The 144,179-nt window shown below is 40.1% G+C and overlaps 4 protein-coding genes across 7 annotated transcripts; 3 read left to right on the top strand and 1 right to left on the bottom strand.

Moving 5' to 3' along the window:
- Positions 1 to 5,443: 5,443 nt before the first annotated feature.
- On the bottom strand, positions 5,444 to 7,052 carry npvf (neuropeptide VF precursor). The gene is made up of 3 exons (XM_005802762.2): positions 6,845 to 7,052; positions 5,744 to 6,114; positions 5,444 to 5,650 (listed from the first exon to the last, which is right to left on the bottom strand). Exons 1-3 carry the CDS (start codon positions 7,004 to 7,006, stop codon positions 5,578 to 5,580), a joined length of 606 nt encoding a protein of 201 aa, XP_005802819.1. The 5' UTR covers positions 7,007 to 7,052; the 3' UTR covers positions 5,444 to 5,577.
- A 65,624-nt stretch (positions 7,053 to 72,676) lies between these two features.
- Positions 72,677 to 83,145, top strand: LOC102224238 (nuclear factor erythroid 2-related factor 1). The gene is made up of 5 exons (XM_014470119.2): positions 72,677 to 73,531; positions 76,836 to 76,916; positions 78,749 to 78,853; positions 79,187 to 79,646; positions 79,724 to 83,145. The coding sequence occupies exons 1-5, from the start codon at positions 73,037 to 73,039 to the stop codon at positions 80,482 to 80,484; spliced, it is 1,902 nt and encodes a 633-aa protein (XP_014325605.1). The 5' UTR covers positions 72,677 to 73,036; the 3' UTR covers positions 80,485 to 83,145.
- A 2,021-nt stretch (positions 83,146 to 85,166) lies between these two features.
- Positions 85,167 to 89,472, top strand: LOC102224488 (chromobox protein homolog 3-like). Its single transcript, XM_005802717.3, has 5 exons — positions 85,167 to 85,284; positions 85,920 to 86,070; positions 86,253 to 86,409; positions 86,589 to 86,683; positions 88,934 to 89,472. Exons 2-5 carry the CDS (start codon positions 85,928 to 85,930, stop codon positions 89,058 to 89,060), a joined length of 522 nt encoding a protein of 173 aa, XP_005802774.1. The 5' UTR covers positions 85,167 to 85,284; positions 85,920 to 85,927; the 3' UTR covers positions 89,061 to 89,472.
- A 2,029-nt stretch (positions 89,473 to 91,501) lies between these two features.
- On the top strand, positions 91,502 to 114,337 carry LOC102236581 (sorting nexin-10A-like). Of its 4 annotated transcripts, none has more exons than XM_023345379.1 (7): positions 91,502 to 91,773; positions 93,341 to 93,387; positions 93,553 to 93,639; positions 93,730 to 93,830; positions 93,901 to 93,999; positions 94,076 to 94,267; positions 108,108 to 109,057. In XM_023345379.1, the coding sequence occupies exons 2-7, from the start codon at positions 93,355 to 93,357 to the stop codon at positions 108,205 to 108,207; spliced, it is 612 nt and encodes a 203-aa protein (XP_023201147.1). In that variant the 5' UTR covers positions 91,502 to 91,773; positions 93,341 to 93,354; the 3' UTR covers positions 108,208 to 109,057. The 4 variants fall into 4 exon arrangements, with proteins under 4 accessions (XP_023201147.1, XP_023201148.1, XP_023201149.1 ...); XM_023345380.1 differs by lacking the exon at positions 108,108 to 109,057 and adding an exon at positions 103,803 to 104,475 and having other exon boundaries at positions 91,503 to 91,773; XM_023345381.1 differs by lacking the exon at positions 108,108 to 109,057 and adding an exon at positions 112,814 to 114,337 and having other exon boundaries at positions 91,504 to 91,773.
- Positions 114,338 to 144,179: the final 29,842 nt, after the last annotated feature.

Genomic DNA, 144,179 nt, shown 5'->3' with positions numbered 1-144,179 from the left:
GAGATTTCTGTATTCAAAACAATGACTGTGTGAATGAGACAAAGTTTTTGTTTACAAAAACACAAGCCTGTATGGCATTATAGCCTCAAATGTCAATTAACAATAAAACCAACATTTTCCATTGATGCAACATGAAAAAGGAACACAGTGTGAAACATGTAGGGAAAAAATAAAGTTAGGCAAAAATGACAAATAAGAGTATAAGGTAAAAATGCAGCTCTTGTGCGTGTGGCAGTAAAACCTTCGCTTTCTGGAATATTCACAAACTGCAGGCGGTGTCACTGATGGTTAAAAACAGGCACTTCCAAGAAACCTAAACATCATGATGAGTCAGCGGTTGTTAAAAATTTTGACACCCAACTTTTCAAAAGCAAGTCAGGAATAAAACCTGTAACTATTGTTCATAGAGAAAATATTTATTTCATCAAGGTGAACAATGCTCTTGTAGGGATCATCGGCATATTAGGAGGTCGCATCCTTCAAGTCGGCAATAAGGTCTTCTCTCTCCTTTTTCTTTTTGATGCCATTGAAGATCCTCTTCGTTCCCGGAATGTATTTCTTTGGGTTTTCGAGGTAGATGTTCAGCGTTTCCTCGTTCCATATGACACCTGTATGAAAAGTGAAAATTTTAACTGCTCATCGGCAAAGCAGGAACCTTTCATAAATGCGGCCTCATGAAAAAAAAAAAAAAAAAAAAAACTGTCTGCCTCCTCAGACGTGTGGTGACAGTTGTAGGCTTTTCATGTCCTGCTGTCGGAGCGTAGCTCAGAGTCAGAAACGAAAAGTACCACCATCCCCGGCCGGCCTGTCCAGACCGGCTGTTCTCACTGTCATGTCAAGAAAACAAGCTTCCTTTCCTCACAGCAAAAAAACTCTTGGCTGAGATGAGCAGCATGCAACATAAAGTCCTGTGATATAAAGTTATACTATAGTACATTAGAACATCATTGCAAAGAACAGGCTGCAGAGAATGGGCTTTGGTGTATTTAAATATAGATAAAATTTTAGATCAATAATCTTGAAGTGTTGAGTGCTGGGGGGACAGTGCTCATCTATCACTGTGCCAACGCACTAAAAATATATCACATCACTTTAAATATCAAACTGACTCTCGCTTTTGATTAATCCACACTGTAATAAAACTCTTTAAATTCTTTTATGGCTTTGTGGTTTTGACATGCCAGTGCAAGACTGTCAGTAAAATCCCCTTCAAAAGCATGATGTCCTTAAACTATCCTTTAAAGCTGCTAGCCAGACATCTCCGTCTTGCTCAGTTGTTCTGTTTATCTTCTGGTCTCTGGTAGTTTTATTGTAATCCGTTTGTAATCTGATTGTCGCTTTGTCATATGATTTCAGTTACAATGGAGCCATAACTTAAACCAGCCTCTCTAGTTCTCAAGGTCACTCTATATTTGAGAGAAACACCGCTCCTAGAACACGATAAGATGAGCGGTGACTTGCTTTTTAATCTGTAAAAAACTTGAGTTGCTGTGTCATTTACTTTTTAGGACAAACTGGGGTCATGGAGCATGACCATATCAAGTTATTTTGCCCAGTGAAGGCTGCGTGGAACTCAGGTAAGCTGAGTTATCGTTTTTCTTGAAGGCTTGAAGGCTCTCAGTAACCTTTCCCATTATATTGATGATGTAAGAAGCAAAAACACGAATAAGACAGCTTGTACAAAGCAAAAGGTTGTGGTATTCAGAAGACAATGGAACTTGCGACTGATTCCAACTATTTAGCAGATAAGCAAAAAAACATTTTGTGTGCTTTATTATTTGGGGTTAAAAATAGAGGCTTGTTTCACAATCACAATTGTCTGGAATAATTGTTTCAACACAGCCTGATTTCTCTGCGGTAGCATTAAGGAAAGAACGCCTTGACTTTAAAAAAGTTTGTCTCCCTCTAGTGGTCAAATATAGTAAAGACGGCACAGTCACATCCTCTGCTTTTCATCCCTCACAAAACTAGTTGATCATTGGTTGATCTAATGCTTCACACATTTATATTCGGTGGAAAAAGTCAAGATTCACCTGGGATCAATTTAGCAGCTCAGGACAGATTTAAGAAAAGAGACAAGCTTGACACATTATGGCAACTTTTTAAAGCATTTTGCATGTAAAGACCTATATTACAAGTTTAAGGTTAAATATTACACAGGGTGCGATCATTAAACAGAAACCCATATTATACATTTTGATGACATAAGCAGAAGACAATGTAGGAAAAGGCACGTAATTGTACATTATCATGTGTATTATTGACCAATGCATTTGCAACCTGCTCAAATGAATGATTAACTGTTTGTTGGATGTGCACAAATGACGATGATTTGAAGACTGAACAAGTACAGTTTTGAACATTTCAAATCTGTTCTGAGAAATGCAACAAAGTGACTCCGAAAACTGTAATCTACTTTTTACTCTTGCCATTACTGTATGTAAATGTCCAGTAACACAAAGAAGGGTCTGTAACCTTTAACTATTTATTTTTTAGCAACTGACAGTAAAAAAATACATTCAACTCATTTTATTAAACACAAACTGAATGCTGGTGATGTAAGAGAAAAGCCCGTGTTGGGAGGTCAGAGCTTTGGCAAACGTGAAAATGCAAATGTTATTCCTTTTTTTGTAAGAAATGTTAGATGGTGTTCAATATTTTCATCTATGTTTGGGATATTAGAGAGGATCTGGCCTTTTCCTCATATGAATATTTCAGTAATTTAGAAAAGAGCCACCTGAGGGTGCTGTTATCCTTTCACACAACAAGGAGTTTGATGAAACTGAATTTCCCTCATGCAATGTGAACACAAAGGTGGTTTATCTTTTCAGAATTTGGAGGGCAATTCTGCACCAAAGTGCTCCTTGTCTTAAGAGGAAATTCTGACATGTGGAATCCACCAGAGTTCGCTTCATTCATTCATTCAACTAAGCTCTCCATGCAAGTTTTTAATCACCCATCTGCTCAAAATCAATTTTTTCTTGCATGAATTTCTCCCATTTCTCCTTATTATTTCAATACAATATTATCTCAAATTAACTTCCCATGCAACAGCCAGAAAACCTAATATAAAACTCCTGCTAAGGAAAACCAACAACAGGAAAGAAAAAAAAATCCCCTGCCCTCTGAGACATAGCAAAAAAGGAAAATACAAGATTTGACACAAAACAATTTTATTTATTGGTTCAGACGTTGTTAAACAACCCTTAAAAAAATTAAATGATGTGACACGACTTATTATTGATCCAGCTGCTGAATTACAAATTTACACATAATCTGTCAAGATCTGCTCTAGCAAATTGAAAATGAAAAGATTTGCTTGTAAGTTGCTGTTCTTAAAATACGAGAAATGAGGACAAGAGTAAAATATCTTCCCCATTCAACCCATTCAAAAAAGGGGCCAGTACAAATCTAAACCAGAATTGAACAATCAATATCTTCAGCAAGAACAAACAAGATAAATATAATTGAACAAATAAAAGTTTAGCATAGGTGTTACTATGTGCGTCGAGCGGCTTATTCCACAATGAATAGGTATGAAAAAATAAGAGAAACAGCACATTTCTGACTCATAGAAGCTCATTCAGTCCCTATATGTGTAGCTGTTTGAACACGGTCCACTGTGTCAGTATATTAGGAGGTTGCGTCCTTTAAGTACCCAATAACATCTGCTCTGTCTTTCTTCTTTTTGATCCCACTGAAGATCATCTTGGTACCAGGAATGCACTTCTTTGGATTTTCAAGGTAGACATTCAGAGTTTCCTCATTCCAGATGATGCCTAAATGGAAAACAAGACAGAAACAATCAGACACATCTGGTGTGTGCAGTAATGACTTCAGAATGTCAGTGGAATGGGTTTATAGAGCACAGAGAGGAACAGTAGTGCTGCCAGCTGCATGATCAGACCTGCTGTCTTACTTTATATAGATCAAACCAGCTCCTGTTAAGGAGGAGCAAGAGAAACTTGGACATTATGTAGAGGGAAAGCTACTAATAGCTTTTTCAGATTGATTGAAAAGGAGAAGAAACATTAGGTAGATTATTGTCAAGAGTGTGGTCATCATATCAGATTTGTTATCTTTGACCTGTGTACTTCTGAAATAAATGTTTTGCCGAAGACTTGCAAACAGTATGCAGATATAATAAACAATTTTCCACATTAGGTCGCTTTATTTTGTGTATTTCTTAAAAATTATGATGGTTAGCTAATTGATATTTGTCTGAGACATTTGGTCACTGTAACACGTGAGTATGTGTTGACGTAAACCATTCCGTTACGGCTTCCGCTTTATGTTGAGAATAAAACATCGCTGCAGTCTCAAGTCAGCCTCAGTCAGGTTATCTTCCATTGTTGTCCAGTAATTAGCTCCATCCATCTTCCTATCAACTTTAACCAGCTTCACTGTCCCTGCTGATCATAGCGGTCCCACAGCATCATACTGTCACGATCACGTTTCACAAGTGAGACAAAGTTTTCCATGTAGGCATTAAGAAGTTCTGATCAGATGACCTGGATGATTACAGATTACAGATGACTGGACGCATCTGTAATATTCACTTGATATTTCAGTGTGTAATTTCGACAAGCTGTTATTTCTTAAAGCAAATGCTTAAAGAAGTGGCACCCTTACACAAACTACCCCCCACTGTATATCTGATACACTTACATGATGGTATATGAAATACAAATTCTAATAAAGTACTTTGAAGCAGGTGTATTGTGAAAAAATGTGAAATAACATGTGGTACTATCAAGTATATGTGTGTATCTATTATTCTTTAAGATTAATATTGGGTAACTTGCAAACAACTCAGTGATGTGAACTGCCCAAAAAAGAAACCAAAAAAAAAAATCCATACTTCCGCTTTCCTTTATACCCCTGCCAAATGTAGATTTTGACAAGCTTTTGTCAATATCAGCTTCTTGACTGAAAGGAAATAATTTAGCTTTTTTTTCTGCCAGTAGTTTGAGTACTGTTTCCAATTCATATGTCTTGTAAAGCTAAATCTAAGTGTGAAAAAAGGGTATTATGCACATTTTGTTGTTCTCTCTTGTCGTAATAGTGACATGATGAGTTTGTAGCACAGAAATCAGGGAAGGTTTTTGATTTAAAACACGTTCATTGCACCCTCTAGTGTTCAAATAATGCAACAACGGCTTCCTCAGCAGCTTGCTATAGCAGGTTCAGTTTTGCTCATTTTTTAATGAACCGCATTAAGCTCAAAACGTATCTACTCCTCTCTAAATCCAGTTCAAGAGAATAATTCAAAGTAAAGGGCTTTATGATGAACCTTATGCTTTCTCTCCAGAATATCCCTAAGAATTTTGGGACATTTCTACACAAATGATGACGGGTTAAGATGAATAACACAATAACATTTTGCATTCTCATTGCTTGAAGCTTTATTTTTTACTTTTTGTATAAACCTCATTGTTCTATAAGATCAGTTTCAATACAGAGAAGGACATTATTATCAGGAGACAACATCTACATGGAAATACTCCAGATCTAAGCTTTGTTTTAATAGCTTGAAGCATCTTTACAATAAAAACACTCAATGGAAGGAAGATCTGGCTATCCTTTGAAGGTCTTTTCGTCTGTGTCTACGTCTTCTTCAGAACTGGTTTTGTAGTCAAAATCTTCAGTCCTGTTGGATAATAAGACGCTTTAATCATAGCAAATGAAGCAGGGTTAGTGGTTGTGATGAGTGTAAGAGGGATATTTAAGATTGTGTCATTACCAGTGCAAGCCAGCGTCCAACAAGTGTTCACTGGCCAGGGTCCTGAGGAGACTCCAGTAAGGAGCGTTTCTTCCAAATCTCTGAGGCAGCACCGGGCTGGGGGCGTCTCGTGCCTCGCGGCACTCTCCGCACATCTCGACCAACTCCCAGGACCTCCCGAACCTCTGGGGCATGTTGGGGCTGGAGTTGGGCACCCTCTCGTCGCTGCTGTCCCTGCCGAAGCGCAGCGGCATGTTGGCGTGCATGTGGAGAGGTTTGGCCGTAGGGGGGTACAGCTTGATGATGGTGGGCAGGCTGTTCCTGCTGGTGGCCGGAGTCACGTGCAGCTTGAAGCTCTCCAGATCCAAACTTCTGCGGAGCCCACTCGGTATCTGGATATGTTAGAATTGCATTTAATCAGATTAAGTGGATTTTCAATGCGGGCCTTTGTTACTGTCACTTTTAAAAAGTGACAGTAACAAATCAACGTCTACCATTTTTAGTTGTCCTATAAGCTAAAGAGCAAACATTTAATGTTTATTTTTCAAAAGTAAAATGGTTTGGTGATTTTCTTTTTGATGCTATCTGAAAGCATGATAGGACCTTGATCAATCAATCGATCAATTAGTCTTTATTTATGGAGCTTTTTTTTTCTTTACACTAAATAACCCAAAGCACACATGTAAATAAACTTGATGAATGAATTAGACAGTTATTTTGAAACAGGAAGTGAGAAAGATCTACTGAAAATTATTCAAAAACAAGAGCCTTGAGTTACAAAATTGATTGATGACGATGATTATTACACTAAGAGGTGATGTATAGCTGTAATTATGCTATGCTCTGAAAGCATGCATTTCTTTTACTGTTATACAACGGCTCTTTCTACTTGTTTGAAATTGTTTATTGTCATTTGAAAATCTACGCCTTATACTACATCTTAAGTTTAGCCCTCACAAAGCTGGAGAAAAGCCTTCCACTCATGAAGTACAAGATCTAAAATAAAGTTACAAAGGCCATCAACTGGACCTCGGTTATCTGGAGACCCAGAATATAAGATGGGTTTCAGAAAAAAAAACAAAAAACTAACACACATGTCATTGGTTTCTGGTTGCTTCTAACCTGCTGGCGCGGCTGTTTCCTCACAGAGTGCCTGTCGTCGATGCTGCTTCGCAGGGCTTCACCGTTGTGGAGGGACTTCCCGAAGACGTGGAAGTCAGACGCCGCCACCCCTCCGAGACCCCCCATCATCAGGAGCGCTGACAGTATCACTGCTGTCAACATGCTGAAATCTGTTGTTCCTTTCTGAACTGTGTCTGGACATGTGGCTTATTTCCCGCTAAGTGACCTGCCGCGTGTCATATAAGCCCTGTGAAAACCCACGTCACATTAAAAAAACTGACGCACACACACACACACGCACTCACACACAAAGTGATGCATTCACATTTATTTTTGGCTTCATTTAAACAAGGCAAATTCCTGACTTAGCCACCATTCATACCTGGAAAGGTATCTATGTATGTATGCACTAATTGGGCTGCTGAATGAACAGGGCGCTTTTGTTTCTTCTAAAGAGCAGATAACATTAAAAAAATAAATAAATAAATAAATCACACTTTACTAATTGTACTGAATCAGCCATCAGTTGGGAACAACTTATAATAGTTTGATCCTTCAAGAAGTTTTGCAACCAAACATCCTAACCTGTGAATTAACATAAAATGCACATTTTTGAAGTTTAACTGTATACATTTTGAAATGAAATCAAAATATTCAGAAGTCATCTGATTAGTAATTAGTCTACCTGTGCATAATTTGAGCTCAGTGAAATCAGCGAAGGCCTCAGAGGTTTGTCCGAGAATTTTAGTGAAGGATCAGGATCACAAAGACCAAGAAAACCACAGCAGACCGGTCAGGGAGGAAGTGGTAGAGAAGTTTAAAGCAGGTTAGGGTGTGAAACAATATCCCAAGTGTTAACCATCTCAGGAAGTACATTCCTCATTGTTTTGCATTGATCTATCATTTATAAATCCAGTGAACTGCATTGAAGTTTGCAGTTCTTACTTAGAAAAATGTAAAGAAGTTTGAGGGATATTAATGCAAATATAAGGAATTTTTAGATGATTTTAAGAAATCTTCTGCTAAATATGGACTGACAAAATCACTCTTTTTTTTTTCAAGGTTTTATCAGCTCCAGTGGCTTTTATTTATGTTTTTTGATAATGGTCAGATAGGAAAGCGGATTGTGAGAGAGGGGGAAGACAAGGGGTCGAAGGTCACCGGGCTGGGACTCGAGGATTAAGGCTTCTGCAGATGAGCCACTGCAGTGCCCAAACTACACACATTTATTATGTATTTCGCGTCCACTTATTAGATTAGTTATGATTAGATTGGTTTTTATTAGAAAGAACCTTATTAATCTCTGGAGAGGTTTCCTCTGTGAAATTCAGTTTCCAGCTGCATTACACTGATAGAAAGAAAAATAACTTTAGCTAAGGAATATACAAAAAGGAGGGCAGGGGGGGAAAGAAACATAAAAGATGAAGATGCCTAAAAACAATATAGGAAAACATGAGATGAATTCAACATGGATTCATTAATGACTCGTGTTTATCTCATGAGACTGACTGATGTCGCCACATTTTTCATTTCTCAGGTTTTTACAGTTGAAGCCAGTAATGAGCCATTTTATGTGGGAGGCTCAGGGGGGAGACGTTGCATTTGGACCAACAACAAACTGAATGTGAAGAATCCCTGTCAGGCATCGGCGACAGCCAGAGAGGGAATTTTAATTTGATCGTTGCATTTTCCCATGTTGCCACGTCTGAGCACTCAGAACATGTAACACCGCGGCGGAGGCAACTCAGCGGAAAAGAATTTCAGTCCCATCTGGTTTTAGTGATTCAGACTTAGCCTTGAGAAGGCTTACGTCTCAGTTTACTTTTCCGTATTATCATTTACCTCCCATCTCTTCTCAGCTCGCCTCTTTGTGCTTTCTTTGCCTGACCCTGGTCCCGGCTCGCAGACTGTGGGATTTGGGATTTACGACCGCGTGTCGGACACTCATCCTGAGCACTATCAGCAGAGGCCTTCAATAGACCTCCCCCTTTGTTCTTTAGCTGAGCTCATAGAGCACTCCCTGGAAGACCTTGTTCTCTGCCACTGTAATTCTCCCTTCCTAATGTTTTTAATGCTCTTCTTTCGCCACCCCTGCAGCCTTTTCATCTTTCCATCTACATGCTTTCAGGCCTCCTTCTCCCAGCCCCCCTGCTTCTCCATGTTATTAACGCATGTCTTGCTTCCTTGACAGAAATATAGCCATCATTCCCATGTTTAATGAAAAATGTTACCCATATTGGGGAATCTTGCATACCCATGACTTTGTTTGGACATTAAAATGTTCTTTATTTGCCTATACAAGAGCCTCAGTCGTGTGTATCATATTTTCTGCAACTTATAAATCAACCGATTTGTCTGAGCGAATCATTTTTAGTCCAGTTTGACTGCTCACTCGATGAGCTAAAACGTTACTTCTTGGTTTTTCTAGAGTTTGTCTTGTGCTGGTTTGTTTATTTCCGCCTTCTTTCTCGTAATCTTGTGACCGATTTCCATGGAGTTTCCAGCAAACCATACAAAATAAATCTGTAAAAGGCAAATATAGTCAGTTAGTGCTATTTAATTCTCAAAACATTCCTTTTTTTATTGCCTCCTTGTTTAGCAGATGTTGTCCAAGAAAAATTTTCCCTGCAAAGAAAACAAACCAACCCGAGACGAACTCCAGAGAAACCAAGAAGTAACGTGACAACAGGTTCACCATGATCACCGCTGCCTCCCTGACTCTCTAAGCTGCTTGTTTAAAGTCTGGCAACGATCGCAGAGTTCCTTTCTCAGTCTAGATCTCAAATACCTGATATGATATGTGGGAGTCTGCGGTTGCCTCTCCGCTGAGCTGATTTACGTGGAGCTTTATCCTCACCCTTACTTAGACAACAGCCAGGTCATCATCACAACACTTCACATGCCTGCACACTCTGAGAGGAGACCCATTCATCAAGCCTTCCTGACCGCTTAAGGTTCAGACGGTGATCAAATCCATTTCTGTTGGATCTCAGCGTCAGCGTATGGCACAATTAGCTGACACAAGGCACACAGCGCTGCGTGTGTGGTCTGTATAAAAAAGCAACTGGTTACAGAATGAAAGGAAAACTATTAAAGATACACTAGCGGAAATGTCTTCCTGTCTACTGAGCAAACATTGAATTCCTAGTATTTTATTGGGATTTTAAGTGATAGATCAACTAAAATCATGACTAATTGTCATATTTTTTTGTAAGAAGGGTCTTGGTAATTTGCATGCACTCTGCTTACTCAAATACCTCTAACTGAAATCCAGCGCTACCAGTTTTCTTCCAAAGAAACCTAATTAATAAATTGTGCACCTGAATATCATTTTTTTTTGGTTTCTTGCAATGAAATATTATAAAATTGTGTGTATAAGCGCAAACCAGTGATCTACGGTATGTATTACCTAAATGATCATGCAATTAAAAAACTCAAAGGTCAGTCACTTTAAAATCTCCAGCTGGCCTTAATTAGAGAAGCAATAAATGCAATCACTGGTGAATATTTTCAACTGCAGGGTTAGTGTTATTAAGAGCTATAACAGCATTATGAAAGCACATGGTGACTATCACAAGACAAAAATGACTCATGCCAAAGCTGGACAATTACGGGTCTCAGATTAAACAAACAGTAAGTCTTAGAGAAATGATGTGATCATGGTTTTTTGGTCTTGTATACATTGTGAGCAGGGCTGGGACTACTTCCTAATTTCTAGGACGGTGTCCACAAACCGATGGCAGGTGTGAGTGTGGACTACAGTTTTCTTTCGAACAAGCGAATGCAGCAGCCTGCTGGCTTGAGTATGAATTTAATGGCACTCATTGCGCTCAACATTAAACACTTAAAAACACACAGTGGCCATGGCTGGCTGTTCTTTATAGGCTATAAAAAGCACCAGCTACTGTAGTTCAACAGGCTGGGTTTTAGCACCGTATTAATATTCATGTGATGAACCAGGCGCTATAGAACACCCTGGATAAAACAGTCTGTGGTCCAGAACACAGTAGCCAAACAAACAGGACTACAGGCAAAATTGTAACTCATTTTCACCAGGGCTTTCACACCATCTGTGAGATCTTGGTGTTCTTTTAACAACGACACATAAAAAATGTTGATTCCAGCCATACCTTAACGTTCTCTTCCCAGGAGAATACACTCTTGGGGGCTTCGCAGATCCCACACAGACCGGAAAGCTTTAAGTTGGACTCAGAGCATTAAAAAAAAAATGCATCAAGGGATTTTTTTTATTTAGTTCTGTATTGCATCACCTAGAATCATTTTCCAGAATTTCACGATTGATGTTCTTGGTTAGGCTGACGACTATTGACATAAATCTTGGTATGCAACACAATCAAAACCGTTTAGTGATAAGTTCACTAAAGGAAGCTATGTAGTACTGTGAGAGTGAAAAAGATTTACAATGATGTAATTTGTTATAAGTCCAACAAATTATATATATATATATATATATATATACAACCCAATTACGACTCCTCATTAGTTAACATGAACACCATTGAGGTTGTGTGTGTTGTGTTGTTAGTGTACTGCCTGACTGCACTGTATTTTGCATGTGGGCAGAAAAACCTTAATTTTGCTCTTGAATGACCTTTGAACCTCCGACAGAGCTAACAGAGCTATTGGGATGATACTGACAATGAGACCAGTAGATTTGTTGAAAACAATAAATTGCTCCTGACTTTAGCCTAAAACTCATTTGCATGAGGGTCATGTTAGCTGACCTGGCTGCTCTAAAATGCTCATATACTGTAGGTGTGATTGTGTGGTACCTAATCACCTTCCTTTTTTATCATTATTGCACAGGTGGTGCTGCTGTTTAGTTTTCTCCTCCTGACAACACTAGATGGCACTAAAGGACAGAGAAATAAAAACTTGCACTTCTTATTTACACAGAAATGTCCTTTCTGCTGTAAATGTTTTCATGTTATACATTATTTTACTGTTTTTAGACTCAGGTATTGCATTTTTACAAATGTTTTTGTACTATACTGCTTTTATTTTCAAATGTAGAACTGAATAATAAGCCACTGGGGTAACACAATGTCCTAATCTAAGAGAATCACCCCACCAGGTGGAGCCCCGGCACACTTATTCCACAAACTTCAAGGAAGGTGGAGCATCCAAACCAGAGGCGGAGAATTAGACGGGGAGGCCGTCCTAACAAAAAGTAGGAGGTGCCAGTAAAAGGGGGAGGTGTTTTCAGGAAGAGGGGGGTGCAAAAGGAGGTCCAATCAGCATCTGATCTGAATCGACCAATCAGAGGAAGAGAAGAAAAAAGCAAGAATAGGCAGGAGGAAACTGAGCAAATGACCCTTGATGAGAGAGGAGGTGGAGGATGGGAAGGATGGGGCGGGGAGGAAAGGGGCCCTGGAACAGGGATGGGTGTGTGTAGGCGTGTGTGTGTGTGTGGGGGGGGGGTGTTTGTGTGTGTGTTTAAAATGTTGCCTTTGCTCAAAAAAATCGTCTATATCTTTTGTCACTCTTCAATCGGAGATGCATTTCTGTTTTTTAACAATACTTATGACTTGTGAATTAAAAAAGCCAAAGTTTGCTGGAGAGGCCAAGTTCCTTTGATAAAGCACGAACAGAGGCAAACATTTCAACGCAAAGAGAGGCTCAGGGACAGCGTTAGTGGGAACGGACGAGGAAAAAACCCGAGATTTCTACATTTACCAATGAGTTATGATTTCTCCAACAATGACGCCTCGTTGAGCGATTAATGCTCAACGAGGTTTAGACATGCCTGCTGTTTTGGGGTGGAAAAAAACAAGTCTTTTTATTGCTTTCCTTGCTCTCTCTTGATTTGAATGTTTACACGGTCATTTATCTGTTGAGTGACTTTCATGATCATTGGGCCCTGGAAACCTCTTAAAAGCCTGGCACATAAATTCCAGAAACACGCCTGTCTTTAGAAAAATAAGCATTTTTGTCCCACATTTGCTTCTGCTGGTCATGGCACATGTGTGCCATTGTTTGTGCAACTCTGGTTTCAGGAAGACAAAATGAGAAGCTCAGTAAGAAAAAATAGAGGGAAAGAGTAGAAAACATGGCGGAGAGAAAGCTTTTTCCTTGATTGTTCCTCCTGACCCCCGTGCATCCTCTCCTACTCCCAGTTGAACGGCCAGTTTGGCTGCTGTTCAGTGGGTCAGAGGGGGTCAAAGGGTACTAAGACACCCACACAGAAATCTACACTGTAACCTCTGACCTGTTTCCCCATGATGCAGCTGAATGCTGGGAATGCAGCACAGAAAGCGAGGCAGAAAAGATTTTTTCCAATCAGCTTTACACCAAAAATACGTTTCTGTGGTCTTGTAAAAGGCTTTTTAAATGTTCCAGGAGGAAAATTTGACGTGCAAACTGTTTTTTTTTTTTTCCTTTGCCTTAAAGTCTCAGAAAAGGTTAGATCCCACTCTAACTGTGGGTAGCGTAGATGCGAATGCTGAGTATTATCTGTAATTGAACACATGAGACTTTCATAGCTGGTACCAAAAGCATGTGCTTCTCTGACTCGTCAATGAAGACTAGCAACTTACAAAAAAATAAAATAAAATAAAAATTAAGTAACCAGAATTTGGATGAACAAAACATATTTTTCAAGATTTTTGTGATCCCTAAGTAACTTAGGAAAATGTAAATAAAACAAAAACAATAGAAATATATAGTGTGCTTTTTTTTTTTAAAAATAGCAAGAATAATTTATTGTATTTATAAATTACAAAAAACAACATTAAGGAAAATACTGTCAAATGTGCATCTTTAATTTGAAACCAGAGCTGCAGAAGTGTGTGTGTATCTGTGTGTGTGTTCTGGGAGATGATGGGAAAAAAAACTCACAAATCCCTGAATGAAATCAATGCAGATATAAAATAACAGCTCACCCGAAGTTCTCCATTCAAAAAAAAAAAAAAATTGTTTAAACACAAGAGTCAAAGTGCATGCACTTACTGTAGCTGCTTACGGTTCTAGTAAAAGCACTCATGTTTCATTTCCAGGAAGCTCTCAACCTCTGATACAATAAAGCCTTTAAATTAGGATTACACAGTAGTTAATGCTATGTTAAGCTCTCTAATCTGTTTTTCTTTGAGTAATGCTTCTCACTGTCTGAGAAGATATGCATGTTTTAATTATAAACAACAGGGAATGAAAGGGAGGTGTTTTATTATCGGTATGAGGTTTGAAAAAAAACAACCAACATTGCAAGTTGCAGAAGTATAAAAAAGTACTTCTAAGTGTAATGAACATAACGGAAAGTAAGAGCATGTTGGAAGAACTTTAAAGCTGACTCTATAAAGTTTTGTGAGATCAACTAACAAGCTCGCACTGTGGGAGCGACCCGGAATTTTGGCTGCTATAATAATTTTACAGGAGCAACGGGACATATGGTAGCTACTAACTTATGGTACATTATTTCAGGGGTTACGTTTGGAAAAGCCACTATGTATCTCATTAATTTATCTCGTGAACTAAAATGCACTTTGGGGACATCGTGGCAGGGCATCAGTGAGGACCTGAAGTGAACTTTTCGTTTTTTTGTTGTTGTTTGTTTCTGGTTTTTAGAAGCAACTTTTGGTAAAAGTCAAGTGTTCTTTACCTGTGCTCTTTTTTAGTCAAATCTAGGGAGCCTTGCAAAAGTCTTCACTCCCACTGAATGCTTTCACATTGTGTCATGTTATCACCAGTAACGTGAAAATATTCTAGTGTTGTTTAATAGAGTAGCACAAAGTAGGGCATAATTGTGAAGGTAAAGAAAAATGGTCTTCAGTATTTCTAATGAAGAGAATCTGAATAATGTGAAAAACCTTTGGGTTCACCGCTTTTAATAATAATAATTTTTACTTTATTCATCCCAGCAGGGAAATTATTTCGCAGTTACAGCACACGACAGGAGCTGTGTCTGCAGGCAGCCAGCTGAGCCGGCGCCAGTTTTTGAAGGAGAACATGTGGTCGTCGGGACCGGGAGTCGAACCCGCGACGTCCGCAGGTCTAAGCCCTCCAAACGTGGGGCGTGCTAACCCGCTGCGCCACCACAGCACGCCCCTTAAAAGGAAGCACTCTCCTTCGAGCCGGATATTTGAAACCAGATTCAATTCTATTCTTTTAATAGAATTAAGTGCAACCACTTGCCTTTAGAAATGGACAAATTAGTGAAAGCATTAGTGAAGAAATTAGTAAGTTAATGTCACTCAAATGCGAGAATGATTGTTGGATTATAAAGCACTATATGAGAGTTTGCAATGTTACCTACAGGTAAAACTATGAGCTGCGACCCTGCTGCAAATCACAGCGAAAGCACCGATCTGTGTTGAGTGATGCGGTGGAGGCAACATCATGTTGTGGGGATGGCTCTCTTCAGCAGAGAACTTGAAGTTGGTCATAGTTGATGGAAAGAGCTACGTCGAGGGCAATTTGGGAAGAAAAAGTTGTTAGATACAACAGAGACTTCCCAACTGGGGCAGAAATGAACCCCCCACAAAAACTGTGGCCATTTAGCCAGGAGAACTGTGATGGATTGTTTGAATCAAAGAATATTCATACACCCAAATCTAAGTAGAAATGAGAGGCATCACCTGAAAAGGCTCAGCTACTTTGGCTAGATGAATAAGAAAAAAAAAAAAAAATCAGCCTCTGGATACCAGCAGAACTGCAGTTCTGTTGTGTAGTTTTATATTGACTCAGGGGGATAAACACAAATTCACACCACACCTTTCAGATGTATCCAGGTAAATTTTTACTTTATGATCAATGTGTCAAACTCATTTTCATTTTAGACCATATCAAGGTCATAAATGTCCTTGGAATATCCTCAAAAGGCTGAGGCAGAATGTATTGGTAAAACCCATTAACAAACTATTAAAATATTAATAAATATCTGCCTCTGCATTGGATGAGAACTTCTTAAAATGTAGTAATGTTGAACATCTTTTCATACTGATGTAATTTGACAGTATACAGATAAAAAATAACTGCTTTGATTTGATTGATGAAATAATATTTAAGTACACAGCTGTTATCTTCATGGTTCTATTTATGTGTTCCTCTCGAGCCTGGAGGGCCACATAAAAAGTTATGGTGGGTCAGATTTGGTCCCCAGGCCTCGAGTTTGACACTTGTGGTCTATGACATAAAATTTACTAAAGTTTGAAGTTGAAGCAAAACCAAATGTGAAAAATTTGTAGTTAGAATGACTACATCTGAAAGGCACTGAACATTTAAGTATTTTACATGCTACACTGGATTAGGAACAAGATTATATCTTTTTAAGCATCGTAAAGCAAAATATGTAAAGTTCAGAGCAAAATTATTATTATCCAAGGAATGTTAAAATTTTAAATAATAACATAATTAAATTTTATGGGTCTAATTTAATTTGACCATTATAAAATGCATTGGGTGGGATTTGAATCCAAGAAATAATCTACAGCTTTAGGTCGGAGAGAACTCCACATAAACCTTCAATCTTGAACACTTGGAGCTTCTTGCAAAAGATGACTCGGCAAAAATACCAACATGAAAAGGTTGACCGACAATTTTAGGAAGGTTTTTACATTTCTAAATAAAGTCGGACACATGTCATTTTTCATGTGGATATTCTTATAAAAACAGATTATTTTTTTTTCCTTGAAAATGACATTCTGTCGTAAATTGCTGGTTTGAGATCGGAAAAGAGTGAAAGCAGGAGCTCTGGAGGATCGTGATGTGAAGACTTTTTTAATGGCGATAAACAAACTACAAGCAGGCACAACAGGATCAGGATGAGGAACAGACAGGAACAGGGTGAACTCAAAAACCAGCAAGTAATGAGAAGCAGCAGGCAGGATTCGGGGAAAGACAGACAGACAGACAGACAGACAGACAGACACAGAGACGAGGGAAGAAGTGGAGAACCAGGAGGCTAGATGGTGAACAGAAGAATGTGGCAGTGAGTGACAGATAATGAGGAGCTTATATATTGATGAGCTTGATTACTTGACAAAGAACAGGTGGTGGATTAGAAACAGGGTGAAGCTGAAAGAGAAGACCAAGCAGGCCGACTGAGGGAGTTATACATAAAACTAGAAAGGAATTCCTTGTAAATTGTCTATTCTATTCGGGTGAAAATATTTTTGTTGCTCTTGAACCAAAAAGACTTTAAAAACATCCACAATGTAAAGTTTGGGGAAAAAAAGCAGTTTGACATACCACATTTAGCTAATAGTTGGAATTTTTTTTTTATACCCTGCCTGGATTGCGTGTTTTTTGAATTTCCACTCTATTTTCCCACACTCAGGATACATGGATGTGTGTGGCCTGTTTTGTGTGAATAAAATATTTCTTTACCCTGATTGTTTGTGATGGTGCTGCTGTAAAAGAATCCCCACTTTTTTCTCATTTCCCCACACAATCCCCACCTACCCCAGAGCCATTCCCGGCAACCGGAATTGGAGCATACAGCGCATGTCTGCGTATGCTGTATGCACGCGTTTGGCTGTGCGTGCATAGGCGTGCGTATGTAGGGGTGTGTGCGTGTGTGTGTGGCTTACATACACACAGAGGCAACACGATCCAGACCATTGCTTTCAGAACGGCGTGCAGGATCCCCAGAGTTTTGAGAGAAGACAGAATTAAAGGGCGGGAGACGGAGAGAGATTTGACCTCGGTGAAGCTGTTCGCGCACACGCACTCGTGCACGGTGTGTGTGTCTGTGTGTGTGCATATCTCTGAGTGGTAGGGACAGCTGTGGGATAGTGACATCATCTGGTTGCTGATTCGCGTATTTGATCTGGGCAGAGAGAGAGAGATTGAAACTGAAACATCTGACTTCTCTTTGGACCCACATCCTTTGGGAAAGTTTGGGAAAGTTTGGGAACGTCTGCGTGCGTGTGCTTCCGAGCACATCTGGATGTGTGTGTGCATTAAAGATATAGGAGCAGCAATAAAAACACCACACTGAACTGTACACCTCGTTCTTTCTCTCCGTCTGCCTCCCTGCTGATTGATGAGTTGTATATATCCTGCGCGGTAACCAGATCCGTTTTATCCAGAGGTAGCTGTAAATACAGTCTGCTGGAGTGCCAGGCTGCCAGGCAGACAAGCCGACTGTCTCTGGCAGGGATTTGGCAGAAGCTGTAAAACCCTGCGGTGGAGGCCTCCCCCCCCCGGGAAGCAATGGACGAACACACGATGTACCACCGTAATGAGATGAGAGCATGGATGCAGTGGTGTGCGTTTGACTGTGGGCGTGTGCACGAGCGGGATAGAGGGAGGTCAAATGAGGCCCATGTTAGCATAGACGTGCAGATTCATTAGACATCGGAGTTGATTTAGGCGGTAAATTAGCTGTTATATGGAGATGAGCGAGGCAGAGAGGTGGTGCGCTGATGTGACTTTTTGCAGTTCACTGAAGAGGACAGAAATTGGAGGACATGCAGAAGTCGTACACACAGAGTGACACAACCATGTTAGAGTGTAATTATCTGACAGCAGAAACACACACACAAGTCCGTATTTCTACCCATATCAGGACTTTGTATTGACTTCCATTCATTTTAGTCACTATTTATGCCTCACCCAGACATGTTCCCTAACCCTATCCAGTACTGGTCTATTCTGAAATCGAATTCACACTTTACCTCCAAACCAAACCACATCATCTTAGTTTGATGATGTGGCCCTATACAAGGGGGTGTATTGTATTAGAACCCGGCTTTGGTCCCCATAAGGCCCATTTGTCTCTAAAAGGTTAGTAAATATGTTATAAATGGCACTAATTAGATAGATATTTAATTGCAGTATGTTTTTCTATCTTCACGAGGACTTTGTATTGACCTCCATTTAATATTTTATTCATTTCTATAGTCTAACCCTAACCCCAAAACCTAACTGTTACCAGACTAAACTCAATTGACACCTTAGTCCAAAACTTAACCTCTAACCCAAAACAACACTTCTTCATATGGGGCCCATTAAAGTAAAGGTTTCTGACAACATATTACATTTAGAATACCATGACCCTTTGCATGCTAATACATTACCTATCATGCAAATACTCTTCATTATTGTTGTTGTTTTTTTTTATCATTGTCTCCAAAATGCCGAAAGCAAACTTAAGAACAATAAAAGTGAACTGATAGATAATTGACCAATATGCTAATGTTTATACTTTTAAAATATTAAATTTTACTGTCTGTTTTTTTATTTTGTGAGCAGAATGTTCTGCTCTGCTTAAACTGTGATCACGTTTGCTATAGCACTAGCCAAACGCAACGCCACTGTAGCACATTTGCAGAGAACAGAATTGATGCACTGAAAACAAGCGGTCGAGTGACAAAAACAGAGAGAAAGAGTGAATCTATTGAAAGTGAGAGGAGGGCTACCACCCTTCAGAGCAGACAGCACACCCTGTCTCACTCTCAGCAAGTCAGCTCAGACACAAAAGGTACAAAAGCCATCTGGGATAGGCGGCTACGCTACATCCAGAGACAAAAGGGGCTCATTCACACAGTTCGGCCCAGCCAGAGCCATCTGCTCTTGGTGAGAGTGAGTGGGCGAGGGGACACCCGGTACCTCCAGAACCCCCCGTTGCTCAGAAGCACAACATCTGATTTCAGCACAATATGAGGACAGAAGTATGGAAATATGAATTTGGATGAGCCGCTTTACAAAACAGGCAATCACAATGAGAGTGGTGGCCGATACAAGCATGAAAGGCTCACGCATCGGGAACGACAACATGTGCTGCCCTCTGCACAACAATGCTAAAAAAGAGAGCAACTGCTAGAAAGACAGCGAGCGAGTGCGGACGCATGCAGTTGTACATGGGCTCTGCAACGTAGCATGTCATTCATCATGCAGTGGAAACTAAACAAAGAGACAGAGGAAGCTGGAGGGAGTGCGAGCAAATGTCCTTGCTGTTTATTTTGTAAACTTTATCTAGCATTGTCTGGGCCCAGAAGTGTTATAAATTTCTGTAGGAAAAACATTCCACTAGAGCACAGATCCTTCTCAGCTTCGGCATTGCGGGACAAGTTAAGAAATAGCGTGAAATCACAGCTGAAACACAGGAGGTTGTACAGTGCAATTGAACCCACACTGAGACTCTATCTGAAGTAGAGATTGGCATGACATATCAAGCACGCAATCATAAAAGTTATGAATGTGCACACTGTCCAATTTTTACCATCTGGACTTGGGATTTCCCCCCATTTGATTTAGTGTCCTTTCTTTTTTTACTCAATAATCCTCTTTGAAAGAAATCTGTTGAGTTTCTTACTGACCTTATGAATGTAGACGCAACACTTCACTCTATGCATTGACCTCTTCAGACAGTAGACTGAATAAAACAGCTGCAATAACTTGATTTGTTGTCTGCTATAGTTCAAAGTTGCTCTTGGAGTTATCAGAAGCATAAGAATCAAAAATATTTAAGAAGTTTGCTAAAGGTGTATCTTTCAACCAAAGTGGTGTGGGTTATGCCTTCTAGTGACATTTTTGTAAATGTTCTAAGTGTACTGTAGGTAAAACAAGTGAAGACAGTTTGTCAACTCTTTTTTTCCAAAACCCTTAAGATACAAAAAAACCCCAAAAGACTTCAGAGCTACTGTTCTGCTGCTTTGTGATGCAGCCTTTTACCGACAAACCAGAATCAAATCACTTGACTCCCTCCCAGGTCTCTGGAGAGCTGGATGAAAAAAAAAAAATAGCTTAAGTAATTCACAGCAGAGGGGCAAAATGGACTCGAGCCTCTTCAAAAAAGGCAAAAAACCAAACATTTCACTCTCTGACATATTCTCATCACGTTCCATCTCTGCTTTTTTGGTTTCGAATCAAACTCAGAAGACACAACAATCTGCCCCTAGTTAAACTCGCAGCACAGCAGCAGCACTTGGCTGTCATCAGCAGCTATTGTTAAACTGTATCAGACACAATGACAGCCTGTCAGCGGTAAGTACTTGGCAGCTTCTATTATTTCAGTGTCAACACTGTCATCTCAAAGCTTTTGTCTACCCACTCTTCACTGGCAAAACACTGTTTACACAGTCAAGTTTGAGCAGGCAGGTAGTATTTTTATCCTTGACTTTAAAGTGGGTTTTTTTTTTTTGTTTGTGTGTTGATTGTGGCGCTACTTGTGCGGCAGTGAGCAACGCACTGGATTTGTGAATCCGTTCGAGCAGGGAAGCACCTGAGTTTACTCTGAGATCAGACGTCGAGGTGCACACCGACGAGAGACGCGGTGTCAAAATGTACGCCCGCGCGATAATGAGTAGCTTTGTTCTCAAACACAACCAAACTGAACAGTGTGGAAATCCCTCTCAGCTGGTGACAGACGTGTGTCAGAAACCTCAGATTAATGAAGGCGTCTCTCAGTCAGCTGTGTCCCGGAGTTCCTCCCTGGAGCTTAGTGTCTGCTCAAATCTTCTTAGGTTGTATGTTCACAAGATGTCCCACAAACTTAACGTGCACATTCATTCCCATATGATGTGTTGTTATTGTTGCGATATCTCTCGCATGATATGTTATTCATAGAACCCAAGAGCCACAAATTACGTGTGGATCTGTCCGTTCCAGGGTTGATTACAAGCTGGATTCTGCTACACTAACTCAAGAAGATTGTGTTCTGTCAGTTTGTGTCATATTGAGTGAAGTGGAGGCAAGAAGAAGAAAGAAAGAAAGAAAGAAATGTGCGTCCCTTACGGTTAAATTGAATTTTTGCACATTTCCCTTGTGGAAAACATGGAGACCAAAATGGTTCTCAGAGAAGCAGGGGACTAAGAGGAAAGCCCTTCATGTGGAAGAGCAACAATACATCCAGAGATGAAGTGATACACGACAATAAAGCAATATTTTATTTTAACAATATTGTTGGGAGATCAAATCATTCTTATAAATAAAATGTAAGAAGAACTTTAACCAGCATACAATATTCCAACCCAGATCTAACAAGTGTTAGACAACTAAGCTACTTAATTGAAAAAACATAAACACAGTAATAATTCACTATTATAGAAAATATTTTGGTGTTTTAATTGTCGCTCACTTTAAACTGCTACATACAAAGCAACAGGATGTGAAATATTTCATGCATGAAAAAGTTACATTGCTGTGATTCGATTTATCACAGTTTGACTGAAATGTTGTTTCAGTAAATAATATGTTCTTAATGAGGCAGGAGCAAAATATGCATTTGCATGTTAAATTGCAAATGCAAACATTCATCATTCTCACTTCTCCAGGGTCATGCCGCCCCCCTCCCCTCACAAGATGCCACTCTGGGCGGTTGCCCATGTCGCCCATATCAGAAACCGCCACTGGTTGTACCGGCTCCTCTGGTTACAAGTGCATGTTAGTGCCTGTGTTTCCCTTACAGAATATCCAAAGTAGGCTTAGCTTTCTTGATTTTCGCTCACCAACGTAGTCACAGTCATTTGTTGAAAAGCCACCCACAAAGTGAGGGATTACACCAGCACAGCTTGAACTAAATACACTCAAGTGTACTGAAGAGTGACAGAAAAAGCTGCCCTTTGCTGAAGCTTGACAGGGTTTTGTTCAAAGTCATTTGTATATTGTATGCTGACATCCTGCACGTTTTTCATTAGAAACAAACACATTTCTATCAAACTGTCAAGAGGCCAGCTAAAATAAACGTTCACGTGCCTGATACTGTTACCCTCATCATATTTTGAAGCCTTGGTGTCCTTTTCAGCCAGCCATTTATGTGGTCCAAGTTATCCAAGTTGCATGTGACTCAATTACTACTTGTCCTGACTCCTAGCACTTTAGGGAATTACCAAGAAAGTAACAGGGAGAAAACGCTGAAGAATTCACACTGTGTTTTGTTTTTTGTTTTTTTTTTTACTTTTTGGAAAGCTGGAACAAAAGTGCATTCATCTCTTCAATGAGTCCCTTTTTTCAGAGGATACAAACTACATGCATGAGTTGGATCCACTGAGTAGCACTAAACAGCCTCTGTGATGTGATGTATTGAATTTTCGAACTAACTGGATTGAATTTGCAGAATAGATTTAATTTGCAGAGGCAGTTTAGGTGCTCTGGGGCCAGACCTAAAACCATTAATGGCTCACTGTCTCAACAATTTCCATCGTAACTTGTTTCATGATTTGTATGCCGGCAGCTTATCAATTGCCACATACGGTCATTGAGAAAAAAAAATAAAACTGCCTGCTCTTCTTCTTCTTCTTCTTCTCTTTCTTTTTCTACGCTTGGCTTCTGTTTGCGAAAGAGTGTGTGTGCACTCGCAGAGTGGAAAGAGGTTTTTGACAGGTTTTGACAGGTATGGCACGGTGGCAGACCTCCTGGCTGTCAAACAAACAGACAAACCTCTGAAACCAGACATAAACAGTGCTCACTAAAGAAAGATGACGGATGGATGGCTGTGCGGACTGGGAGGGGAGTGTGCAAGTGGCTGAAAAACAAAGGAAGAGAATAATAAATATTCTTCACTCGCTCTTTTTCCTTCCCTTTTGTCTCCTTCACTCAACACCTGGCTCTCACCTGGACGAGTGGACAGAACCGCAACAAGATGCTGCCTCGCACAAGTAAATATAAACACACCTCAAGTGCTCTGCGTCTTGAAACGGGCCCGTGCAGGAGGAAAGCTGATCGGTGTTTTTACAGAGTTTTGCCAGTTGGAACTTGTCGTGAAAGGATATACAGTGCCTCGCAAACGTATTCACATCCGCTGAGCGTTTCGCACATTTTCACTGGGATTTTACATCCAAGACACATGCAAAGAAGTGAACAATTGGAAATGGAAGGGAAATCATAGCTCGTTTTTTTGAATACAGAAAAAATCAAAAGGCTTGCGTTTGTACTCAACCGCAGTTACTTTAAAGCCCCACGTAAAATTCAGAGCTACCAATCAACTTCTAACAGAAAGTTTCATCTTGAGTAATTTTGTATAAATACACTTTTTCTATGAAAGTCTCAAATGTTAAAGAACTTTTATAAAACAAGCAGCATCACAAAGATCAAGGAACGCAGCAGGGATCTTAGAAATAAAGTTAAAATCCAAATCAGGGTTATGGTGATACAACAATGTCATAAGCTCTCAACATCTCGCTGAGCACTGCTGAGTCCATCACCTGAAAACTGTAAGAGTGTGACAAAACTGTAAATCTACCTACATGCTCACATACATCCACAAGTTATGGGGGAATTTGTCAACAAGATAAATTACAAATTCATCATGCAATCCATGAGTCTTGCCATCAGAAGCAAGCAAGCCATAAGCAGTCTGGTTAAGGAAACAAAACCCTTGTGGTGAAATAATGTGTTCTGGTCAGAAGGGACCAAAATGTAACTTTTTGGGTTTCTATGCAATGGCCTATATTTGCATAGCACTTTATCAAGCCAGAGGACTCCAAAGTGTCTTACACTATAACCAGCCAATCATTCATACACACATTCGTACAATACTGGTGGTAAGCTTCATTGTATCCACAGCTGTCATGTTTTCCACTTATGACTTGTCATATTCTCAAACTCAAGTGGTCATCTTTGGTCAAAGACAGTAAAATATATCAGAGCGGTGATTAAAAATACAACATGGGGTGGAGGTGGTTCCGGGAATAAGAGTTTGTCCTGTGAGCCGTGGGCTGACAGTTCAACCTGCTGTCTTCATCTTAGTCATTTTACCATTGTGTCTTTGGGCAAGACACTCCACCCATCTTACCTGCTGGTGGTAGTCCAAGGGTCTGGTGGTGCCAATTGAATGGCAGGCTCACTTCTGTCAGACTATGTCTACAACGTAGCTTTATAAAATGAGCTTGTCAAAGTCCAGACCTAAAGGCAACTGAGAGTCTGTGACAATCAACCCAATTTTACTGAATCAGTGGGCAAAACGTTCATTCTCAAATACAGTGAATGTATATCTCAAAAGATTAGAAGATGCTATAGTATTAACTCAGCAGGCTAATTAAATTTTATGTTTCACCTTCAAGGTTTCCACCAGAAAACTTGCTAAGCCCAGTGGTTGGGCGCTCAGCAGTCATTCATCCAGCGGCCTGCCATGTTTTTGAGTTAAAAAATGTGTAAAGTTGACAGGAAATTTGAAAATATAATTTGATAATTATCGTATTTTCCTGACTATAGAGCGCACCATACTAAAAGCCGCACCTACAAATTCTTTGAAAAAAAAAAAAAACTGGAAACGTACATATATAGGCCGCACCGGGCTATAAGCCACTGGTATCTCCACCGCTCTTGGTTTTTCATAAGGACCCAGCAGAGGGCTGTGTCCTAATAAATCTGCTGGATATATAAAGGATGCAACCCTCCGTCTCCAACGCTGAACTGTGGTTTCGTTCACTCCGAGTTTGCGTGCAGCGTCTCTATTTCCCTCCTGTACTGCCAGATCAATAGCCTTCAACTTAAAAGCTTCATCATATGAGTTTGAATAAATTTCTCCGTCGTGCCTGCTGCTAGCATGTGCTTGTTCTAAATGAAAATCAGCACTTTCTTCTTCGTTTTCCAATTTTGACTTCCAATGATTCACTTCCTGCTAAAGAGCCCCCTGGTGGTTGAAGAAAAGTCCACAGAAAAGCCGCACCGGGCTATAAGCCGTATGGTTCAAAGCGTGGGGAGAAAGTAGGGTGCTTATAGTCCGAAAAATATGGTATGTGTTATTGGAAGATTGGAATATTAATATTTGAACGGCAACTATAAAGTCTTAAACAATGCAAACATTTTATAAAGACTTAAATAAATAAGCAAAGCTAAGCCTGCTGGGGGCAAAAGTAAAGCCCGGTGGTCCGCCAGGCTTATAATACACTGGGGAAACCCTGCACCTTTCAGGTTTTTATGTCAAAAATCTTGAAAACTATGTATGATTTTCCTCTTACTTCACAGTAATGCTGCGACTATGTTGTGTTGGTCTAGTAGCTAAAGCCCAATGATATTGTAGCATGATGCAACGAGGTGAAGTTAAAGTAATACAAGCACTTTTGCAAGTCACTGTTTAGTCAGAGGGCTCAATTAGAGCATGTGGAATGCTGGGAGAAGCACAGAGTGAGCTTTCAGGAATAAGTAACATAGACTGGAGGGAGTGTGTATAAAAAAAAAAACAGGAGATCTGTGTATTTCCTTGGTGAGAGGGTGCTGATGGTTGAGTTGGAGTGGTCTGTCAGGCTTGTCACCCTTACAACCAATCCTTTATTTCACGCACTTGGTAAAAAAAAAAAGAGGCCTCTGGCTTCTAAACCCCTGTATACACCAACATACACAAACCTTCCCTTACACCACCCGAAAACACCCCTACACACACAAAACTAATTCATTCCACTTCCTCATTTAGCTCTGCCAGCTAGAGATCCGTTTCAGAGAACTTACACAACCTGTTGATGCTGTGCTGAAACTCTTGGGAGTCTTTGCGAGTCTTGTTTTAGCAGAAGAGCTGCACCTGGCATGCTCCAAGCTGGAAACACCACGAGGAAAACGGCATCTTTCTTCTCGCTTTGGCACACTGCCAGGCATGCAGGTGTGAATTATCTGTGCGAAAGCATGCAAACGTTCGGCTTCGAATCTGTCACCGTGTTTCTGCCGAAAGAAGCCAAGATCACAGCAGCAGTCACAACAGTGTCTTGGTGCACAAAAGGCACGATGGACAGATGAATGAAGGAGGGATGAGCTGAGTGAGTCGCATGAAAGACGGATGGTCTAATGGATGGATGATTTAAGTGACAAGAGAAATGACAGATGTTGCTGAATAAATGGATAGATTGACAGATCGATGGAGAGGCGAACAGATCCGTGGAGATGTAAAGTGACAAAAGCCGGGAGGAAAGAAAAATGAAAGCACACGGGGAAAGAAGATATCATGTTCAGTCACTGAAACACTCACAGAGAAGAAAAGAAATCTGAATAATGGCTCTTGAAGCCATTTATCTTTAAATGTTTTATGGTACAAACTGAGGTTTTGACAGCTCCTAAAGTGACTGAGAAAAAACATCTCTACAAGAAGTTCAGCTTTGAGAGTGGACTTCCGTTTCTTCCGGCTCCGTAGATAGATGAAAAAGCAGGATGGAGCAGGAATGCTGTGTTCCAGCTTGAAGGCAGGAAAAACACACAGACTGAGAGACTTCCCATCCGAATCTCACACGCAAGAGATAGACAGAGGATGCGGGCAGGGACAGAGGGTTTCGTTATACATCTGCATTTCATAATCATCTTGTGTGGCTTCATAAGACTTTTCAAATGGAAAACAGTAAGTGAAAACAGCAAACACAAATGTGGTTCATTTGTGTGTTTAACATCAAGCAAGAAATTCCATGGAGGGAAGCATTCCCACTGCCAGAGCCCGACAGCAGGAAACGCTTCCAGATATGGAGTATAAATTTGCGTTTGGGAGAAATGCTCAGAATTGCGTATCAATGGAGGTGTAAAAAAAAAAGTTGTCATCCACAGTAATGGACGTGAGAGCTGAAGTTACTTTAATTCTTAATCCACTGCCACACTCTTTTTTTATTCAGTCTATGTCAGAATATGGCCTAAATGCAAAAATTTGGCCACTTTTGTAAAACATGTCCATATTAAATAAAGATTGTGACTCGAATTTGTACATGGACTCGAGTTGCTCCTAATTGGCAATTAAGAATCAGCAACTGATAAGTTTGGGCTGACTTACCTCCGACAAGTATTTAGGTTAGGGTTATTCAGCACACGTTATGCTAATTTTAGTTTTGTTTCATTTTTGCCCATTTTTAATGATCCCGAGATGAAAGGTGAATGTTTTACACACAGCTAACAAGTGTCCCTGAGTGTTCAGATAAACATTAGGTTAATAAATCAGAAGGACTGCTGTCAGTCAGATCTGCTTCAAATGTTTAGCTTGTCGAGGTGAGTAAATTGCATCAGTGCAACGGCAGTAATGACCAACATTACTGATATAATCCCATGTCGTTGTTTCACATGTTGATGCTTCGAGAGCTTCCCCAAGTGCTAAAATGTGTAGCATGCTTCCTAGTTCTTGTGACAATGTCAGATATTATTATAACAGGTGATAACGAAATTAGCACGAAGCCTTCAGGTCTCGGCAGGGATCCAAACAGTTATTTGACCTCAAGATGTTGAAATCCATCCAGAGTGTGCATCCAGAAATCCATTTCCTTGATTTTGTTGGTGGCTGTTTTTACAGCATACTGAGGACTAGCAGTATGCTAGTCCTCAGTACCTCAGCTAGGACTAGGACTGAGGTCCTAGACTGCTAGGACCTCAGTATACTAGCAGTATGCTAGTCCTCAGCATTTATAGCACAATGTAAAAGAGAGCATATTCTTTTTTGAGAGATCCTGCTGACATAAAATCTTAGTACTCTTTTCTTATCACACATAGCTCTCCAATCATTGCTTTTGTTTTATTTTGTTTTTTTTTTTGTTTGTGTTTTTGTGTGTCTGATTTCACTGTTTTCTCCAAACATCAGTCAGTTGAGGTAGATGACCGGCCACACAGGGTCAGGTTCTGTTTGAGGCTGTTTCTTGCTGAAAGGGAGTCCTTCCTTTCCTCTGTCACCACATGCAATCTGGGCTTGCTGCAAATAAGGTGTGCACTATGACATTGCAACCTCACTCAGGAGGAGGGATTGCTGGAGAATCACAGACTCACGTTTCCTTTAAAAAAATCTTTTTACCAATCGGTGTGTATATATATATATTTCTGTATATAACTTGCATCGGTTTTTCATGTTCAGTGCCTGCAGGTGAAATTTATTGCAAATTACCCCAATATAAACACATTAAATGGAATTGGATTACCACTTTGGACTAAACTTTAGAATGTTCTGTGTTCTTAATTTGCATTATAAATACTTTGAATAATAGTTGCTAGAATCCCTTCCTTATCACTCATCCTGATGCAGCCTTCCTGCATCATGGTCATTGAAATGAAGGTATTAGAAAGCCTGCAGTAGGTCAACATATTGGTAGACAAGTGAAAAAGAAAACCATTAAAGTGCCAGACCAACTAGACAAAATAGGATGGTACATTTGTAATCAGCTTTGGGTACCCCATTCAAGTAAATACAATATTAATTGTGCTTCTTTTATGCTATTTTGGAAAATGATTTTTTTTTTTTTTCATTTTGTAAGCCTGTGGGCAATAGGTGCAAGCAGCATTATGTAAAAGACTCATATGTAAAATACCTCCAGCTATATAAAGTTAGTTTTTCTAACACTAACTTTATATTTTCAATATGATATCATTGTTTGTTTGTTTTTTATTCCACTGTTTTGTTTCCTGGTGTGTCTGAACATTGTGAAATTTATTGTCCTTTGGAGACTTACTAACATCACATCACAAGCTAGTTAATTATCATCAGTGATTTCTGAAGGGAATATCTGGGGCATATTTTCCCGATGACAGCTATTCGATCTTTATCAGCTGACATTGAACAAATGACCATTTCATTCGGTTCAGACGGAGACTCTGTTCCCCCTCAGGAATGACTCTTGTTCATTGCTTATACAGAGACATCATCTTCTGGCAGTTGTAGTGCAACAAAGAATGGCTTGGAAGTGATCTTTTTAAGTGTTTTAATGTTGTTTTTTTTATGTGAGTCATTGTTTCTGAGGTTTGTGTTCAAGTTAAATTAACCCTGATTATTTTTTAACCAAAGACAGACAATGTTGTTTTTCTTTTTATGAAACGAGTCAGCAGAAAAATTAACAACAATTTTCAAATTGAGAACAGAAAAAAAAAAAAAAATCCTTTTTTAGCTCTTTTTTAAAACAATAAATATTTAGCTGAAGAGAAACTCCTTTGACTTGTTGAGTTGTGCCATTATAGTGGAGCTTTGTGAGCCTTTCTCAGGTCAGTCTGCACCTCACAGCTGTGGGACAAGAGGTGGTGAAAAGTCAAAAGATACAATTTAACCAGGCACACACTTTTACAAACCGCCACCTACACACCATGTGCGCACTCAAGTTTAAGTTTGTGCACAGTTTGAAGCGTCCGTTGACCCTCCAACTTCGTCTGCACACACGTTACCGGGACCTTATTCATTAATCTTCATTTCAACACACACTCCGGCTGCCGTCAGCACATATGCTCCCAACAATCACTTCGCACTGTGTATTCTCTCTCCCACGCCGCCTCGCACACACACGAGTTCTCAGTGGGTGAGATCTGATTGCTGACACTGATATCAGGTCCCCTCTTGCTGCTGAGCTGTCCATCTGGTTGCCCGATCAGACGACAGAGTGGGGTCCTCACCGCGGGGCTCCTGTCACTGAGTATTAGGACCGGGCTGACGGGAGATCTGCACTGACATTGAGGATAATATTGGCATCAAAAGATGCCTTTGGAGCTAGTATCACGTTGAGTTTACAGTGGAACATGATGACATGTAAGGTGGCCGGGTCGAGTCATTTGCAGGGCATAGTGTACTCCTACGATCCAGTGTGTATTTTCCTGGCTTTTTCAAGAGGCAAACATTTGGAGTCTCACTACGCTACTGTCCTTTGCTAAGGTTTTAAATGCGATGACAATTTTGTCACGTCACTGCAGCAAACATTAAGGCATTTTGGAAGTTCATGTGACAGAAGGAGAAGACTCGTGCTCACTTGGTTGTGGGATACACCTTTTATACACGGTGCAGACCAACAGGTGGACATTATGGACTGTTACACGTTGGTCATCTGCGGGGTCACCTGGAGGGACAGAGAGCAATCTGATGTCAGGGGGCGGCAGCCAATTGAGAGTCTTCGTAGCTATTTAATGAAGAATCACAAATGTGAAAAATTTCTCACTGTGTAGGATAAGCACTCCTCAAATGTGTCACCTGCAGATACAAAAATAGTAAAAGTGGACGAGTTGAAGCGTTAGTGTCAGCATTACTGTCTGAGCACATTTCCACATAAAACATGCCCAAAATCTTTTGACCAATCACACAACACATCCAATGGAGCAAATTCATGCCGTAAAAAAGAGCCATTCCACCGTGTGGAATGGTTCGACTCAGCCAAAATGTCGCAATTTCTGTAATTCAACAACGTCAGTGAGTGATGACTTCGAGCCTTTAAGCCATACCTGTGAAAGCATTGTTCATTCAAGGTGTCAATAAAGCAGTCAGGCTGAATGGATGACGTCTTTTAACATGGATCAAATCCTGCAACAGATACTACAGGTTCGATTTTGGTGTGTAATTTGATTGGGCCTTGCCGAACTCTGCACAGGATTGTTGACCAGGTTTCAGGTTTTTTGCAACTCCTTTATTCCTGTTTTTACCTACCGTCTAATCAGCTCTGACTGGTTTTCCTGTCTCTGCTGGAGAAAAATATCCCCATGGCGTGATGCTGTCACCACCACGTTTCACTTTGAGAATGGTAGGCGTAGTTTGATGTGCAGTTAGTTATTAGCCACACATGCCCGTAAACAAAAAAAAAATCTCAAAATTTGGCACAACAGTTCCCCTGTGAACAGATTCTCTCACCTCACCTGGGTGCTTTTTAGCACACTTCTAAATCCCTAAAAGAAATTCTGTATTTACATGTGATTACATTACACACCTTTGGTCTGTGTTGATAATAATAATAATAAAGTGACTGCTGAAGGTAATTAGTTACACTGGATATTTATTTGGGGCTCTCAGAGCAAGTGGGACCTGAATGCAAATGCACATGCCACTTTTATGATTTTTATTGTGATTTAGGAAGCTCTATTTCACTTTCCTCTCATTTCAGAATCATGTGCAACTTTGTGTTTGTTTCTCATAAATTCGGAGTAAAAACGGATCAAAGCTTGTGAGATGTTAAGCTTTTGTTACGCTATGCTGTAATATTTCCCTGGTGTTGTGACGTTTCTGAATCACAAAATTTCCAGACAGCATGAATCACGTCAGTAGACATGCAGCCCCGATGCACAATGTGCCAATCCAATCAGCTTTCCGGTGCTGTTTTTCAAAAACGTCCAAATTGTTGGGGTCTTGTGTTTGTTTGAAGTTTGTTTCTAGCAGGGCCTGACTGATTCAGTACAACATAGACAAATAAACTCCAGATCTGGGTCTTGCCAAGCAAATCAGAGCTGCTGAATGATTCAATCCCACCGTTTATTATGGTTTTTACGGCATGAATTCCAAATGAGGGCCCGAGCACGAACAGGCGAGCGGGGGGGAAAAAAAAGCAGGCACTTATGCTTTGTATATTTATTGCTCCCAGGTCCTGTCTGTATTTTCTGTATTAAATCTTCTCTGTTGAAAAGATTAATTCAAAATCTACAATGCCACATTGTCAGAAATAAGAACAATGGTTCAGAAGGAAAGTCAGACTCTAGCTCCCAAATTGCAGTGAACAGAGGGGCCAGTGTGGGCTGGAGTCATTTCTCCCATCGTCCCCAGCTGTGACTTGGCTGTCAGTGAGACATTTGGCCCTCTGGCTGAGGGCGACAGGAAGGTTTAGGTGTTGTAATCAAGCTCCCCTTATTCCTCCAAGGCTCGTTACGATGCTCAAATTCTACACTAATTGGCCAGTGAGTCCCCTGGCAGCCAGGCACCCTGTCTGCCCAGCAACACCCCATGGGGGGAAAAGAAAGAGCGGTTTTTATTATTTTCATATTGTAGCAATATATAACCTTCTAGTGAATTTTCCAGAATTTAGAAACAAATAAAGTACAGATCACACACAAGTGAAACCAGGTATATACACACAGTGTCTGAAAAGAGACATAAACATTATTTTTGGTTCAATTAGGCTAAACTTTTCTTGCTTTAGGTCTCTTTCTTATTTCCATTTGCTAAATGTCAGAATAATAAAAGGTGTTTTTGGAGATTTAAATGTACTTTCCAAACACAAACCCTTCCATATGCAACATTTAGAAAGTCCAGTTTGATGTTTGATGATGTAAAGACTTTGACAGCATGTGGATTGGCTGTTTTGCTGAGTGGGGATCTGATGCTTTTCACATAACAGATAGGATGAAGAAAAGCATGTAGAGATATTGAAGCAACATTTTGGGAATCGGTCAGGAAATTAAAACTTGGACACAAATAGTTCTTATGATTGGACAATAAATGTAAAAAAAAAATACCATAATATTTGTTACAAAGTGGCCTAAGAACAACAAAGCTGATGTTTGGTGTGACCATCGCAAAGCCTTGATCTCAGTCCTACAGGAAATCAATCAGTCAAGTTTATTTGTAAAGCACATTTTAGCAGCAAGAAAATTCAAAGTGCTTTACATCATAAAAGCATAAAAATACAAAGCCATTAAAGACACCACCCGGTCAAAAATGGTAAAAAAAATATATGTGTAAACAAGGTGGACTTTATATCTGACTCAGCTGCATGTGTTCAGTCTGGAGGAATATGGCAAAATCAGAAAATTACTCTGAGATGCCTGTGGAAGAATACACAAAAGGTTTGACCTAAGCCATTAGGTCAAAACAAAAACAGTCAAATTCTAAAGAAATGCATGGAAACTTCTGACTATGACAAGTTAGTCTTAACAAAATTATCAAAAAAATCTCTCTTTCGTTATTCTTATATTTACCAAACAATTCTGACTGAGCTTAAACACAAATTGTTTTATTTGATTTCATGTCAGACAGTGAGAAAAATAAGCACAGGTATCTCTTTATCCTGTTTATTATGCTAATGTTGTTTTCCAGCTGTATGTACAAGACCTGAAATTAGCAGGTTTCTCTGCTAATTTCTGCTAAATTTAAAAGTAGAAGTTCTTTTGAGAGCTGAAAACGTGTCAGAAGATGAACACTTTCTGACCAAAAGGATAAAATGTGCTAGTTTGTCATCCTTGCGGTGGTGCATGATGTGTGTTTTCATAGAGATTTATCAGGATCCACTGCAGACGGATTTGAAAACTAAATGGATTCTGACACTGCCAGACACTAAAGATAATGAAGTGTAACACATAAAGCAGGGTGATGCAAGTGTGGTTTTTCAATAATTGGAACTGGAAGATGAAGAGCCTACCTTCAGCTCCTCCTCTATCTCTGTAAATACCTCTACTGTTGTCCTCCTTCATCTCCTTTAATCTACTTTGCTCCCTTTCTCGCCTCCCTTTCGTTAGTTTATGGCTAGCACTTCTATGGTTGCTGAACCGTCACTCCCTACCCCCCCCCATCCTTCACCCTAAAGTAACAACAAACTGATCCACGGTCAGCGGAAGTGTCCTTTTTTTTTTACACTGGATAGGTGAGAAATGTTCACCTTTCTGTCTCTCTCATGCCCTTACACATCCAAACGTATCTTTCCCGTCCACGCCCGGGCTTTCAAGATGACAGGAAAAGGACAGCTGAGGACAGAAAACAAGAGACTGAGGATGGCTGGAAATGTGATCTACTACGGGATGGGTTTCTTCTTTTCTTGTTTTATTGTTTTTGTAGGGTCTCCTTGAACCAAAGCAATTGACACATGTAAGCCTCTACTTCCTAAACCTTGAACAAGAGTTATGGAGAAGTCTTTAAAAGTAAGACATTGTTATGGTTCAGCTTTGTTTGGTGCAGACTGAACATATTTTGTCACATTACAATTGCAGTATTTTTTTTTATTTTGCTTTCATTCTACTGCAATAATATGTCTAACCATCACAAAGCACTGCTCAATTGTGAGCTAGAAAGAACGCGACACATGGTTCTTAAAAATCTTCTGTAAAGTCTCTGGCATGCATTTGAATGTGGTCTTTTTCATCTGACATTCCAAAATAAAATCATGTGCAAGCAATTGCCTTCTGATGTCGCAAGTATACTCGTGTGCAACTGAATCTATGTAAATACTGCTGTGCTGCAAAGGCGTAAGAGGTTTGTCATAGAAAGAATTAACCTGACTTGTCATGTGCCCAATTGCCCAACAACTGCTGGGATATGCTCCATTAAATAATTTATACTTTGTGTTTTGAAAAAATAAATAAGCAAACGAAAATACTGATCAAAATTAATGTGCCATAAAAAACATTGTGTATGCCATGAGATGCCTAACATATAAGTCCTTGTTATTTGTGGCCATCGACAATATTTTGCCATAAAAGTTTGCAATGTGTCTAAGAAGTACCCTTCGAAATTATTGCCATCACTGGCAATGATGTTCAAAAAAACATATAAAATGTAAGGTTTTTTGTGTAGGTCAGAAAGTTTAATTTAATCTGACAGGATAACCTGTTTTGATTATCCCGTTTTGAGGACAACCAAAAAACTGCTCAAAACAGGATGATCTTCAGAGTCAACACAGGACTTCTGGCTGCTTCTCTGATTAGTTTAGGTAGACTGACATAGCTTGGTATGGAATGTTTACCATTGTGTCATTGTCTTTGTGTCATGAGGATTTAAAGACAAACTGGGGACTGACAACCACAAACCACACTAAGGTTTGTGGTTGAATGAACATCATGACATGAATACTTTTGCTCGGCACAATACCATATTTATAGACCGATGAATGATTGAATAGCTTTATATATGTTCGGCAGCTCTGAAGGCAATTTCACTCCCAATTAAGAAACATAATACTGAAAGCCAAGCACTTTTTCACTGCAAAGCACGATTCTCCTGCAAGTTTCCTTTGCTTTCAACAAGGGGTTAGCTTTTCATGTTGATCTAAATTAAGTGTGAATTTGTTCATGGTCATGTGGCTGATTAAGAGCACGTCTCATGAAGGCTTGGGTTTCTCGCTTTGACCCACCGCCCACCCAGCAGGCATCACTGGACAGCTGCAGGCGGAAGAGCAGGATAGAGGGAAAACATGGAGGCCTGGGGCCTGAGTGTCACCATTGCTCAGTGTTCTCAGACCTTTGCTGCGAGGACCACGTACACACACCCAGCCATACGGAGACGTATGAAAATGCCCAAACCATCAGCTTGAATGCAACATCAGAGATCTGACAAAGACAAGCTGGCCCTGGCTGTCTCGGTTTTAACAAGCTCCAGCTGAGGGTGGACGTTGTGTGCTTGAGTGTGTGTGTTTAGCCTGGCACCCGTGGCGACACAAGGCAGCCTGTATATGTGTCTGCTTCTTCATTTCCTGTTCCTGTGGGGCAGACATTCCTCCAGCAGAACATGGCAGCTCACCACTGGAGACCAAATGGGGCCTGTTGTGAGAGAGCGTGTGTGTTCCTGTACCAATGGGACTGAAATGTTATTCACACAAAATGGACTCGGTCGCACTTGTTGCTGATTAATGCCTGACTCCACCCGTTAGCTCTGCCTTTCTCCTTCGCCTTCTTCTTCTTCTTCTACTCATTCTCTGGCTCCTCAGCTGTGAGTGATTAAGTCGAAGGGAGAGCGGTGAAGGGGTGGAAGAGGTGAGATGGGGGGACGGGGTACTCACTCACAGGCTGAGTAATAGCTTCCAGAGATCCACAACTGCCTAGCTCTGTGCAACACGAGAGCTAATCAGGAGTGACGGCTCGACCCGTTTGGACAGTGTAAAGGCAGCCCCACTTCTGTCAGGAAAAAAGACCCGGACAGCCACTCCCCCGTCTTTCCCTCTTCACCACAGAACGTCAGCTTGTCCCCTCCACAGCCATCTGACAGGCGAACGTTGGGGTAAGAAACATGAACAGAAGGACAGGAGAGAATAATTCAAGAAGATTTGAGGCTGAAAAGGGGAAAGCAAGTCAAAGAAAAGCACACGGGGAGATACATGAAAGGCTCCGCGTATAGGGAAGCGGTTGATGCGGTGTGATGCTTTCATGTTTGTACATGCTTCGCTGTCAGACAGACTGCGGGTGTTTAATGGAAATGACGGCGAAACCCATCATGTTCATTTACCCCAACGGATCTCAAAATCAAAAGACAACAAAAAAAGAAAAAAATACAGATGTTGCGATGCTTGTGCAGACGCACGTGCTACGCATACAGGGTGGAACGCACAGGGCCACGATGCGGTTGGCTGATTTGTGCTGTTTCCACGACGATTGGTTTCCATCGCACGTCCGGGGGGGTGTAAGGGAGTGGGTTTCAGCCATTGACAGCAGTCTCCCTTTCCCCGCAACCCGACTTTCTTTTCATTTTTCAATTTCATTCTCATCGGCCGCTGCTGCCTGCATTTTTTTTTCCTCCTCCATTTTTCTATTTCCAGCAGACGACAGAGAGCGTGTGAAGTGTGAAATTAGAAAGAGCGTCTGTAAATAATGGCGTGTAACACAGGGAATACACAGATGGACAAGCACGCACAAACACACGCATGCTGAATTATATAAGCTGGGAGACAAAACTCATTACCTTCAAACTGATCGAAGGGAAGAAGTGAGCTGATTACTTAGTCTTGCTTCTAAATAACTTGATAAACAGAAGTTGATAGTTGGACTTCCTATTCGCTTCTATCGACAGTAAAAATTCAACTAAACGTGCAGAAAGAGCCCTGTGTTACTTTCTGGCTCTGACCAAGACATTATGGGTTCAGTTTAAGTATTTTATTCCATCCTTTTGGGGTCTCTCCATGAAGGAGCCCCTGTTCTATGTCTCTTTGGCACAAAAACACTTTCACACACAGCTTGTGCCCCCACCTGGGTTTAACTGTCTGACAGAGTGAGATGTTGGCGTGGTGGAGTGCTGGAGAAGGAGGTCAGGGGCGCAAGGGCAGCCAGGTCCCTCAGACGTCCATCAAAGTGACAGGTACCCCTGCCTTAAAACTCAGTGACCCCACCCCAAAAACCCAGTTTCCCTCCTTTTTCACTAAACACACAAACCTTCAAAAACACACACACACACACACACACATCCCCCCACACACCCACAGAAACACACAAATACTGAATTACCAGGCCTGAAAAAGCAGCCCTGCAGCAAAGTAGACCAGCTCTCCGTAATTAGGACATTCTGTGGCCATGAAATCATTCTGAAAATTAGCTCCAGGAAGCATGAGAAGGGAGACAGAGTACTAAAGAAAGAAAAGAGTGAAGTTGAGAGAGGAAAAAAAGTGTTCTGGATGTCTTCAACAGGCAAATTGACAAGCCACATGTGCTGGCAAGGTGAGAAATGAAATAATTTAGACCCATCCCAGATAATGACAGCTGTTAAGATTACTAATTAATCCTCTGGCCTTGTGACATGTTAGATTTAGTTCGGGGGAAATTGCTTGAAGAGGTGTGGGAGTGAGCAAATAAGAACTCAGTCAAGGTAGGATTCCCCTTTCTGTGTCTCTGTTTGTGCCTCATTTGGCTGACGGTGTCCAGGCCTCTGGTCCTGACAGGAGAAAGAACCAAGGGTTTGGATCCCGTCTCTCGGTTGACCAGCTCTGCTCTGTGTTCACCATTTCTTTCAGGTTTTGGCTACAGTAACACTTGCAGATCAGCGAAGCTCCTGTCGCCACTGGTTTACCCCATTCTGACCTTCTGCCATTGCGCAAACAGCATCTGCCAGCAATCAACCCTCCAACAAGCACTAAGCACTATAGGACAACATAAACCAGTGTCACCATGACCCTCAGGCCATCCTGTCTTCTCAGCTGAACACTCAAGAGATAAAATTGGGGAACACTTGCTGGTAGCTATTTAACTCAAGGATAAATGAATGTGTGGATAAAAGTGGTGTTGGCCCAGCTGTGGGTTGTTAACACTGAACTGAGCTCTGTAGGGAAGGGCCACCAGATGGCTGGCGAACAGAACGATAGAGAGTTGAAAGGGAAAGGTGTAAAAAAAAGGCAACAGGATGGAGGAATTGTAGAACCAAGCACAGACGTGAGCTAAAACAGAACTTTTCCACCACTTTACTCCAACAGAATTGTGCAGACATGCGTAAAGTGCCTTGCAAAAGTATTCAGCGTCCAGAATCTCTTTACAGTTACTCATTTGCTTAGAAATAGACTCTGGTGTATTTATTGGCATTTTATGTTACATACACAATGTAGAATATAATAACTTTTCTCTATTTTCAGATAAAAATACAATGGGATGATGGTGACGGTGGCGATAGGAGTTCGTCCAACAGTTGGTGGGTCGATCCCCGTGCTGTCCACCTCTGGAGGCAAGGTGAATTGCTTTGCCCAAAAAGGCAACAACTGAGACAAACACAGTGGGGGTTTGAACCAGCACCCCACCTGTTACAGGACAAACTCCTACCACCTTTGTAACCAAAACCTTGTGGAGTGAGCATAAACACTTGAGACATCATAGTCCTGATGGGAGAAGAAATCTCCCATCAGGACTATGATCTTAAACAGTCAGAGCTGCAATGGAATAGCTTCTTCTTCTGATAGAACGGCCTAGTCAAAGTCAAGACCTAAATCTAACTGAAAATATGTGGCAAAACTTGAGAATTTATATGATTTTGGATAAATATGTAAAACGATGTGAAGAAGGTCAAGGAGTGTGAATTCTAATGAGAGACAATGTATGACTCCTTAAATGCGCAAAGTAGGTAACACAGAGACGTTTTATGAATTGGGACATCAGTAACTTTGGGGGCTGGCGGTTTTGCTCTGCGTATCTATGGAGACAAAACAAGAGTAAACATTTTCTAAGGTTGTGTAATCCAGGCTGTGTTACAACATACTTCCCTTTTAATTTAGTTCAAACAAAGGAACAACTCTGACAGTCAACCAAATATCACGCTATTGGCAAAACAGCTAATCAAGCGATGAGAGACGTTGGGAATTCCACAGCAGGCGGACAATGGCAATGTTTTGCAGTATCCAGAGCAGGAGGCAAGGACAAATCAAGCTCAGATGACTGGCCAGTCAGATACGCTCACATTATTATTTGACAAACATTTGGCAAGATTAGTGCTGATCTTGATTAAAGGCCATGCTCTTATTGTATTTTTCTACTGATGACATGTTTCACTACCAGTCCTGTCAGTGCATGAGAACATGTTAAATTTTTCCCTATGTTAATTTGCTTATGAGTGAGTGATTAGCTGCTGTTGCTCACAGGTGTCTCTTTCTAGTCCTTATACTCTAATCAGAGTTGAGGCCCATTGCCACAGCCGGAAGGAAAGTCTGACTCTGTGCAGTTGACCTTAATGTGACCTTTGTGTCAATTGGACATCAACTGAGCTGAGTAAAAGGAAAAAAACACTGTACCACAAGGTTTCAAAAATCCAGTCACTGTCAAATTCTGTCCTGAATGGGAGGGTTGGTGTTATATGTGTTTGTTTTGTCCATGCTGATCAACAACTTGTTGATATAAACAACAAAAATACACGCAATACGCACAAAGAGTGTTGAGTCCAGGACTCAACACTCTGACACAAATACACGCTGTTCCTTTCTAAAAGAAATGGGAAAGAAGTCAAACCCAGGTAAAGCTATGATGTTGAAGTGCATTATGGGTCACCGAGACCTCACTCAGGCGCTGAGTGATGATGTAAGTCTGAGGAAACCACCACTGGGACAGCAGGAGGAAAAATAAGAGCTGTGGCATGAAAACAGGGGGAACGATGGAGATTGGAGGCGACAGTTGAGTTGTGAGAAAGTGTTTTTGGGGCGCCGTGGCTGAGAGTGTGCTGTGCGGTTGCTGGCTGGCTAAGGGATTTTAATAAACAGCCTGCTGAAACATGACAGGACTATTGGGTGAAATCATGGTTGTTTTAAAGTGATGACTGTTGGAATTCCCTGAACCTAAAAATTAAAGCAGAGCTCACCAGAAAGTGCCTTTATTATACTTTATGCACATTCAGATCTACAAAGAGCACCCTAATTCTTTTACTTGTCTGTCAGACAAAAGCAAAGATATATATATATTTTTAAATTCTTTAAACAGAACAAGCACTTGCTTTGTCATAAAGTATGTATGCTCAAAGCTTGTACACTTTAAGAATACATACAGTGTGGCCTCCTTTCCTACTTTCCTTTTCTCCTTTCGCTTTTCCATGACGACTGAAAAGCTTGATCCCTCAACAGTTAGGACACATTCTCTGGTCCTCTTTCTTTAAAGTGACATGATGCTCAGGCAAGATCGCTCAGCCCACACTGAAGTGTAACTCAAGTAGAGAGGACCTCCGAAAAACAAGCACGGTTATAACGGTGGGGGTATTGAAGCTCACAGCGTTACCTGAGACATTGGGTGAGTCATTTTTGCCTTATCAGCCAACATGAAAGCAAAGAAGGTAGGTCAAAAAAAGATTCAAACAAGTCATATTTTAGGTCCTTGAAATTATTTGTGGGGAACGTTAAAGCCAAATTGTCTGATCTTAAACCATTCCACATACAGGCCATCAGGCTGTGTATGAGTATTTGTATCACATGCCTGAAAAGTTATTGCTTTACCAAATAAACTGTACCCAGAGAAAATAGAATTGCAGCCACAGCTCACATGTATTGTTTTGGAAAGCAAGCAATGTAATGATGAGAAAAAAATGGAAGATTTTCTTTCAGTTACCTTCATAGAGACGAGAATTTGGTAGTATTGTCGACCACTGTTGTAATCAGATTCTCGTGAGGTCAGCTGCAGACATTTTATTTATATATATATATATATATATATATATATATTTTCCAATCTGTTAAGGTTTTGAACATTTAAACAGCTCTATACCACCCTGTAAGTGTTTTTGGTAAAGCATGTTGTGATTGAACACTCAGCATTTAGCAATTTTCTCTGATTTCTTTTCACCAAATCTCTACGACCGCTCAGCGTATTCATAATGATAAACTCTGACAACCTTTTCAGAGGTAAAGGTTGTGAGTTCCTCCAGCTTCTTCAGGACAAATTGTGATTGCCAATCAGTCAGTTGCTGACAGATGCACTGGATTGATTGACAGGTTGTGTCATGTCAATTGGGACCATTTCTTTGGTCTACCACCCTATAGGCATTGTTTTTTATGGACATCACATGTCACACACAGAAGTCCAACCACAAGACCCCATGCCTCCTAATTGGATCACTCCATGTAACCTCATTGCTGCCCATGTGGGCAGTCTCACAGGAGAACAACAGAACAGAGACTCAAGAATGTTAGGCATTCTGAACTGATGGTCAGTGTAGCGGCACACATGCTAGTCCCAAACTTTTTCTCACATTTCAAAGTTGCAAAGGGACAATCCTCTCAGTTACTGAGGAAAAATTAAACATGAAGAGACTCAACCAGGGGCTGGTGTGTATCTGCACAATTTCCTACCACCTCACTGTCTGGGCATCTCTAGAGCTGGAAAAATGCCAACACTTTTCTGGGAGTTGGGTTCCAGAGCCCAAACTTTGTGCAGAGTTGAAATCTTCAAAACAGATGTCCTCAGTTAAGAATTTTAATAGTATAGTGTGACTAAAACACAAGATTGCCTCTAGATCTAAAAACTAGCGTCAAACAACAAATAAGTGAAACAGCCTATTTCTCAAAAAAGACAAAGTTTATGGCCAATGATTTGCTTTGCTTCTGATTATGCACTCTAAAATCAGGCATGATTGTGGATTGATTGCAAATCTGATAAAACTTAGGGTACTAATTGGCAACAAAGGGTTCCATTGCACTAAGCCAAACCTCTACATAGCAACAGCTTGTTTATTTAATCAGCAAATTGTTTGCATTATTACATATCACAATAAATGACAGTGAGTTAATAATCTTTACCACTTAAAACATTAGAAAATTAGCATAAAATTCTGAGCTTTTCTACTTTTCCGCTATCAGTTGTAGTTGTAGTAGAATGAGCTTTGGAATTATTGCTTAAGCAAAACAACTTTGTTTCTCCAACATCCTTTACTTTGAGCAAGTGGGAAAAGTCCTCAATGATAAATAGACCAATCCTATTTCTGGGAGGCTTCTTAAAAAAGACATAAAAATGAGGAGCTGTGATTACCTTCACCAAAGTCTCTGCAACAATTACATTCAGCAACGGGATTTAAAATCTGCATCTTTCTCATCTGCATCTCAACATTTACATAATATAAGGACATTAGGCACCTGAATTTGCCACTTGAGATGCATCAGCATTGTAGATACTTTTGACCTTAACTACCAAACATTTATGTTGCGCTGAGGAAGACTGTTGTATCTTGCAGATTGATGTACCTGTAAGGAGATGGCAGCATAGTGTATGTTATTCTAAATTAAACGTAACTCCACAGTTGCCTTCATGGACTTTTACGTACAGCACCACATACAAAAACCCTTTCTGGTTTAAGCACACCCTGAGGCACTCAATTATAAAATCCACCAATTTATGTAAATGTTGCAATTGCCAGTTGGCTATAGAAATGCTGCTGCCATGGAAAGCAGACAAAGCAGGTATGTACCAGTCATGCGCTCATGGCACTCACTGCTTCCATAGGCAATTTGGAGGACAGAGAGGATGCTGATGTGAGCAAAAAGCCACCTTGCCTAACCCAGTCCCTCAACAGACGTATTATGCTGCTGTAAGGGTGAGGGGTGAGAGGTTACAGGCGAGGGGGTGGACTGTAGGGGGGAGGAAGGGTGTCATGCCTCTGGATGACAGCTCTCTCCACCTCATCCGCACACCAGCTGCCCATGATGCATACAAACACACACACACACACGCCCACACACGCCCGCACACACGTGACATTCATGCATAAGCACACTCTTCACATTAACCCACTCAACCTCCCACCCCCTTTTCTCCCCAGCCTCATCAACTTCTCTCCTTTTTCAACAAAGACTTTCTCGCCCCTTGATGTCGGCGTTATTCACCCCGTCTCCATGCAGGTGCCTCATGTTTTTTCCATATCTGTCCTGCGGTCAAGGTTTGACATTTAGACCAATGCCTGGGGCTTTCTGTGATGGCTGACATGTTGTAGTAAATGAGCATTGGTATATGTTCGATGGCGATGCCACAATGATCAGGTATGACTCAGTGTTCTCAACCTTTTATGAGTTCTGGTAGGGCTCTCCCATTCTTCCATTGCATTAGGCAACCTGTGGATTTTGGTCTTTCACTTATTCCTAATTCATACCTATTTGTCAGCTGTACCGCTCAACTGAAAAGCTGGTGCAAAGTACATTTCAACATCTTGTTTGCCTGCAGGCCAGATTTTCATGACTCCATTGGTTGTGCACTCTGGCAGGTACAGTAATACTCCCAATCAGAAGGTGTTGCCTCGACTAAAGAAGACTTACTACACAGTATATAAAACAGCTCATCATCTTCCTCTAAGAGGCTATAGAGAATAGAGCATATCTCTGAGGTTAATATTACGGTTCAGCAGAGCTAAAAAGAACATGCATAGGACAACATGGTTATTTGCAATGCCTTAACAGATTGCATACATGATTGCAAACAGGTATGTCAAGGCCTTTATAAGGGGAGTAATTTTTCTCCTGACCACGTCAGCTTGCCGGTCAGGTTTTGTGGTTAAGATATTGTTTTTGTGAAACCCTCTGGTATCAGAAAGGAAGAAGTCTTGGTAACTAGTTAGTTCAAACTTTCTTTAACTCAGTGACTGCATAATATGTTGCCCATAATTCCACTTCATGGTGATTGAGTAGTCAAGGTTGAGCTCCTCTTGTGGGGAGTGCAATTCTTGAACAAAGAGAAATGTTGTGGAATGAGTAGGAATCTTGGAGAAACTTTGACCAGGCTGAGTCAGAACCATAACTTAATACTCATTTGGACAGTTTTAACTGTGGTTGCAAAAAATGTCTGGAGTCATGCCCTCTGTTAAGTTTGCCAAGATATACCTATTCATCCATCCATCCATCCATCCATTCTTACTTTGTGGTTATTGTTGCATCCATATTAAAAAGCCAATGTAGAAATCTGCAATAATTCCATGGTAAACTTTCATTTTTGTACTTTTAGAAACTGTCAACAAAGGACTGAGAACTGTGTGAAATTTGAGTCTGGAGAAGTATGGCATTTTGACATTAAAAAAATGTGCATGAACCCTAGGGGTACATGCCTGCGGGGCAGATGTTAAACACACTGTGAAGGAAGATGGAAAGAGCACAGGAGGACTACTGTCAGAGGTTGAGTGCAGTAGACACTAAAAATCGGCACCGAGAACTGAAATGGCAGACAGAAGAGAGGGGATTTCGTTGTCTTAAACAGAACACAGGTTTTTTTTTGGAGATTAAAACAGAGAGTAAGAATCCACGGCTCACTACATCAAGACCAATCGAGCTGTGATCAAAGATATCACATCTGCAGGAAAAGAACTGCATGTCTCAGATGAAAAGGACGTATTCTTGATTTCTTTCCTGGTAGGTCTGAGCTGTCACGGTGATGGAAATGAGCACCGGCGCTGATCCGCGGGGCCCGATCCGCACATGTGCTGGCCCGTGAGTGTGCAACAGTCTCTCCACTTTCTCCTCCTTCTGGTTCTCTGTCATCTCTCCGTCTCTCCCATAGTTTCCTCCCATGGTTTATTATTACGGTATAATCGCTTCCATCTGCCTATCAAGCCGACGGGCAGAGCGAGATTGGGAACAAAAAGAGAGCGAGAAGGAGGGCAGGGAGGGATTTTTCCCCCTCCTTTCCAACACAAACACTTCTCCTCCCTCCGCTCACCTCTTCTCAAAGTCCCTCGTCAGACCAAATCAAAATGCTGCAGAGTCACTTCTCTCTTTCTGTCTAGTATATTATAATCTAGCATGACTTCTGGACAGCTTCACGCATAATTAGGAGTTCAGCAGCTCTGGGCAACAAAATCTGATTCGAATTAGTGCTGTATTACATTACTGTTTACTCGTGATCTTTCTTGCCATCTCGCATCTCTTTTTGAGGTACCTCTCGTGTGTGCATGTGTGACTGTTAGCACTGCAAAGTTGCAAGACAGGAGAAGAAATTTATCTGCTTATGAGAACAGATTTGAGTTCATGTAAACTTGGTGGATTCTTCAGGAAGTTTTAGTAACCAACAAATGTTTGCTTTGAAAATGGATTCCCAAAATCTCACGGCAGCAACCGGTAGCAATCAGCTGTGCTACAAACAAATATGTTTGATGTGTACATCTTGGGTCAATGCAGGGGCCAAGGGAATACTCACTCTCAAACCACACAGGACCCCCAGTCCTCTGATCTACAATCAGATTAGCCCCTCGGCCCAATTACAGCCAATCAAAGGCAATTAAGTCCAATTATGACCAATTATGGGTAATTAGAATGCCTCGGAGATTGATAACTTGGACAGATGGGGCAAGATGGGGCACCGGGGTGTCACTTTCAAAAAACTGTCACCGGCCTCTCACTCCATCTTTGTCCAAAATCAGAGTGCTGGCTCTTTTCAAAGGATGCCCGCAGAGTTCAAAAAGACTTGGCGATAACTGGGGAATCTAAGAATAAAAATAACACAGGTCTCCATATGCCTTTTGGATTCCCTGCCCCATTTCTTGCAAATTCTGGAGGTTAACATGGCAAAGTGAAAAATCAATGAACACCAGTTGAACTGTGTAACCACTGCGAGCCCAAGATGATTTTCTCTGCTGCTTTTCTTAGGACATGACCAATTTGATTGTCAGCTCTTTACCTCAGAACAATCTTTGCTTTCGGCACTTGGGTATTTTGGTAATGTGGTCTGGAAACTTCAAGTCAGGGAAGGCAAAGCCATCGTTTTATTTCCAGTTTCAGATCAGTGTTCTTAAAAATATCAATGTTATACTCTAGTACTTTCTGGGGTTTCCTTGTATGGTGAATGTTTTTACATTTGCACAGTCCCTCTCACTGAGTCCCGTGGAATGTCCACCGGCTATGTTATTCCATGGCTTTAGGTTTCGGACTGTTAGGGTGTTGATGTTTGACTTGGGGTTGGCGAGAGATTTAGGGAGGCATATTTCCATCTTTTAGCCCAGAGAAGGTAAAATCTGGAAAATAAATCTAAGACGCCAGCTGATGTTACTCTGTTTTCAAAGGTTTAACATGTTTGTCCATCAAATCTGTTTCTGTCCATCAAAAAGGTCAACTTGTGACCACATCTTATCCCCGCCTCATGCTATCACCGAGGTAGTTTCGGCTTAGCCTTGCATTTAGACAATTCTGTTTTCCATTCCACAAAGCGGTTGATGTTATCATTTTGATTAAAATCACCGCTCAGATATTCGCCTCTAATGGCTGACAGAGAGTAATGGGGGCCTTTTTCAGAAAAAAAAGGGCCTGCCAAGATAAAGTGCACTGAGTGTGGAGTGCAGGCTTTTGCTGTTTGGAGCATTTAAAGAACTGAAATAATTGCAACAAAATGCTTACATGAAAGCTTTCCTCTGTTTGACTCCATCAGATATTGCCTGCAGGGGTTTTCTTCCCTGGATTAGAGCAGAAATAAGCCAAGCTACAAAGAGTTTCACGGCGATATGGCTTTGAATGAACTCCATCGCTGGTCACCCGATGAAACTATGGCGTGTTTTGACAGTTGCTGTTTTCACGCAGCTTCTTATTTTTTTACGTCACAAACCTAACTCCACAAACCTAACTCTGCCCTGCGGTTCCTTCTTCTTCTTCTCGGTTTATACAAGTTCGGATGCCGAAAATCCGAGTGTGCGTTCGAGGCACGGAGGGTTCAAAGGAAACATGGAGGATAAACAAACAAGAGTTTCAGAAGTGTAGACGGCACAGCGCTGATTGCGGGGCTTAGATTGGCTCGGCCCTGGTTTATTTGTGTATGTCACAGAGATAAACATCACTCCGGGACTTCGACAAGAAAAATGAACCCACAAGAGAGGATGGACACTGGTGAGCAGAAACCGCTCACACATGTAGATTAGTACATGCTCGCATGTATAACACACCCACAAACTCTCTTGCTCTCTCAATACACACATTCCGCCTTCCCTTGCAGGGCCCCTGCAATGAAGGGACCTTTTTAGGAGCTGTCACTCAGAGCTGGTCACCATGGAGGTGACTTGGGCACACAACAAAGACCGTTAAGAGTTTCTCACAAGGCCGAAAAAAAAAAGGAAAGCATACAGAGAAAAACAACAAAGAAGGAGATAGAAACAGACAGCGAGAGATTCACTGGGAGACAACATGAACACTTGCGAGGTAAAAAGATTGACTGACTAAGCGAGTGGGATGCCATGCAGATGAAGATGGATGGAATGGATCTGATGGACAAATGAGACACAAGCATATTGTGATAAAGAGGTAGGGAGGTAGAATTTAGAGCTGGCGACATTAAGAGAGAAGCAAAATGCAGACAGGAACCAAGCCTATAGCAACTACCAACAAAACCACAAAACCTTCACCTTTTAGATAGTTGGGAATTATGATCATGACAAGCTTTTAAGTGCAGATAACTCTGTCTTCATTTTCTAGAAATCCAGATAATATGACTCGAGAGGCTGAAGCTAAAGGCCTCTTTAAGAGAAGTCAAGTCTGAAGCAAACATCTAAAACAACTTCAATTTCAAAAATCTCAAAAACTAGTTTATTAAACTTTAATCCATTATCACTTTTGCTTTGAAAAGTTGTTTATGCAGAAGCCAATTCATATTTTCACGTTAAAAGGAAAGTTGGAGGAGGTATGTCACCAAGGCTCTTTTTGTGTGAAACACACACAGGTAAAGGAACATGTATAAAAATCTCCTGTAAGAGTTTGACTTAAAAGTAAATTGGTGTAAAATAATTAATACTATATCGGTCTCCTCAGCCAGTGTAATATTTTAGTTTTCTTTGCACCACCTGACATTTGCAACAGAGAACTAAGTTGTCAGAAAAGCTGACCATGTTTCGTTCTCAGTGTGTTTCCCCACACTGAAAGATCATTGGTGGTACACAGCCTGCAAATGACTCTTCAAAAAGCCTTCTTTACAGTTTTATTTCTTCTCAGTTTACACCTCTGGGCTTTTACTAGGAAATTGATTACAGTCGTATCCACTGAGTTAGAATATGAGTTCCGGTGAGGAATGTTTTTCAGATTAAAAGTACCTTTTGAAAATAACACCATTTAAGCAGGAACTAAGCTTCCTTTTTATTAAGACCACATCACTGCATTAAATATGCTCTTTTATAGTCTGATGTGGTAATCTAATTTTAAATGAGCTGAGCAAGGTGGTGGGAAAAAGATGCCAATAAAGTTTCATAGAGCGTCACTTTGAGAGTTGGAAATTGTTTCCAACTGGGGATGCTACACCGCCTCCAACCTCTATGTCCCATGAAAATGGATAATTGGGTTATGCGTAAATTATTATCCAGTGAAAACTGTTTAGAGCTGCTAAAGTCAATGCATATTTAATATTTGTAAGCAATTAGCATCTTAACTAAAGTAGATAATTCTCTCCATTTCCTAAAACTCCAGATTAGTTGGTGGTGGAGGCTGAAGTAAATAGCTTGAAAGAGAGACCCCATGTGTCGACTTCTTTCACATCATTGTCATATTTAAATTGGCTAATTATTTACAAGTAAACCAACGGTTCTTTACCCAAGAAGTGGTGGTAGGAGGCGGTTTAACACTTCTGATCTGTAATCTGACTATACGGAAGCGTTATGAAGCATTTCCTTCGGATTCTCATATATTCATACATTCATTTCTCTTTTAAATAATATTTGGTTCATGTTTAAATATCTGCCCAATGCAAGTAGATCCGAATTTACTAAGTGAGTTTCTACTTAAAGGTTATTGGCAGTTGAAATGGCAACTACTGTATATTTAACAACTTTTGTGCCTTCTTAATTAAGTTTAAATCCATATTAGCTGTATCTCTGGCCTGATGTTAAAAGGGTCCCAGACTAAATTAGATTTGTAAAGCAATACAATTTTTTATTGTTATTATTATTCTTTTAACTGCATTAATAATTATTTACACATATGTCAATACTTTCTTTTTTTCCAGCAAAACGAGGTATGAGGCAGTGAACCAAGAATTGTCTTCTTGTGTAAATTAAACTGACACATCATATGTAAAACATTGTTGATCAGAGTGACCGTCATAACCAAAAGTCAAGTGGTAAAGAAAACAGAAATAATAGAAAAACAGCAAACACTTTACATTTTCTATTCTCTGTGCATGTTTAATTTTGCCGTTTCATTGATGACACAAGGCCGACATAAATTTGCTTTGTACATAAAGCTTTTCTGTAAGCAAGCCTCTATTGCAATGAGAGAAGCTTAAAAGTCCATAAATGTTCTCATAATGTTCTGAGCTGTGATGTTTTTGAGAAGAGAGTTGTGTTAAGACAATCAGTTGGTCTCTGCCTTCTTTAGCCTTCAGGCCCAGCAATCTGGAACTGAAGTAATCTATGGTAATCTGGTTTTACACTAAATAAAGATGTCGAGAAGTTTATCTAGTGCAGGTAAGATCTTAACAACTTTTCAAGTAACCTTGGTTCAAATTATCCGAATTACAATCGATTATTGCCACTACGTATGTACAAAACATTCTGCATGCTGTAACAGCTGGATAAGAACATTTATGTTCTGGATTATCTGGTGAGTAAAAAAGCCAAAGGGAGCGTGGGACAGTGGGTCAAGAGGTGATGGGTCCATGGACGCAAAGGGGGGCCAGGGCATTGGGTCCTGTGATCATGGGTCAGATGGGAGTGTGGGCCTCGGGCAGAGTGCCAGGGTGAAAGGCGCTTGGGTGGGCTGTCCACTTAGTTTTCCGGGAGTAAAAAGCAATGGAGTCAAGGGTGGGGGAACAGTGGGTGAGGGTGGAATACACACACTGGATGAATTCTCAAAGCCAATTGGGCTTCAAAGTAATTCACCCATATAATGTTTTCAAAATGTGATGATCACCAAGCTGTCTTTTTTGAGAAACCACCAGATTTGGGTGGATCAGCTTTATGTGGAAAAGAGGAAAGTACACGGAAAAACCTAGAACCAGAATAAACTGTTTAATTGACTGTTGTGATTCACGTACACACACACACAGTCTGAAGTTGTTCTCAAACACTCCTGAACCTTTTACACTCTGTTTAAAACACTTTCCATCCAATCTTTGACTGAAAGGCACAAGTCGGAGGTTGTCAAGTTTGTTCTTAAGAGTCGCTGACACAGTGATAGAAGGCAGCACGAAGCAATGACAGGCAGAAGGAAAGAGGAGAAAGGAAGGGGGGTGGACTACAGACATTTAAAAACAAAATAGACAGAAGCCCTCAGTGGAAGCAGAAAATACCCACAGAGAGAAGAATAAGATTAGCTTGCAAAGGCAGTGAGAAGATGAGAAGAAGCCAAAGAGAGGCAAAGGAAAGAGAGGCCAGCGGGAAAAGGAGAAAGAGTGACTCAGAAAAGAGAAAGCAAAAGAGAGCGAGTTAAAAAGATTACTTTCAGGTTCAGAGACGCTCTTTCTGGCTGTTTACTGGCTGTCACTCAGTGCCTGGCTCCTAGAGAGAGGGACTGCTGGTTCTCATTGGTGTCATTCACCTGCCAATCTGCCTGACAGGGGGACCATAGGGCCCCATGTTGTGGTGCGGAAACTGTCTGTCAGCCACGCAGCAGCTGCATATGACATCATCCAAGATCAGGTTCGAAACATTCATACGCAAGCTGAGCGTGTGACAAAAACCATGCACATCATGCATGGTAAAACGCAGAAGCTTGGATTAAGGACATGCCATGCCATCAGTGCTTATTCCTGTGTAAAAGCACACAAGTGTGTGGAGACAAAGCACGATGATTCCCTGCAGACTGTAAGCCTCGGCCTTACCAATCCCCTGGCTGTCCCGCCCCTCCTCTGTGCAACCCAGAAGTCCTTGTTACTGGCAACCAACTGTGGGGCATCTGCACACCAGAGAAGACTTTCGTTCCCATCAGCACACATGAGCAATATGCACAAAGAAACCAAGGAGAAACCACATTTATGTATAAGTCTTGGTAGCAATTAGGCACACATAAACAACACAAATGAAGATAAGCACATGAATAAACTCTGTCTGGTTTACTCTGGCACAACCGCACATAGCTTACAGAGATGTCTTGGCAACAAGTAAGCGCCCTTCTGTTTCGAGCTAATTTAACAAGATCACTCAAACAACAGAGACAAAGGCTTGCACTGTGAATAATGGTTCAGTTTCAGTCGGCTAAAATAATAGTGAAAAAAAAATCAATTTCTACTGTATGTAGATTACTGTCAACACACTTCAGCGGGTTTTTTTTTCCTCATTGTGTCATAGAAATCACAGCTAAAACACCAGCAATTAGGTTTACATCAGATATATTCCAGTAAGTGAGTTGCATGAGTAACGCACATGAGAAAAATCTGAGATTTTGAAGTCAGCAGCAATCAGAGCCATCTCTGCTTGGAGAGTTAACAAGAGCACAGTTCTCACTCACTGATTTTGTTGAGTGTTGTTAGCTGCGTACAATGACTTTTGATAAAGTAAAAAAAATAAAAATAAAAAAATCATGGTTGCATGAAAAAAGTAAAGAATAAAAACAACAGGTAGTTATTTTTTTGTTACAACAGGATCATCAACCAAAAGTCTTAATTAACTTAATTAAAACGACTATTTAGAACCATTACAAATTTTAGCATGTTGAAGTGATATTTATTTGTCTGTTTTTCTTATGGACTTACTGAGTTCTAGATTGGTAGTTTAGATTTTGTTAAAACACTTACTTGCCAAAGCCCACATTTGGAGTGAAAAAAGTCAGTGTGACAAAACTGTGACAGATGATTGTCGTCTCCCACAGAGAGTCCCTTTCTTTTTAATTTATTCTCTCTGAGGCTAGCTGAGTCTCTTATGTCCATGTTGTGGTCAGAAAGCTACAGGCTTAAAGGTCGTTGAGGGAAATAGCGGAAGGTACATTAACAGAGAACAGAATGAAATGGAAATATTATAGCTTTTGAGTCAGTCCATGTCCGCCTTTATATCTTCGCCAATTTGACGTTCACAGGCAACATTTTGATAATGAGAATCCCATTTGAGCTGAGATTTCTTTGTTTACTCACTGTCATCTGGAGGTTAATAACATATTTGCATAACCAACAGATCGTCAGTTTACATCAGTTGAACAGAAGCATGAGGACCATCTTTGGAGGGAACAGGCTGTTCTGCTGAATGAACCCACCTCTGCCTGTGATTTGTTGCCTGCTGACAGGTTTGTCCATCGGCTAGAGCAACCAGGAGGCTGTTATTACAACATGACGGTCCACAGATTCTTGGAGTGTCTGGCATGAATGCTCAGAGCGCTCCGAATGGCTGCTCACGGTTACATGTCACTTGGAGATCAGTGGGTTGCAGCTTACAAAAGGACTTACTGCTGTTATTAAGGACAAGCACAGAGGCTGGAAGACCTCCATTGTTTCTTTTCTGATCCATCGACTTTCTTCTTAGGAGTTAATTTTCTTCTTAGGAGTAAAACATTGCAAACGTTTTAAAAAACTGTTTCCAATGTGGCAAACGTTTTTTTAAAGGGCAATACTGATTGGGAAAATTCTTCCCTTTTTTACAGTACTTTAATAAATGAACTGGGTCAGAATTTTGTGGGCTCACCTTTTTTTTTTTTTTTTACCAATTTGCAAAGAAGAAGCTCTATATTCCATTGTCAAGAGCAACAAAGTAGAAGAACATGAGTAACTAAGTCCTTAATTTAAATTGGTCTTGCAGTTGAAGGTACTTTTCCTTCAGTGACATCAGTTAAGAAATATAAAAGTGTATCAAAAGTATCACCTAAAATACAAGCATTAGAATGTGCTTATGATGTGCTTATGAAATTAGCTATTTGCATGCACTGTGTAAAAAGACATTATCTTTTTCCCCTCACTACACTTCTTCTGCTTTAGGATTATAAAAGTTGTTTCATTGTTCGGGAAATAATAGTTCTCAACTGGACAAGAGCAACTTTGTTTTGTTGCTTTTCTTTCAGGTCAGGAGCTAAACATGTTCTTAATATTTGATCAAATTGCCTCTTAAAGTGTTTAATTTCAGCAGTTGCTGGAATATGAGTCCGTTCCTCCTAACAGAATTAATCCAACTAAGTCAAGTTGCTGACCTTTCAAGCTGTGACAACATCTTTTCTAGGGGATCAACATTAAGGGTTTTATGTTGGCCAATCTAGAATATCAACTTTGTTGTCTTTCAGATACTGTGCAATAATTTGGTAATATGCTCAGGGTCGTTGTCCTATTTTTGTGGGACCCATTTGTGCTCAAGTTTTAACTTCCTGGCTAATGTCTTAAGATGCTACTTCAATTTTTCCATATGTTTTTTCCTCGTGATGCCACCCGGTTTGTGAAGTACACCAGTTCCTCGAAGAAAAACCACCATCCCACAGCTGAGATGGTGTTCTTCCCTTTTTTTTCCTTTTTTCTCCAAATGTGCCTGTGATCATTACGGCTAAACTACTTAATATTAGTCTCATTAGACCACACAGCATGTCTCCATAAATTGAGGTCTCTGTTCCTGTGTGCAAATTGTAATCTAGCTTTTTGAAGTTGCTTTTAGAGTAATGGCTTAATTCTTTCTCTCGCTGTGGGCTCTTAGGTTATGTCAGCACAGCAATAGTTTCAATGTGGAAAAATTTAAAACTGTCTTTCCAGCCAACATCTTCAAAATGTGTTTTGTTTTTTGTTCTGGGCTTGACACATAGATTTTATTTTAAAAGGTGTTAATCACTTAGAAACAGAACTCATCTCCTCCTAAAACGTTCTAATAAACTTATTGTACGCTTACAGAGCCATGGCATCATCATTTGTGGTTTCACAACCCATTACACATAATAATCCTATTGTATGTAAGCCTATAGCACTTTAAGAAAATATTTAAAAAATGAAAATATTTATCCTTCTCTGTTTTTAGGCATTTAAGAAATAACTTTTTTCCCCCTTAATCCTAACTAACCTCAAACAGGAAATGTTAAATCTGCTTTAATGCCAGACAGTAAAAGCAAATAATGGTGCCTATGTATACAATGTATTCTAATGATAGCATCACATCAGTAGCATGTTCACTCAGTGATTGAATGTCTAACTAGCAGTTCAGCTCTTGAAACTTTCCATTCCGGTTCCAGTCTCAGGCAAGCTTGCAGAGAAAGTCATTCTCCTGCTTTACAAACTTTGCCTTGCTTGAAAAATCATACTCTTTAAGTTCAATTGTTTCAGCGACTCTCTGCTTAGCATTTTTTTTTATATAAACAGCTAAAAATATTGCAGCACACCCTAGCATTTTTCTCACTTGGTGGAACCAAATCTAAATATTAAATAGTGTATGACAGATTTAAGGCAATAATCACTAATAACATATTTTAAAATATTTTAGTTTAACAAGCTCAGAGACATAATGTTGCTTAGCTGCTGTTGCGTCCTCTATTTTTCTCTGTGGAAATTAAATTTCTTTCATCTGTCAATTCAATTCAGAATTTTTCCTCTTGAAAATATACATATATAGACATCTGTGAAAAAACACATGAGCAGGAATGTTTCACTGTGTAGAGAGCAAAATAGTCACTTTTCATGTTTCTCCAGTTCTATTCTTCTGCTCATCTGTTTCTCTTCTTCAATTTTCGGCTTAAAGTGGTGCTGTTTTTCCAGATGGCTTTGTTGCTACGAATACGGAGAACAACAAGCACAACTTTGCTGGGAATATGAAAATATCTTAGCATGTGGAGGTCATTATGGTTGCCTAAATTGTTTGAGCTCCAGAAAGAAATCTAATCCAGACCTAAAGAGCAATAATAAATTTGTGTGCTCATGCACGAAGGCTCAACATGTATGCCTCTGCATTTCTTCAGATCTGAGATGTGCAGATTTCAAACACATGTCTGTTTGTTTCTTGGAAAACTTGAAAGCAATTAACGTGCACAAACCCAATTTGCCTTCCATCTGGTTGAAAAGCCCTAAGTGTCTGACTTCTTGCAGATAAATACCAAACACGAGAGTCGCTCAAACTCATACGAGGAAGAGAAAGAACCCAACTCGTGCTTCGCTTTCTTACTCTGCACGCTGTTTGATTTTCCTCAGATTAGCCGAGGGAAGCCTGTTTTCATTTATTGCTTAGTCGTTCCTTAAATCTGCCTCCAGCGAGTCCTGAAAGTGCCCCAGTGCCAAATGAGCAGTATAAAGCATGCCCCAAAGCATGGCCCGAAACGACAGCCTAACAGCAAAGCTGTCAGCCCATGAGCCAATGCACTAAAACTTGAATCCAGCCGAACAGTGGGGTTTTATAGCTGACAACCCTCAGTCACAAACTCTCTAATGCCCTGTTTAACAAGCTGAAAATCCTTCATTTATTCCGTCTGCATTTCCCTTTATATGAGCTCGTCCATTACAATTCACAAACGGAGGTGGTCTAAAATAAACACTGTTTTGCTTATGGATTTTTGGTGTACAAGTAGGTCCAGTGCCATAGCAGTGTCCAGACTTGCACATAATGTCAGTTGTGTTTTCTTAACTTATTACATGATGTTTGTAGGCAACATATGGGGTGCATTGATACAGGCAGAAGAGCATTATATCAAAAAATATTAATTCATTTTTATTCTCAAAATAGCTGCAACCCAGATAGGATGGAGAGCATCTATAAAGAGGTTTCCAGCAGCAACGCTCCTAAATTTAGGGACGTGGCCGTTTGCTACGTCTTCTACAGGACATTCTATAACTTTTAACTTTTTCTTGCCACTTGTGAAGTTTGGTTCTGTTAAATTGTTCCATCCGAGCAGTGGATCTTTGCAGCTCCTCCAGAGTTACCACAGACAATTTACCTGCTTCCTTGAGTAAAGATCTCATGTGAATTTGCATGGATGGTGGATGGTCACGCCCTCGGTAGGTTTGCAGTTGTGCAGTCCTCTGTCCATCTTCACATATTGAATTACTAGTTTGGGGTTAGATTGAACCTTTAATAACTGGTCAGGATTTCTTGGAAGTGCCATCACTACATTTAAAACTCGTGGAGATCGGAAGTTTCAAGACTGTTGAACTCTCTGACACGTCCTTGAGTTTACACATTAACTCTTAAAAAGCAGGTGGTGATATTTTTGTACAGGAAAGCTTTCAACCGATTAATTTGGTGATTTATTTTGGGTCATTGGGTTTAATCTGTGTGCCTTTGTATTAGTTTGTTTTATTCGTGAAGCATTTGTGATTTTTATTTGGGTGCATTCATACCAGCTCTGTTTAATCTGCTTTAGTTGCTTTAGTTTGTTTGTCAAGAAAGTACGATTTGTTTTGGGAAGTGTGAATGCGTAACTGAACTCTGATACGGACCAAAAGTGCAAACTCTAGTGTGCCTAAAAATCTAGGTCTCAGTCTGGTTGAAGTAAACTTTGGCGCAGTTTGAATGCGTATGTGAATGCAAGTGGACCAGAGACTGCTCCAAAGACCAGGAAGTGGACTACAGCGCTGGGCATCCTGGGTAAATACAATCTAAACAAAGGTGTAAGTCAATTACTGGAGAGAGAAATGGCTTGTGATCTTTTAAGAGAGACAAAAGAGAATGCTACAACCGCTAAAATCTGACACTACTCCATTTTTGTTTACATTTTGTGAAGAAGGAAGTTGGGCTCATGTCTTCTCCTGAGGGTTTTGTGCCGTTACCTTCAGTACTTTGTGGTGCAGCACCATCACAGTGGACAGGTTTTCCAATGGGTTTGGATCATTGCAGTATGAAAGTGAATAGTACCCACATCAATATTACTTACTTACTAATTTCTGTTCACTAATGCAACCATTTGGGGTATTTCTAGACTCTGTTTACTAATTAGACTTCTTAAGGCAATCAGTTACACTAGATTTATAGCTGACAACCCTCAGTCACAAACTCTACTCTTTAAGTTCAATACAAGACAACGAAGTTTGTGGTTGTAATGGATCAAGATGTGAAAAGGTTTAAGGGGTGTGAATGCGTACCGACTATGTATTCAGCAGTTTGATTTCAAGAAGCTCATATATTTATAAAGCACAAATCAAACACAACGTACTGCAAAATGCCACCTCAAGCATTAAGAGAGATGTCACTCAACATTTGCAGAGAAAGTTGAGGAATACATGGACAATGACTAGAGACGTAGCACGTCTCTAGACGTAGAGACGTAGCACTGCGTCTAATAGAGACGCAGTGCTACGTCTCTATTAGACGTAGCATTTCCACTTTTATGGGTTTGAACTGGTAAACACATTTATCCTTCGCAGGCCTTCCTGTTTCAGTTTAATTTTTGGCAAGTGGAGTGCAGCCCAGTTGGGTTCAGATCAGGGGATTTACTGGATCATTGCAGAGTTTTACACCTCTTTAGTTTCAGTAACTCCGGGGTTGCCTTAACAGTATGCTTTGGTTTGCTGTCCATCTGAACTGTGGAGCTCTTTCCTGTCAGCTTTGCTGCATTTGTCATTGTTTTACCAGACAGTGTATCCCTTTGCTTTTCCGCCTCACTGAACTGCAGCACCGCTGGAAGCCGAGCTCGCTCATGCCATCACACCACCTCCACATGTGGTGCAGATGACGTTGCTGCCCTTAAGTCGTATTTCATTCGCAGCTTCTTTTTTTCCCCAGTATTTTCTGTCCTGTGTTTCTGGTACAGAATGATCTCTTTCTCATCTGTTTTGAAAACTGGTCTGATTTATTAAACGTTTTTCTTTCTACTTTTACAACCGTGATGGCTTTATCGTCAGTTTGCGCAATATTTTGATCTTTCCTCAGCTGGACGAGATAGACCTCTACTACAAAAAAAAACATGGTTATTTTCATTTTACTAAGCCCAGAACAATGAATTTCCCCCAAAACCTACCATGATTTTTACAGCTCTGATATTGACACCTGTTTTGTTTTTTTTTATGGTTCCAAGGATGTTTTAATTCACTTGAATAGAAGGTTCATTTACCTGCAGGTTTAAAGCAAAGCGTTTTATAGGCACGTACCACTGAGGGACTTCTACTTGCCGAAATAATCATGGAAAAGCTCAAAGCAGTTAATAATATGCAGAGCCTGACACATTTATTGCTTTTAAAAGGTCTTTAAAAATTAAACGATCTTGTATTGCAGTAGCAGAGTCTTAAACTAAAGATTTCAATCCAAGCTTTAATTTGAGCACATTTACTCAGCAGGGAAAAATGTTAAAGATGTAAGGCATTTTATGTCATTTTTAAAAGAAAAATAATTACTTCCACCCCGCTGCTTTAGTACAGTGTCTTTTTGACACTGGGAAAGCACTAATGACAGCAATAATATTTAACAATGTTGGAGAACACGTAGAGGGATCTTTTCACTATTCCTGTTTCACATTTCTAAGTCCTCTCTTGTACTCACCCCACAAGTTTTGTGTTTGGTTTAAGCAAGGGAGCTAAGATAGTTATGGAATAAGGTGATATTTGTGTCTTATGAAACATTTATTTATTGAGGTGCCCATTTTTAGCTTAGTGGCCGAGGCCACAGCATTCTAAAGTAAAATGTCCTGGTATTTGAAGCTTTGGAGGTGAATCTGAAAGAAAAACAGGCCCAGAGCACCACAGATCCCCCTCCGTGCTCAACAATAGGCTTAATGTAGTTTTCCACATATTCATCCTTTTGTTAGCAAAAAGCTCAAATTTACTTTAATCTGATCAAAGCAAGATTTAACTACATAATGTAGCCAGGGATTATGTTCAAAATAATTATTTCTTACGATTTTTCAGTTGGATTTTTCAGATTAGTCCAGCTTGGGATCATCTTGCTGCAATAGTAGATTAGTTCATTTTATGGCCTTAAGAGTCAGATCTACATAGAAATGTCACCAAGTATGGAAGAGAAGATGTTCACATTCAAGTTCTTACTGATTATGTTACTTTGAGGGACACATATTTAGATAAAGTAATACAGACAAAGGTGGGAGCATATAGTTCCACCACCGTTTCTGCACGGACTAGCTTGGCAAATGGTCTTTTTTTTCCTGTTAATCTTTTCACATCTTGTCACAACTACAAAAGTCAGTTGTTTTATTTTTTTACAAATAAAAATCTGACAAGCCTGTAACGCATTTGAATTTATCCCCTTACAATGCGACATCACAGAGCATCAAATTTCTTTCAGTCGTCACGATTAGTAGCGCATCACCTTCTTGCAAAACAAGACGTGTGGTGGAAAATTACCCATCACCCTAATGGCACCATTATCCATGGTTCAACATGACGGCAGCATCATGGTTTGGGGATGCCCTCAGGAAGCTGGATGGAGCTTTATACAGACTGAATTCTGGAAGAAAACATGGTGCAGGCTGCAGAAGACTGGAGACGGTGGAGGGTGTTAATCTGTCAGCACCACAATGAGCCTAAATACACAACTGAAATGTTTTGACCAAAGTACATATTTATGTCAGAAGTGAAAATAATTCACCCTCAAGTTGTGCAGAGCTGGAATACACAAGTGGCAAAAGAAGTTATGTGTGATTTTCTTCCGCTGTACAATGTTTCACTACTTTCAGACGGTTCATCTCACACAGACCTTTAGAAAAATAATTTGAGGTTTGTATTTCTAAGCTGATAGAATATTAAAAGGACAACGAGAACATTTGCAATTCTATGTACACGAATTCAGATTGAAATGGTTTGAAGTTCGTCTTTATAAAGGCTTCTTGCACGTTTTTACGTAAAGGACGAAAAAACTCAACAAGAAGAAAAAGATGGAGTAAAGAGATAAAATGGTATAAGGATGAGGGGGGGGGGGTGCCTCTGTTCCTCCATCGCAATCACAACAGACTGGATGAAGTCCTCATCGGCGTTAAGCTGTCCCAGTCACAGTCCCGTGAAACCAGCACTGTGCCCTCCCCACACACACACTATATGCCTCCCCCGCCTTTCAAAACAATGGTGTCACTTCTGAGAGCCAAAGAGACTCGCAAGGCATGCTGCATCATGGATATTAGCTATGGGGATCACTTGTTTAAAACAAGAGATCAGAGGTGTGCTTTTGCAGCCTGTCAAGCATCAGCAGCACATGACCACGTTTGAAGTTTTGACTCCTTGCGGTACACACGTCTGTCTTTTGCTTTCAGGCTGGTTGGCGACGGCGAGGACATCCGTGTAGGTTCGTACAGGCATTCCAGCCCGACTCCGCTTGTATATTACCGTTGTGTTTTGTTTTCATCATAGGTTTCAGCACTCTCTGAGGCAGTTTGGAGCGTTCTTTCCACTTCATTTAATTTTACAACATGTCCTGCGGGGTGCTGTTTTACCATCTCGGAGAGAAGATTTTAAGTCAGTTTTAGATGCCCTAATCACACACCAAAGAAGGTTCTGTATTAAGTGGGTCGACTTTATGAGTTGTGGTCATATTTTCCAGCTAAGAATAGTCTGCTTGTTTGTTTCTCTGTTTTTCCACCCTCCAATTTAGCAATGTAACGTGGGAGACTAGCATGTGCTCCACCTTGTTTCTCGTATCTTGACAACAAACTGTTGTGGCCTCTTCTGAGAATTACCAGTTAAGCGAAGACAAAACCTGGATCAGATGCGATCATCTTTACCTCCCACATCCCCCCACCCCCCAACTATTTTCGTTGAGCGTGTTTTTATAGCCACAGGAGGACATATTTATGTTCAACGCCGTGGCAGGGTTGGAATCCTCAAGAGTGCCGTGATGCGGACAGGAAACCCTGAATCGCTCTCCAGCCCAAACATCATACGGCGTTTACCCCCTCTCCTCACCCGCTTCTCTAAAACAACAGCTTTGACACGATCTGCACCACGTCGCTCGTAACTTGAGAGTAACCTGCCAGACGTCGGAGCTCAGAGGGATCCTTTGCGAGAGTCAATCAGACGACTGATTCATGAAGGAGAAGATCAGGTAGGGGAGATGGTGCAGAAGGTTCTCCCTGGTTGAACAGGCCTAAGCCAGCTTAAGGTGGCAGTCAGCAAAAAATGTCCACTTAAATATGTTGTGGCTCAATCACACACAAAGTCTTGCTACCTTCTTCATTTGGTCACAGAAGTGCAGTCGGGCAAACATCTGTCAGCCATTGCCTCCACTCTCCTCATCCGCCCCCCACCTACTTCCAGCAGTTCATTCTGCCCTCTGACCCTCAGTTGAAGAAAGAGCAACTGTGACTTTCTTGCAAAAACTCTGCACAGACCTTAGCTTTTTTGACAAGTAGCTCAAGAAAGATTTAGAGCTTTTACTGCACATGGATAAATCTGTGTTAAATGTAATACCTATTAACATTATTGCACCGTGATGTAGGGAAGTGATAACTCTGTGTTGTTTGATCTCTTCAGCAAAACACAAAATTGGTCATTTACCGATTTGTTTTTTTTTTTTTCTTTATATCTCTTATGAGAGAAGCATTCATGCAGCATCACAGATCCTCCACCGTACCTAACCGCCAGCATGAGATGCTTTTCCACACATGCGTTCTTTGTTTTAGCCATGACCCACATGGGGTGTTTGTTCCACAAAAGCTTAGTCTTAGTCTCTAAGTCACTCTCAAGCTGGTTAGCAGATAGAAAATGTCTAGTAGACGGCCCAAGACGGCACTCAGTGGTAACATTATCTTGTGATTTGGAGATTTTTCACGTGTCCAATGGATTTATTTGTTTTTTTATCTAATCCTTTGAAAGTTGTTTTCTGAAGGTAAAAGAGTTGAAGTTCTTTCATTTCTGCTTCATTCTGATTTTATTTGATCTTTCCTGTTCCTCATCCTGCTCAGTTAATTAGTCAGAAGCTCTGTTCTGCCATCATGGCAGCCACCCTACGTCCCACAGGACCACCAGACCAGCACCACGGACCCAAAGACACACACCAGAGCTCTCATCAGCTCGCCCACTCCCACCTATCTCAGGGGCCTCAGGTTTCTCCACAGTCCCTGCCGTCGCCTCTGCTTCCAGCAGCCCACCAACCCCCACCCTCGCTCCCCCCCTCCAGACTTCCCTCTTTCTCCACATCAATTACGGCCTCTCCCCGTTGCCAGAGCCCTCAGCTCTACGACCCCTAGGGTTACCAAGTCAGGGGGGTCAGAGGTCAATCTCCCCGCTGCCAGCCCAGGCATCTCTCAGAAGTTTCCGGCCCTGCGCCTGAAACCCTGCGGTCGTAAGGGGCAACACCCACACGACCCTCAAGCGGCCAGGGAGAAACACCGAAAAAATCCCCCCACCATTGCTGCAAACAATGCCGTGCCACAGTCAGCCTGGAGAAGTTAGTTGGTTCTCTTAAGTGATTCAGTTTTATGCCTAAGAATAAAAATTAAATGCTGCTTGTTCTCCAGATGATTTTTTTGTTTTTTTTTGGTTAAGATTCCAAGATTAATTTTATGCTGAATGTGTGTGTCTTGTTTTCATCTGCTTATCATAAATATGGGAGACAGTGTATTGAATATTCAACAATTTAAACAGTAAATACTAAGTTTTCTAAGTACCACCCTAAAGGAGCGTACTACTGGACAAACACGAGGTTTGATTGGGCGCACAAATTCCAGTGTGGCTGCCATTCACTTAAGTCCTACTATGACTTACAGTTAAACGTGGGTTAATTGACATTTGCATTTCTGACTAAATCAAACCTCATTAGTTCTTTCACACATAAGGAATTACACGATATTTAGCAAACATGTTGCTACAGTGTTTTAAAACACAAAATGCAAAGATTTATTAGCTTATGTTGCTCATAGCACATACCCACCAGTGCTGTAACATGCTTTCTTCTAGACCATTCCAATCAGACTTTGGCTCTATGTTCAGGGTCACTGATGTGCTGGAATCTGACGTTCTGCCGCGATTTTCATTCTTTTGTGGGTGGCCATGCCGGCTTGTCAGTCTAACAGGTTTCCTGTGCAAAATGACAAAATAAAAACAATCTCAACATTGTGCTAATTCCCATTATTCACTGTAAAACTGGAGTGTCTTTAGGGAGCCTTCGGTGACACAGTTTGTGGAGTGTGTTGCTAATAGTTTTCAACAGATTTTCCCACCTGAGGTGAGAATCTCCGCAACTCCTCTAGCGTTAGCATGAACGTCTCCGCTGCTTCCCTGATAAAATGTTCTCCTGGCCTGCCAGTTTAGTGGACATGTCTGGGTAGTTTTGCAGTTGTGACATACTCTTATTTTTAGTTGAGGGATTAAGAGTGATAATATTTCTTAACAATGCCATACTGGCTGCAAATAACCCTTAATTTATCGTTTTCCTTTCCTATTATCACACTGTCTCTAAAACTATCAGCATCGTAGTCATTAAGATCTGTCAGGTAGGATGGTGAGAGTCGCTCTAACTGGCTAAATTGATACACTGGATCAAATGCAAATATGACTTTGCACAAATATCATGACAAATATTAATGACCATGTCTATTAATGTTGTCTAAATATCCTCTGAGGCCTTCACAGAAGAGCTAAAAACAATTGGTTGCAGTGGATTTTAGGTGTTATCCGAATAAGGAGGGAAAAGGTAAAAAAAAAAAAAAAAAAAAAAGAATTACGCACTTTTCAGATTCCTATTTGTATGGAAAAAATATGTGCCAATATTCTGGTCAACTTTTAGCTAGCCTATTGTTTAAAATCCAATGAAGCACAATGAGTTTTGTATTTGTAACACGACAAAACTCAATGCAACCAAGTTAAGATGATATAAACACTAAATGGTAAATGGCCTGTACTTGCAAAGCTCTTTAACAAATGCTCATCACACAACAGTCAGTCATTCACTCATTCATGCACACATCCACATGCTGAAAGGCAGATTGTTTGCAAACTGAGCTCGAAGACATAAAAAAACAACGATTTTACACATATGGATTTTGGAAATACTTGAATTTCCTGGGCACCTTGCTGGAAGACAGGGCCAATAAAACCAAAATAATGTTTTTACATCAATTTTTATGTGAGTAAAAAAGGGACATCTCAACAGCCTTGAATTTATGCTCGCTGCGGCAGCGCCCCCACTCCATAAATCTCTTTAAATTGATTACTAATCAACCACAGATATTAAAGAAGGGGGGAGATTTTCACTGATTCGGTGGTAAATTTCACAATGAAAGGCCAGCAGTCTATAAAGATGTATCACACAGTCAGGCAGGTTAAACAGCATGTCAATGGCTCGGGTCGCTTGGTTGAGCACACAGCCTTGATGTGGAGCACAGCTGTATTTCTGTCGTGGATCCCAGAGCTAACAGTATCAATATCAGACACATTATTGCTAATGGGAGAGCCAGAGGCTGGAGGGAAAGCGGGAGACAGAGAGCCTGCAGAGGGACGGTATCTCTATTGATTAGCTGGGGGAAAAAAGGACCTCCACTCCAGTCCGCTCCCTGTTCAGACATATGGGGTAATAAGGACCACTCTTCCCCACTGCTGCTCATCCCATCTCCCCACACCCCCTAGCAGAGAGCCTTTTAATCAGCCCCCGGGGGAATACATGGATATGATATGGGAGAGAAAGAAAGAGGAAAAGGAGACAGGGTGAGAGGAGTCCATTAGTGAAGCCGACACAATAACTGCAGAAACAAACCTGACACATGGACGGTTGCTTCATGCACACAAAATATGAGGGACATGAGTAACAAGCACAAACATTTTTAATATGCTTACATGTTTTGATTTGGAATAAAATAGATTTCAGGTTTCAACCACGTTTTGATGATTTATAGAGCTGCTCGTGGTCCACATGACATCTAAGCTGATGGCACTCCACAGTTTCCTGAGGGTCAATTTTCTCTCTGAGCAAGGGCTATTTTCCTCTGTTTATGTATAAGAGCTTTCTGTTTTCTTTTCCAGCCAGAAGGATGCCAATCTCAGCGAGCCAGACTAACTTTATCAAAGCGGCCATCTCAGACGCTGACATCGAGTCCACAACTATGTTTCATGCTGAAAAGACATGAAAAAGAAAGCTGTCAGCGCCTCACCCCTTCACTGGCCTCTCAGCCTCTCAGGCTCTCTAGAGAGATGGTGAGAGAAAGGGAAGTAAGGCGGAAGAGAATTCAAGAGTAGTTAAAACAAGTTTTAATGTGACATGAAACTCCGAATAAAGTGCCAGAGATCATCTTTAGGTTTATTTTCAAACAAAATAACAGAGATGTGAATGAAGTGGTAAGATTTCAATTAAGAAACCCCAGTTTCTGTTAGGCAAAGTAACAAAATCACTGGAAAGGCTTGTGTTGCGTAAAACTTGTGCAACAGCACCCCCCTGTGGCAGATAAGATTGGAGCACTTTTTAGAGCATCTGCAGATTCAAAGTTTCACACCAGACTTTATTGTTAAATTGCTCAAACTCACTTGGATATTGAAATCTGTAGAAAAAATGTGGCGGTCAGTTTTTCAATTGTGGTTTTGATTTCCCATAACCTTTTATGAAATTGAAATAAAATCTACTTTACCAAACAGTAGCCTTGTACGGACATAATTATTGGAACAACCCATGAAACTTGAACAATTCTTCAAAGTTCAGTTACTGTTTTCCCTATCTATCTATCTATCTATCTATCTATCTATCTATCTATCTATCTATCTATCTATCTATCTATCTATCTATCTATCTATCTATCTATCTATCTATCTATCTATCTATCTATTTTTATTAAAACGAGGGAACAATAAAACACCTGAAAGCAATTTGTGAAACAGACCACAGCATGTCACGTATGTTAAAGTCTGTCTGCAATATTGTTTCCTAATAGGAGTTGATTACCTCCATTTCTAAACCTCTTGTGATGTCACTTTGTTAAGGAGTTTTTCCTCTTTAAAATATTATACTTATTTCAATTCCCGCTGGGAAATTCATGCTTTATTGCCCACTTGTATTTTCTGTCACTCTAAAACTAGGCTAGATAGTATAATGTTGAACATGTTGAGGAAAAAGTGGCAAGGTTGAGCTAAAACGAGCAACAACAGTCCTGTAATACTGTCAATAGGACTTTTATTATTGTTGAAGGAGCAAGGCAGAACTACTCCTTAATGTAACACATGTTTCCTTCTGACCAGAGGGACACATTAGGTCTGTTTATTCAATCAGCGTTAAAACAGAACTGGAAAGGGGGAATGGAGGTCGGGGGGGGTGGCTGGATTTGGACGGAGGAGAGCAGTTTTCATCAATACGCGTCAATTGGCAAGGAATAATCCTGATGTGAAATTTCTTCCATATGCCCCCGCTGCGGGGCGCCAAAGAGTCTGCCAAAGCGTCCTCCATAGAGTCTGTAAGGACATTTGTTCTCTGTGATTGGCTGATGAGCTTGGAAGCAGCTGGAGAGAGGGACCAATAATGAACTCGTATATTGAGTCTCCAATGCCATTGGCTTAGAGTGGGTGTCAATCAAGCAGCGATTGGGGTCTGAAGAGAGAGATCGGGCCAGTTGGTTGTTTTGCACTCTGGAGGACGGAGCTCTGCAGCAGAGAGTTGCAGACACACACTCGCACTGCTGCTGATCACCGAGCTGAGGACTATGCATTTATATTTAACAAATAATAATAATAATAATAATAATAATAATAATAATAATAATAATAATAATATTAATAATAATAATAGCTATTGTTATTATAATTAGAAGTACAGAAGTTGTAACAATAATAATAATAATAATAATTTATTATTATTATTATCATCATCATTAAATTTATTAGATATTTGATTATTTTTGTTTGCATTGTTTTATTTGCCTGTAATATATTCTTTAGATAGATAGATAGATAGATAGATAGATAGATAGATAGATAGATAGATAGATAGATAGATAGATAGATAGATAGATAGATAGATAGATAGATAGATAGATAGATAGATAGATAGATAGATAGATAGATAGATTAAATTTGATGAGGTGTCAGTGGTATCCTCAAACTTAACCCCTCATAACTACTAAACTAACAATTTTATAACTCACAGAATTACTACGTGTGTCCAACTTCACATCAAGCCAAGCTGCCTCCATTTATTTATTTTTTTTAGATACATGCGCGTGCGCATTAGTCTGCCTCTACGTCACGTGTGGCTCCTCCAATCAGCCTCGCTCTAAGAGGGCTACATAGTGTGTGATTTAGGAGTCCTCCCTCAATAAATCTGTCCGAACTTCGCAAAGTTGATTTGAATGTGCTTGTTTCACTTCGTTATTGAAAGTTGTCTCGGATTAATGACGTGACAGCGCGCTGGCGTCAGATCAGTGGGAGTTGATAGTTTTAAGCTTCCTAAGCGGCACGCGAAGGCGGAGCGGTTCGGGTCTGGACCTCGTTTGAGCCGCGCAGTCCGTCAGTGACGCTTTCACGAGGCGAAACGCAGATGTCACGTGCTGTCAAGGATCAGTTTCTTTCTATTTCTATTTCGAAGAGTTTTTGCATGTACCTCATATTTAGGATAGTGGGGATATGTGTATTTCTTTCCTTAGCTTATGCGTTGAAAGATTGTCAGTTGCATGTAATTTAATCTCACAGTTAATACAGTTAATGGGTGGGAAGAGTTGCAGTCGTTTGCCAAACACTAAGTTTGTTGGTGTATTTTAGGGACGCTAAATAGTCGAGAGATGTTTGTACTGAAATACACTATTTACTTCTTAAAATAAAATAAAAAATTAAATTAAAGAAACTGTTAAAATATTTTCTCTGTGTGCTTTACGACGTTGTTATATTTTGAAATTAAAGAAACGGTTAAAATAATTTCTCGGCGTACTTGTCATGCACAACGGTGTGTCATAAAAACCCTGTGTACAGTAGGTTATTTTTAACAGACAGTGCATTTCCACTGATGTACATTATGTAGGCTAATCTGGGCCAGGAAAAATTCAGTGTTTTGTATCTCTGCGTGCTTTTGAAAAACCAGTGTTTCACTTTCTGTTTGCGATTAATAAAGTGTTTTGTCAACTGTATTTAGTGAAATTTAGTGTCACTTCTCTCACTTTCTAGTCAAAGTAGACTAGTAAAGTTAATAGTGTCTTCCCATCTATTTCATTTAATGGATCATTTTTAAGGTCTTTTGAAAATTTTAGTCAGTGTGATCAGTTTTTATGGATTATACTTTTGTCTTATTGTGACGATTTTAGGGAGAAAATTCAATTCATTTTCCCCTGAAAATGAATTGAATTGTAATATAAAGGATTTTCTACCAACAACTACGTGTCCATTTAGACATTTGTTACAGTATTATCCAAAGTCCAAAACTGCTTTTAAAAACATCAGTTCAGCAATTACCAAATTGTGACAGCAGGGGTCGCAATGGATCACTAACAAATTACACACACGGACACGGTGCATTTCACCAGCTAGTTCAAACATCTTAATTTACATTTTTGTAAGTATAATCTCTACATGTAACGTCATTTTTTTTGTTTGTTGCTTATTTGTCAATATCGATTTTTTCTTATTATGCAAATGAAACCGGATCTTTCTTTGCCCATGTGCTAAATTGCTAAAAACAAACAAAAAAATCCCCTTTGATATCATTTTTAATGATTTAGACAATACAAAAATTAATTAATAAAACTAACTTTTTACAGATAAAAGTAGTCTTAAAGATCCAGTACTTCATCAGCACTTGGGATTTTGGCAAAAGGTGTTTATTTATACTTTTATAAATAAATAAATGCTTTTATTTATTCATAAAAGTAAATAAATCCTGCATTTTGTTTTCAAACCCAGTTTACTATATGTGCATAAATGCGTCACAAACACATCGATCCAATAAAATGAACAACCACGCTAAGTTTTAACAACCATTTCCTCTCTTGTGGCATCAGTCAAGGATATTCGTTCACACAATCCTGCAGAGACCTTGGATAGTGTCTGGTGAAAAACCCTGACTGTCCAAAGTATAGCTTTATCAACTCTCCTACTGCATGAATGCAATCTGTCCTTTTTTTTAACCTTAACTATTATTCTTTGATTTGTGCCAAAGAAATAAAGGCGGGCATAAGATAAGAATGTTCAAAAGAGGCAAATAATAAAAAAGAAAACCCTGCAGTCTATTCAAAAGTCTCACTGAAATAGCATGTGGATGAATTGAGACTGACATTGACATTACGGGTTAGAATGGTTTCCATCTTCCAATTCTCAAATTCTCCTGGAGACACAGAAACTATATTTTCAAAACATATTACGCTCAAGGCCTGTGATGGAGATGGTGAACTGTAGAATACATTATTGTTCAAAAACATTGAAAACCACACTCTGCTCTCTAAGTCAATGTACACATGCTGTACCATAATCAGAACTGAATGGAGATTTGATGCATAAAGCCCATATTGTTTCTTCAACATGTTCACCTTTTAAGAAAAGAAGGATTGCCAGCAAGGTGTGGATTTAAATGTGGACTTTCCTCATATGTCCCAGTAGGATAAACCACAAAAAATATGAAAAGATACTATTAAAGGCTGCAATTATTTGGTTTTGCAAGACATAGAAAATCGTATATGTTGTTCAGCAAGTGCTAGTTTAGATTCTTAGTCATCAAGGACATTACAGTCATAAGTGGTTAAACAGAACATAATTAGACCTCTTTGCTTATTACTTGAAGATATTTCACCTCTCATCCAAAAGGCTTTCTCAGTTTTGAACATGTCTTTAAGCAAAAGTACTCACAGGGAGAGGCAACATTAAAAATATACAATTAAGTAAGAAGAGGCCTATCCAGGTCTTTAAGACTGCCATTAAATTGCATCTGCATTTTTAAGATGCAGCTGCAAGGCAAAATCTAAACAAAGCAGTTGGTTCCTGTTGTATTTTTTTCTCTTTTATGTGTGCACCACCAAGTGAAATCCAGTGTCATGTCAGAGCCCTTTACAACGCAAACAGGCCAATTCATATCCACACATAGAATCCAATTATAATTCAAATAATTTTCTGATACAATTAAATTATAAAGTAATATTCATGTTGGTCCTGTTAAACAACACAATCAAATGTAGTTTATGTAACACCAAGTGGTCTGTCTAAAGAAGTCCAGCTGATTGCATTGATTCATTGACTTTTTTAGAGATTCCTTATCCTACATAACCCTTGCACAAAAGCACTGGTAGCTCCTTCAATAACATTATCTGGGAAAGAAGCACAGATAAGTACTGAACCTGTCGTACTTCTTGTGAAAAAAATAAAATAAAATCATGGATGGAATAGCTAATTGTGGCAATATCTTGGTCAAAAGGTTTATCCAGAAATGAGACATGATTAACAAAAGCACCGGCCCCAGATTACTTTGTATCAGCAAGACAAATAAAGAGAATAAAGCAAATAATTCTATCAGTGATTCTGTGAAACAGCTTACTTCAGAATGACTGAGCTGGGAGTCTAACAAGGACAATTAAAGCGAGGACACAGCTTATGGCAATAATATTTGTGCCAGTGACTCCATCCAGGAAAAAGACACAGCTAAACTCAGAAGCAATAAACCACGTGTACTTTCTATGGAAAAGAGAAAACCTTAATGCACATAATTCATGGCAGCAATAGCTCTCTCAATGTCTTCCATACAGGAAAGATTTAAAACAAAACACAGAAGCAATGTGCCAATCACACCTTCTATAAAAAGCACAATTAGCGAGAGAGCACAAAGTTAATGTCTGCGATAATGGCATTGCAACAATTATTTATTAAGGACTAAACGAGGACTACACTCATATTGTGAATAGCTGCTTTGGGCTAAAAGGAAACAAATTGTTTCACTTCAGTATATATCTATATTATTATTATGGGTTTGTTTTACCCAGAAAGAGATCATACATTTATTGTTCAAAATCAATTTGCAGGGGCTGCACAGTGGCGCAGTTGGTAGAGCTGTTGCCTTCTAGCAACATGGTGCATGGTTGTGTGTCCTGTCTGTTTCTGTGTTGCCCTGCAACAGACTGGTGACCTGTCCAGGGTGAACCCCGCCTCTTGGCCGGAACGTTAGCTGGAGATAGGCACCAGCAACCCTCCTGAACCCACTAAGGGACAAAGGTGTACAGAAAATGAATGGATGGATGAATCAATTTGCTGACAAAATCCCAGGATTATCACTTTTTTGTTTTTTTTATAATATAATAGCAAAAATACGAAAGCTATTTAACCTGCTTCATTCCATGTAACTTTTTAATATACTTTATTAGAAAATATATGAGGGAAAAACAATGTAATCAAGCTCAGTTTTGCTATATTAATGTGTATGGCGCTGTAAAACAAAAGGATTTTCCCCTTTTATATTTTGCGTGGGACATTTTTGCCTAACGTCTTTCTTATTGTTAAATTGTGAATAATGACATGAACCATTAAGGCACTGGGACATGCAGTGCTTTAAGTGATCTGTGATTTTTCATGACTCATTGATGCACTCTTAAAGTAATTTTGGTCAATTGCATTAGGGTTCAGAACTTTTCCTCGTTTTCTTCCTTTTGAACGATGACTGTGGTTCCACAGTCATCCGCAATCTCAGTAAATTACTCTGTAACCCCTTTGAGGCACATCAATTTCAACTGATTTGTTTCTCATCTGTTCTTGAACTTGTTGATATCAGGGCATCATGTTGTTTTGAGATCTTTTAGCATTATTTTGTCAGCCAGTAATCATCCTAGACTATAACTATTGAAACTTACCTTAACAAGGAAGCATTTATGTAGGCTTGTGTGTATTGGGTGGAGAGCTTGGTTAGTTATCTTAAGTAAAATCATCATTTGAAAACTTCACTGACTCAGTTGACTAGGCAAGATTGTAAGATAGTAAGCAACACAGATCAACAGCTCCGTTTGTATTTACTCTGCTTATATGATTTTTAAAATGTGGTTGAGAATTTCAAACATAAGTACGTATTCTGTAATGGGGTAAATACTTTTTTTATATGGCATTTTACTGCTTCCATTTGTGCTCCTTTGTAAAGAAATTAAGTAAACAGTTTGAACGTATTCGACTACCACCTTGTATTAAAAACTAACAGAGAGGCTAAAAAGTTAAAAAGTTGGTTTAAAGCACAAGTACAAGGGGAATTAGAAAATCCTCACTGAAATTCCTAAGTAACAATATAATCTTGCACCTTAGAACTTAGAGATATTCAAAATTAATCAACACATTATCAAAATCATAGCTCACCTCGTTCGGTTAATTATTAAAGTATGAATGATAAACGATTAAATGGAAGCTTACTTTCTTGTTGTTCAAGTGGACAACTTTTCTTTGCTCCTATTGGTTTGAATTTATGGACAGTTGGCTTGACCAATTACGCTCTCTTCTGGCCAAAGCTTTCGCCCAATCAACGTGGAGCTATGCAAATTACGAAAGAGTTGCAGCAGTTTACAGTGACAGCATTGGAGCTATTTACATGTTTCGTTTTCACTTTTATCCGAACGACTTTGGGCTTGTGATAGCGTGGACTCGTCGGGAAGAAATGTATCCGCTGCAACGCACGGAAAGTTAAAGTTTGTAGTATGTTAATGACGTGAAGTTGCCTTTTTGCCGGTAGTTAAGTCTTGGAGCTAAACGCTAACAGCTAGCTAGACGTTGTCACCGGTACAGGCGGACCTCTTTGTCTGACAGGGGAAGGCGTGCTCTTTTGTTAGCTTTTTTCCCCCTTTGTCCGCTCGGGATAGAGGAACTGACGGGTCAGGATTTCATAGGCGCCCGTATTTTGGGAGTATTTAGAAAATGCAGGTCGCGAAAAAATACTTTACAGAAGGCCTAATTCAGTTGACTATCTTGCTCAGTTTGGTTGGAGTTCGAGTAGACATCGACAGCTACCTTACCGGCTACTATCCGCCACTCACCGAGATCAACTTGGGTCCAAGCTCAGCCTACATTCAGACACCCTTTCACGTCTTGAGAGACACGCTTGACGGATACGGAGTGCATCCAAAATGCCCCGAACTGGACTACTTCTTCGCCAGTCGTCGCCTGCTGGATGAGGTGAGGAACCTCGGCTCGCCGCGGTTCCACACGCAGCTGAACGCGTGGCTGGTGCACCAGGTTTCCTCCACGGGGCCTTCCACCAGCGACAACCCTGACGCCAGCGTAGGGTTAGAAAGCACTGACAATGAACCTGCGGATGCCGGTGAGCACCTGCTTGCCAGAGACCAAGAAGTGCACTGCCAGCCCAACTCTGAGCTGGGACAGGGGCCTTGTGGTGCTGGAGCCTTCCTGAATGTAAGTAATGTCTTATTACGTTGGGGGAATTGTTATTAATCAACAACATGTTTTGGGGATAGGCTGGCTAACTGACAACAAACAAAGGGATCAACAAGGACTTAAAAACTTATGCCGTGACTAACCAGTGGCTCAGAAAGGGGGAATATCCACCCATGTAGTCAATTATTTTTATGTTTCCTTGTAAACCAGGAAGGAAACAACAGAATGTGATAAATCGTTGGCATAAGGAACAGAGTACATTCCTTTTCATTTGTTTGAGGCACTTCCAAACCTAAAGTGCTTTTCTGGAGTATACGTACAGTTGTTCGTCTGTGTGAAAGTCAAGAACTTGGGGTTTGCAGAGAAAATCAAGGATGGGGTTTGTATTTTAGTTAGAATGTCTCAAAAAGAAAGCATGAAATCTCACATAATATTTTGACATGCCCTTTAGAAAGTTGCTGATGAACCAGGCAGGTCTTGTAGCGTCCAAACAATGTCAGCTCCACTCCAGAAGCTTAATCCTGCCCTGTTTTTATCCATTTCAACACCAGTTTCAGTGTATGTTTCAAATTGTTATGACTACCCAGTAGTCTCCAAGTCCAGCCATCTGAACCAAACTGTTTCATGTGTTTGGGAGCAACCAGAAAACCACCAAGATTTAAACCTTTCATAAACTGGAAGATGCTGGGGGACCGTTGTAGTGAAATTAAACTCAAAAACACAGCATCAATTGTCAAGCATGGTAGTGGTAGCGACATGATTAGAGCATTTTCTGCTACCACTGGTCCTGATGCGCAAAAAGAGGATGGAGTAAGAGAGAGAAGGACTACCTCTGAATTCTTCAACTTGACTTCAAACCAACAGATAAATGTTCGAAACATGAACATAACTAAATGTAGAGTGATTCCTGAAAAACATGCTGCTTTTGGAGCGGGTGCGATTATATAAAGCTTCTGGAAATATCTGACTTTAACCCTAAAAAAGGTGGCTACGTACATTGAAACAGGCCAATTCAAAAACAATTCTGCTGCCTTTGCTGAGAAGAGTGGGCAAATATTGGCCAGAATTAGACAAAGTTAATAGAGGGCTACAAAAAGCAAATGGAGTATCTGCAAGTTGCTAACTTGCTAAACACATTTAACCAAATACAAGTGATGGTGCATGTATTTTTATACTTGGGATGGTTTATATAATCTTTGACCATGTTTAAACCAGAGACGATGCAGCATATATTCATAACCTTTTTATTCTTGTTTTTCAATTTTACTTCACTCCATCATGGAAAGGTGACAAGTTCATGTGCTTCATCAAAAGTCCGATATTTATGATATTCACACTGATGAATATTTTAATTTTAGCAAGGGGTTTGCAATTGCTAGATCTTCCTTGGTAATGCAACTAGTCTAGTTAGATACTCATTAAAGGAGATAACATGACAGTCAGGCATCAAAAGTATGCAGAAAACCTTAGGCTGCTCCTGTCAGTTCTCACTAGGTGTTTTCGCCTTTAGTTGGAATGTGATACCTCTAAATAACACAACCAAGATAAAAAATCTTGTTTTTAGTTTCCTCATTTATCATTCTGGGTTTCTGTTTGAGCCCTACATTCTAAGAAAATAAAAGAAAAGCACTGAACGTTCTCCTTGTAGTCTTCCTGCTGTTAGCACATATTAATCATTTATATTAAAAGCAGAGGTGACGTCACACTGTGTATGAGAAAGCAGCTGCTATAAAACATTGCATCACTGGCATTTTAAAACAACTGAATATTTACAGAGCTGATGTTTTATGTTAGTAATTAGCATGGTTAGCATTACTAAAACGATAATCTCTGTTAGGGACTTGCGATGTTTCGGCATCAACATCGATATCGCCAATAACTTTTCCAAAATTAACAAGTATTTATTTCCTTTTTTTTTGCCATTTGTGTTTCAGGAGGGGTTTGGGAGTGGGTTGGCCATGTGGTATTTGTTTGATCATGTGATAGTGATGCAGCAAAGCATTATGGGCTGTTTAACTGAAGAAAAGAAGCAATGTAAGCGATGTGGTTGTTTCAAACATTGGTTATTGGCAGTATTGATATCAGATATTGATGTCTGCCCAAAATGTTCATATCGGTGCCTGTCGTAAAGAATGTTGCTCTTTACTTTGGAGAATGCTAGAAGGCGGCCAACATTTCCCAATCCATCATGTTCCATGATCAACTTTTCTATACCCCTGTCGCCATCCTGTTTTCTACCAATGGTCTTAGTCTCTCGCATCATCAGCATTGAGTCATCTTCACTCGATTACAAACTCCTCTCTAAAGAGCGTAGTTGCCTTTCTGACTTGTTTGTTCTTAATATGGTGGAACATATAGAAGAAGGGATCTGATTTATGCGTTTCCAAACAGCTAATCAGTGCCAACCAGCTGATTTCTTAGTGCATCTCATAGATTTTCTTCTTTTTGTAACGCAGATAAAACTCTCAACCCTCATGTTTAATTCCTCCACCCATTAATGACGCTTTTCTAGCTCTTTCTAGCAGAAACAGCTGCTTGGTGTAGGTTATGTTCTGGCAACAGTTGATGTTACAAACAGTGTCGCCTTTCTTCAGGGTTAATCACCAGCTGTGGACCTGGAGAGGTGAAGGAGTGAGGATCAGATCCGCACCCTGTTTGCTTACAATAGCAGTGGTCTACTCTTGAACATTGTCCCTCCCATAGAGTTCCTTTGGAACTGCTAAATGCAATGTTGATGTCTTTATTTCTTTTATTTTACCTCCAAAGCTTTTTAAATTACCTTTTGCTCTCTACTGTCTAAAGAAGAACGCTTCAGCTGGGATTTTCATAGACTCCAGTCGGCAAGTGTCACAAAGCTATTTGAAGCTGAAGAAGTGACCGAGTAGGAAGTCAGCAAGTTCAGGCAGAGCAGAAATAGGCTGCTTTCTTTTTGCTTTTAGCAAGGACGCAGAAAGTTAAATAGTAATCATTATCCTTTTACATCCAATCCCACTGCACATGGAAAACAACTATAGTGTGTGTGCGTGTGTGTGTGTAACAGCTGGTAACTCACATCACTGGCAGTGCATCAGGTCATCGCTGCCCTAACTTTTACAACTGCCTATTAAAACAGACCTTGACATCGTTAGAACGTTACATAACACAAGAACCACATTCTGCTATGGCTAAAACGGGATCAGGGAACCTGAAAATGCTGTGACCTCTGGCGGCTTATTGGGTCGCAGCGAACAAGATGATTGCGTCTCTCTTTTCGAACACAAAGTTCAAAGTTTACAATTTACTCATTGCTAATCTCTCTCTCTATACTTATTCTCCCTACCAGGAGGATGAAGTTAAGATTAAAGAAGAGGAGGAAGCAGTTCCACTTACTCACCTGGCTCACAGTTCAACTCTAGAACAAGAGGTATGACAGTTCCTTTGTGATTTTTAATGCACTTTTTATTTTTTGGAGCATATACCTTACAGTTCTTGTCTTAGTTTAAGTTACTCCAGCTCAGTATCGTGCTATGTTGGATGTACTTGTGTAAAAGACGTCATATGGCAGTAATCTTTGAACAGATGTACTAATTTTGTACAGCGTATTTAAGCATATTTGGACTTTAGTGCAAAATTTGCAGGACATTTTGCACTAAAGTTCTGCAAAATGTAAGGTAAAGTAACACCTAAGGCAAAGAACTCTCATAAAATTGTGTGGCATTAATAGGTTCATTTCACAGAAAACCAGTAACAATCCTAGATTTTGAGATTACATGTCTTGTGGTTTGCTCTGTTTCGCTTCATTGCCCACAGAGTTTACCCAGTTGTTCCAGTTTCTTTTAGTCTTCCAAACTTCTATTTTCACGTGATTCATAAACAGGAGCTTCTAGTTCATATAAAACTTAGCGAAGAGCCTCTCCCATTTTCGCTTAATAGCACTGATTATGTTCATGTTGTTACCTAACATAGGTGTGGGAGTGTTTCAGTTAGGAAAATGGGTCAGATTTCTCCGCTGTTCCTGTGCTTCCTGCCTGACTCATCTGCTTTGAGGCGACTCTGCTCACTTCCCGTTAAAACAGTACTGGACGTGTTGTCAAAGGCTCCTCTGAAACCCGCTGCAGGGCCCACGACAAAGTCGGCAAGCAAAGTCTGTCTGAAACAGACTTTGCAAGCAAATGCATACACATCTACAGGAAAATCATTTCCGTCTTGTTAAAGTGTTTTTACTTTAACCAAGAATCAAATGTAATGAGTCGGAAAAAAATACATTAGCTCAAAAGCACTACTAAAAACAATGTTCAGTAATTACATTGCACCACCATGGTTCCCCTGGTAAAGATATATAATTACATTTTAAAGTCCAAACTTTTTTTTAATGTCAATTTTCAGTTTACAAAATCTCAAATATCGCAAATATAAACTGAGCATATTCTATTATGTCAAGGTGTCAAGGAAAAGCTGACAAGCATGACTTTGTTTATTCCTGATGTATAATCTTATGACCAAAATGGACATAGGTGACTCATTAAAGGTCATAAATAAGAGGAAAGTAGACAAATGCTGATTTGAAAACGTCCGGAAAGTGCTACTTGAAAATAGCTGCTAGCCTAAACTTGCTCTCCAGTAAAGGCAATAATTAAAATGTTTAAAACAAGTGGAACTGTGACAAACAAGGATGGAAAAGTACCCAAGTTAATCTTTCTTTCACGCACAGACAACAAGACAGTAGGAGAGAAATTAAATAAAAAATATCCAACTGTTTCCTTATCACACATTTGATTCTATCCATACACCAGCAACTGCTTTCAGAGGCAGAGGAGGGACAATAGTTTTCTGCGCTTTTGTCAAAAATGTAAATGTGTCGAAGTTGATAAATCCTACTTGAGTGTTTAACTGGAACAGGGTGGTTTGGTCAGATAACGCCATGATTAAGCCTTTCTGCAACGAACTGCAACAAAGGTACTGATTCAAAGGGTGAATGTGCCTGTAAAGTATGATGGAAGATCTGTGATGCTGTGGGCATGGTTCTTCTCCAAAAGCCTTCTCTCAGTATGTCTTTTGTGATATGTTATAGAAGAAGACCAACGAGTTTTCTGTTGGCAAAAAGTACCATAATTGCTAATCCAGACAGCAGCAATTTTTGTTTCAAAAAATATATATATTCAAAGAGATCTTACATCTACGGCAATGAAATATACCTCATTTGTGAAATTTGGTTTTTGTTTAGCCTTTCATGCCTGTTTTCCTTTTTTCTTTCAGAGTTTGCTTGAAGGCATCACTACGCTGCCTGAGCCGGTTCTTCATCTTGTTCCTCCAGCTGCTGATATCGACTGGAACAATTTGCTTTCTGTTGCAGATCTTGATGTGAGTTTTCGCAAAATACAAGTGCAAAACACAAGAGTTTGGTTTAAATTGATCTGTATGCTGTGGAAAGGAGTTTTAAAATTGAACAAGATTCCTGTGCAGTCCAGAAGAGAATGGAATTTGAATTGTGTATTTTCCAAATCTTGGTATTTAGGGAAAAAACAATTATATTTCCAGTGTTTTCTCTGTTGCTTTGTCTTAATCTCTCCATCCATCATTCAATTATCCCTCTGTTTTCCATCCATTTGTCCTATTTTGATTCGTTTTGTTTGACCTGAAAAGATGCAGGAACGCTGTGTAAACGACGTTGCTCTTTGCTCTTTCAAAACGCAGGATCTGGACTCTCTTGTCACCGATCGTCTCTCGGAGCTCGACTCGGACATCAGCAGCGCCATCAGCCAGGACGTCAGTTTGCATGATGCCATGGTGACCAGCGCCGGGGCGTTTGGACCGACGGACTCCCAGACGGTCAGCCAGCGGGATAGAAACCTCCTGCGACTGGAGTCCACAAACTCCTCGCTCTCTGACTCTTTGCCGGGCATGGCCGTGGGCCTCGCTGCGCTGCCCTTTGCCTCGGTGTGCAACTTAACTGGAAATCTGACATCGCAGAGCGCGCTCGGTAGCTGCCTAGATGAGGCTGTGTTTGAACAAATCAATCAGCTGGGTTTGGGCCTGGAGGCAATAGACAATCAGCTGAACTACCTCGAGTGCTTAGACTCTCGAGCATTTGAGGACTTGGACTCCGATTCAGGACTCTCCTTGGAAAGCAGCTATGGATGTCCAGCCTCCCCTGGTTAGTAAAATTTTTTTTAGGTTACTAATATATTGCTAATATTTGTACCAACATTTATTTTATTCTCTCTCTTTTAGGTTCATCTGAGATGTCTTCATCGACCAGCTCGTACTATGAAGAAGAGGGCGGCGCGACTGGCTACAGCAGCGAGGTGGACTCCAAGCCCCCTAAAGGCATACTGGACCACCATGCCATGTGGCCACATGTTGATCTGAGTGAGAGTGTGTGGCACGACCACAGCTACTCATCTCCCCCTCTCCTCAGCATGCCACCCCTAAGGCTGCCATGTAAAACCGAGGAGCCAGAGGAGGACGGCGGGTCCCAGCTGGAGGAACAGGAGCTGAGCCGCGACGAGCTGCGCGCCCGCGCCATGTTCATCCCCTTCTCCGTCCTGCAGATCGTCAACATGCCCGTGGAAGAGTTCATGGAGGTACTGGACAGCCACAGCTTTTCCGCCGATCAGGTGACGCTCCTGAGGGACATCCGCAGGCGCGGGAAGAACAAGCTGGCGGCGCAAAACTGCCGCAAGCGTAAGCTGGACGCCATCACGGGGCTCCAGGAAGAGGTGGAGAGGCTGCAGGCCCAGAGAGACAGACTGCTGAGGGAAAAGCGGCTCACGGCCAAGACCATGGGCGCTGTGGCCCACCAGTTTAAGCAGCTGACCCGGGACGTCCTCTCTCGGGTGAGGGACGCGTCGGGGCGACCCCTGAACCCCGAGAGGTTTACCCTGCAGTGCGGTGCTAACGGGAGGGTCGTAGTTCAGCCCATCAGACAGCCCGCTGTCGCCACATCAGCTGGCAAAAAAACAGACAAGAGAAAGAAGGAGAAGAAGCAGTGAGATTGCTCACTGAGACTTGAGCTTTAGGGGGGTGTTTTGGATATTGCTGAACTTTACTAAACCTATCATTGGGGTTTTACATTTGTAAAGATTGCATTGGGAGCCTAAATTTTCACAAGCTGCAAAAACAAGAGAGACTCAGAGCATAAATTAATAAAAAAAAATATCTGTTCTTATGGAAAAGAAAAGTAGCTTACACACTGGACTTTTGTTTGCTTGTTAAAGATGGGCAAAGCAGGGTTTAAGGGAACAGCTTAGCTGCTGGAAACAGCATCAATCTCTCTTTGTGCCTATTAAGATTTGAACTCGGACATTTATTGCTAAGTATGGCAGATTCTGGTTAGAGCTCTAAGAAGAGGGTTGTTCTGTTTGTTTGCCTTGTACTTTGCCTATTTAGTAGAAGTAAGAGGGTAAAGATTGTATTTATAAATGGCTTGAGGTTCTTGAACTTGAAGTTCTTATATGCGTCATGAGACTTTTTTATATATATATATAACTTAAAATGTAACTGATAAGAAAATTTAAATTCCACCAAATGTTTACAGCCAACATTTCAGACATCAGGGGGTAGGTAAAGGTTAACCTTTTGAACTGAAATGAAAAAAATAATAAAGTAATTCTTTTCTACAATCTTTTTGATTACATAAAGCAAACCAATGATTAAAGAGGCCTTAATCTGCTTTTAAGAAAGTGTGAATTTGTTTTTGTTTTTTTTTGTTATGTTGGGTGTAAACATGTTTTAAGAGTTTTAAAGGTTTCTAGAACGAATAAAACATCTACATCAGTTGGAGATGAGGACATGTAGGTTTGACCTTTTCAATTGCAACAATTTAAGTGCTGGCATAAAAATACTCAACCTCATCCCTAAAAAAAAACATATCAATGTTGCTACAAGGTAAAAGAAAGTCTAAAATTGTCAACATCAACTTTTGGTCAAAAAACATTAAGTTTTGCTTTGACACAATATTACATATTACAGAAATAGTTGCTAGGGAATGCACTGATTAACATTCTGTGGAGGACTTTTAGATCTTTATTTGAACCTGCTGATACTGAATGCAGCTAATTCAAATTTCTCTTTAAGAATAGGTGAGACATATTCAAAGTTTTTTTGTTTTTTTTTTCCCTCCAATGAATGTTCAACTATTAGCAGGGATGGAGTCAAAGAATATCCTTAGATTAGCGATTTCCAAAATACGAACAATACTTTAGGATCCACAACAGACTCGAACTCAAAAGGATACAATAGCTCAACCGTGTCTGTACTGTTTAATCTTCTGATTGTCTTCTGAAAGTCTGGCTCTTTCTTCCACCCCGAGTGAGCTGCAAATATGTCTCAAAATTGTATTAAATGCAGTTTATTTTTATAAATATCTGCTTACTTCACCGTCGTTCATCTGCAGTTTCAGGCACTTGTGCAGTAAATAGTTAACTTTGATTCGGTAACAGCATCCACACCCAAAAGTGTTTTTGCCAGTCATCCATCATGGTCTTATCTGTTAATTATTCATGTTGAAGTCGTTCTATTAAAAGGTTCTTCAGTTTATATAGTCACATGAGTGTGGAGGAGAAATGTATCATGTTTGGAGTAGTCTCTAATTTGGAAAATTGCCTTCCGTCAAAAATCCAGCTTTGTTGTTCTGAAGTGCTTAATCTGTTAATATTAGATTTGACCTTATTTCTACTTTCTATTCTTTGATCAAACTGGTTTGGAGGAACCAAAAAGGGTGTTTTATTATTTTTATTTCATGATCAGTGAGGTTGTGTCAAGTACTTACAAGGTGTTTTTGCACTCCTTCACTTTCCACTATATAGTATTTACCTTGGATCAAACACACTGACCCACTCTGGTAATGTTGAGGGCACATTTTTTTAACTCCGCTTGTCTGTCAGGAATCGTACCTGTTCTTTTCTACAAGTAATAAAGTGACCTATAAATAAGTACTGGACACAACCCCACGTTAATTTATCATTTTGTCAAAGCCACGCAGCAAAAACACGAAATCTTGTCAAGTATTTTTTGTCTAGTTTCTAGTGCAAATATCTGAAATGAAGCAAAACTATCTTATTAGTCACTTTTCAGCAGGATACAGGATCTTATTCTAAGTGAGCAATCCCTTAATATCGATGAAAAGGTACTTGTTTCATTGGCAGATTATTTCACATATAACATTGGGAAAATGTCTTGTTATAAGTGAAATAATCTGCCAATGGAACTAGAACTTTTTCATCAATATTAAGGGATAACCGAGTTTAAACAAGCTCTCATATCTTGCTGAAAAGTTACTTGCAAGTTAGTTTTGTCTTATTTCAGCTGTGCTAAGATATTTGCACTAGAAACTAGACCAAAATTGGCTAAGATTTTGCGTTTTTGCAGTGCAACCAGACCAATTTTCTCCGTGCTCTTTATTATTGGGTGTTGCTGTTGAGATTATCAGAGAACGAAGTGAGATGTTACCATTTATTGCATGAAAGTTGTTTTAGAAGAGGCTAAAAAAAAAAAAAAAAGAAGAAAAGTTGGAGTGCATAATGTCATTTGTTTTAAGTTGTGCTGTTTGTATGCCTTTTTTATAATTTGTTCTTTTTCTGAAAATCATATTTGCTAGACTTCAGAGTGATTGTTGAAAATAAGTTTGTGTGATTAAAAAGAAGAAAAACTTATTGTCTGATTGTTCTTAGCAAATCACAACAGCGATATACTTCAAAGTCAGTGCAACTGAAACTTTAAATACACTGCCTGGCCAAAAAAAAAGTCGCCACCAAAAAATGGTCACACTCTCTAATATTTTGTTGGACCGCCTTTAGCTTTGATTACAGTCCGCATTCGCTGTGGCATTGTTTCAATAAGCTTCTGCAGTGGCACAAGATTTATTTCCATCCAATGTTGCATTAATCTTTCACCAAGATCTTGTATTGATGATGGGAGAGTCTGACCACTGAGCAAAGCCTTCTCCAGCACATCCCAACGATTCTCAATGGGGTTAAGGTCTGGACTCTGTGGTGGTCAATCCATGTGTGAAAAAGATGTCTCATGCTCCCCGAACCACTCTTTCACAATGTGAGCCCGATGAATCCTGGCATTGTCATCTTGGAATATGCCCGTTCCATTTGGGAAGACAAAATCCATTGATGGAATAACCTGGTCATTCAGTATATTCAGGTAGTCAGCTGACCTCATTCTTTGGGCACACAATGTTGCTGAACCTAGACCTGACCAACTGCAGCAACCCCAGATCACAGCACTGCCCCCACAGGCTTGTACAGTAGGCACTAGGCATGATGGGTGCATCACTTCACCTGCCTCTCTTCTTACCCTGATGCGCCCATCACTCTGGAACAGGGTAAATCTGGACTCATCAGACCACATGACCCTCTTCCATTCCTCCAGAGTCCAATCTTTATGCTCCCTAGCAAACTGAAGCCTTTTTTTCTGGTTAGCCTTACTGATTAGAGGTTTTCTTATGGCTACACAGCTGTTCAATCCCAACCCCTTGAGTTCCCTTCGCATTGTGCACGTGGAAATGCTTTTGCGTTCACAATTAAACATACTCCTGAGTTCTGCTGTTGTTTTTCTTCGATTTGATTTGACCAAACGTTTAAGTAATCGCCGATCACGATCATTTAGGATTTTTTTCCGACCACATTTCTTCCTGGAAGACGATGGTTCCCCACCATCCATCCAGTTTTTAATGATGCGTTGGACAGTTCTTAACCCAATTCTAGTAGTTTCTGCAATCTCCTTAGATGTTTTCTCTGCTTGATGCATGCCAATGATTGGACCCTTCTTAAACAGACTAACGTCTTTTCCACGACCACAGGATGTGTCTTTTGCCATGGTTGTTTAAGAAATGAGGAGTTACTCATTGCATCAGCTGGGGTAAAATAACTTGTTGCCAGCTGAAAGATAATCACCTATGCAGTACTTATCCAATAGGAGGCTTGTACCTATTTGCTTAGTTAAATCCAGGTGGTGACTTTTATTTTGGCCAGGCAGTGTATATTCCCTTTGCAAAGTTTTTTATTTTTGACAATAAAGGAGAAATACCCTGGACAGCTTGCTGGTGGGTCAAAGCAAGACCTAAGAAAGGCAGGACAAACGTGACTGCAATCAAGAGCAATGAGAAGAATGCAAAACCTGCACAAAGCTAACTTACTGTCCACTGATATGACCTTTAAGTCTGACTGATATTGATCTATTTTGCAAAGAATAGGCTAAATTTCGAGGGACAAAGCTGGTAAAGTCAGATGTCAAAGAACTTTCAGCTGCAACCGGAGAAGCTGGTTTAACTAAGGGAGGAGAGTTGAATACAAATGAATGACCTAAATGTTGAAATTTTATTCATAAAAGTAAATATAAGAAGGAAATCGTGTAGAATTTTTTGTCGAATCTCAAAAGTCATTTGCTCTGTCTGCTTTATCCGACTAAATGGAACGTCACAAAATGTTGAATGTTTTTCTATGTTTACTTTATTTTTTCCCCCACATAGAAGAAACACCTGTTTTCTAAAAACCTATAAAAGCTGCCGCTGTTAAAACTTTTCTCTTTCGGTTTTTAAACACGCAAAAAAAAAAAGTGAAATAAAAATAAAATGTCAATCCCAGTTCTGCTCAAAACAATAAATAGTGGAGAACTCAAAAGGGGCTAAAATTCTCCCTTTGAAGGCGGAGCCTGAAAGCGAACGTGTTTCCTTCCGGGTTGCCGTAGAGCACCTAAATCTGGCTTTTCGCGCTATAACTTGAGAGTTCGTTTAGTGGACCGCGTGTTTAGAAGATCTCCCCAAGTGGATAACTGGGTTTAAGGTCGGTGTGCATATTTCACTTATCTTCAAAAATAGCTCATATTCCCACTTTTCGTTTTAACTTGTCGCTTTACTAAAGTGAACTTACAGAATGCATGCTGATTCTGCATGGCTGCATGTCTATCAGTGACTCTTTAAGTGTTATTACTCGGCAAGGCTCGCTGCACTATTGTTGTATATTCGGCTAGCTAAAGAATAGACGTACCTTTTCGCAGGTACACTGTACTATCTTCCTTTGTGTGTTTTTAGCGCGTCATTGCTGTGATATTTATTGCATAGTATAGAAATGATTGAATTTTCCACTCGGATATAATGTTAAAAGTTTATAACCTAACGGTAAATGTCAATCGGCGAAACGTGTAGCTAACTCAAGTTAGCACAGCGGCTTACCTTTGTAATGCTATCAAGAGTTCCCTGGCTAATGAGCTAACGCCGGATGCTAGCAAGTTTATTTCAACACGGAGAAGGAGAAGGCCTCACGATATCAACCAGATTTAGATTGTGTTTGCTCCCCCTTTTCAGCATCTGTAGCTGGCTACCAAAAAGCTAGCTGTTTTACATATATGTACATAAACGTATCAATCAAACCGACTTGATGCTAATAATGTGATGCTAATCCCTCCTCCTTGATTATAGAGTACAAAATGGGCAAGAAACAAAACACCAAAACTAAGAAGGAAGCGCAGACTCAGGAGGAGCCGGAGGAGTTTGTTGTGGAAAAAGTAATGGACCAGCGCATCGTCAATGGGAAAGTGGAGTTCTACCTGAAGTGGAAAGGATTTACTGAGTGAGTTTCTCCGTGACAACTACCTCTGGTATGGGGTTGTGCTGTACATTTGGATGCATGTTTGTGCTGCCGTTCTTTACCGTGGATGGATGACGTTTGCTTTCAGGTTTCGGCACCTGTTCATGGAAGTTTGGAGTTGGAAAATAAAATGTCCTCCCCCCTGCCTGTCTTTGTTCATTTAGTGCTGACAACACCTGGGAGCCTGAGGAGAACTTGGACTGCCCCGAGCTGATTTCAGCTTTTCTGGAGTCGCAGAAGAACATCAAGGAGAAGCCTACGGCTTTGAAGAGGAAAGCTTCCACAGAGGAGGGAGAAACTGATTCTGCAAAGAAAATTGAGGTTTGTTTAAAATAAAAATAGAAAATTCATTGTTTTAGCTGAGTTAGTGGTCATTGTGTAATGATCTAGATTTATTGCTGGACTATGTGAAAGACTCATAACTTCATCATTACTATTTTCTTTTAAGATGTGAGTAGCAAGAAAATGTTCCATTCTCATGTTATGCTGTGGTTTTGTAGGCTGAGCAGCCACGTGGCTTTGCCAGAAACCTCAACCCAGAAAAAATAATTGGTGCCACGGATAGCAGTGGGGAGTTGATGTTCTTGATGAAATGGTAAGCTACTAAGGATTCCTATAAATGTCAATAGGGACTGCTTAAAGACTTTTTTTTTTAAGTTTTAATTTTTGCTCTCAAGCAAAGATGTTTGTATGGATGTAAAATGTTCAAATCTTCTAAAATACAATTGAGCTATTCTGAATCCAGGCTGTTTCCTGTAAGGCAGTGATGTCCAGAGTATTTCAAGAGCCAGAATTCTGCATGTTTTCATTCTTCCCTGGTTTATCGCACCTGAATCAAATGATGGTCCACTACCAGACCTCTGCAGAACATTGACATGCTGAGGAAATAGTTGAAAATATTTAGATGCTCAGAGATGCAAAAACTGACACTGGAGCAGGAAACCCCTTCTGCAAGGGATGGCTGGTTATGATTTATATGGGGATCACTGTATTTCATATATGTTGTAGAAAAGTTTTATTTTTCTTTAAATACACTTTCCATTCAGTGCATCACAGTCCACTTTAGGCTTGGACATTTTCTAGATTCCTTAAAGGGTAACGCAGCTCTAGGCCTGTCACGATAGCAAATTTTGCTGAACAATTAATTGTCTCACAAATTATTGCGATAAACGATAATATTGTTTGAAGACCTTTTTACACTGATTTAATGAAAATGATGTAATAATGCATGTGATTTCTTGCCAAAGATAGATACACTTTGTTTTCAAAGAATATTTAACACTGGAAATGATAAACAAAGCAACCAAAAACAAAAATAAAATGGATTCTCAGTCTCCATTAACAAAAAACGCACTTGAAAAAAAACTAAACACCATAAAGCCAAAGTGGAAATAAATACTGCATTCAATGAAAAGAGTGCAGATTATGAAGTCTGTGTACTATGTTGCCCTTCAGTAATAATTAGATTTAAATAGAGAAGATGGGCTCATCCGACTACATGATGCAATAGTTCACACTACACGGTTTTTTGCTACTATCTTTCCCTTACAACAATCTTAGAAAGTTGGTCTTTCTAAGATTGTGTGGTGTGTTACGGTAGATCGTCGTTGCCTCCGATCTAAATCAGGGGTTTTCCCTGACTGGGAGCTTTAACTCCACCTGTTGAATGTAACAGGTAGCCAATCAGAAAGCTCCGATTCTCCTCTGAGTTTTCTGAGGGGAAATTACGGAGGGGAATCCCAAACAGCTGACACGACGCAACCCGAAGTCCAGCGGACATTGGAGACGATACGTGGAAACAACATTAATGTTTATTCAACATGCAAAGAATATAGAAATGACAAGAGGAGGAGTTGGAGCGAAATTGCTACTGCAGTTAATAAACCCGGTAACTTTTCAGCTGCTCTTCATTACGTGACGTAAATAGGTTATAATGATTTTCATTCAGTCAGGACTTTACGCTGACACTAGCCACATGCACTGCAGGTAGATTGTAGTAAAGCATTGATTGATGCCCGGTTTTAAAATTAGTTAACTGGACTTGTAGCCATTATTTTGTGCCCATTGTTGGACACCACACGGCAGGAACGAACCCGATCGAACTGATATACCTAGGATTTCTGTCGGCTGATGTGTGGACTGTCAGGTTTTGAAAATGGGCCGACAATCACAGCTCTAAGATCGTGTCGTGTGCGCTGGGCTTTACACGAAGTAAAATGAGGAAGGGGGGGGTCAGTGGAGAGCACCGGAGTTTAGCCTTTTTTCCATTCAGTGTCATTAACAGAAAGAGAAAAAGGCTGGAAGAGACGATAATGCCGATAATTAAAATGGCATTGATAGTTTTAATTTATCTTAGGATTTATCGTTTATCGCGACAGGCCTACGCAGCTTTTTCGTGTAGTGCTAAATCTGAAGCACCAAATCATGCCAGCCAGTGTACAATTGTATTTTCTCAGTGTTTACCTTTTTCTTTCTTTCACTTTGTTTTTGTTTTTCCTATAAATATCAAAACGTTTTTATTTTTTTTTTTCAGTGCTTATTAGAATTGTTCTGCTAATGCAACCATTTACGATGAATAAGTGTGAAATGGTACAAACACAGTTGAAGATGCTTTAGATTAATTCTTGATAACAAACATCAAGCTTCCTTCTAAATTTGATTTCTAGCCTTGAAGAATCATCTGCAGTAAGAGCTCTAAAGTGTTATTGCTTGATATTAGTGACTTTTGTTAACTGTGTGACAAAGAATTGTATCCGTCTCTGCTTTTATTATTAGTGGAAATTTTCTCCACTGACTAACTTTAATGTTTTGTTTTTTTTTTCTCTCTCCTTATCTGCTTTCTCAGGAAAGACTCAGATGAAGCAGATTTAGTCCCAGCCCGCGAGGCTAACACACGCTGCCCTCAGGTCGTCATAGCTTTTTATGAGGAGCGACTGACATGGCATTCATGTCCAGAGGATGAAGCTCAATAATTCTTCCCTCTGGTTTCTACTGTTTATGTTTTGTATTTTTTTTTTCTCTCTCTCCATAAAACCTGGACTCCTCCTCCTGGTCTGCCTCTTAATTTTAGCTACCTTTAGACTGTTTTGTAGAGTTTTCTACATTTGTACTTTGTTTGGCAGCAGAGGAGAGCTTTATGGCTGTGTGAAGTAACCGAGCAGCTGATGTGTGCGACAGAGTTCATCCAAATGTCATGTCGCGACGGAGCTACCTTGCATCTCATGCCTGCTCTCAAATGTTTTTTCTGACTACTTGAAAAATGTTAAAAGCTGTTAATTGAGCTTGGTTTGTTGTCGTTTTATCCTGCAAGTTGTTCTGAAATTCCATTTTGTTTATGGGGTGTAAATACTATCCCAGGTTCCAATTAAAACTTGTATGTACATATTTATAGTTCTGTTTATTTTTGACCCCTTCTATATATGCATACATGACAAGAACAAGAAAATAAATTGGCAATCTTTATGCCTTTTTGTAATTTCCTCTAGTTGTGACCTTTTCTTACAGGGCAGCTTGTGTGTATTAAATCCAAACCGGCATTAAGAGATGAACTTTAGACTTTTGAGCATATTGTTGGGCCTTCTGTGGCAACACCTTGTGTAATGTTGTGCAAACTTTTATAACTTTGCATTTAGGCCAGTTAAAACTCCATCACTTTTACAGTCTTTTTTGGGATTCTTGTGGTGTTCTTAAATTAGGTAATTTCTTACTAAGACTTTGTGCTTTTTACTGCTAAAGAAACACATTAGATAATTTGAAAACAACCTGAGTTCAGAAAGGGGTATTTAAGTGACTTGGAATGTGACATGGTTAAATGCGCAAGGTGTACTGGCGTAAGCATTTGACCCACTAAAATGTTTTCAACGCTTTTAACATAACCACCTTGATGAAAAAAAAAGAAAACGAACAATCAAAGAAAATGGCTTTATATTGGGGGACATGAAACTGAATTGATGAGTTATAGTAGCTCAAATATCCCCATCATAACAATCAAGGTATTTGGAATACCTTTTCTAAGAGCATTTAGCATTGAAATGTTGAAGCAGATGTCCCATAGCAGTCCTACTGGGTAAAAACAGGAAGCTGAGGCTACGATTGTAGCATTCACATGATAGTCAGAATTTGATTTTTTTTTAAAAAGGGGGGGGGGATTTGATTACTTTGGGCTTTTTAGCACCAATTGAATACTGTTTAAATGACAGCCTACTTAATTTTTCCTGTCCATTCCTTTATGATTGTAGTGTACTCATTTGTTGACAGCAGTTTCCTCCAATCACTTTATCACAGAGCTCAAATCATCTAAACTTGTTTTTTTTTTTCTTTTTTTAGTTTACTCAAAAGGACTTCATGGTTACCAGATCTCTTCCAATAGTGTATCTCTTAAAATGTGTCTTGAGTTGTAGATTCACGTCATGGGTGTGTAACCTGACAAATCTAACAGTCAAGATGGATCAAAGTCTGGACATTTGGGATTTTACCACTTTTTTGCATCTGGATCACACTAGAACTGCTCCAGTCCCTAAAATACAACTCATAGACTCTTCAAACTTGGACTAGATTATTCTGCTCTAATAGCAGATTATTTAGAACCATGTTTGTGATTTGTGAAAATTAAAAAAAGGGCAATTTCACCACGTTTTTTTTTTATCTTGGTCACACAAGAACTGCTCTAATTTCAAATCTACAACACCTGGACTCTTCAAACCTAGACTAAATTATTCTCAACTAATAGCAGAATATTTAAAATATTTAAAATCCCATGTTTGGGATTCGTAAAACGTTTTTCTGATTTGTGAAACTTCACTTAACAGAAGATCTTTCCTTCCAACAGCCATCACCATAATAACTTTTTGAAGAATTAATGGGTTACACCAACATTTAATTTTCCATTGGGATTAATAAAGTGGTTTTGAATTAGAATTGAATTTGAATTTAAAAAAAAACACCATGGAACAAGTGTGAATAGTAATCTAAACTTTAGTGAAGTTTCACAAATCACGTAAGAGTTTCACAAATCCCAAACATGGACTAAAATATTCTGCTATTAGAGCAGAATAATCTAGTCCAGGTTTTGAAGTGTCTAGGACTCTAGGTGTGGTGGTTTTGGAATTAGAGCAGTTCTAATATGAACTAGATGCAAAAAAAGAGTAAAAAAAAATAGCATGTTTTGAAGTTTCACAAATCAGAACAAGGTTTCACAAATCCCAAACATGGTTCTAAATATTCTCCTATTAAAGCAGAATAATCCAGTCCAGGTTTGAAGAGTCTAGGTGTTGTAGTTTTTAAACTAGAGTCGATTAAAGATGCGGAAGCTAGTGAAAAATTAGGTGGAATCGCCCTTTAGCCATTTCCCCGAATCGGAAACCAACTTCAGCTTCGTTCCCACCAGGCTGATTACGGGACAAATAGGTTTGCTGGTGTACAAATGATCCTCTCCTATCGACAGAGGTCGTCACTCCTCTTCCCCATATCCCCGGCTTGTGGGAAATAAAAGTTCAGAGAAAAGAAAAGAAGTGGTTTGTTGATTCTCTGAAGCATCGTGTGCTTCAGAGAAGCAGGTCTCACCGAGCTGTTAGTGGTTAACAGCCGAGCTGCAGTCCAGGCGGGGCAGAGCTGCAAGCCAGAGCCACCTGGGTCCCTGTTGTTCACAAACACCGGATTAAGTCTCTGAAATTGAAGAGAACGAAGGTAGGAATTGTTTAACTGCATAAGGTCTTTGTAATTTCGAATTTTGAACTCTGAACTCTGAAATATTAATATTTTGTTTTATCAACTCCGAATAATCCGCTTATACCGCGAGGCGCTGAGTCTTTAATTAGTTTTAACTGGCAGGTTTGACTCAGGACCCTACATCTTGAAGCAGTGCAACGTTTATATCTTACATTGACTTTAGTTTTGGTTGTGGTCTTCTGACTAAAAATTTTAATTGGATAGTCTAATCAACTGTTTGTTCCTTTATTTACTTATCTATGTATTTTTTATATATAAATTAATCAAATTCTCGAAGAAAATTCTGATCTGGATGTGTTGCCAAAATGTTTGACTGTACACTTGGTTGAGAAGTTGTTGCAAACGTGTATTAATAATTAATTTGGTAAATCCCTCTGATTCCTCAACCTGCTTATGCAACATGGTTAAGTTTTATGTTTTAATAGCTCGGTTACTGTGGTAAAGCAACTTCTGATTTACTTAGCAAAACGAGCACTACTAAAGATGTCCGATGTAACAGTGGTACTTGTACAAAGTCTGGAACCATGGCTTTAGAGGGGGGAAATGTTTTGCAGTCTGAAGATGGATAGTCTTTTCTTGTCCTTAGTCAACTACTGTTTTTTCTTTCAAATTGGACTTCCTGTTAAGAGATTCAGTATTTTCATAACTATAGCACATAAAAATGATGCCGGAGTCTTCTAGGTTTTAATTGGGTTGTAATTTTGAATATTGCAAGGTTAGCTCTGTTTTTAAAAAAAATTAAACTCAAAGGGCATCAAAATAAATGTTCCTGGTTTGTCACCGTTATGCAAGACAATCGACTGTCCCAACAAAGAGCTGTTTTTCCTCAACGTGAAGAAATTGTGCCATGAACTGACAATTAGCTCAACATGAGGACAGTAATGCTGTCCTGCAGAAAGATTACTGGATCGGTTTGTGACTTCATGCGGTAGTTTTGCAGAGCACATCTACAGATTAGACATGGACTGACAATGTTTGGTTCTATTGATCAGTTCTGCTTGAGGCATGCCTCAAGTAATGTGTCTAAAAACACATGTTGGCAACGTGCAGAGGCCTGTAAATGTGACTGGCCATGTGATGGGAGCAGTTGTGCAACAAATAGACCCACACACCCCGTCCATTCGGGGTAGGCTACTCTTGGAGATATTCAAAGATCTTTAAAGTGAGTCTCTAAAAGGATTTAGTTTATCCTTGGAACGTGAAGCTAATGGCTTGGTCAAGATGAGATAAGTGGACTTCTGTCTATAGCTCCATTCTCAAACATCACTTCACTCCTTCTTCCAACGCTAGGTTCACATTTGGATTAGTTTAAACCAAAGCCCTTGATTATTTACACAGCAAAAAGAGGTGGCTGGGAAGTGACTTTCATGTGTGAAACCCATACTGGATGTCCCTTTAGAGTAACTGCTGGATATTAAAGTAAAAGAAAAATGTATAAAGTGTTTTGAAGGAATGTTATTACTGGCCTTCTACTTGGAAGAAAAGTTGGATTTGCAATATAACATTTATTTTACCTTCTATACAGAACTTGTACCAGTAATGGACAGTGTTCTGGATAATCTCTCAAAAACTGTAAGTACTCAAATGTATTCTTCAAATCTTCAGAATCAGATTGAACTGAAGTACTGAAAATGGCCCCCAGATGAATCCCCCCTATACCACCCTCTTTTTTTTCCTTTCTTTTTTTTTTAACTTGGTGAGAAATTTGGATTCTCATTTTCCCACTGACTTTTTCAGGAATCTGTTAGCGTTTGTGTTCAAGATCCTAGACTCCACAAAGTTGACCCTTGGCACACTCATGTCGACTACGAGATCTGTTTACAAGCAAGTGTTTTTGACATAACATTGACCTGTGCTTTATTTTTGTCAGTAAGCCTGTTCGATCAGATAAGTGAACAAATATTTCTCTTTCAGACCAACAGCATGTGTTTTCGAAAGAACACTTCCTCTGTGAGACGGCGTTACAGTGATTTTGTTTGGCTGCGTCACTGTCTGAAGGGGAATGCTCTGATCATGTATGTTTAAACTGAAGAATCTTGTATAAACTTCTAGATGCATGTAAAAAATATTTCGTTTTCTGTGCAGAGAATTGCCCAAGTTGCCACCCTGGAATCCCTTCTTTAGTTTGAAGAACAAAGAGCAAGTATCCAAAAGAATGAAGGGCCTGCAGGAGTTTCTAGAAAAGTTAGTAGTTTTATAAAAGTACTGTTGTTTTTTTTTATGCTAACTGAGATGTTTCAATGCAATTTTCTTTTTCCAGTGTTTTTCAGAGTCCCTTATTGTTATCAGATAGTCGGCTCCATCTTTTCCTCCAGTCAGAACTCAGTATCAGAAGGATTGAAAGGTGTGCTCTTGGTAAGACCAGGTTCACTGTAGCTGAAGCTATTCAACAGTCCAGAAGCAGTTACAGCAGTTCAGAGGACAAGAGTTCTTCTGACTCGGACTGTGAGAGGTGAGATGTTCACAGTGGCTTACAAAAGTAATATGCTTTTTTTTTTTTTTTTTTTTTGACCTTGAGATTTTCTTTAATATTTAATACTTAAATGGGCTGTTAATGAAAAAGTAAGTCACTTAAGATAATGTGAATTACACAAAAGACGATTAGGACCATTAATAAATTACTTTTTTCAGATTTTTGCCTTTTTTTTTTCAGTATCTGAGTTTTAAAATTTTCCCCCCTGTGCCCCCACGTTCCTCCTGTACTTCCCCCACCCCAGCCAACAAAAGGAGCTAAAGCAAAAAAAAATATATATAAAAATAATGTAAACAAAAAGTTCAAACACACTGTATCTTTTATTCTGGACCAATAGTGTTTGAGCCTCATCTCTCTGGTTTTAAGAATGGTTCCCATGTACTCTGATACTCCTCTATCTGACCGTTTATCTTGTGGATGAGTCGTTCGTAAGAGGCGGTTTCTAAAAGTGCCGCATACCATTCTGTATAGGTAGGGATATTTTGACCTTTCCAGTGTCTTAATATAACTCGCTTTGCTGTGGTGAGGGCAATTTTTAACCATTTTGCTTCCTTTGTTCCAATTCCGACCTTATAATCTAAGAAGTTAAGAAGTCCCAATGTAGGTGTCAAGAGTAAGTTGGAGTTAAGTGTGCTGTTAATTTTTCCCATAACCTCCTGCCAATAAGAAATTCTATTCGGACACATAAGGAACATATGAAGCATGTCTCCCGGACTTTGTTTACATCGCCAGCAAATATCAGAGTTACTTATTCTAGCTCTAAATAATTTAACCGGTGTCCAATATAATCGATTAAAAATTTTGAACTGTATCAATTTGGAGCGCGAATTTCTCATGGGTTTTAACATTTGTTTGACTGTTGCACCCCTCTGTTCCTCTGTGAACTTTTTGTTTCATTCTGATTCCCATACCTTTTTAAAGTCCCGTATTAATGTTACAAGTGTTCTCAATCAGATAGTTATAAATATGACTTGCTCGTCTTGGGGAATCTTTCGTTTTATTAAACATAGCGTATATTGGTGATTCCGTGGGTACGGTTCCCTCAGGATTCTTTAATTTTGTGAGGCAGTCCCTAATTTGTAGGAACTTCCAGAAATCTTTGTGGTTTAGATTGTACAATTCTTGAAATTGTTGAAATGACAGTAAGCTACCATTTTGGAAGAAGCAGTTTATACTGTCAGTCCCTTTTGTATGCCAATTCCTCCAAAAGATCATTTTTCCCTCTATTTTTATTTTTGGGTTATTCCACACTGAGGCTGTTCCTTGAGTGAAGGGACAGGTGTTTGCTTTTTTATGTAAATGCTGCCAAACGTTTTTAGTGTGGTTGACAATTGGATTGGATTTAACTCCATCATTTGGATGTTGGGATAGATAATCAAAAGCTTTAAATGGAGCATTTATTTCACTTTCCAAGTTCACCCAGGTCGGATTATTGTGGTTGTTTAACATAAGTGATGTTATTTGTGCGCTTATAAAAGCTTCCTGATAAAGTTGCATGTTGGGTAGTCGTAATCCTCCATATTCTATTTTAGTTTGGAGTTTTAGGGCAGACATTTTAGTCTTTTCCCCCTCCCAAATAAAGCTGTTTATTATTTTGTCCAGGGTTTTAAATATAGAGTGTGGGATTTTAAGAGGTAGTAAACTGAATAGGTAATTTAATTTCGGTATAATAATCATTTTAATGACCTGGACTCTGCCCCACAGCGATATTTGTAAAAGTAATATGCTTTGAACTTTTTTATATTCACATCAGTCACAACGTTCAATGTGCAGTTGTCGTTTGGATTGTGGTGGACGAATGTAAAAAATCACACAGTTGTTGAAATTGAATGTGGTTTTATTTATTGAACAGTCTGTATTTTTCTGTGCAGAATTCAGTCTTGAAGACAAATATTTTAAATGTTAAAGTTGAATCTTGTGATGGTGCTCTGGTTTAAACATCAGTGTCCTCTCTGACCTTTCTTCTGTCACTTGGTCTTCATGATGCCTGTTCAGTTTTCTATGAAGTCTCTGAGGTATTTACAGAACAGCCAGATTTATACTCTGCTTAATTTGTACTGTTACTGTTTCTATAGCTCCTGCAGGCATCTGTTTGCACTGGCTTTTATTTAGTGGGGAGAGAGGAGTTGTGTACACTTGAAGTTCATTCTTTGTGGTTGTAACATGACTAAATCTAAAGGGTCAAATACATTTTACTAAACTTTGTAGCTTGTGCAATTTAGATGCTAATCTTGCGATTGTTTTCATTGTCCAGCTCTGCATCTTCAGATCTGGGATTGAGCATCGATGCTATGGCTCGAGACAGTTCGGTCCCTTTTCATCATTCAAATGAAAGAGACCCCTAATTGAGGATTCTCCTTTCCATATCATGCACAGTAGTTGTATTAAAACCTGCATTACCTTCCCTCAGATTATAAATTGGTGTAACTGCCTGTTGGCGATAGTCTTTGAAGTCATGGTATGTTTGACCAGAAAAGTGCAAAAAAAAATGTTATGTTCAGTGTCCTGCTTGGACCATTTTATTTTACCTCATTGTACTCAAAGACCTTTGTCACTTAAATGGTATGTTTGCGAGGAGGAAGTTTGATATACATTTTTAAAAAAACTATACAACACGTATGTTACGGAGAACTCTTAAAAATTTCAGATGCATTTTATTATTGCTTCAGTGTTGCACTGTATAGTAAGCAAGATTTGAATTGTTTTAATATTTGAATATTTGAATTGTATTATTAATGCAATATATTAATAATACAATATATAAAATATGTTTTAACCAATCAGATCTTATGGTTAAAGAATAAACAAATTGTCTTTGAAAAATTGTTGTGCGTTTTTATATACATATTCTTTTTTTACTTGCCAAAGTTTAGATTTGCTTTTCACAAGACGGTGGTACATGTTTGCATTGTGCCAACACTCCAGTAGAGGGAGTGTAGACAGCATCTTAAACTGAAACAGTTGGCTGTTCAGAAATGAAGGCCACATGCATTGCAGAACATTAACGTCCTCCCGCCCTCTATGTAAGGGAATATTTCTGCAGTTTTAGGAAAACCTGGTGGCCTTATACCTAAATAATTTGATTGGAAGACGGACTTAAAATAGCCAGAGTATGCGTGCACATATTAAAGTTTGATTTGAGATTTTCATCTCCAGTTATGTAGCCTGAACCCGAAGATGCAAATTTGAGCAGCAGTTCTTGCATGTATTGCTTTTACATCCTCTTATGTGGCTATAAGATAAAAATTTATGTCCAGACCTCTGGGCAGTGGTGAGAAATGGCTCTGACAAATCTGATTTCTAGCCTAGCAATTATTTGAAGTTACTGAAACTCCACTGAGAAAGTAAAATGCATCTAAAAGGTTCAGTAATACTTGTGTCATTTTGATACATTAATGTCTCGAAGGTTTCCTGACATTAATGTTAGAACATTTCTAACATTTTCAGTTGATGCTTCAATAAAATATTTGCACATTCACATTTGTCAGCACTTGTGTACTTGGTCATGTTGTTGTATGCCTGTCCAATTTCTGGCTGTTGAAAGGAGATGTTTGTTACATTTCAAATATTCTAGATGAGATCGGTCGAACTAGTCAAGGCTACTTTTGAACTTCAAACATTCCCAGGATGCAACAGTACTTGGCACCCTTTTCAAATTGGAGGAACCAATTGCTCATTACAGAAGACAGCAGCTGCCCCCACCAACCAACCACTGGACAGGACATGAGGATGCTCCCCCCACCTACATTAAACCTGGCCCGTCCTGTCTCTGTTCTTCTTTCCTCTGGATCACACCATCTCCCTGTGCGCACAGGCCATAATGAAGCTGTCAGCGACTTCACACGCCAGCCGCTGAGCTGTTTTTCACACTGCAAACACTGTTGCGTACGTACGCGCAACACTGACAGTTGTGAAAGCACACGAGCGAAAGCTGTGCATGAGTGAACATTTTCTCTCCTCTCCTCATCCTGTTGTCATCCGCCCCTCGCTCCAGTCCCACTGGTTTGTGTTTGGAGCTCTCAATCTGTTTGCTGTTAAGGCTGACCTTATCAGTGTACACCCCTTGACAAGCATACAGTTATGACACACACAGTTTGGTTCAGAGCGGGTCAATTTTTCTGCAAAAATGAAATGCAGCTGAAAGCGTTTGCATCTGGTGTGTGTGTGTGTGTGTGCGTGTGTGTGTGTGTGTGCACACCAACCAGCATTTGGATATTGAGTATTCACGGTACATGTCTATTTCAGCTTGGTAATTTATAACTCAATTTCCAGTGTGCATTGATGCGCTTCATACCTCAAAAACACCAAACAAAGCCCAAACCCAATTGTATTTGAAAGCAATTAGGGTGTCCACTGGGTTGTGAACGGTCCACGTTGCGATGGCTCTGGGCCCGTGTGATATTTAATTGTTAATTTTCTATCACATTAGTCAACTTCAGTGCGTTTGGACAGGTGACCAAGAGTCTTGTACGTAACACACTCGCTGCTTTTTAATGGCGGGATACTTCTGTGCGTAGGAGGGGAAAGGTGATGTATGTGCAGAGTTAAATGACAGGACTGGTATATCATATTTACCGCTGCTTTACTGTCACAATCCTCTTAATGCTTTTCAGTATACGTGGGTGACCGTCAATATTGGTTTAAGTTTATGAGTGTAAATTATTAGCTCATTTAGTCTCTCACCTGACGGCACCACAGGGGAATGGACTCACCTCCTTGACCGTACAAAAGCCAACAATGGTAAAATCCATACCAGCAATTAGCCTGCGTAGCTCTCACCCCGCCCCTGCACTCACTTCCACACCCATTTTTCTGCTTCTCTCACTTTTTCCCTCTGTTCTCCTCATCATCTCCCTGTAGGCCACAAGTTAATTACCTGTACTCTTTTGTAGTTGGGAGGCTATTTTTTATTTATTTATTTTTTGCTCTTTTTTTCTGCTGATGCTGCACACCCTGACTCCCTGTGCGTCAGATGTTGGACTGTTGAGAAAGTACGTAGGCTTCAATCTAGAGCTTGAAGATTTCTATGGGCTTTTTTTGTATGGCCAAAGAAGCAATCCTCCATAATTTATCATAAACAATCTGAAGGATGAATTTCACACTCTAAAGGGAATATCGTAAAGGGAAGTCATCATCAGATTTAAACTTATACTTAAGTACAATAAAACAAAATTAGGTTCAGTGTCTGGATATTCGAATTTGAGAAAGATTGTAAATACACATATATATATAAAAAACTAAAATGTATTGTATTATCAACCCCAAATCCATTTCCTCTTTACATTTTTTTTTCTATTATCAGAGAAAAAAATGTAAAGATCCTGAAACGGACTGCTGCTTTCATACAAAAACATATATTATCTAATGTTTTGTAACCTATAATGGTTTGAAAAAATAAAATGTGTTGCACTTAACAGTTATCTAATTCAGCGATCAACTTTCTGACCAGTGTATGATGACCACAGTATATAGAGATTTCTGTGATGAACTGGCAAAATTAAGAAACACTCAGTCAGTAAATTAATAAATCTTCATTTGTAGAGCAGTTCTCACACACAAGCACGCACGCACGCACACACACCCACCCACCCCTACACACAAAGGTAAAATCAGCACAAAAAGTTTTTAATCCAAAAAAGGAGCCACTTGTGTGTCCCCTCCCACTTCTGTAATCAAAATCCCATTTTATTTCTTAAAGACCCAGCATTTTGTTTATGTAACGGTGTGACCGAATTTAATTTTTCCTACTTAAGCATAAGTTTAAATCTGCTGATGACTTCCCCAGCTGAACTACAGCTGGGTAATAAGATATTCCCTTTAGTGTGAGGATTACATGTGCTGATCTCTATGTCCGGTTCCCAGAGATACAACTAGTGTAAGGAATGTTAGCACTTTTATTGTGGTTCAGAGGTGATGTATTAAAGAGATGTATCAAGAGTTCAATCTTCTCCCTAAGCTCCCGGCGAGCCTCTGTGGAGAGACTGACTGCTACTTCCATACAAAACACATACATTATCAAATGTTTTGGAACTGTCTTACCCTGAAAACTTAGTTTGAAAAAATAAATTGTATTCCACTTAATACAATAGGAGAGCCTTCCAGAAGGACAGCCATCTCTGCAGCAATCCACCAATCAGGCCTCTATAGGATAGTGACAAAACGAAAGCCACTCCTAAATAAAAGACACATGGCAGCCAGAGTCTAGACTTGAATACAGGTGAACATCTAAAAGGTGAGAAATCTGAAAATGGCTGCATGGAGGTCTCCCATCCAACCTGATGGGGCTGGAGAAGTACTGGAAAGAGCGGGCCAAACTGCCTAGAGATTGGTGAGCAAAGCCTGTGACATCACATTCAAAAGGACTTCGGATTGTAAAAGCTGCCAAATACGTATAAACACGGTATAAAGCAAAGGCTGCGAATACTTGCTTAAATGTGATGTCTTGGTTTTCTATTTCTAATTCATTTGCAAAACACAAACATTTTTCAACATTGTCATAATGGTGTATACTGTATTCGAAGAAAGAGATTAATTTAATCCAATTTGGAGTAAGGCTGGGACATAGCAAAATGGGGAAAAAAGTGAACTGCTGTAAATACCTTCCAGATGCACTTTATTGCTACCTGACAATGGAGGTTGTTTTACCTGTTTGTCAAAAACATATCTTTCACGGTTTGGTACATTAGCAATGATCAATATTTAATGAATATTTTATAAATCTAGTCATAATTCACCTTAAAACTTCCTACACTTATAATGTACTGAAATAAAGGAAAAGTAATGTGTTTCTCATATTTTGGACTTTCTAAGGTGCCACCTAACAAACTAAGGTTTTGTTTTGACTAGTTATAGAAGGCCATGGGGAAAAAAAATAGTTTTGCAGGGTAAAGTTCAAATCAGGAGAAAGGCACATGTGTGTGCACTGTGCAGTTATGTGTTGTTTTGGGGTCAAAAGTCATCACGTCTATTGTCTTTTGGATAATTCCGTCTTAAGTGTAATTGCACAAGCTGTCATTTAAAGTCAATGGGTCTCCCTCCGCAAACACCGCCACCGCATGCCTAAAACATACACATGGCAAGGTTTTGCACTCACTCCGCACATCACAGACCGTTTAGCAGCTAAAATATGACCCGTGCACAGATAAATGTCAGCGGGCCATCTATCTGAGAGTGTTAAAAGTCGGCTAATGGAGATGACATATTAGCGGCCCAAATGACTGCCATAAAAAGAAGCGCCCTCCATACCTCGCGGCTGTGCCTGGCCACTGTGACGGCAGTCAGACGCAGCAGCGATCTGTTCGGAGTGGAGGGTGAGCTCATATCTGGATCTTTTGATTCAATAAATTGTGTGGGTTCGGCTGTGAGGCTCTGTGATTGGGAGATGGATGTGACATATTTACTTGAGGGCTCCCACTTTCACGTTGTATTACACATTTCCCATATAAAACTCTTGCTGTAATCCCAATAACCTCTCACCTTTGACTCTTCACCCAGAAATTATTAGCCGGGCCGGCTTTACTGTTGCCATTTGAGTCAGTGGCAAGACTTGCTTTCAAATCAATATCCCCCTCTTCAACCTCGACTTGAAGATCCTCCACAGGTACGCGATTGCCCTCTGATACTTCACCCCCCAACCCCCCTTTCCATCTCTTTATTAATTACCCCTCTCCAGCCATGCGTGTCTTTCTCTCTCTGAGTGAATGGAGCAGTTGTAATTGCTTCTCTCTGGAGCAGTTAGAAGCGACACAAAGGAACCGTATAGAAAACCACATTTGCATTCGAGATGAGCCGAGATGGAGAGAAGGGGAGGGAGTGCTGCCCTCCTGCCCCACACCGAACGGCTCCTCTTACGTTCTACCTTTTACCCCCTTTTTTCCTCTCCATCCCTTGCTCCTCTCATCTATTGTCTCCCTCCCTTCCCTTCCATCTTATCAACTCCCACCACCACCTCCCCCGGCCTCCTCCTTTGCGCAGCATGCCTCCCCTTGCATTGTCTTTCCAGAGAGTTCCAAGGTCGACGGGAGCTTGCTCATCAGAGCAGGGTTTTGTAGGGCTCAGTGTTGGTACGGGTGAGCTCATTTCTGTAGGGGTGTGCGTGCGTGTGCATGATTCTCCTCATGTGTACATGTGTTTGTCTACATCCCGAGGCCTGCAGGAGTGTGCTTCTGTGTATAAAAAAAAAAAAAAGAAGAAAATTGTGGTTGTATTTCTAATGGCTGTTAAAGAAGATGTAGGGGTAAGGGTGGCTGTAATTAATAACTCAAAACCTCAGAATTGCACTTTTTTACAACCACCAATATCTCACAACCTCTCAGCCCTACGACATCACTCTCACTCACTCCTGTGGAGGACGCACATACACAAGACGTAAACAAACACACAACTCCTGAGGGCTCTTCTTTTCCAGCTTGATAAGCATTTCTCGCTTGTTTCAGCGTTTTGATCAATACACTTAAAAACGCCAAAGCTAGCATAATTAGGCCTGAGATGGCTCCCGCCGTGACTGAATGGGCTCCACCTGGGGAGGCGCTCACCATTATCATCATCGCCCCGTGGATGCGTGCGCGCATGTGTGCTCATTCCCCGCGCTCGGTGTGATCTAATAGAGTTGACAAAGTGCGCATCAGGACGTAGATTAAAGTAGAACTCGGAGCTATAGGTTAATTTTAGCAGGTGATGGAGTTCCCCCATCCACTGCGTTCTCCCTCACCTCCATCTTCGTTCACCATAATCATTTGGAACAACTTTAACAATGCATCTCTGCCAGTGTGTGGCTCATTTCAATATGTTGTAGGCCACCTCAATCATTTTTTATTGGTTTATTTACTCAGAACGATACATGGATGGGGGCCAGAGTGATCATAAATTGCCCACAATTGCCATTATGCACACAGAAGTGGCTCTCCTTTGTGCTACAATTCAGGGTCAAGATCTTTGTAAAATCCATCTTAGACAGTAAAGAAAGCTTTTAGGTACTTGGTGAAGGCTCACTCTCCGACTGATGTTCCATTTTTGATCTTCATCCCCACAATAAATCTATCAGGGGTAACGATGTCCATTTCATAGGTTATTCTTTTTTTTTTTTTTCCCTTGTTGCTTATCTACATTAAACCTAGATGTAAAGAAGTAGTTCAAGGTTCCATGTGGCATTTCAGTTATTCTGTATACTTTAATTCCCTGTTAAAGGATTCGTAATCCTTGAACTTTTTCATATTTTGCTATATTGAAACTTTCAATTGTTTTAGTGGAATTGTAGGAGACAGAATAGCACAAAGTAACTCGCATCTACCTTGAGAAAGCGTGTAGCTAACAAGCTGTGTGTAATTTAGCTTGAAATATAAATCCGAAACTTCTGAGTAGGTCTAGGAAGTTTGTGAGAGAGCATTAGTGAACAATCACGTAGACAGACAAAACTTCGGAGGATGAAGTTGTGAAGGTGAAAGCAAGGTTGGGTTATAAAATATAAAACAATATCCCAGACTCTTCACTGAGCACTGTTCCCTCTATCATACAGAGTGAAAGAGTGTTTGCAGTACAACAACAAACCTACCAAGACATCGATGCCCACCTAAACAGATAGGCCTTGCAGAGATCAGGTAGGAGAATCTGTTGTCAGGACAACTACTACTTGAGCACTCAACAAATTTGGTCTCTAAGGAAAGAACAAAAATGAAGTCATTATGAAGAGAAAACTATATAAAAAAAATTCTGTTTAACGTTTAAAAGTGCTCCTATCATAAAACTGAGTTTTTTAGCCTGTATGCAATATACCATGTATAACAGGAAAATAACACCACCCATCACCCTCAACACACCACCCCTACTGTTAAACACAGAGGCAACAGTATCTTGCTGTGGAAGGGCTTTTATTCAGCATAGATTGCCAGAATCGACTGAAAGATGGATGAAAAAAAAACAAACTCTTGTGGTGGCAAAGGAGTTAAGTCTTATGCAGAGGTTCACCATCCAGCAGTGAACATACAGACCCATTCAATAATATAGAACTTTATTGACAAAACAATTTATTTAGGAGCTTTATCACAAAACGAAACACATTATGGAGATCAATTACACACAGATGGATGTTTCGAGTCCGTTAATTGTGATGATTTTGTGCCAATGCTTAATGAAAACACAACATATAAAATTAGAATATTACATCAGACCAATAAAAGAACAACTTTTAAAAACAGAAATGTGGGTTTAATGAAAAGTATGTTTAATAGCTGCTTAATTGATGTTATTTTCAAAAGGTACTGACATTCTGACAAATGAGACTCACCAGCATGTAGATTCTAATTTATTGAATGTGACTGCAGCCAGAGTCTGTTCAAGGCACATTCATGCATTAGAATGGCCCAGTCAAAGTCCAGACCACGATGCAATCGAGCCTCTGTGTTGCAAGGCTCGACAGATACGATGTATCCAGATTTTCCAGAGAATGAATGGGCAGCATTATCTGAAAAACAGGTGCACTCCCGCACCGAAAGACTTGTAACTATAATTGCAGAGAACGCTGGTTCCCTAAAGTATTGACTTGGGCCAGGGCCGCTTGGTGCGGGGAGCTCAATACAAATGCATACTGTATTTGGATTTGCAGAATTTTCACATTTTTATCACAGATCACATGAAATCCTGATAGAGCGCACATAAAAAAATGTGACAAAGTCGAAATGGTATGAATACTTTCTTGAAGCGCTACATTTCTTTCAGTCTTTCAGTTTGCGAAACCGATGGAAGAATGATGGAACGGATGACAGAAGCAGGGCTACAGTGTTAGCCTGGCTCTCCCTTTAAAGACCAAACACAGAAAGGAGACGTCTCAATTCTGATCACAGCCAACAAAGAGCTTTACATGATATGTGGCTGAGAGGGGATGTGCGTTAGGAGGATTGTACAGGTGTCCGTGGGGGGGGAGAGAGAGAGAGAGAGCCATCCAAACTACTGCTGTTTGGGAGTGGAGGGAGGGGAAGAGGGGCTCCACACCGTGCAAGTGTCCACAAGCAATTTGTGTGCGTTTGTGTGTCCGTGTGTGTGGTGTGTGCACGAAGCAGTGTGGGAGGAGGATTTAGACCCATCATAAAGGAATTCTCCCCCCTCCCCTCCCTCCAGCCCGTAGCTCATCCCGACACTTTTATGCCTTTTTATTTTCAGGCCCATTGCAGCCAAGCCCGGAGATGTGATTTATACTGGCTGGCAGCATGGGCACTGCAGCAAGAAAGACAGATGGAAGGAGGGAGCTGAGGAGGAGGCGGTGGTGGTGGTGGGGAAGGGAGTGGAAGAGAAGAGGGTTATAGGGAGCTGCTGAGGGAAAGAGGGGATAGAGGGGATGTAACGGTGTGTGCGTGAGGGGTGGTTTGTTATTAAAAAAGAGATATGAGGAGGATAGGGAAAAGAAAAAGAAGACAGAGAGAGGGGGGGAAGAGGAGCAGAAAGTAGGAAAAGACGAGGGGAAGCTTTCCTCACGTCTCCCTCACCTCCTGTCACATCCTAACCTCTACATTTCTCTCCCTCTAATGAGTTATTGGCCCTGTCGGACTCAGGAAGAGAAGCCCCATCTCTCCACCACACTGGCGCCCTGACAGCGATAATCCCCTCCATTCCCCCTCTATCCTATTCTTCAACTACCTGCCCCTCACCCCACACACACGCTCTACCCCAGGAACCAGGACACACCTCCGCCCCCCCACTTCCCTCGTTTCTGCCTAAGGTATGTGAAATATTCATGACACTCCTATTGATTGGGATGGGAAATATTGGGAGGAGGCAAAAAAAAAGAAAAAAAGAATGGGGTAGGGAGCTCGGGGGGATCATTTGACAGGCTCAGGTCTGAGGCATCGAACGAGACGAGGAGGCCGCCGCCCACAAAGAGACAGCTCACTTACAGGGAACATGGGCCGAGTGGAGACGGGGAGGAGGACGAGAGACAGGTAGACAGAGGTGGCGGACAGAGGTGGCAGGGTTGTGAAATGGGGGGCAGGAGAGAGCCTAGGAGGTGGAGCTTTGGTTGGGGTGCCTTGATACCACGTACAGGTGAATGCTTCGGGTGTGTGTGTGTGTGTGCGTGCGTGCGTGAGTGAGACACCTGCCTCCCTGGCTGTGTGGCAGTTGTACAGTCTGTACGCTGTAACATCTCTCTCTGTCACCCAGCCGCCTGAGAGGAGATGAGCTGCCATGCCGACTGTCGTTCATCCATCACAAAAGACAGCACACACACACACACACACCCATTCACCGGTTCACCCCAACACACAGTCGCATTCTTTCAAGAAAACAGAGCCACTTATTTTGCCCCCATCTACATTTCCAGTTAGGCAAAACATCCTTGTGGTCTCTGCAGATACATTTTTCTCTCTTAATGACTCATTTGCCTCGATTCATGCCCTTAATAGGCAAAAGAGGCTGTTTAGCAGGGGCGCTGTCACAAATTAAACCAAGACACTCTGGGGCACAATATCTGAATACAAAAAGAAAAGGCCAGCCCAAACTGACTATTTTATAGTTTAAACTGGAAGTTTAAAAAAGACATGACTTTTTCTTAGGACACGTTAAATCAAACTGAACTTTTCTTGTTTTAGACTAGTTAGAATTACCAGAATGATTTCCGTTTGGTAAATACCAGAACAACGGGAGAATTTTAACTTTTTTTCTTTTTAAGTTCAAAAGAAGTTCACATCTATTTCCCACTATCTTATGTTGGGTCATACGCTTTCATCATTGTTCAACAAGCTTCTCCCAGCAGTTTGCTGGAATTTTGACCAATTTCTCCAGACAAAACTGCTTTGACTTTGTCAGATTTGTTGTTCACTTTGCACACAGCTTTTCAGATCTGCCTACAACTTTTCTCCAAGTCGTGGCTTTGTGATGCCCTCTCCAAAAACAACATTTCTTGTCTTTTAAACAATGTAAAACTGATTTAGGCCAATGTGGAAGACCCACTTGCGTTTTGAGGTTCAACTTCCGGCGTCTTGAGATGCCGCTTTAACATTTCAACAAAAGTTTCTTTCTTTGTGATGCTTCCTCTGCTTTGTGAAGTGCACCAGCCCCTTCGCCCGTAAAACATCTAATCAACACAATAAATCACATCTAGTCCATTTCGAATTTGCCCCAATCCATGTCAGACCTGTCTAACTTGAGGCATCCTGCATAAAATCAGAATAAAACCAAAATGTTATCTCAAGCACTTTTCCACATTGCTGTAATCTGCTCCCTCAACGAGGGTCAGTTGTAACATCAGTGGAGGTTAATTATAACAATAATAAAAAGTGCTCATTTTCTAATTAAATGCTAATTACTTTTGTCATCAACTTTAATGGGGTCATTTGTAATGTCTCAACAACAAAAGCATGCGTGCTGCATGCCTCCGTGAGCGCTGGAAAAACAGAGCACACGTGACAGCCGTGCTTGTGTGTAGTTAACCACAGTGCAAATAAAAACAGCATGACTCAAATTAGAATTGCGGGTAACTGGTGTATCCTTTAAATGCGGTGGCAGGGGAAATGACGATTTATCTAAATAGGCTCCCTGCACAAACATGGCAGCCTATAGCAAACATTTACGGGAGAGTCTCTTAATTAAGAAATATCCCTGCCTTTTAGAGCAGCTTCCTAAATTTGCTTGAAAGAGGGACTGATTTACTAAAAAAAAAAAAAAAAAAAAAGATTTTCCTTTATATAAAAAAGAAACTGGATTAACTGTATTCAACTTATTTAGGGTTCCTGAGAGATACACTTTCACCACAGTCTGGAGTCTTTTACAGCCTTTAACAGGTTTTCCTCCAGGACAACCTTTCTTTACCTCCCTCTGTTCCCCCCATCAGATGTGGGTTTCCAGCGCCCATGTGCATCTTGAAGAAAAGCACCACCATGCGTCATTCCTTCACCCCCTTTGGGAGCCTCCCGTTGAGCTGGAGGAGATAGCTGAGGAGGGAAGGAAGGGAGGAAAAATGTTGAGAGTACCAAAGATCCAGCTTTCAGCACGGCTTACTTTCTGCTGCCTGATATCTACAAACAACTTTTACACTAGAAAATAAATACTGGCAAATAAACCTGTCAGTACTTCCCTGCGCTGCCTCCATTTATTAATGGTATATTGCCATAGCCCATAGCATTGAAAAATATCACTGATAATATCCGAGCTGTACAGAGGTTATAGTGCATGTCTTGAAACTGAACCACATTAACGTCGACAACTAACAGCCCAAAAATTATGAACAAAACATAAAGGTTTGGAGATGGCGTCTCTTTTTGGCTCGCCCAAGCTATCATGAGCTTCCTCAAATAAATTAGTTTTCCAAATAACAATAAGTTAATCAATTAATGATCTTTTCAGCTGCGTTTTTTCCACTTTCACTTTTTAATGCCTCCTGTGCGGTAGCCATTAAAGCCATAGCATGTAATATAATTTGGTGAACAAATCAGTCTAAGTTATTATGCTACTCGTCACACTTCCTTTAAAAAATTAGTCATCCCAGTTGTAAAACACTGTCTTCCTCCTTTAGGCATTAGCTTAGCACTTTGTTTCTTTGTGGATGTCTTTAATTAACAATTTATTTTGTTCCTATGGTGACAGTACACCTCCAATTACTGTCAAGTCCTGGAAACTCAGAACTTGTTTGTGTGTCTTACCTTTTTGTCTGCTCTTCTAAACGGACTGCTGACGGTTTTTCCTGTTTTCCCCCTGGCTTTAATTTTTGGAACTTTTCTTATCTTTGTTTCTCATATCTCGACCTGTTTCCTTGACAATTCACATCAGCAACAGTACACTCAGTGAATTTATTTATTTAGTTTTTATTTGTGACTTTTTGTTTGTTTGTGGTAAAACCCATATGAAGTCAGTAAAGTCAGTTCAGTAAAGTCATTTAGTGTTCAGATGTGTTTTTCTCCTAGATTACATAACAGAAATAGCTTATCTAGGTAGGAATCAAACATCAGGTTCTGCCACCAGTTTCTTCCTGATAAATTGAGATTTCCTTTCCACTATCATCACATGCATTCTCAGTATGAGCAATCACTGTGAAGTTAATAACTTAATGCTGTCAAATGTGGTCTATTGAAAAATACGTGTTCAGACAAAGGTATTGCTTTGTGAAGTATTCTGCAGATAGAAACATTTTATAATGTGGATTGAATTTGACCATATGCAACTGATTTTAAATGAGTTTATATAAGGGAAAATAATTGACTTTAGATCTGTGTATATAGACTGGATCTGTTTGTTTCTTTTCTTTTTTTTTTGAGTGCCTTGAGATAACACATGTTGCAAATTGGTGCTATATAGCTAAACTGAATATAGCCAGACTTGAAAAGCTTCTTTTGTGTGGTAGCAAAAACAATGATGAAGTGTAGCATCTCTAATGAAAAGGAATATATACCTCTTGATTGGATCGGAGATGCCATTTCCAGTCAATAACATTTATGCACTAAATAGAAAATTTAAAATTTGCTTCCATCAACTTCAGGCAAAACTTGAGCAATTTAATTAACAAACATGACCAATTTTTGTCTTTGCTTGAATTAGCTGCAGAAAACAGAAGCCTTTAAATCAGCGACATGAAGACGTATTCTTTGCACTACAAAAACTGGCAGCCTGCTAAAGTTAAATGCACTGGTTAAACTTAACTTGTTAAAATACAGATTTTGTGCAGAACATGAATTTATGAGTTTTCCATTAATTGTAAATGGACTTGACTGTTTTTGAACTTGTCAGCATTGATTTAACTCATGTCTGAAAGTTGGACTGATTCATAGTTTCAAAGCAGCTATTAAAGAATTTAAAATTTATCATAGAATACCCTCTGAGTAAAACAGCGACTCAAAGAGTTGGAGAAAAATCCTACTACTTGGCCTGGTAGACTTTGCTTTATTCGACCACCAGTCTGATTTGATTTGAACCTCATTGAATTTTAAAAAAAGTAATTGGTGATTGGTATAAGCAAAAGTCAATAAAACCTAGAGATACGACATCTTCATCGATGCATCTCTAATTTTAACCATAAACATGCCCTTAAAACTGCATTGTTTACAACCCATTACATGCATCGAGTTTTATTCTGTTAAGAGCAAATTGGCCCAGATTTGGAATATTTGTGCTTGTCTAATAGCCCTCCGCTCCCATCATGCACCGGCGTTTGTTTGAATGAACAAACACGTGCTGCGTTGTTTCTCCAGCCACTCATCGTCGTAGTTCCTAAAAGCCCTTATACTGCCACGATGAATTTGATAAATCCCCTTATCGCCCCGGGAGACAATTAAAGCGCATGTGACAGGGGTCCCTATCTCCGCTCTCCTCCTGTAGCGCTTCATTTAGAAGCCATTTGTCTCCGCTATGGATTTCCTATTTTTAATGGCGTGCGTATGCAGGCATCGGGGCCGTGCTGAATAATAGATGTCTTTCGCTTCCTATCGCTCCCTTTCATCCCCTCAGCCTCCCCATCTCTCCTTCTCCTCGTTCGCTTCTTCGTAGCAAGGGGCCCTGGGGGAAAGAGTCAGTGTCACTCTGGCAACCCAAGTTTGCGTTGCCTCTCGTGCTCTCCGGAATCTGGCAGGAGGCTATTTAATAACGCAGACAGGGCTTTTGGTGTACGCCAGCAGCAGACAGTAAACTGATATCAACGGGCACACGTTAACCCTCAGCAGCCGCCCCTTCCTCCCCTCCTCCCCGGTAAGAGACGTTTATCACAGAGAGCTGGGCCGCGGCTCGCTGAGGTGATATATCGCCCTGGCCGAGCGCGAATGAATAGACTAGTAATTATCCCGTTAAAAGGGTGGCCAGACAAAGAGGGAGCCTCGCTATAATTTAAATTGTTTTGTTTCCCCCTGCAGTCGAAGCCCGGCTCCCTGACTGACACGGCGGAATGGAAAAAGTGAGCCTATTTATAGCCTGAGACGCACAGCTAATTGTGGAATTTAATAAGGTTTCTGGAAGAGTGGATTGTGTAAAAGCCCAAAGGCTTGCACCTTCTTGCTTCTCTGCCCTCCTATCTCCTTCACATCTTCTTTCAGCACTCCAGCTTTGCTCTCATATTTCTCCACCTTGTCCTGTCCTCCCACCTTACCTTCTTTTGTTCCACCTTCTCTTCTTCTTCTCCTCCTCCTTTTTTTTGTATCCTCTTGACCTCCATGTCAATTTTTCTCCCCCTCCCTCCCCCAGTTAGCTTCTATCACGTGAAATCTACCTTAGACTAATACTCCTCTCAGTCCGACTGCGTGCCGCTGATTGTGTGATTCTCGACATGTCACAGTGGTTTAAGGTGTGCAAGGACCGTTGTGTGTGCGTGTACGTGCAGGATTACAAGCTACGATACGTCCAAGTTGTGTGTGCTTGTGTGTGTGTTCACGTCTGGTGAGTGTAAGACAGGGGTAATTGAGCTCAGAGGGTTTTCTGTCTTTGGTGGCAGAGGGGAAATTGGAATCTTCAGAATCCATTAGAGAGGCCCTCTCACAGTAGGTGTGTACGTGTTTTGTGTGTCTGTTGCATCTTTGTGTATGTTGCACGTCCGCGCGTTTAGTGACAAAGAGACGCGGATGAAAAGCGGCAAGCATCTTGAGGGATAACACCAGAAGTGGAACAATGCCGGTTGACGGAAAAAATATATATGAAATTTAAAGTCGCAAATTATCTGGAAATGTCTTGCTTCCGTGCTCTATATTGTGTGTGTCTCTGTGTGTGTTGAGTCCCAAGTGTGCATGCACAGGGTCTCTGCTTCTAACTGACTGAGTATCTTTATACACTGCAGGAGAAATGGGGAGGGGAAAAAAAAGAAAGAAAAGGAAAGTAGGTGCAGAAAGAGAGAGGGGTAGGGGGGAACAGCAGGTAGCCAACAGCAGATGGTCTCTCGCTTCCTCCCTACAGAGCTATCACTCTCCTTCTCCTTCTCTCTGCTCTTCTGGCTTGTGCCGTTTCCTGCATCACATGTCATATAATGTATCATTTCACCTCGGCGTCCTTGGTCACGCACAGTATTTACTGTCTTGCGCTTACCACATTGCTAAACAGCCTTCTGTCGCTAAGGTTTACGGTTAATTGGTACAGGAAGGGTGTCCTAGGATAATAAACAAAGCCTGCATTTTTAATCAATATAATATCCGATTCAAATAAATAAGAGAATTTTGCCTTCATGAACCTGCTCTTACTTTTTCTATGGCGCCATGGATCGCTGATGTACCAAAAAAAGTTCTAGTAGGTCAAGTTCTCTGATGACTGTAATGCTGTAATGATTTCACTGCTGTGTTTATTTTTTTTTTTTAAAGTATGGAGCTCCATTTAAAATAAGAATTTTATTGGGGTATTGTACCTGTAATGAAATTGTGTTCTCATTACGTTGAACAAGCCATTTAAATGCAAAGAGTCCCTGGTTGGTTGTGCTGTGCTGTCACGCAGTTATTGTACAGTAGTTCTCACACGGTGGGGCATACGGGACTCATTTTTAGTCTTCCATTGCTGCAACTCTGGCAGTTCTTTTGCACTGATCAGGCATGACATTACGATCACTCGCTTGATAGTGCATTTGTTTGCCTTTTGCAGCTAAAAGAAAATTCCCTGACTCATCAAGAGATGGATGCCACGTCAAGATATGGATTCCACTCCAGCAGAACCGCATGTTCTCAAATTAAGAGAAGTTTCCCTTTAGTTGGCAAATCATTGGATGTGTGAAATTGTCCCAAAAGAATCTTGGTATGCTGAAGCGTTAGGAGTTCCTTTCAGTGGAATTAAGAGACTAAGTCTAACCCCTGACAAACAGTTTTGCAACATAAACCCAGCTGGAAGAAATTTTATGACTACAATTTTACTGAGCTCCTCAAAGTGACCCATTCTTTCACAAATATTTATAGCAAAAGTGTGCATGTAGCATTGAAAGTGACTGAAACGACTTTCTTCGATGATATGAATTGGCGAGTAACTACTTTTGGCAATAAAGTCTTGCAGATATTCTTTGACTTATAGAGGTCACCGCACATCTTACCTTACTTTAAGTGGCATGTTCTCTTCTATTTACAAATTTAAAACTGTGGGCCAGCGAAATGACCCTTTGTGTCATATTTTATTTATACCACAGAGAAACAGGAAGTTATGAATTACTAATGAAAGGTTCCTAGACACTGATTCATAAAAAAATAAAAAAATAAAATAAACAGTAAATTTGTGGTATTTGCAGCGATACGGACCACAATAGTTGAAGGCTATGAATATTTTAGATCTCTAAAAATCATGTTTATTTCCCTGTTCAAACAGTTCAGACACAAAATACACCTTAAATGCACAGTGGAAACCATCTTAGCACTACCACAGAAGGTAACATCAGACTTCCTTATCTCCGCTCTTGAGGGTACAGCCAGTAAGAACCAAGGGAAATAAGTGGCGCTCCTGGATTGGCTGCTTTGCAATTGCCAGTCAATGGTGTGTCAGGTAGCTGAAGTATTTCAGCTTACCAATTTGAATTTTCGTTGAAATATTCAAGATATGCTCTGGAGAAAAATTTGCAGTTACATTTCATAAAATAATTCAACAGATATGTGAATCCTTAAATACGGAACTGGGAATTGCTGCAGGGCCACTGTATAAATAACAAAAGCATCCAATCAAATGTTAGGAATGCTAATAAGTGAGGCACCAGTGATATTTTTTGCCCTTTTGCCTCACAGGAAGTATCTGATTAAGCTTTTTTTTTTTTTTTTAAGCTGGGTTACATTAGATTTCATCCCTGTACTTGAGCAGTCATCCTTAGGGCAGAATCCTGGTCTTTACAACTTATTCAAGATGTGCTTCCTCCTGCCATCGCCTTTTGACTGACTATCCTTCAGTCCTCATGTATTGGTGATTATCCCACCACATAAATCTCTGCCATTTTTGCACCATTCTTATGAAATCATCATTATTGTTTTTTTTTTCTTTAGATCCTGTCATTTAAACAACATCTGACATCATTTTGTGTATAAATGCATTGTCTATGAAGCATATTTTTAGGTTTACTTTTTCAATAAATTGAACAAATTACACGACTGCATTGGCACGTATTCAGATCAATCATCATCTATTTGATTTTTACAGGATTTTCAAAGCAAACCGATGAAAAGTGAACAACATGTAAAGCGCTACTTTCTTGTCAATTAAAGTGATAAGTGTGGTGTTTTCTTTCAGAGCACGCTGTGTTGTTGTTGAGGGAAGCCGCCTCAGATCGATACAGTCACACTGTTAGCACTTTGGTTGTGCCTTTTCTTAATGGGAGGGTGTGTAGTGTGCATCTGTGTGTCTGTGTTGTCAGGTCCGTCATGTCCGTAAAGTCATGTTCATGCTAATAACGGTGCTGATATGAAAGTGTGTTGCGCAGCAGGGATGTGTGCACTGCTCTGTACTTGACTGTGTGTATGAATGCACGCAGTCGGTGTGTGCGTGTGTTTGTTTGTGTGTGTGCGCGAGGTAATGATTAGCCTTCTCTTAATGGGAAAATAACGTCAGAGCCACTGGGACGTTTAATCCATCTGAGCTGATTCTGTTTCCATCACAGCTATTGATCAACTCCAGTGACAAATCAACAGGGGGGTTACTAGTGTGTGTTTCTGTATGTGTGCAGAGAGCATCTTACACAGCGTTTTACTATGTCACAACTTGAACCCCTAATGCAACAGTAGACTCCAGTATTGTACGTTCCTATTTTTTTGTTCCCCTTTTTGTTCTCTCCTTTATTTGTTTTTTTTTTGTCCTTGTTTTGTCTGGTCTTTAGAGCCAACCTTCTACCATCCTTCCAATCTGCACCCTCCTCCCTATCCTCTATCTCTCAAGTCTTTAAGTGGTATTGGCTTTAAAGGGGCAGCAAATCAGTTGCTGATTAATACGGAATTTTGGTGGCCATTTGTCTGCAACGCTGCCCCTGTCTATGTCAAACCGCGCCCCCCACCCCACTCCTTTCTCTGCTTCTCTTGCTCTACCGCTCCTCTTGTTCTCCTTCCCAAGGCGGTGATGAATGACCAGCCGATTGCCCAGGGATTAGAGTCGTCACGGTTACCTGTGCCTTGACAAAGTGGTCCTGATTGGTGACCAAGGAACTCCATGGGGGTGGGGGGTCATATCTCAGAATGGACTAGCGTGGGGTTATTTGTGTGTGTTCAGTTTCATTTGAACTTATGTGTGGTCTGTATGTATCAGGAAGGGTTAGGACACACACTTTATCAGATTTGTTGCCGTGATTGGGTTGCAGGCCTCTGTTGCATTTGTGTCTTGAAAGGGGCAAGGGTGACCTCCCTCTCCCTCGGACGTTGATACTGCCCGACAGAGATTGGCGAGGTCCCGGCAGCAATGTGACCACACTGACACCAGAGAACCCGCTAAACAGGTGCTGGTGGACACTGATGAATCGGCGGTCGGAGGAATCGAACACGGGCCTAATCAGTGCATGGATCTCTCTGCAGCAACATTTTTCAGTTTTGTCTTGCCTTATTGGGTGAAGGCCATCAGGAACGTCAGATCCCATTTTTCCAACCCCTCTGTCACTCACACTTGTTAGTGATTAGGTACATTACAGAGTATCAGAGGCAGGCTTTGAATTCTGAGATAGCCTTGCTTGTACTTACAGGTCCAACTCTGCACAACCAGTACTTTTCTCAAATAAATTGCTGACATTCAGGGGTGGGCTAATATCATATACAGAGTAAAATCATATTTTCATTCACATTCTCATTTATTAACTGCATTAAAATACTTTCCAGAAGCCTAGTTCCTTGCGTATGAAAGGGAAATGGTAAATGGTGTGCATTTGTATAGCACTTTATCAAATCCAAGGACTCCAAAATGCTTTATACTACAATCAGTCATTCACCCATTCATTCACACATTAACAGCTGGATGGTGGTAAGCTACACCGTAGCCATAGCTGTCCTGAGGCAGACAGAGAGAAGCGAGGCTGCCGTTCGATTGGCTCCACTGGCCCTCTGACCAGCAGCAGACAAGGAGAGTGAAGTGTCTCACAACATGACAGAGACAGACAGAGTGCTAGATTGAACTGGAAACCCAACAGTTACAGGACCAACCTTTAGCCCCTGAGTCACCATCATCCTCAACAGGAAGCTGGTAAAGATGATGAGAGGCATGTTTTGATGGAAATTCATCGTTTAGTGCATTAACAGAATAGTTAGTTAAAATGACTAACTATTGCAAACTCTCTATGTCTCGATATTTAACACTTTTAATGCAATAATATTGTGAAACTGACTTTTTGTGAATGGGACAGCATTTAGTTTCCTATAACGTCCCTCAAGGTTGGAGCAAACAGATGGTTATTTGACCATTCCTTTTCACATATTATCTCTATATCGTCTAGAGTCCTTGGTCCTCTCTTATGCTATCTTCTATTTAGTTCACACAATGGAATTAATCTAAATAGCACTTTCCTAGTCATAGCAACCACTCAAACAGGTTTCAAAGTCATGCAACACGCAGAGTCAGTAGACAAATTCAGCTTTAGTGTGTTGCCCAAGGACACTTTAACACTTGATGAAGGGAAATTGGAATTAAACTCGCAATCTTCTGATTCCTGCTGGGTCTAGACCACCTTTGTGCCAAACTTAACAGAACATACCAACGATTTCCCGTATGACTACATGCACCATTACACACCTACTGACTAGTCTGCCTATCAGCAGAGGTCTGGCCAGCTAACACTGTTTATATCAATCAAATGTGCCAGACTTTGCAAAAAAATGTGTTTTTTGTGAAGAGCAATTCTTTTAATATATTGAATTTGAGATTTGGTACAAAAAGAAATACAGTCTGCAATTGGAAGAGCTCTAGGTTGAATAGAAGAATTAGGTAAATTGTTCTGTAGTTAGGTTGAGCACATAAAGCCTTGAAAGTGAGAAAGTTGAACTTTAAGTTGAGAGAATGGACTCGTACCTCAATATAATGTAAAGAAAGTTAGCAAGCTGCCTGTGTTAAAGTGACCTGATGTGGAAAAAGAAATTTCAAATTTTAAAACTTACTCATAAACTCCTGTGCAGATAGGGCGAATGACCCTGAAGATGACTCAACTCCTTGTGTGGTTTCAGGATTTCCTGAGATAGATGACAGGGACTTTCTTGGGTTGGGGGATCCTTTGAGGAGGGGGAGAAGATCTCTTCTGTCCCTTCAGGCTACAGGGGGATGAAGAATGGAGAGATGGAGATGCAAAAAGGATGTATAGTTTGGATGGAAGATGATTATATCAGGGCAGTAAAGGTTGAAGAAGAGCCTTGACTAATTATAGTCATCTATTACAGACACAATTAAAATCCAGCTAATTTACTGCAGCTCGACGCTCACACACCCAGCTGATTTATATTAGAGTTCAATGACACCCAAAGGACAGAATCACTCTCTCTCACACACACACATGCACTTGTAGGAATTAAAAATGCATACTTCATTTTTCTTTTATTCTATTAACATTATCCAGATGCTGGATGGCACAAAAGTCCAAAGACCAACTTTAAAAGTAAACATTTTTAAAGCAGTCATTCTCACCAGTCCTTGTTTGACTAGCTCATCAATGTCTCCACATATTTTTGTGAACATAAACAAAGTTTTGCAATTTACTTTTTTAATTATGTTCAGTTTGAGAGTAAATTATTGTAAGTTGGAAAGTTTGCAAAAGCTACTTCCAATAAAAATGTTAGTCCCTGCATGCAAACAGTAGCAATAACAGCCAAGATTATGTGGTTCAATATTGTCCATGCCAAGAGGGAAAGACTGTGAGCTTCTATAGTAAACAACCACGTGTAAATTAACGCTGATGTAACCTGAACTGGTCCTGCTCCATGTCATTACCTCTGTAATGAAGAGATAATACTAAACACGTTTATTATAATAATATGCCCTGGGACAGAAACTGTAACTAACTGGTCCCTTGGACCAATTTCATTTTTACCCTCACCGTTTTACTTTAACAATGAATGGAAACTTAGCCTGTTGCACTTTTAGCTTTGGCCATATTTATTGAGATAGGATCAATAGGATCATAGTTTTCATCTGTTAGATCAGAGCCAGAGATGTAATGCGGCTCCGGAGCTGTAAGTGACTGGCTCTGTGGCTTACTTAATACCTTAAGGCTGAAACATGCTTCTTTAGTAGAGTGACTGAGTTCAACCGCAGAGATAGGGTGAGGAGTTGAATGGCTGCTCTTCCTCATCAAATGAAACAGTTTGAGCATCTGATAAGAAGTTCCTTTGGAGGTTCTCGGAATATACTTTCTGATTTAGTTTATGAAGTTAGTTGTCTTCAACTGAAGCAAGTCTCAAAGAGGTCATAACAACAAATGGAAAACGAAAAGAAAAGAAAGTTTCATGGATTTGTGTTTTTATCTCCAGTAATGTGTGGCACATTATGTCATATTTTGACTTACATTGGGACTTTGGGCAGACGCATCTTCTGCGTCATGCATTTCATCCATGTTAAGATTTCCAGTCTCCGTTCTGCACAGCAGGTCTTCACACTATGAGAACCATCATTATAAATGATTTTTTTCATTTCACAGCTTTATTTTATATTTTTTATAGATCTTAACATAAGAAAACCTACAGCTGTGTGGCAAGAAATAAGCTTAGTAAAGGCAAAAAGAGAGGAGGAGAGAGAGATAGGGGAGAGAAAGAGAGAGCAATTTGTCAGCAATATTCTTGATTGTTCAATCGCTTGTCAAGGTGTTGGGTTGCTGCAGCAACGTGGCTCCACCTCCATTTGGGATGGGCCATGACCGCCTTCATCTGTTCCGCCCCTTTAATTTATCAATTGAGCCAAAACTCTGGACAGGAGACCCTCCCACTCTAGCTGAGTCCACCAATGGGAAGCTCTCCCTCTCTCTTTTGCTTTTCCCCACCTCTCTCTCTCTCTCTCTCTTTCCCTCTCTCTCTAATAGCAGCCCTCAGGTGATGCAGCACTTTAAGGGTTAAGTCGGCAGCATGCTGGATCTCTGCAGAGGTGACAGATGCTTCCTATCCCACCCAGCACCACAGGGGAACCGGAGACGCTCAGCATACCAATGAGCCACCGTCTGACACACACATGCACACGCCCGCACACACATGCATGCACTTTTCCATACAAGCATGCACAAGCATAAATATGCATATGTGAACACATGCACACGCTCACTTGCACACACAGTTCACCTTCTGGGCTATATAAAAGATGTCATATTTATGGAAATCAGCTGTATGAGCATCATTTATACATCTTCCTGATTTGTATGAGCATACTAAAACAAATAGATGTGCATGACTTCCCTTCCAGCAGGAGTCAGACAGATGTGATCTTTTGTCTCAACACATGACCTTTTATAGAGGGCTGCCGCACACGGCTGTGCGATAGCAGGCAGGCACAGTCGCATAAATACAGATACTCTCAAGCATATGGCCCAAACACAGTATATGCACACAGGCAGAGACATACACAGGCAATAAAAGTGACAGCTGTCGTCATGATGGAGCACCCGGAGAAGGGGAAGTGAAGGCTTAGGCACCGCGCAACATGGTGTCGAGAAGACCCGCTATTCATTTTCAGCTTAATATGTTCCAGCCCATTGGAAAAACATTGCAGCATATAATGTAAGCAATTTCATATGTGCACACAGCTCCCACACAGCTTTCCTCTCCGAAGCACCGGGCGAAATGAAGAGACCAGATTAAGATGATGGTTGACTGACTTCAAAAATAACACTGAGCCTGAACAGGGTGGGGAGATGTCCACTGGTGTGAAGCTGAAGGAAAACATCTAAACTTTTATATAGATGTGTGTGTGTGTATTTTGTGTCTCTGTGTGTGTGTGTTAATTAATCTGGTCCCATCAGTGTCTCTGTTCTGCACCTCTGAACATTCGCTCTCCATCGCCTGGTGTGGTGTTTATCCAGCAAAGTGGAAAAGATCATCAGCAGCGGTGACACGGAACCGATGGCTCTTCCAACGCAAATGCAAAGACGTGGCACACGAAGAGTTTCCTCAGAAGTGCTCGGCCAATACTGACTTTCTTTGAGGTCTGGCCCACCAGTTCTAATTTTGACCAATTTTCTTTTTATTAGGATCACAACACACAAATGTGCCCGATTCTACATGAAAACAAAAACAATAACAATTACAAGATTATACCCATTTATGCATCAAAACACATGCAATTCATCAGATTTTTATTGTCATTAAATCACAGACACATGCTGTTAAACGATGCAATTGTAGACCAAAATGATGGGAGTTCTCACGCTGCAGTCACGCTGTTTTCTATCTGCAACGTGTGCAAGCATTTGAAAAAGGTCTGACATGGGTCTAAGTGTGGGAAAAGAGAACAGATTTATGTTGAACATCCATTCAACATAAGCGTTTGAATTATGTCTCTTATTTTTGATGGTGCTACTGTTCTGAATAGTGCATGTGCATAGGCACCCAAGGTGTGGAATTCACTGTTTACTTCCAGGTATGTATTTAAGGATCAACTGACCATCTGAGAAAGAAATGTCAATGCTCCACAAACCCCTCCGGGTGGTGATCACACATATGTTAGCTGAATTAATGAGAATGTAGGTCAGACTGTCAGTAACACTTTCTATTTGAAGCAACCTGCATGCCGAACTGAGTTAGCTTTTACACATTGCATTGCTTAATGTGAGATTGCCAAATGTTAAGGTTGGTTCAGTGCTCCAATGGCCAAGTCGCAGTTTCATTAATGTCGATGTGCAGCATGCATGATGTGTGATATGCAGTGTGACAGCATGCTACCATGTCAAATGTGTAGCAAGGTGATGCCAGAGCATTATTTTCTTATCCTGTTGAAACTAAAGGGAGGGACACAGTTGTGTGGCAGCAGGGAATTAGTGCTTATGTGTTTATTGAATAGGGAAAAAAAAAAAAAAAATATATATATATATATATATATATATATATATATATATATATATATATATATATATATATATATATGTATATATATATATATATATATATATACATATATAAACATCCAATGACATCTGTTATGATGTTTTTTTCTCTCTGCGGCATAAATGCTAAGGCACACAGATCCATATACAAACAAGGCGGCGAGGCTCAGCCAGTCCCCTAGCATCTTATAAGGGTAAATAAATGGTGGGCTTGGCAGTGGGTAAATGCATGCGCTCTCAGCCTGCGGGGCCCAGATGGCATCCCAGTCATTTGCTTTACCTTGTTTTGTTTAATTACTACAATCTACTCTCTATTTCCAAAATTAATCACCATCAACCTGTTCCATTAGTCTCTCTCTCACCCTCTTTAGCTTACACATATCACAGCCACAAATCAAATATTGAAAAATGGCAAATACCACACACACTAATGCATTACAGAGACAGGGAAGGCAGCACTGACTTGGCTGTTTTTTTTTTTTTAATAAAATAAAATAAAAATAAGACTATTTTCAATGTTAACTTAATGAAGAGGAAACAAAAAAAAGGGGGGGGGGGAGAACACAGTTCTAGAGAAGGAGCTGGAGAGAAGAGTGGGGGGAGGAGTGGAGCGTCAAGGCTGACAGCAGTCGGGCATATATGAGAATAACGGGGCGGAAAGCACTTCATTACGTCCCTTTTATTCCGTTATAATCACCGCACGGCCATCACTCCTGGGCGACACCGGGGCCCAGGCACTGACACGAGGATTGATGCACCGGAAACGTGGGGCTCCTGCAACACAATAAACAACACCATTAACCAACGTGCTCCCCCCACGAAGCCCCCCGTGGTTCCCCACCTCCTTCACCCTCTCCCTCTCCTCTCTCTCCTCTCGGCGCTGTAAACAGTTCATAATTATGGTCTGCCTGATACGCGCCTGCACGTTGCATTTAATCTGCACTAATTTGACGACAGTCGAGAAGATTGTCAATTATAGTTTTATGTGCAGATGATCACGGATGCAGGTTTAGCTGCTTGTAATGGAATTAGATGGAAATCAATTTGAGGCGGCGGAGGGAGACAGATATGAATTGATATACAGGCGAGCCCATGTAATTTAATGATAAGCCAGAGGGTTAAATTTGCATACCTGATTCTTAATGGCCCTACACACCTCAGAAAAAAATAAGTTTTACTATTTATTAACTAAATGCAGTTTTTTTTTTAAATTTATTTAAATGTTTATTTGGGATTCATAATCAGCATCTTATTCGGGCTATCCAAACATACTGTAACAACATGACATGTTCACTCAAAGTGAAACTTTCCCAAATGTCAGCACCCGGTTAGTGTGTTAGGAACCCAAAGCAGCTGACACTTTGTAACAGACACCAATTTGCCAGATGGTTGAGTGCTGCAGCCACTCTTTGTCTTCTACTGCCATCTACAGGTCAAACTGCAGTATAGCGCCTACAGGTTAGGCTATACAATCTTTTGTTAGGTCTTTGTCACCTGTTATTTTCTTTTTCTTTGTTTCTCATTTCAGATCTAACACAACTTCCCCTGCTATTTCCATCTAATGTCTGACAACAGTTTACAATTTACAAATATGATTACCCCTTTAATTGGATTTGATGGATTTTCAGTAATTGCCAATAAACTTTCATTTTAAGATTACTGCCACAACAATTTAGATTACAGAAACAACACCGATAAAGATGCGGAAAAGGGAAGAAAACGAGCAGTTAGCTATGAGATGTCCTTACCTGCATTGCGATTTAGAGAAGAAAACGTTGTAAATTCCTGTTAAAATGAATGACAACTCATTTTTAAAAGGAAGCTTCTGAATGTGGTTCAGATAAAATGACGCTGGTAAACATTTTATATTCCCACCCATGAGAAATGCCCTGTGGAAATGAATCACACTTCTGTTTCCAGGGCGTTGACACGGATGTTTACTCTTCATGTAAACTGCTGTGTGACAGCAACACAGTTCCTGCTCTGAGAACCAAACAGTGAAACATCCTTGTTTCTGTTATGTTTTTCTTCTGCAAAGTAGCTGATGCTTAGCTGGTTCTACGGTTAAAAAACTATAAGGAAAAATAAGGTGTTATCTTCTGAAATAATATTGAAGCCTGGCATTTTGTAGAAAAACCGACCCGAATGTGGGCAGCAATATTCAGATGATGATGATGATAATAATAATAATAATAATAATAATAATAATAATAATAATAATAATAATAATAATAATAATAATAAAATCCAAGTGTACATTTTCAGAAACATAAAGTCATAGAGTGCTTTGCTAAAGTTTTGAGACCCCTTAAATTTTTCACATTTTGTCACATTGCACATAGCTATGAACTTTGATGGATTTGATCATAATTTTATGTGATGTGCAAGGTTTTAGGAATTTTTTTCTCTCTGCAAACTTTGCTTTCCTATAGGCTGCAATTTTTCAAGTTCGGTGCGGTTGGACGTAATGTGTGCGTGAACAGCAATTCTCCTACATTGGATTCATGATTGCATCTGATTGCAGCTTAGACTAGATCAACACGTGGATAAGTTATGATCTAAGCCATTCATTTGTAGCCCTAGCTGTATCGTTTGGGTTGTTCTGTGACACTCTGAAGGTTTACTGCAGCCTGTAACAGGTCCTCTTCCAGGATTTCACAGTATTTCGATTTTTGTTTTTAATGCAAGGTACAGTCAAACAATTGACCACAACCGACCACACACCATGCTACCACCCAGACTTATGTCACCAACTTTACTGCAGAAATACATCATTACCGAACAATGCAATTATTATTTATTTATTCATCTTTTGTCAAAGTTTTGTTGTCCGTCAGATGAGCTGAACAAGTGTGGGGACATTTTTGTTTACTTCTCTACAAACAAGAGATATGAATAACCAAATAATAACTGGATGTCAGATGTAGCTGAGGCCACCCAGGGAAGCACTGCCGTCACAGATGTGTTAAAAAAAGAAAACTGCAGTTCTTCCCTGTGAAGAATAATCAAAGCAACAACAACGGCAGCTTACATAAGCGGTGCTCCAGGTGAGCACGTTCCCCTCTTTGTTTTTATGAAAGAATAAGGACTTCACACTATAACTGTTTAGAAAATTTAAATTCTATTTTCCTGAGTCTATGTGTTGTAATTTTCATGTTTGATTAAGCTCAAAAGGGATCCTATTGATGGAGACCACCCACAGTACAGACTTTTGTGCCTTTGAGATAGTAAAAGAAAAAAAGGGTTTCAAAAACGTTAAACCTAGCACCTTGGTTCAGTCTAAGTAATACTGGGCTCAGGTTTGTATTATTTAGTCAGATTTCCAACTAGAGCTGGGCTTTGATATATTTCCAAATTGAAATCTTGAATGAGATAAACTTCATAAAGGCAGTTCAGTAAAAAGTCAATTTCTCTTCCGTCTGCTCCTCTTGTTCTTTTGATACAATGCAACAATATTCTGGGAGTATTTAACAAAATTTGTAGTACTTTAAATGCATACTGTACCGTTTTGCTAAATCCAAAATTTATTTTTTAATATTGCTGTAATTGCTTACAGGACAAACAAAAAATGTAAACAGCACGGTATTTAAGTTTAAAGCTGTTTCTAGTCAATGCTTTAAATATACAGTACTGTTTTGCTGGTTTTTTAAAAAATATTACTGTAATTCCTATAGGAACATAAAAATATCTAAATATTATATAGGGTATTTAAATTCAAAGCTGGTTCTGTTCAGTGATGCAACACAGTCCTAGTTTTCGAGGCGTCGTTGCGTCTTTCCGTCGGTAGATGGCAGCCTTGAACGTGTAATGCTTTCCGAGGCAGACGCGCGCTCCTGTGGCTTCAGCGAACGCGCACAGCTGCACTGAGTTAGCTCTCCTAGCTTCCTGTTTGTGGATAAACCCCGCCTCCTCCGCGCGGCGTCTCGACGCGGTGCCGTCACTGTCGTGCCCGGGTGAAGAGTTCACGGCGCGGACTTGTCGGTGAATGGTGCTGAGCCCGTGTCACAGCCTAATCTCATTGTACATCGCGGTGAGTGTTATATTACTGGAATCAGTGAAGGCGGAGGGAGGTCCTATGGAGAAGCATGCCAATAAACAAAAGTAATGTCCCTCTTCTCATTTATAACTATTAGGAACACTTAACCTTCTGGTCAGAATATGCTTATGTATAAATCCACCACCCATTTACTGCTGTGGTTTATTGAGAGGAGAGGTACTGCATCATCACTATTAGATTTTAAAAAAAATAACAGATATTTTATTGAGTCCATTTGCATCTTTTACTGCCTGCTGCAGCTTTTTGATAAAATTGACTTACTCTGCTCTCATGGCTCCACAAAAACGCACACAAATACACACGTACATAGACAACGCCGCCTTATCTGCTCTGTTTATATGACACTGTGCAGACAGCTGTGCACCTGTTCTCCGAGGCTTCCAGTTAAAAACGCTGTATTATATCTCCGTTTTACTCACACACTGACACACACTCCAAGCCACAAATAGTTCCACAGCTCTGCACCGGCTTTGCCGTGTCCTTCGGTGTGAAGATGCACTTGAATGATAATGGCTCTGCAGAGATCTCCCTTTGCAATCAAAGTGATGGGTTTTTTTTCCCCCCACAATGAGTTATATCCATATTTGTCCATATTTATCATTTGCAATCATTTTATTAGAGGAAATCTACCCATATGTTACAGATATTTTTTGTATACCTTGTTTTCGACGATGTGTATATGTTTAATGATAAAATCTCGTCAGTTGCAGTGCTTTGCAAAAGTAATCATACAATTTGAACTTTTTTTTTAGTTGGATATCAGTTGGATTTGAATTAACAGACCAACACAATAGATGTGAAGTGGCATGAGGCTGATAAATGGTTTCTATTTGTTATTATTTAACCCTATTTTACCAGTAAGTCCCTGGAGATAAAAACTATGTTTTGAGGGAGAACTGGTCAAGAGGCACACTGGTATACAGTATACAAAACAAAATAATAACAAAAAAACATTTCTAGGAAGATTTAGAAATTCAAAAAACATGGTGTGCATTTGTATGTAAGCCCCCTTTTTCAAATAGCCCTAAATAAAATCCAGCAGTATACTTCTGTGAATGCCTCGGGTTTGTGAGGGCAGCATTAATTAGCAAAGACTTTCATGAAGAAAAAGGAACGCAAGAGATGGAAAAGCCATATCCCAAGCTTAAAACATCTGTTGGAGCACTGCTCAGTTCATCACCCCAAAACTTAAAGAATATGGTACGGCTGGAAACCTTCCAAAATAAGACTGAGCACTGTAGCTAAAATGGAAGGCGAGGAGAGCGCCGATCGGAGAAGCTGCCAGGAGAACCATGGTAACTTCTTCTACCACAGTTTAGGTAGAAGAAGGTTTTGACTGGACAACTGTTAAACATGCATTGCGCAAGTCTGTGTTAAAAGGAAGTCATAAAAAGTTCAGCTTAAAGTAGTAGTTTCAATTTCCTTAATTTTGTGTGATAGCCGATCATCCGATCCATGAGAAACTGACCTTATCAACAGATCTCATCTACCTCCACAGAAGTCTGAAAATCAGCCACTGTCCCCTTTTGCTCTGCTGCTGTGAGAGAGGACTAGCAATTGATTGACCCACCCACCAGGTTAACAATAGTCACCCCATTGCTGCCAACTTAGCAACTTTGTTGCTATATTTAGCTCAAAAGATAAATTGGAATTGGCAGGTCAGGCTTTTTAAAGGTCGGTGATCTGTCAGAACACCGCAATCGGTACACCCGTGGTTTAAAGCCACGCAGGTGACACCGGAAATATGTGTAACAAGATGGTTGGGTCAGATAAGACCAATTAAGCTTTTTTGTCCACATGCAAATTATTATATGTGCGGAGATAAACTAACACTGCACAACCCCACAGTGAAACATGGGGATAGAATGATGTTGTAGGCCTAGTCAGCATTGACAAAAGAAGACAAATGCAGCTAAATACATGGCGATCCTGGAAGAAAACTTGTTTCAGACCACAATAGACCCGACTCTAGGGTGGAGCGTCGCCTTCCAGTTGGACTGTGGTATTAAACATACAGCCAGCAGAGCATAAGAGGGCTTAATGCAAATGCACGCTACACTTTTATTTTGTAAACAAATTTGAAGTATTTGTGGTATACAGCACAAAGAGCTTGTATATAAAAAAGACAGCATATGAACTGATTTATCTCTTTCACTGTGCTGTACAAATATTTATTTCCAGCACACAACAAAAGGAAACTGTAAACCTTCAGTTTTCTAAGAACTACCGGTATGAAAGGAATATAGTGTTCTGAATTATGTGATAAGTAGGATCAGAATTTCCTTTAATCTAACCATTTTTTTCATAATATGCAAAATATTACTTGATTCAGTCACAAATTTCAAGAAATCCAGCATCTTTTGCATCTACAGCAAAGGATGTGAGTGGTGTGTGAGAGGAGGATCATCTACTCCAAGTTATTGCAAGTTCCTGCAGTTCATTTGTTTCTCCAATAGTTGGCAGTAGAGGACTAAAGCTGCTGAGACTCACTTGTTCTCTCCAGATATACTGGAGTCTTGCATTCAGATTAGTTATGGTAAAGTTAACTCAACGAATTAAACAGAAGAGGCAGCGACAATGATGGTGGCTAAAACATTTTATTACCAGCCGGTTAGAAATGGAATATTTGGAAAAAAAAAAGAGTTGGTTTTTTTTGTTAAAATTTGATTTTTTGTCTTTTTGTCTCATAAAGAGCATTTGAGAAAGGCTGTGCTGTATGTGTCACCAGTATGACCCAGACTGCACTTCCTGCTCACCAGACAACTATCGTGACACACACACACACATCCACGCCCCCACACACAGAGGGACTGTGGTAGGAGAGCCGACACCAGATGGAGGTGCTGACACAGACAGAGCTGATAACAGGGTTACCCTCATCATTCCCACTTTACACCCTAACAGCCGCAACTCTCTCCTACACACACACACGAGGACACACACTCTCTGGTGGAGTGCGTGCTATCTGCGGTCATCGCACCCTCGGCTCACGTCACACCCCTGTCACCTTATCAGTGCCTCTCTGCCCTGAGCTGTAATGTTCTCCCTCCTCAGAGGGGCGAAGGGACTACTGAGACAGCTTAAACGTCTCCAGTATACGTGTGCGAGTGTGTGTCTGGAGAAGAGACTGAGGGAGGAAGTGTGGAGATAGCGTGGGTGCAGAGGGCAGCCGGCAGACACACAGCCTGGCACGGGGACGCCGAGTGAAACTGCAGAGGATGTGCGGTGTGACTGCTGAGGTGAAAGTGTTGCCAGCCACATGTGCTGCACCTCCCTACCTTTCCCTCACTCCTCCTGCTCTAATTGTGTCTCCCTGCAGCAGTCTGTTTTCCCACCCGCTCTGACTCCTGGCCCTTTGCTCGACTGTGTCCTTCCTGCTACGGGTCCCCTCCATTTCTTCACTCCCTCCCCCGTCACGATCTGGCGTCTGCATCACACTAAAGTTATCTGCAGTTCTGAGGATTTCAATGTTCTTTTCTCCCTGGCTGATGCAAACACATGAACTTCTTGTTTGATAGCCAATGATTTAGAGGGTTTGTTGTTATTTTTACATGCTGTAAATGCTTTTATATTGCCTTGCAAAAATATTCATAGAACTCAAACCTTTTCACACTTTTGCCACATTATAGCTATATATATTATATTTTATTGGGATTTTATGAGATACCAACAAAAAAGTAGTGCATAATTGTCAGATTGAAGAAAATAATACATAATCGTGGGCATTTTTTTGCAAATAAAAATCTGAAATTTGTGGCATGCACCTATGTAAAGCCTCCTTGAATCAATAAATTGTAGAACCACCATTTACAGCAATTCCTGCTCCAAGCATTTGAACTTGTAGAGACTCAACTTATTTGTGAAAATAAATAAATAAATGAATTAAAATATATCCAAAATTGGATAGAGCAAACATCAGTTCTCAAGTTTAGACTTTGCCTGGGCCATTCTCACAAGAATATTCTTTGAGCTAAACCATCCCATTGTATATTTAGGGTTGTTGTTCTGCTAGTGGGTCAACCTCTGCTCCAAACGATGTGCATAGTTCCATCTACACCATATCATAATTTTTATGCATATTCTCTTACTCAAGAAAAAAAAAGACACAAACTAACTGTCAAGAAATTTGAGAATAATCTACGTCGTCTTCCAGTTCTGTCATTTTCCATAATCTCAACCTACCTGGAGCACACAAAAGTAAAAGATCTTCACCTCTCAGAGACATGGCCATGGTAAGGAAGGCTGAAACCCGACCATGATGGAACAATAGACACAAGCTGAGACGTCTGGACTGGGCCAAGAAATATCTGAAGACAGAATTGTCAAGGGTTTTATGGACGGATGAAAAGAAAGGTGACTCTTGACAGACCAGATGGATGGAGCCATGGCTGAATCAGAAATGGACACAGAGCTTCACTTTAGAGTTAGATGACATCAGGGTGGAGATGGGTTGCTGGTATAGGCTGGTATTACTAAAAATCAGCTGGCCGGATATTTTCGGATTGAAGATGAGCTCAAAATCAACTCCCAAACCTACGGCAAGTTTCTAGAAGACACTTTCTTCAAGAAGTGGAACAGGAAGAAGACAAAAAGGAAGACAATGCACCATCACAAGCATCCTCTTGGATTCAGTTGCAACCTAACAATTTTGTGCAACAGATTTATATTATATTGTTAAAGGATTTTGATATTTAAGAAGAAACCTGAATTTGGAGCAGACTTATGGCAAACTCTTCTGCTCTGAGTTTTCTTCCTTGCTTTTCTGTTTGGTACATGTTGAATGAAGGAACAAGTGTGTTCATTCACTGTGACAGTAACACAGGCGAGCTGTTAATGATGTTCAGAACATGCCGCATCAACATACATCTGCATTAGCGCAACTGGGACAATGAAATGAGGCAGCACCGCCTTAAACCAGGCTTTTTTTTTATTTATAAGCAGAAGCAGAAAAATTGAGCTTTATGCATCTTCATCCTTTATGTTTTGCCACTACCTCAGGCTGGTCTGGGGAAGTTATGAGTCGCCTGAGCATGTACAATGCAGATCTTTGTCTTTCATCTCTTTAGAGCTGGCCCTCCACCTCCCACTTCTCTCTGACCATTTAGCTCTAACAAGTGCTCTCATGGTTAATGAAATTTCCCTGTCTTTGCTCAAATTTCTGCGATTAATCTTACTGTCTCCTCTCCCACTTTTCTTCCTCTCACCTCTTAATAACGCCTCCCTCCCCTCATCTCTGCAGAGAAACAAGGCTTCCTGGCTGGGTACTTTTTTTCTTTTTCCTCCTCCACTAGCGGCGTCCTCCGCGCTCTGCTCCAGCCCCTCATTCCTCCCCGCGTTTTAATCGTATGCGAGAAGGACAAGCAGAAGGGAGAGGATGAGGAAAGCTCGGCCAACATTTGCCTAAGGCTCTGCAGCCCGGATCGATAAGTGGTCTTAAGTTTATCTGATTTTTATCAGTGGAGCCGACAGGGGGGTAGGTCAATGGGCTGTGCCCACGTCAAGTTGACCTTTTCAGGGACGATGGTGAGAGACCTCCCCCCGAGACCTCCACGGTCCCCTGTCACCACCTGACTGGCACAAGTCTGTTGCGCTCAACGACAAAGTCTGCAGAGACGTCTATATCAGCGCTTGGTCCAGCTGACAGGGCCTGGCTGTTGTATTTATAAACTGTCCTTTGGCCGTGACACTTTGCCAATGATCGGCTTCTAATTTATGCAGGCAAATCTCCTTGGTGCAAAAATGAAAGCTAATAGAGTCATTAGCCACTAATTCGTGCTGGGATACCTTGTATAAATTGGCTTACTTTGTAAAGCCCTCCCCAGATAATACCCCCACACCACACCTCTCTCTCGCTCTCTATCCGTCTCCCCTTTTCTTTCATTCCTCACTCGGACCTCAGCATAACATCATACACAGTCTGAGCACACAACATTATTTCACTGCCTAAATGGTCGATGGTGTGTGTTTGTTTAATGGTGTGTGAGGGAAGACATTTACCATGTGTGTAGAGCCGAGGCTTTCTCCACACATGTGACCGACTTACACAAACACAGTCAACGTGGCCGGGATGCAGCGCCACAGAACGTTACTCCCCTTTTTGCATCTGCGCTCCAACATGCGTCCCAGCACCTTGCTGTCTGTGCCCCATGCTGTTAGTGCTGTTGTGCTAGTGCAGCCGCGGCTTGATGGCTGATTATGACATTAAATGTTCATGAGCATTGATCAGCGATATCCCCAATGTGCGAGCCATTTCATATCCTTACTGGCCACTGCTTAGCGGCGTACTGATGGATGCACAATGATCTCCGATACGACACAACTGGGAGACCTACACACACAAAGACAGAGGAGCACAGTCAAAACCTCACAAGAGCACGGGGATCAAGCGGGCCCATGTCGTTATGGGTACATTAACGGGTCTGGTTTTGTTGTATGGTATTTGTGTAGTGATTATAAGGACAAAATTGGTGTTTGGGAAGCAATCTGACTAAACTGGATGTAACAATTCAGAAAGACCGAAAAACATTCTACTGATTATGAAATAATTGTATGATCTTGTGCTAAAAATTGAAGTCTTAAGGTCAAAGCCCATAACTTGAAAATTTGCATTAAGAATTTAATTTTACTGTGTGTTCCTTACTTTACAGTAAGCTGCACATTAAGCCTATTATTTTATGAAATAGCCATCAAGACTCTTACACTCATCACTGTATTGTGATTTAATTTCTAAAAAAATGTTAAGAAGTAATATTAAGAGGTAGGTGATATAAGAAGCCAACCAAAACAATGTAAAATTGTGTAAGGCTAAACACTTGCCAGTGTTCAAATGCAAAAAAGACATAAAAACATAAATCCTCTTTAGGGAAGCCCTAAATGTATATATCATTTGCCATTCGTCTCAGTTGCCCTTCTCTCTTGTTCTGCCTCCAACCACCCATCTGCTGGAGAGAGGTTCCATATCTGACTCTGTCAGAGTCGGTTGTTCTCTCAAAGCAAATCGATTGAACTTTCATCCGTTTTATTGTCTAAAACAGTTCTAAAACATGGTTTTTGTGAAGTCAAGAAGAAATAATGTCATATTTTCATAATCATCATCCTGTCGAGTCACAGTTCATTGACTTTACTTTGACCTGATAAACTAAACCAAGCCCATATCATAATACTACCATGTGTCGGCTTGTAGGCACTATGAATTACAAGCTCATATCTTTTTCATTTTCTCTTTGTCCTGATGAACTACTCTTGACTCTGGAACAGGGTAAATATGGATTCAGCAGGCCACATTACCATTACCATTAGTAGATTGTTATAGAATCCAATCTATGAACTCACTCACAAATGTACCCTTTCTTTTTGTTTTTAATAGCCTCACTGATGAGTGGTTTTCTTAATACACCACAGCGAATCCCTTGAGCTCTCTTCAGATCAGAAGTTTAAAGGTTCTCTTGCTTTCATTATGGTGCGGTAATGGATTTCATTTTTAGCTGGATTTTACCAAGCATTTAACTCTTGCCTGAAAATAAACAATTCAGATTAAGTGCTAATCAAATTTCTTGTTCAACCAAGATGAGTTCACCACTAATTTTCATAAAACCTCGGAGAGTTCTTAACCTCCTGTTAAATGAAACAGTTTCAGTGGTCTCCTTAGTTGCTTAACTCAATACGTGCCAATAATTTAACTAATCTAAAACAGGATAGTGTCTTTTATACAACCACAAGATGTTTTTTTATGGGATGGTCAAAGTGGTGTAAATGTGAGCCAAATTTAATAATTGGCAACACAGGTGTCTTGTATATTAGAAGGGAATAATACAATTTTTAAGAATGTTTGAAAATAAATGTATTTGTTCATCTCATAGAAATACCACCCTCCTGTCTGTGCATATGTAAACATTTCTATTTTATTCAGTTTGTTGAGGGGACTTAACATGGTTCACTGCTGTTGATTATCCCTTTTCTTTGCTCTTTTTAATAAAAACTGCAGTATGTAACTTTTAGAAACAATATTTTTTTAACACATTGGTTAAAACTGTCACTATATCATGACAGAATAACATGAGACAGATAATCTGAAAACAATTGAGCTTCTTTGCTTCCTCCCTGTGGTTTTATTGTCATCTGCAGAAATACACTGTTCAGTCAGACACAACCAATCAGAGCCAGGAGGAGGGTCTAATCCTCAATCAAGCTTGTGTGTGCACTGCTCATGCCATCCCTCTTGCTGCTGTGAATGAGCAGCCTAGTAAGTATAGCCACCGCTAACGGCATTAGCACCCTTTAAGGGCATACACAGGCATGATTGACAGCACTAACACCCTCCTGGCTCTAACTGTTTTTTTCTGACTGGGAGTGAGTGGTGCATGTCTACAGATGCCAGTAGGAGCACTGGGAGGAGGCAGAGGAGCTCGATAATTTTCGAGTCTCATAGTCACGGAAGAGTTTCAACAAATATATACATATATATATATATAAAGTCTGATTATCTATAAATGTTACATACTGCAGCTTTAATCAGTGATGAATCAGTAAGTTGATTGTTACCTTGTATTTATCTAATAATTTTTAGTTGAAGTGTGATTATCTTTTGTGAATCTAAATAAATCCTAATCCCGAAGAAACTTACAGAAATTTCCTGCTTTCTAATATAACAGATCACTCAGTGGAAAGGTTGGATTCTTCCTAACCCAAAAATGGAGTCGTTTTGTGCCAGTGTTATTTTTTTTTCTGCTGGCTATAATTGTTTTTGGTGTAATTCTGTGAGATCTGTTGTTGAGTGGTAGTGGCAGGCATGTTGGTGTTGCAGGACGTAGCCGGAAAAAGAACATGCAAACTCAGCAAAGTACCAGCCGCGTTTAAAAGAAAGAGCAGATGTAATGAAAACAAACAAAAAAGGTTTTATGACGTCAGTTGTGTAGAACTTAAATGTCAGGGCAGAGGCTGGGAAATTGTTAATAGATGCAGGAGAAGAGCATTGGTTTTCAGCTTGCAGACATGTTGTCATTGGTGTTGTATGTCATTAGCAAAATCCAGCTGCCATCTGACATTAAGCAGATGTAAAGCTAACGTTTGCTAGAGTTGGCCAAAAACAGAACCGGCCTATCATTCTTTTGTAATGCAATTTATGGTACATTTGCGTTGGTTTTTCCATTGGCGCCACTTTTTAGTTAAAGTTCCGATGCCAGGCATGACACATGCTGACGCTTTTTAAAAGAAGATCCAAGAGCACTGCATGACTGCCATGGAAAAGCTCAGAGTCCTCACAGCATGTCCAAAGAAATAGCCCCCACCCCACCCCCCAACACACACACATGCACACACACCCCCAACAGCAGGCGGCAGATGGAAAATACCAAGTGGAATCACAACATTTATTTCCAGATGTACTGTGCATATGTGGAAATAGGATTTCAGATTTTCTCCATAGTAGGACAGCTTACAATTATAATTTATATTATTAAAATAAAGAAATTTATTGGGTTTAAAATTATGTTCTCATGGACATTAAATGTAGGAGAAAATCATGCCGCCACATTTCATCTTCTGATGAAAGCTGCTTTCCGTCACCTTGGAAACATTTTAGAAAAGTGAAAAGGAATATTTGACTTTATTTTTCCAAATGTTTAAAGTGTGTTTTGACTGTGCTACCTTGAACCTTCATCCACTGAAACTCCATTTCCCTGAAACCTTAATCTTTCCTGAGCTGTTTGTTTTCTTTCTTTGCTATTCCGTGTTTTGTATGTGCATTACTCCACCGGTGCTGAGGCTGTTGCTCCTCCTACTGTCTGCAGGAGTCTTCCTGCTTCAGACAAGTGTTCATTTTTGCTGAGTAAAACTGTCAAAAACATTTGATTAATTCACTAGAGCGGGTTCCGTCCAGCCTGAGGTTGCGTGTGTTCATGTAGGTCACGTGTGTTCCCACAGTTTGCAGAGGACCGTTTCTTTGAGCTTTGCAGAAAAGTTGACACAGAACAGAAAGAGAAGACATTTTTGGAGAACTTTGCAATGCGAAGCACTAGTAACTGACAAAAACAAGACAAACCTGAAAAGTCATCTGGAAGCAGGCTGTCTCGGGATCAGTGTGATGGAAATCATGCTTCAACTAATGTCATGCAAGTTGAGTACCTACTGGGTTATTTACAAGACTACAAACTGAAAGACTGATCGAATGCTATGTAAATTATAATTAGCAAAATTGCAGGAAGCTATCTGAGGCTGGCCTGCCTTGGAGCTTAAACTGTCCAATCTTTCCAGAACTCGAGACCTGGGTTTCTTCACCGTGCTAACTTTTCATGATAAGCACTCTTCTCCATTTCACATTTGCTATCAGCTTCAGACACTTCAGCTGTCAGGAGAGTAACTGGTAGCAGCCAGCTGCATGTGGTCTTTTAGTAACATCAGTGCAGTGTGAGGTCCCAGCAGTTATTCCAAAACAAAACCTAACTCAAACTGCCCATTGACTGCACATGCTTACAAGAAATTGAAAAGCTTGAGAGCAGTACTGCTAGATAAGGTATGTATTTTTGTCTGTCGCGCATGCAACCCTCTTTCTAATGTTGCCATAGAAAACAAAATAAAAGATAAAAATATATATAAAAGAGTAAAAAACTACTCAACAATGTTTAAAAATGACTGAAATTATTTAAGAATTGTCCTAGATGATAATACACCGATTAAAATAAGCATTTTACACATTATTTTTCTCAGTTCAAATATTTCTAAAGTGGCCATTGACATGTAATCAACATCAAATGTTGGCAACATCTCTCTACTCATAAAAAGAAATCAAAGCAGATTACTCCTCAGATAAAGTTATGATTAAGAAACTGATACGAGAAAGGGAAGAGTACTGAACACAAAGAAATGGATGGACAAAAGGGCATGAAAAACCAAGAAACAAGCAGAACTTCTGTCAGCTCTTCTGTGCTGTTTGTGCATCAGCATCAGCTGGTTTAAAATTTGCCAATGACACATAAAAGAATTCTTCTTACCAATTCTTCTTACATTTTATTCCTAAAAACAACCTGACCTTCACAAAAAGTCTTACTGATTCAAAACTTACTAACGGCAATAGTAACAGCGGCATTTTTAAACTTCTTAATGTTCCACTGAACACTGATTGACCAATCGTTTAGAAGTGGAATGAACAACATTTGAAAATATACCAGCCACAGACATGCCTTACACATGATTTCTGAGATATGAGTCAAATTTAATAAAGAGTTACTAAACTGAGACATACAAAGCGTTTAAAAGTCCTGGAAAAAGGAGTACAGTTTCCCCGTGAAAACAAAAAGTGACACTGCGCCATATTCCACTGTTGAAGAAAAATGAATGTTAAATCATGTTTAGAGTTTGCATTAAAATGTTTGGATAAGTGTCAATATTTCATCTGAAATATTTTGCAGCAACCTGCTACTTGCAGATATGATGATAAATAATTTCATATATGCATTTATTACTCTATTTCAGCAGACCCAATGGTAATGTTGCATTATGTACTTATTTATCTGAGAAGTTTAGATTGAAGTAAAGGCAGTGGCTAACTTGAACTTTCAGATTGTCGGTCAGGAAAGGAGAGTTATATGTGTATATAAAGGTGGAATATTTTCAACTTCAAAATATGTGCAAATGTACATATTTGCACAAACTTAGAATCAAAACGTATCCCACCTCATTGCACTCCGACTTGAATATGCAACATAAGCTTTCCCAATAATTGGACGATTAAGAAATAAATAATTAAGGCAATCAAATTGCTTAATAAATTTTTCTTTAATCACAAGCTCACAAATTTCTTTTTGCCTCCATTCGTCATCCGGCTCAATGGCTTCATTACGGATCAATGTGGAGCTGTCCCCATCAAGAGCCACGCTGTCATCATGGAGATTAATCCGCCTGCATGCAGAGTGCGCCTTCAAGACGTTTCTGTAGTAACCAGTGTGTGGCACTGGACGCAAATAAAAAGTGCCGTAAGATGATGCAATGGCAAAAGGTTTTTCAGCACAACAAATTCACATACTCACATTTCCTTTCACATTAAAAGACTGCTCTGTAAATAAAACTGAATCCAGGGATTTCCATTACATGGCTCTGAAAAGACACTGAGAAAGAATGTGGAAAAAATGCGATCTTAGGTTCTTTTGCAGAGATAATTTAGCATGTACATTTTCAATTGCGTGGGCAGGAGGGGGTTATTCCATTTAAAAGATGTTTGCTCGTGATGATTTTCCTGTTGAAACAAGTGCCTTAGCATCATCTATGTAGCTGCTGATTTTGTATACAAATTTCGAGACAGTCATTTCTCCTCATTATTTTGTCTGATTTTGCAACGCCCAACTACCTCAGTGAGTTAAACAACCCAACATTATGATGCTGCCACCACCAAGCTTGAACTCAGTACAGTGTTCTTAGGTTTGAAAGCCTCGGCTTGATTTCCTTAAACATTATTCTTGTCATTTTGGGCAAATAGCGCAATCTCAGTCTAGTGTAAACATAAAAGAATTTGCCAGATGTTATCAGGCTCAGTTCTATTTTGGTTGGTACCATATAAGCACCTCGATGTCAAGCACACTTCACTGTGGACAGTGTTTTCAGGAGTTACTTCATCTCAATAGAGAGGTTCAAGAGAATGCTTGAGCCTTGATGATTACTTGGTTTTTCTTCCAACACCCTGACCAATTTCCTTTCATCCGAAGATGACAGAAATGCCCAGATTGTTGATACTTGGACATAACGCTGAATTGAAACAGCACAATTATGTCAAAGTAGCTTGAGAATTGATATGTAAGGTACTAGGTGTTTTCCAAATAAGAAAACCGCTTTAAATGAACATTAAACCAGGATCAGACCTTTCTGATGGCTAAAAAACATGTGAGGTTGAGATGCAGCTTGTTAATGAGACATTAACCAAATAGTCGGTGTATATATGTATTAGAGCCTGTAAGCATAATTCAGACCCTGTGTGGATTAGCAAAGTTCCTCATCAAATCCAAACATGTGCCTTGAACCTTGAAATTAATATGGTGGTTTCCCTCATAACGATTGCATGTAAACTTGCAAATGAAACTGTACATGGTCATCAATAGGCAAAACATGTAAAAACAAGAAAGACTGAAAGGGTAAATGGATTTCTTACAACTTGCTTTACAGAGATATATGAATAATACAGCAAGTAGCTATGACGTTTAATTGTACAAGAACAGGCCAAAAGTGCAAAAGCACAGAAATAAAATTTAAAAAAACAGTGAACCTAGTTTTTAAACACCTATTTATAAGTTACGGGTATATGTATATGAATTTAAAAAGTGATCCTCTCCTCCTTGGCTGGGAGATTGGTGCTACTTGACATATTAGCTGGTTGAAAAGTGGATCTTTGCAGCAACGAGCAGTAATGGTCTTTGCAGCACTGAGCCGAACACAACATAAACCGAAAGCTCATCAGTCATGCTACGATTTTCATGCTGGTTAATATTTCAAAGTTGCAACTGTTATTATAAATGAAATCTGCTGAGAGAGTAGCCTCGTATCTGTGTTACGTTTGACAGGGCTTATGGGAAATAAATCGCTTCACTAACAATTTGGCATAAACATTTAAACATTGAAATAGATTTTGGGGCTTTTATTTTTAGTCTGGGTGCACAGAGACTTCTGGTCTAGAGGATAAAATAGAAAGGCCTGTTGGTGACAAATATATAACTCTGCAATAGGTCTCACTGAAGCTTCGCTGGTCTTTGCTTCAACACTCATGACTGCGCAGTTTGTTGCTGTCCTCACTGTAAGCACGTGTTCACTTTTGCAATGCTTGAGCTTTTTATTTGAGCGCCTTGGAGAGCAGACAGGGGGCACAAACACAGCAGCTGGGTGACAAGTACGAAAACCAGGTATGAAGACATCTTCCCTGTTTTAGTCTGAATTCCTTGCTTATTTGTTTGATTAATTTGCGCAACGGCGTGCCGTAACCCCGTTCTGTCACACGCCTCCTTCACAGGGGTTTTATTTTAGCGGGGCGGTAAGTGGCCCCATAATGTCAATGTAATACTGGGTCAGGCCTTTTTTTTTCTTCTTTTTTTTCCCCGAACGAAGGGATGAGAAAGGCGGGGGCTCGTAGTGGATAGACAGAGTGGGGAAAAGTGTGGGATGAGAGGAGGAGGAAAACGTCCCTCGTTCATCTTCTGAAAGTGTGTGTTAAAATAACACCTGGCCTGACTGGATTCACTGTGGGTGTGCTGGAAGCATCTCGCAGCAATTGTCAGTGGAGATGCTCTTGCAGATTCAGTGAGTGGAAACACAGGGGAGAGCTGGATCTTATGCTTGATAATAAAGAGCAGATTGCTTTATTAACATTTGTGAGAACCTGCAAGCCTTAAGCGGTCAATAAGTTGGTGGGTCAATATGTTTGGTATAAACTTATGAGTTTTTCTATTTTTTTTTTTTTTTTTAGGGGGATGGGTGATATGACAGTTAGATGGTAGAGTTAAGAGGGATGGAGGTAGAGACATCTTGCATATTCAACGCTCTGTCGCCCGGCTGTCATTGGCCAACTGAGCTTTGAGGAGATTGCGAACTAGTCGAATTACCGGCCGTGCTCGACTCTGTCTCCTGCTCTGACAAGCCTGTCAGAAATGGGATTTAATCTCTTAATAACGCACTGAGCTGAGATGTTTTTTCCCCTTCCACACCCCCCCACCGTCTCCCCCTTTTGCTCTATCCTTTTCTCTCTCGCCACCCTCTGATCATATCTGCTCATGCCGACAAATCGGGTATATATTTAAAAGTGAAATATCCATGTCTGAATATCTCACATCCCCTTCTGGCTATCAGTATCTTTCCATCTCTAATACAAGTTGTCTTACTACATCATGATTGATCATGGCCTGAGTGGCCAACACCAGCTCCCCCCCTCCAACTACCCATCCCCCAGAAATGAATTGTGATCAGATGCACTTTAACTGAGAAGTAGGAAACTGAATTATTGGTAATATTGGAAATCATGAGGATCAGTCAGGGAGGTGAGCAGGAAGTAGATTGAGTTTGGTGAAACAAGTGGAGGTGTACCAAAAACATTGGGTGGTGAAAACAATTGAAACACAAGTAACACTCTTCAGTGGGGAATTATTTACAGTAAGAAGACGTCTGAAGTTATTTTCAGAATCTGTAAGATTAAAGGATGATGCAAGTGGAGCAGCTGCTCGCTCACTTTTAAAATTTGGGGTTCAAACCTTGCCACTTGTACAAACAGTGTTATTTCAAACTACGTCTTTGAAGTTTTTGAATAAAAAATACCCAAGATTCAAGCTCCGGATCTTCAACACGAAAAGCACCTTATACACATCTGCTCCAATACACACCACATTTTTACCAGGCCCTTATATTTCATGAACTGTGAGGTGTGTACTTTATACATGACCTCAGCAAATGCATCAGACACAACCTTTGGTTTTTTGTGGAAGTCAGCAGAACTTCTGCCGACTCTGTATTTTTCTAAATTCGCTCCCCAATTTTACAACACAACCAGGCGTCCATGACTAAGAATAAGTCAGAGGAAGCGCAACAGGTGTAAGAAGATGTTTCCAAAAGAAATTGATATACTTTGAGCCATGTCTGCTGTTCATTCAGGTCGTTACTATAGGGAGAATACGGAACAATGCCATGTCAGGAAAACATATAATTGTGATTGTGAAATGCGATACTCCCACTGGTATCGACAATGACGAACACATTTTTAAGATGCTTGTCTTTCTCTTTCAAACTGTTTGTCTTAAATAAATATATATGTTTTAATGTGCTCTAGCTGTAAAACCATTGTATACACGTCAAAGAATTGAGGAACACAACTGCATTTATTTTACAAGCTGAATGTCTTCTTTCCTTTTCTAATCTGAACCAATAGTTCTTTTCCCATTCCTATACTTGGCACTCACCTTGGAGACAGTTGTAACTCTGGTGATTAATGCCCCAGGAAATGAAGGTGTTGCCAGGGACAATTTGGGAACATCGTAACTTCCTGTGTTCTGCTGGGGCTGGAAAGGCTGGAATGCTTCGGCGTACGACACCGAGCCTTTAGCTAATTAGCTAAATCAGCTCGCTTGGGCTTAATTAGAACCAGCTCGCAGACACAGCCGTGTCCTGGGGCTCTTTAATTACCCCCAGATTCATTAGGAAAGAGGAGCTTCAAGCTCTAATTAACTGGCTATGTGCACTTGCAGGTGTGTGCGTTTATAGGCATATATGCCCTTGTAATAATGTGTATGAAGGCATGTTTTTCCACCCGTACGAAAACGAGAAATTTAGAGTCCAAAGGGGAAACTCTTGCAACTTGCAAAACTGCGTTGCAGATTTAGCAGAAACAAGGGCAAGAGAGAAAGCAAAATAAATAAATAAAAGTAAAGAGACCACTTAATAAGAGTGGGTGAGGGTTTTTTAGAAGTAGAAAAAGGACAAATGTAGAGTGACAAGTGGAGCCAAGTGTGTCAAACAGATGGATGAAGATGGAAGGATGAAGACAATGCCAGCTTTGTGTAAACCTCGCTGTTATCTGTCTTTTCTTGCAGTTGTCCGTAGCAGATCCTAAATGTCTTGGCATTGTCCCTCAACATGGAGAATACAAAACATGGATAGACAGGATGAAAGAAAAGAAGAGCAAACATATACTATGAGTAGCACGAGCATTTCAGACTAAGAGCAGTTAATCTGCCCTCTGAAAGATGTTTTCTAGATTTTTGTTCACGTCTTTGGCAAAATTAACAGTGCTTTGCAGAAATATTTTTTACTCCTTGAAAAAAAGTAGTTGTGCCATGATAAAATGTTTAAGAATTCAGAAGATATGGATACTTTTGCACCACATTGTATTTTAACTACTCCCAAATTCAAGTAATGCTATGACACCTACCTCGGTGAGAGTCCTGTTTTAAGGATGAGATGAAGTCATGTTTAGTCCTCGCCAACTGTCTGTCAGCAAGATCATTCAGGCAATTAGGGTTTCATGATACGTGGTGGAGTGGTAAGCCAAAAAAAAAAAAAATGGCTTGACAACTTCTGAAGTTGCAGTGAAGATTAAAGCGCAAGTCTACGGTACAAATGTGAAGCTGTCAGAGTTTGTCCGCTTAGGGGTGAATTTCTCAGAAGCCCATATGGTTATTACTTTTAGATGGAAGATGAGACGGCACAAAATTAGCAGAGCTATTGGGTGAACAGAAAATGGCAAGTTCATGTCACGGAGCATTGAATTTTGTGTAATAGGGTTTGTTAATGCACCATGCAGTGAGGTTCTCCCACAAGTGCAGATGCTGTCTTTTATGAGGCTGTCATTTCTACTGTGTGTTGATCTTAGGCAACAACAACTTTTTCCGTCACTTGATAATATGTGGTTTGCATATAGACTCGTTTTGCTCATTGCACAGATCACAAGCGCATTGCAGGCCTCTATGTTTTTATATGTGGCTTGTATGACAATCTGGGATTTTGTGAAAAGTAGCGATAGTATAGCATTATTTTAGTAATCCATTGATAACTATTAGAGTTGTGATATCTTGTCCAATGTCTATGATATATGGGAATTACCTGATACTGCTAGCTTAAACTGAATAAGCTAAGCACAATGGTGTTTTACATTTTTGTGTTCTCAAACTGTGGCAGAAGTGCCAGTGATGGTACTTGGACTGTCAAAGAAAATATTTTGCTATCAGTTTTCAAAGTAAATTTGAATAAATTAGTGTTCATATCAAGCTAACAGCAGTGATAAAGATGAGCTCCGGCTCATAAACTTTTATTTAATGAAAAACTAGAAAATGAAATGCAGTGGAGAAAGATGTTTTATTTACAAGCTGAAGCGGATGGCAGTAAACGACAACTACTGTTAGCAGTGCAAGCTAACAATAATGCTTTTATCTTCATTTTGTTTGATCAATCTCTGAGGAAATGTGTGAACGAAAGGAGGTTTTAATAAACAGCGTATGAAAGATTTAAAGAGATAAAAAAAAAAAGCCAAATGTGCAACTACATGTATACAAACCTTTGAATGCAATGCAACCATGTTGGGACTATTGAGAAAATTCTAAATTATCCAACTTGAAATTCCAACTGTCTGTTTTTTTAAAGCTTGAATCTGAACAACTTCAAAGTCTGTTAAGACTTTTGTCACTTCTTTATTATTATTTTATCAGCAATTGTAAAAAAAAAAAGTTGCTGTTGAAACACTGTTCTGTGTTTTATGTCAGTTTAGCTGTATAATAAAAGCGTTGTATCTACCCATTGGCAAATACAATAAAAAATTACATCTAACACTCGGTTGTTTTTGTAGCATGTGGAAAATCAAAGTTAAATGTTTTTCTTGAGTGTATTATGAATTATTATCTAATGAATGAAAAGTGTCAGCATCATGGTTGCAACTATATATTCCCTGGATTCAGTTAATAAAAATGGCAACAACAAATCTTTGCAATCTGAAAACATTTTGCAGAGGACATTCCCAAAAGAGCAATTTCTTCAATCTATGTTCCTGGGTCATAATCCCAGTGTCCATACACAGAGAAATATGCATTTACACCTATCTTTAGATGTTCATTGTGTTGTCTTTCAAGCATAAGATTGGAGCTGTGCGTTTTGCGATCTTAAGGGACCACTAAAGAGAGACGGTGTTAGAGTTACAGCACCCCAGTTCCCAGTACTGTGGCTGCACAGCATCCTTCTTCAGTCGGCAGAAGGCTGTGGTCCCTTCAGAGTGAAGGAGGATTCCCATCCATCTTCTCAGCGTTAGGATCTTGTCAGGTGGAGTGCTTCTTTTTGATCCCCACACCTAAGCTCACCTCTGTGGTGATGTTGCCCAGAAACACAACAGGACCATGTGTACAACCTGCAACACAATGGTCTAAGCCGCATTGATTAATAGCATTAATTAATAGCGGATGTTTCATAAACTCTCTTGCTTCTCATCTTTTACAGGAGCA

This window comes from Xiphophorus maculatus, chromosome 13, assembly GCF_002775205.1.
Source record: "Xiphophorus maculatus strain JP 163 A chromosome 13, X_maculatus-5.0-male, whole genome shotgun sequence".
Taxonomy (NCBI): Eukaryota; Metazoa; Chordata; class Actinopteri; order Cyprinodontiformes; family Poeciliidae; genus Xiphophorus; species Xiphophorus maculatus.
Note: the sequence above shows the minus strand (reverse complement) of the source record. Positions and strands in the feature narration are given on the sequence as shown.

What these genes read in the sequence shown, in the direction of transcription:
- npvf (XM_005802762.2), bottom strand. Translation starts at nt 7,006, where the DNA reads ATGTTGACAGCAGTGATACTGTCAGCGCTCCTGATGATGGGGGGTCTC. An exon ending in GGAAACAGCCGCGCCAGCAG is followed by an intron (nt 6,115 to 6,844) that starts GTTAGAAGCAAC and finishes TAACATATCCAG; the next exon opens with ATACCGAGTGGGCTCCGCAG. An exon ending in TTGGACGCTGGCTTGCACTG is followed by an intron (nt 5,651 to 5,743) that starts GTAATGACACAA and finishes ATTATCCAACAG; the next exon opens with GACTGAAGATTTTGACTACA.
- LOC102224238 (XM_014470119.2), top strand. Translation starts at nt 73,037, where the DNA reads ATGCAGGTCGCGAAAAAATACTTTACAGAAGGCCTAATTCAGTTGACT. An exon ending in GTTCAACTCTAGAACAAGAG is followed by an intron (nt 76,917 to 78,748) that starts GTATGACAGTTC and finishes TTTTTCTTTCAG; the next exon opens with AGTTTGCTTGAAGGCATCAC. An exon ending in TGGATGTCCAGCCTCCCCTG is followed by an intron (nt 79,647 to 79,723) that starts GTTAGTAAAATT and finishes TCTCTCTTTTAG; the next exon opens with GTTCATCTGAGATGTCTTCA.
- LOC102224488 (XM_005802717.3), top strand. Translation starts at nt 85,928, where the DNA reads ATGGGCAAGAAACAAAACACCAAAACTAAGAAGGAAGCGCAGACTCAG. An exon ending in ATTCTGCAAAGAAAATTGAG is followed by an intron (nt 86,410 to 86,588) that starts GTTTGTTTAAAA and finishes GTGGTTTTGTAG; the next exon opens with GCTGAGCAGCCACGTGGCTT. An exon ending in TTGATGTTCTTGATGAAATG is followed by an intron (nt 86,684 to 88,933) that starts GTAAGCTACTAA and finishes CTGCTTTCTCAG; the next exon opens with GAAAGACTCAGATGAAGCAG.
- LOC102236581 (XM_023345379.1), top strand. Translation starts at nt 93,355, where the DNA reads ATGGACAGTGTTCTGGATAATCTCTCAAAAACT. An exon ending in CTGCAGGAGTTTCTAGAAAA is followed by an intron (nt 94,000 to 94,075) that starts GTTAGTAGTTTT and finishes TTCTTTTTCCAG; the next exon opens with TGTTTTTCAGAGTCCCTTAT. An exon ending in TCTGACTCGGACTGTGAGAG is followed by an intron (nt 94,268 to 108,107) that starts GTGAGATGTTCA and finishes TCCCCCCATCAG; the next exon opens with ATGTGGGTTTCCAGCGCCCA.